Source organism: Serinus canaria, chromosome 19 (assembly GCF_022539315.1).
Source record: "Serinus canaria isolate serCan28SL12 chromosome 19, serCan2020, whole genome shotgun sequence".
Lineage (NCBI taxonomy): Eukaryota > Metazoa > Chordata > Aves > Passeriformes > Fringillidae > Serinus > Serinus canaria.
In genome coordinates, this window is record NC_066332.1 from 5,101,904 (window position 1) to 5,219,157 (window position 117,254).

At 44.5% G+C, this 117,254-nt stretch overlaps 6 protein-coding genes, 1 long non-coding RNA gene and 1 other non-coding gene across 20 annotated transcripts in view; 2 read left to right on the plus strand and 6 right to left on the minus strand.

Annotated features, from left to right (window-relative positions):
• Positions 1–1,000: 1,000 nt before the first annotated feature.
• Positions 1,001–17,236, minus strand: TMEM248 (transmembrane protein 248). The gene is made up of 7 exons (XM_050981898.1): positions 17,060–17,236; positions 8,813–8,987; positions 7,595–7,880; positions 5,958–6,108; positions 5,112–5,295; positions 4,555–4,698; positions 1,001–3,703 (listed from the first exon to the last, which is right to left on the minus strand). The coding sequence occupies exons 2-7, from the start codon at positions 8,969–8,971 to the stop codon at positions 3,683–3,685; spliced, it is 945 nt and encodes a 314-aa protein (XP_050837855.1). The 5' UTR covers positions 8,972–8,987; positions 17,060–17,236; the 3' UTR covers positions 1,001–3,682.
• Positions 17,237–18,756: 1,520 nt separating this feature from the next.
• Positions 18,757–39,622, minus strand: RABGEF1 (RAB guanine nucleotide exchange factor 1). 4 transcript variants are annotated; one of them, XM_050981812.1, is made up of 11 exons: positions 39,493–39,622; positions 30,505–30,690; positions 28,928–29,094; positions 27,803–27,922; positions 25,963–25,983; positions 25,198–25,364; positions 23,601–23,682; positions 23,011–23,143; positions 22,508–22,599; positions 21,788–22,044; positions 18,757–20,796 (listed from the first exon to the last, which is right to left on the minus strand). In XM_050981812.1, the coding sequence occupies exons 2-11, from the start codon at positions 30,681–30,683 to the stop codon at positions 20,398–20,400; spliced, it is 1,617 nt and encodes a 538-aa protein (XP_050837769.1). In that variant the 5' UTR covers positions 30,684–30,690; positions 39,493–39,622; the 3' UTR covers positions 18,757–20,397. The 4 variants fall into 4 exon arrangements, with proteins under 4 accessions (XP_050837769.1, XP_050837770.1, XP_050837772.1 ...); XM_050981813.1 differs by lacking the exon at positions 27,803–27,922; XM_050981815.1 differs by lacking the exons at positions 25,963–25,983; positions 27,803–27,922.
• Positions 39,623–39,669: 47 nt separating this feature from the next.
• On the plus strand, positions 39,670–41,380 carry LOC108962714 (uncharacterized). The gene is made up of 3 exons (XR_007779157.1): positions 39,670–39,723; positions 40,077–40,211; positions 41,247–41,380. It is a non-coding gene; the product is annotated as an uncharacterized LOC108962714 (long non-coding RNA).
• A 4,006-nt stretch (positions 41,381–45,386) lies between these two features.
• Positions 45,387–53,062, minus strand: KCTD7 (potassium channel tetramerization domain containing 7). 3 transcript variants are annotated; one of them, XM_030232684.2, is made up of 6 exons: positions 53,008–53,061; positions 50,819–51,051; positions 48,657–48,849; positions 47,807–47,976; positions 46,717–46,895; positions 45,387–45,779 (listed from the first exon to the last, which is right to left on the minus strand). In XM_030232684.2, exons 2-6 carry the CDS (start codon positions 50,836–50,838, stop codon positions 45,403–45,405), a joined length of 939 nt encoding a protein of 312 aa, XP_030088544.1. In that variant the 5' UTR covers positions 50,839–51,051; positions 53,008–53,061; the 3' UTR covers positions 45,387–45,402. The 3 variants fall into 3 exon arrangements, with proteins under 3 accessions (XP_030088544.1, XP_018774896.1, XP_018774897.1); XM_018919351.3 differs by lacking the exon at positions 50,819–51,051 and having other exon boundaries at positions 53,008–53,062; XM_018919352.3 differs by lacking the exons at positions 50,819–51,051; positions 53,008–53,061 and adding an exon at positions 52,898–52,990.
• An 828-nt stretch (positions 53,063–53,890) lies between these two features.
• Positions 53,891–83,798, minus strand: TPST1 (tyrosylprotein sulfotransferase 1). Of its 8 annotated transcripts, none has more exons than XM_050981831.1 (8): positions 83,275–83,796; positions 69,893–70,831; positions 64,668–64,866; positions 57,164–57,214; positions 56,250–56,323; positions 55,670–55,699; positions 55,333–55,380; positions 53,891–54,419 (listed from the first exon to the last, which is right to left on the minus strand). In XM_050981831.1, exons 2-5 carry the CDS (start codon positions 70,744–70,746, stop codon positions 56,279–56,281), a joined length of 1,149 nt encoding a protein of 382 aa, XP_050837788.1. In that variant the 5' UTR covers positions 70,747–70,831; positions 83,275–83,796; the 3' UTR covers positions 53,891–54,419; positions 55,333–55,380; positions 55,670–55,699; positions 56,250–56,278. The 8 variants fall into 8 exon arrangements, with proteins under 8 accessions (XP_050837788.1, XP_050837787.1, XP_050837786.1 ...); XM_050981830.1 differs by having other exon boundaries at positions 53,891–54,422; XM_050981829.1 differs by lacking the exon at positions 55,670–55,699 and having other exon boundaries at positions 83,275–83,795.
• A 4,768-nt stretch (positions 83,799–88,566) lies between these two features.
• On the minus strand, positions 88,567–108,452 carry CRCP (CGRP receptor component). Its single transcript, XM_050981881.1, has 6 exons — positions 108,280–108,452; positions 104,935–104,971; positions 103,577–103,675; positions 101,458–101,552; positions 94,936–94,993; positions 88,567–89,612 (listed from the first exon to the last, which is right to left on the minus strand). The coding sequence occupies exons 1-6, from the start codon at positions 108,285–108,287 to the stop codon at positions 89,469–89,471; spliced, it is 441 nt and encodes a 146-aa protein (XP_050837838.1). The 5' UTR covers positions 108,288–108,452; the 3' UTR covers positions 88,567–89,468.
• A 36-nt stretch (positions 108,453–108,488) lies between these two features.
• TRNAG-GCC (transfer RNA glycine (anticodon GCC)) lies at positions 108,489–108,559 on the minus strand. The gene has a single exon. It is a non-coding gene; the product is annotated as a tRNA-Gly (tRNA).
• Positions 108,560–114,602: 6,043 nt separating this feature from the next.
• ASL (argininosuccinate lyase) overlaps positions 114,603–117,254 on the plus strand; it is an 8,320-nt gene continuing 5,668 nt past the window's right edge. The window contains exons 1-5 of the mRNA XM_050981950.1: positions 114,603–114,785; positions 115,362–115,445; positions 115,732–115,788; positions 116,024–116,121; positions 116,766–116,843. Coding sequence (XP_050837907.1) covers positions 114,603–114,785; positions 115,362–115,445; positions 115,732–115,788; positions 116,024–116,121; positions 116,766–116,843 — 500 coding nt within the window. The remainder of the gene's footprint in view (positions 114,786–115,361; positions 115,446–115,731; positions 115,789–116,023; positions 116,122–116,765; positions 116,844–117,254) is intronic.

The following is a 117,254-nucleotide window of genomic DNA, read 5'->3' on the forward strand; positions in this document are numbered from 1 at the left end:
TGGTTATCCCATGACCAGAGGGAATATTTTACCACCCTCCTCACTATAAAACCCCTTCTTGCTGCAATATTACCAGCAGGGATCCTTTCAAAAGACAAATGAGACAGAAATGTGACATTTTTAATTCACAAACATTAAAAAAAGCAGCTCTGTGACTAGCCTTACTCTGTCACTACAGGTTGAATCTTATTGCTATTTATTCCATGGAGGTGCCCAAATCCTGTTACAAGGAGCTAAAAATAAGGCAGCCCAGGGAAAACCATGCTTAGATCCCAACAGTTCTGCAAAGAAACACCTTCAGGAGGTAAATAAAAGGGAATATTGGTTCTGCCAGGAAGCCTTGCAGGGCAGGACAGAGCTGGAGCAGCTGGGATGATCCAGATTTTGGCTCTCAGTAAAATCACAGCAGAGCTGTAAAAGCCCTTTAAAAAGCAGGAACACAAACCAAGCTGTCCCAGCAGCCCAGGAAGAGGCACAGCAAGGGGCTGGGGCTGTGCAGAGCCTCTGCAGGGCTCCGAGGGACAGGGACAGCTCAGCCATGGGCTGCAGGGAGATCCAAACCCTAATTCTGGTCACTGAGCTGCTCCCAGCCAGGGCTCACAGACACCTCAAGGTCAGGCCTCAGACTGCACCCAGAAATTTGGCAAGAGCTGAGAGAAAGGACCCACAATGGATCCTTTGTGTGTGTGTGCAGGTCCTGAGGATCTCCCAGGACAGGGCTGGGGCTCAGGAATCCAAATTTTGGTGACAGCAGACAAACAAGTCCCAGGAGGTAAAGAGAAACAGGGGCTGCTACCTTTAGATTGATTTTCTCCCTGCCAGGCAATTCATCACCAGCAAGGTTTGGATGAGTGCTGGAGGGAAAAAGAGAATTTACAACCCAAATTCAATTTCATTTTGCTGCAGATTTTTCCCTGATTTCCTCCTGTGCTCCACGTAATTTTGGTTGATTTATGAAACCTCTGCAGCCACCAGGCTGTGGAAATAAAGACAGCAAGGATAAACTTCATAGTTTTTATTCTGCAAAGCAATATGCACATCTTACAAACACAAAAATTAATCTAGGAGAGAAATGTCATTTCCAAATCAGCTATTAACCATCATGCAACAAGACAAGTGAAATGTAAGAACAAAACAAACAAAACAAAAACCAAAAAACAGCCATCTCGAACCCTACAATCACCTGCAGAGGGTTGAAACCAAGGCTCAGATTTTCTATGTAATGCCAAAGAAAATGCAAAAAAAACCAAAAAAAAAAGAAAATGGCAGCTTTCTAAGAACAAGAAAACACGTACAAATAGAATCAAAACTGATTCAAGTCATAGTTAAAAAGAAAAAAGAAAACAAAAAAAGGAAAGATCAATATGATCTGAACTTTAATATTAAGTTTTAACTCTTCTGTTTGGCTGCATTTAACTTTGTACATCGCCTGGGAACAATCCAGTATTCCTCAGCATTCCAGCACTTGGCCTGCTGGGACACCCTGCCCCTCCTGCTGCAGTACAGGGGGCAAGAGGATCAACTAAGGCCAAAAACCCAACTCTCCAACGTTTTCCCTTCTGCATCTGTGGGTGACAATCTTTAATATTCCTGGGGGGGGGCAGAAAGTGGGGGAGAAGTTGCCAAGGAGGTTCCTTTCATTCCCAAACGGTTCCCCCAACAGCCCAAATTCCAGCTGGGATTTGTTGAAGGTGAAAGGATTTGCTTTGCTCTCCTGAAGGAGTCAGAGGATTTTGGGTTATTTCCAGGATTCCTCTCTCTCAATCCATCTCCTATTCCTGCCTTTGGGCCCCAGATCCACCCTTGGAGGCAGCTCTTGGAGTGAGGATTAACAGAAGGCTGGGCTTGTGGGATTTAGGAACAGCTCAGGCTGGGATTTAGGAACAGCTCGGGAGAAGCTCTTGGCCTGTTTCACTCCCCAGGGAAGCAGCAGCAGCCCACAGCAGCATCAGGAAAAAACTGGGAGCTTCTTTTCATCCCTAAACTTCAAACCAGGCCATCTCTAAAGCTTTGCCTTAACATTCCCTGGAGGAAAACATGTCAGGTGATCCCACTGAGGGAACTGAAACCGTGGGAGGAAACAAAACTGTGACTGCTCAAACACCCCGAACACTCATGAGCTCACTGAAGTCCCAACACACACAGACCAGGAGTGGTGTCTGGAGGGAATAAACTGGGAATTTTCTGCCAGCATCACTGAGACTATGAGATTCTCACTTGGCTTTTTTCTTCTGTGGAGTTTGGAGCAAAAGGAGGAAGAAAAAAAGCCTGTGGGAAGGAATGAAGGAATGAATGAAAGCTGGGAGAAAATAAAAAGTCAATTAAGGCAACCAGTGAGATTTAAAAGCAGGGCTGGAAATGTCTGCAGGAAGAGCCTGACACCTGAAATTCAGGAGGCTGCTCAAGGAACCAGGAATCAAAACCAGCAAAAGTCAGAATGGAGAAGGGAGAAATGCACAGAATCAAAGCTCAGACTGAAGAATGGACACAGAGAACAGAAGGGGTTTCACTGGGGGGTTTCTTTGACCTTCCTCACAAGAGCCCCACTTTTGTGGCCATTCTCCCCTGAGTGGGGAGCAGAAAATGGCAAATTAATGAATTTAATGGGCCAGAGCTCAGCAGTGCCAGTGGCAGCTGCCCCTCAGAGCTGCAGGCACAGTCCCAGAGTGAAGCTCTGGAACAGACTCTGGCATCTCTTTTCCTTTCACTCTTTGCACTTGCCCAAGGCTGTGCAGAGCCCCAGCAGGCTGCTAACACAATGCATCTTTTTATTTAAAGTTTCACTTTCTAGAAAGAAAAGGGAAAAAAAAAAAAAGAAAAGAAAAGCTTACAGACAGCTGCTCTGCAGCAGAGACACACAATCCTGGCTGGAGGGCTGGGGATGGGAGGCCAAGTGGAAAAGTTTTCCAGATAGTCTCTGTGCTGACTGGTTCTCTGGCATTCAGCAAGCCAAATGAAATACCAAAAAACAAACCAAAAAACCAAACCAAACCAAAAACAAAAAATCAAACAGTTTTTTTCAGTAAGTAACAGTTTAAAATGGGACTTCACTTCTTAATTTTTTTACTATGAATAAAAGCACAAGTTTGTCCTAAATACAGCACTATTAAAATGTGAATATGTAGGTTTTTTTTCTTCCAAAAGAGAAAAAAAAATAATCTAAAACGTTGATATCTTTTCTTGCAAGCAAGGAGCAAATGGAATAAAGTATTAGGCCACACAAACACACATTGAATTCATGTTGTAGATTGGTGGCTTTGGAAATGCAGGATTATATCAAAGGTGCATACTTGGTTCAAACACACTGTACAGATTGGGCAAAAAACCAAACATCTCTTGGTTGGTTTGAGACACTTGCAAAGGCATCTTCACCTGCCCAGGTGCAGCTAGACAAAAATCTCTGCCTCTGTGGAGCCTTTTCACTGGAGTTATCTACACCAACATGGGGCTGTCCCAGGGCAGGGCCAGGGGAACCTGACCGTGCCACGGGACGAGCACATCTGCTCAGAATTACTCTGAATATTCTGCTTTTATAAATATGTACAAATCAATTACAGGCACTTTGAAATGTCTTTGGTTGGAATAAACCAACATTGCAAGGTAATGGATTCACAGAGTGTTTAGACCCAGGCTGGGTTCAGCAGGCAATGGTTTCGGTCGTTCTCAGGAGGACAGGGGGGGTTTATGCTTCTGACAAAGCAACCTGGAAGAAAAACAAAGGAAGAGAAAATATTTAATTAAAGGCAAATTCTTAATCCTGTAACAGTGATATGATTTATCTCTGTGAGCTGGCAGAGCTGTCCTTGACTCTTCAAAGAAAGCTTGGAAAGTCTGACTTGGAAAGGAAATCAAAGGGAGTCTGAAGGCATTTTGTACTTTGTAAAAATCAATAGAATAAAAGTCCCAAACCTCAAAACCAAAAAAAAAAAAAAACCCACAAAAATCACCCCAAACCAGCTCAAACTACAAATATCATTAAGACCAAAAAAGGTGTCAACACTGGCTTCCTACTTCTCAATTAAAAATATTCATATTTAATCCTTCAGGCAAACTGCAAGTCCCCACGGTAATGCTGAACAATGACTCTTTCAGCAGCTTTGTTCTTTGTTACTGTTTTTAACTTAATTCTAATTAGCAACCAATGACTCTTTCAACAGCTTTGTTTTTAACTTAATTCTGATGAACAACCCTTAAAATTATGTATCATCTTTCACTCAAGGTTTTCAATCTGTTGTGGTAAAAGATAATGAATAAATGAAGATTTAATACCACCTATTCACTGCTTCACACAAAACAGTTCAAGCAACACCAGAATTATGGCAGAAGAGTCAGAGCCCAGCACTTCCTGAGCTGCAACAATCCATTTCTGGAGGACAGAAATCTCATCTTGAGGAACTCCAAAGCACTTGTGTGGATTTTATAACCCCTACCTGCACTGTCCACAATGAAAGGCAATTAAATCCCCATCTCCAGAGACAAGAAAAACCAGTCTGTCCTCTGCCTAACAGGAGCTCTTCTCTGCTTCCTTATCAGAGTCAGGATTTTGTCACTCACCTTTTCAGAGCAGAATTCTGTGTTGCTCTGCCTCAGTTTGCTTGGTCTGCCTTTAATGACTGCATAGCAGAACATTGTGATCACCATCACAAAGAGGAAGTAACTGGTGTGCATGAGGTGCAGGTTTATCAGAGAGCGATCGTCCTGCACAGAAAAGCAAATTAAAACCATTTACTGACACAGCATTGGACATGAAAGCAATAATTACCAAATCAACCCAGAGATTACTTCATTAATCAACTTTCTCCCCTCTACACAGCAATGGAAGGGATTCCTAATTGTGGCACAAATGTTTCTTGTGATAAAGATCTGTGTTGGGGATATTTTTCCAAATACTGGCAGAGGCTTTTGTGAAATTATTTCAAATTATAAATGGTGGTTATTAAGAGCTGTGAGGCACGTGGATGAAGATCACCAAACCCATTATGGTGGGGCATTCTCAGCCCTCACACCACAACAATAAACCAGCAGCAAAAATGACAATTTTAGGAACCATATCCAATGAAACCAGAGCTAAGCATTTACTGAAAACACCAGAGGAACAGCCCAGCACTTACATCTGGAACTATAACAGTTAGTTTGGGGTTTAAAGCATGGTAGACTTTGCCAATTGCTCCCTTGTAACACCAGAAGGGGTTGTAATCCTGGGCATATTTTGTGTTCGAGTCCCTGGCCGTGGTGAAGATCTTGTACCACAGAGTGGCATTGCTGTAGGTTTCAGGAACACAATGTGGTGGCTGACTGCAAGAAAACAAAAATAATCAGCACCCTGAAATGTATTTTCCATCTTCAACCAGGACAACTCTGCTTCTCAAAACATGGTTTTAGTTTGGGCCTTCCAAAGCAACAACAAAGCCCCAAAGTTTAAGTTAAAAACCCCCAAAAGCCACACGATTGCTATGCTAAAATCAGAATTTAACTGCATGTTGTTGCACTGAGCCAACATCCCACAGCTTAATTGGAAAAATACTGGTTTTCCTAAGGCTTCCCACAGCCTGGGCTTCTCCAGGTTGGATGGAACAGTGTCAGGGAACCCAGAGAAGACAAAGGGAAGATATTGTGGTGAAGGCAAAGCAGCCTTTGCCTTGTGCTGATCTCTCAGCAGGGAAGAGGGTGAGAACCTCAGTGTCAAATCTCATCTCTGAAACTCAATTATGGGGTAAATCCTTTAAATTTCCACAGATTCTGTTGCTCCCAGTGAAGTTTAAATCACTGGGAGTTTAAAGGCAGCATGGGCCAAAATAATCTCAAAGACAGCAGAGATTTTGTGACAAACATTTTACCATGGGGGGGAGGAGGGCAAGGATGTAATTTCCATCATTAACAGGAATTTTCAGGAAGAGCTAAGAACTCAGGGCAATGACTGAGGCAGGAAGCAGCCCCTGGGGGAGAGCTGCACTCACACTGTGACTGGGAACACGTTGCTGGCTGCTGTCACTGTCATGCAGGTGGTGAACACGACCTGCTCGCAGTGGCCGTGCAGGACGCAGTCGTCGGAGTTCCAGGCAGCTGGCAGGGTGAAGGTGATGTTTATCTCCTCGTGGGATTCTCTGCCTTTGAGAAAGAGACAAGGAAAGCTGGGCTTTGGTTCACAAAAGTCTCTGAGCAACAATCACTGGGAGAAGGACACACAGATGATTAAGGGAGGAAGCATCACCCTTTGGAGTCATCCCGGATCTTTGCGGGCAACAAAGAGAGCCAAGAGAAAAGTTAAACCCAAAACAAATCACAAAATCTCCCAGCTGCTGCTCTTTCTAATCTCTCCCACCTCAGAACTGGGGTCATCAGGCTGCTTTCAGAAATTAAAAACTCTTTCTAAGCCAATTCATGCACTTTCACAGACCTTTATTAGAAAAGCTTTTCTCCTCCTGAGAACTTTGTTCCACGTCTGTTTTCTCTGATGCTCACTTTTCAAACTGGAGATATTTGTGTAGAGAAAAAGGTGTCAGCAGATACTGACCTGCACACTAAATCCTGTATGATAACTCCACGTGGAGAAATTCAGACTGAAAACAAATCCAGGCCGCTGCAAATGGAACTTGCATTTGGTAGCTCCCAAAGCAGCAACAAAATAACAACAGAAACTCCAGTAATGCACATTTGCAGCTATTGGCAATGTCTCTCCACAGGTTTAAGACCTTCAGCATTATTATAAAATGCAATTCTGCCTGAAAGCTAAAATATAGTGAGGTTCTATTATCAATTTATATTAATTCTCTATGAACTCCTGTCAAAACTTCCTGGCAGGCAGCCAGAGAGCAGATTGGTCTCTGCACACCACAGAAGCCATAATCATCTTATCTGCTGCTGTTTGTGATATTAAAGCTGATTCACTTATGCATTTTAGATAAACTAGAATTTTTTAGGCAACATAATACTCTCTACTGCATCTATGCCACATTTGAAATGTCAGTTGAGGACTTGATGGATCAAGACAAAACTGAAGAGAGTCACTGTTTGGAATTTTGCTGGCTTAAAAATGACCTTCCATTGTCATTAGGTTTAATTTCAAAGTGCCAAGCCTGATCCTGGCACGCCTGCAGGTTCTTTTCCATTCTGAATGCAGGGACAATCTCCTCTAACAAACAAGAGAAAGGCTCCATACAGGAATAAACTCAGAATAAATCTGGGAGCACATCTGTGTTCTGTGCACAAGAGTTATCTCACCCATAACAAGCTGGTAAACTTTTATCTGATTATACAGTTATTAATTAAAATCATATAATTATTTGGAATCATGGAATGGTTTGGGCTGGAGTGGACCCCAAAAACTATCTTGTTCCACCCCCTGCCATGGGCAGGGACACCTTGCACTAGCCCAGGCTGCTCCAAGCCCTGTCCAACCTGGCCTTGGACACTTCCAGGGATGATGTAGCCACAGCTTCTGAGTACTCATCACCCTCACAATAAAGAATCTCTTCCTAATATTTAATCTAAACCTCCTCAGTTTCAGTTTGAAGCCAATCCCCCCATAAAAGGTTAGAAAAAACCTCTAAAAGCCAACTGTAACCTAAATTGTTGAAGGTCCAGCCTTGCCTACCTGAAAGTCCAATCTGGTGCCCAAAAATTGTGGAGCTGAGGTGTGTGACATTGCGAGAGTATCCCCCGAAAGGTCTGAGAGGGTCCAGGGTCAGCGTGATGGTGACAGAGATGTTGATGGGACCAGAGTCCTCGAGGGTCTGTGGGGACTGCGTGGAAGACCTGGCCTGCCCGCTGGTCACGGTGCTCTCTGGAGTTGTGGTGTCATTCAGGAGGTGCTTCAAGGTTTCATTCTCAGATATACAGAAGTCCAAATCATTAAACCTCAGCAGGAAAGTATTCCAGTCCTTAAAGCAAAAGGGGAGATTTTAAGCCCGTGAGGGAGCTCCGGCCTCGCTCGGTCCCGTCCCGCCCGGCTCCAGGCCATTGAACAAAAATCACACGGCTCAGAGAGCAGCACAAACACCAGCAGGGCTGGCTCAACTACAGCAAAGTTGTTTGTAGAACTCAGATGGGTTCAGTCCCAGCTCTCTCCCCCGAGCTGGAAAGGAAACTTGGTCTGTTCACAGAATGACCAGGTTGGAAGAGACCTTCAAGATCATGGAGTCCAACCCAGTCGAAGCACCTCAGTTAAATCCTGGTACCCAGTGACACATCCAGGCTTTGTTAAACACACCCAGGGATGGGGACTCTACCACCTCCTTGGGCAGCCACTCCAGAACTTTTTCACTCTTTTAATAAAAAACTTTTTCCTAGAATCCAGCCTATATTCCCCTGGCACTGCTTGACTGTGTGCTCTGGGTCTGTCAGTTCCTGGAGAAAGAGCCCAGACCCACCTGAGCACAGGCACCTCTCAGGGAGCTGTAGAGGGTGATAAGGTCACCTCTGAGTCTCCTTTTCTCCAGGCTGAGCACCCCCAGCTCCCTCAGTGGTTCCTCACAGGGTTGTGTTCCCAGCCCCTCACCACGCTGTGGGGTGAGCAGTTGCTGCCCAGGTTCCCCTCCTTACAGGACAGTGCTGAGGGAAGAAGTTCCCCAAACCAGCTAAATAAACAAACTGAATAACACCTAAATAACAAACTGAAAGGTTCCTAGCCACAGCAGGGAAGATCCATGAGAGATGATTTGGCCTGATATAAAACAACTAACAAACACCCACCCCAACAGCCCTTCTAAAAATAAAATGGAGACAATCCCCTACACAACTCTGTGCTCTCCAGGAGGGGAAAAACCCCAAACTTTGGGCACGTTTTGCAAATGAGCATCATTTTTGCACGTACCTCAGTCATTTCTGGGGATTTGATCTCCTTGATCTTGAAGAAGTAGCCCAGGGTCAGGAAGGCGATGGCCATGGCGCTCACGCTGATCATAAAGACCACGAGCGGAGGGCGGCTGCTGATGTAAACCTTCAGGTTCTCCAACAGGTTTATGTAGAACATTATTCTGATTGTTCACCTGAGGGCAAAGAATGTTCCAACAGAGTCACTGCACTGTGAGTTACAGCTGGGAGGTGGGGAGCACAGCAGACAGGAGAGGAATGGGATTGAACACAGAATGGAGATTCGGTTCCGTGGCTGCTCCCTGAGCACAGAGCGAGTGCCTGAAATACAGCAGTGATCAGAACAGGCTCCACATCACCTTCCCAAGGCCTCCAGGTGCCAGCTGGGAACAGCTTTTAAGGAATGAGGGCTTCCAGCACAGCCCAGCATCACTGATAAGTAATAAAGCCGGTTCTTGCCTTTCCCCAGGCAGGGTATCACTGCTACACTTTAATGCCAGGAATGTCTGAATGCACCAAGGTACAAATCAAACTTTGCACATCCTTGGAAAATCGAGGCTGGAGCCTTAAGGATCCCTCTTTACCCCACCCCAAATGCCTCTGTTTTCAAAGCAAGACGTGAGAAGCAGCCCTACATTATTTAAGGCTTTTGCATCAAGAATTTTATGGGCAAAAACACCCAAAAAACTGCATTCAGGTGGAGGCTGGAAGACTTGGTCTTTTATTTAATTCTTGCAGGATCTGTAACTTTTTGTTCTGTCTGTAAGCATAGCCAGGACCTGCCACGCTGACAAAATGTCCCAAGTCATTAATATTTGCCCCAAATATAATATTTTGTCTGATTCCCCTCCTGAATTTTTATCTGCAGAGCGAAAAGACCCAAATTCCTGTATCAGCTTCCCCATCTCCACACCCAGGGAAAAGCAAACAGCCAGGTGTTAAAGGGCAGCCTTGTGACATCTCCTTCAGAAGCTCTGCAAGGAGGAACTCCAAGCCCACCTTTACCTTTGTCCAACCTAAGACCCTGGCTGAAAAGGCTTTTAACCCCTGCTAAACCACCAAGGCAGGAGCTGCTCCTAGCAACGTGCTGCTGATCTCCAAAATTCTGAGGGAAAGGCAAAGAGAATTCTGTACTGCAAGGGTTAAAGTTGGAACATCCACAGAGATCTGATAACATTTAACTAAGGCAGGGACTGCTCCTGCAGCTGGGGAGATTCCCACTGACTCCTATTTACAATCCAGGTGCAGCAGGGCTGAAAGGTGGCAGCTCAGAGGATGAGAGAGGCACAGGGAGGGATCTGTGCTGTCATCTATTGATTTAAGAGAAAACAAAAGAAGGGTAAAGAACAAGTGTGAAGACAAAGCCCACAGAGTACAATGATCCCAACTTCCTCCTGTACACTCAGGATTTTACTGGCAGGAATGCTTCAGCAGTTCCTGTTAGCAGAAGAAATATTGACAGAACCTGCAGAAGTGTCCCAGAGAGGGGAAAATCCAGCTCAGCGAGAAGAGACAGAGGTGCAGTGCCAACAACACAACCCTGGGCTGTGCCTGCTGACTCCCCACTCGCTCTCCTGGCTGAAAGCTGCTGAGACAGAGCTCTCCAGAGCTCAAGATCTCATCCTGACTCTATTATTTTGCACCATCGACCCCCTTCCATGCACCCTGCAAAGCCCAGGAAGTTTTTCTCAGTGAGAAGTGGGTGCTGCGAACACCTCTGCAAAGCCAGGGTGAAAAGCAGGGAAAGGAGATGGAAAGAAAAGGTGATGAGAAATGTGCACCTTACCAGAACTTTGTCCCAGAGCAGCTGTGGCACAGCCAGGGCAAGTGGCAGAAGGCAGCAAGGACAGGGAAGGGAGAGCTGGGGCTGGCAGGGATCATGCTGGGAACGATCCGCCCTTCAGCACGCTCTGCCTATCTTGTCCCTGGCAGCAAATTCCTTAAAAGAGCCACAGATAAAAACCCCAAATGCTCCATCCAGAGGCAAAATCCCAAACACTCCTTCTGGAAATGTGGGAGACACATGGGGAGATGGAAGGAGATCAAAACCTGACCCAAAAGCAGAGTTGTAGGCAGTGTCCCCTCCTGAATTTCCTTTAGGAAATAACATGGATGCAGAGTTTATTGCAGATTTTAATCAGGGCTGAGTGTCACCCACAGCACATCCAGGGATGGGATTCCTTTTTTAAAGGGCTTCCATCAGCTCCATTAGAATTTGTTTGCCACAGGGTCTAAAATCAGCCACAAAAAAAAAAAAAAAAAAAAAGGGATGTGCTGAAAATCCTACACAGGGAAATATTCAGGCTAATATTTTTATGTAAGAGATCACCAGCTTTTAAGTGCCAGTTGTTTAATATGCTGCCATAACTCACTGGCTTTGAAAGCAATTAGAAAATGCCATAAGCTGCAATTTCCGAGGAGTAATGTGCCTTTGGAGCATTTGGGAGGGAAAAGGGAACAACTGTGGATTTCAGTACTGGAGCTGACAGGAGAACAGCAAGGGGGGAAAGCAGAAGGATGAATGTTTCCATGCTGCTGCCTGAAGAATTACTGATTTTTTAATCAAAGCACTTAAATGACTTTAATTGTCATGGAATTTGTGATGCAGATCAGTGCATTACATCAAAGTGTCTATGGATTTTCAGGGTTCCTTAAACTCCTCTCTGTTAGAATCACAATGCATCACAACTCTTCTGCCAGCTCCAGTAACTAATTTCCTCCTCTGTGTAAATGAATAACTTCAAGAATATCATTTAAACTTTAATTTCTTGTTCAGAGTGGGGAAAAAAAAAAAAAAAGCAAATAAACCAAAACAAAACAATGCTTTTACCTCCTGGCAGGTCAGGCAAGCAAGATCAGATTTCACTTTTTAGCCAAATAAATAATTTAGTGAGTGGCTCTAATGACTGCTGCTGCCTCTCTCCACTCCAGCAAAGCCTTTTAATACTTGGTGCAATAAAAATCTCCCCAGTCAGACTAAACAAGGAGCTCGAGAATGAAAACTGCCAGGCTGGAACATTGGCCAGCAGCTCCAAGGTAATTGCTGGGTAGTGAGGGATGTTCAGCAGGAGTTACAGCTGCTGGAACTCGCCAGGAAACCCTGGAGATGTTGAGCTCTTAAATCAGCATCTACAAACCCAGGCAGGGGAAAAGATTAAAATGGTAGAGGGGGGAAATACAACAGTTTAATCTGTCACAATGCCAGAGAAAGCCAGCATTGAGCAGCCAACTCAAAACCAGGAAAATATTCTGTAATTTGGGGAGATTTCCTCCAAAACAGCTCCTGACAGCAACCTCAAAGGAGCAGCATTGTGAATTCCTCTTTATTTGTGGATGAAAGAGTGTGGAAGAGGAAGCTGCTGAAATAGACTGATGAGTTTTTCAAGGCTAAATTGCAAACAAGGAAAATCTTCAAGTCTATTGCAAAGACCAAAAAGTCAATGCAATGAGTCACAGCTGAAATATTAAATTCCCATTTGGAGGCTTAATATCAAAGGAGCTGAATTCCTAAGAAGAATAAAAATCCCATATGCTGTACTAAAGCAGGTATTGAAAGCAAAACTGCACTTACCGAAGTGAAAAAAACCCAAACCCAAACATGAATTTTAAAGAGATCAAAATGCTTTGACATTTTTGTCAGTAATGTCAACTGCCTCCCTGCCACTAGAAAGCTTAAAAGGATGGAATTTCCTTACAGATATTTCCCTTTCTTGTTGTGCAGGCAAGGCGATCACTCTAGAGGAGGGGTTTAAATGTGAAATCACCACTGAAATATCCTAAGGAGGAAAACTGGGTGAAGGAGAAGGGCAGGAGGCAGCAGTGCCTATCCCAGCATTTCTCCTTTAGGACCTCTCAAGTTCTTCAATTTTCAGTATCTCACTGTACAGAACGGTGTTTAAATTGAGCTGTGCACCTCCAAAAAATAAAAAAATCAATTGTATTTTCAAAGGTGCCCCACTAGCAGGAGGGCAGAGGGGTTAGGAAATGGGTCAGCTCAGGGTTAACCACTCTGAATGAAAACGATGTGGTGTGCCAAAGGAATATTTACAAATACAAATCAAACAGACCATGGGAAAGCAGCCACAAATAAATGCAAACAAAGCAGTGGTGTTCACCTCAAACACCTTTAACAACAACAAACAGCAGCAGGTACTTAAATCATCTTTCATTTGGATTTCTTCTCCTCAAATTTGATGTCTAAGAGTGAAAATAAAGCAAAATGAAGGCCAGAGTTGTGTGAGCTGGGGCTGCTGATGGGGCTGGTGCTGTTCAGCATCTTTGAGGGTGACAGGGACATGGGGACAAGCTTGGCAGTGACACCAAAGGCAGTGACACCTTCCAACCCGTGTGGGGAGGATCTGGACAGGCTGGAAGGCGGCTCTGGGACAACCTGATGAGGTTCAAGATCAAGTGTAAGGAAAACTTTAGCATCCTGATATCTGGGGAAAATAGAGGTGTTAGGATCTGCAGCAGCTTCAGATCATCTTTTTAGGAAGGGGGATGAAATGGCACAGCCTAAAACCTTCCCCAGCAGCAGGACAGGCAGGAAGGAAGGAGGAATTCATCCTGGAGGAATCCCCCAGGGCACAGCACTACCTCTGTGCAGCTGAGCCTCCTCCTCTCCTCCAGCACCAACAAAATAAACCAAACCCAACATCAACTAGGAAATGCCAGCAGGTTTCTCCTCAGCACACAGGGAGGGAAGCAATCAGGGCATGTGGAGGAGGAAACTTCACAAAAACATCACCTTGGGTCCTTGAATCCTACCCAATCCAACCCCAGGATGTGCACAAACACATCTGCTCCACTGGGAGATAAGGGGAATGGGCTCCAGCCAGAACTGGCTTATCAGTTTGCTGAGCTATTTTACCCACAAATATGTTTACTGAGAAAAAAATCCACATTTTCCCAAAAAACTTCAATTTTCCTGGAGCCTGGAAGCTGAAAGTGGCTTTGCATATGCACTGCACAGGGCAGGAGGAGAACAGCACCTGGAAATGTGGAAAAGGACATTTCTTCCTCCTGGCATCCTGATAAAGGATCAGGATGCAGAATATGAGCAAAAACCTGGGACTTGCATGAAGTGAAAGAAGCAAATGCTTCATACTTGCATGAATTGTTTCTTTTCACCTCTCAAAACACTTTTCAAAGATGAATTAATCATTTCAACATCTCCCAGAGGGGCACCAACAGCAAACATTTCAGGTCTGCCCATGAAACACAGCCAAGGAAGGAAAGTAATTTGGTGAATGATAGAAAATTGTAAACATCAAATTTAGACTGAATTTCAAACACCCAAATTTCTGACTTCAACTCTCTATAAAGACAGAAAACTTGGGGAAAAAAAAGGCAATGATGTAAAAAATAAAAAGGAAAACAAACATTACTCAATCTGTGTGTGACAGCCCTTCCCAACAGACTTGTGTTGTTCAAAAATTCTGGTGGATTCCCCACAAGCACCTGAACTTTGTGCCAGCTGATACTCTGGGGACAGCAAAGTTGATTTCCATTTCCCACTGGAAGAAAAATTGGTGCAGAAACAGACAAATCCAAACAAGTTCCAAGTATTTTTTGTATGTTCTCAGTTTTTAAAATGATGAATGAGAAAAGGCAAGAAAAGTTAAAAGTCAGGAAGCAGCAACAGAGTGAGGAAGCTTTTTTTCCCCTGGTTCAATGAACTCTGAATTCTGATTTTTGTTAGACATGAAAAACATAATTTAAAACATACCCAGCTGTAAAATCAAAATGAACTCAACCTCTGGTTGAAAATCAGACATTTTGGTGCCAAACTTGAAGCAGGCATCTCTGTCTGCCAGGACCCTGTGCCATGGGAATGAATCCACTTCCATCTAAAAGAGCTCATGGGCATTTTTAAACCTTCCAGCTTGTCCAAGTCATGACTTCCAATGTGAGTTACCACAACCCAAATCACCCAGACTGCAATAAAACACACAATAAGAGATGAAGGACTTTGAATTTGTATTAAAAATGCCATTCTGGTTACTGCTGCTCAGCATGAGAATCTGGGAAAGGAAAAATAAAATTATTCCATTTTACAGGACCTTTAAAGATCCATGAGAAATCAAAAAACACAGGATGGCTTTAATGAAGAAGTGTGAAAATTCTCAGTTACTGCTCAATAATCAAAAACTGGTTGAGTGACCAGTTCAAGGTTAATTGTTGACTTCATTAAAGCTACTCATTAAGGAATGTGGGACCCAATTCAGCAGTGAAAGCGCAGAGAAATGCCAGGGAAAGGCTCTTCAGTCTGTAATGAGAACTGTGAGGAGACAGGGATGCAGACAGATACACAGCTTGAATCACAAGCAGAAAAATGACTGACAAGCTGAGGAAATGGCAGCTTTGGGGAATGGCAAATTCAGAGTTTGGGTGTGGAAAGAAGGGAGAAAAGCAGCAAAACAGCCAGTGGCCACTGATGGAAACAGAAACAGCAGCAAAACCAAGTGAAATGAGGGAGCTGGGACACAGCTGAGATATCAAAGCTATGGCTGGAATATTCTCATGTCTGTGTGCTTCACCCCCCCTGCTCAGAGCAAACAGCACCTCGGCCTGCCCAGCCCCAGCTGGGTGAGCTCACTCTCCATTTTACAGATTAACAGACCCCCAGTGCCAGCACACACTCAGGTTTTCATCCAAAACAAAGCCTGGGAGTTCTGAGCCCTGGGAACTGCTTCCTTCACAGGTCAGGACACCCTCAGAAAGAAAATGAATTCATGCTTTGGGTAACTGGGAAAAGCAGCACAATTCTGACACCAGCGAGTTTCATTAATAGTTTAGGGCTAGATTGATAAAACAGCTTCATTTCTACAAGCCTGGGCTGTTATTTAACAAAAAAGAAGATTATCCCAGCTGCCAGACCTGCAGGATCAGCTCAGGGGTGCTCCAGGAGGGGTGCCAGGCTCTGTCCCTCTGTCCCCAGCTCACAAAGGACACCCAGCTCTGTCTGTCCCCTGCCCTGAGCTGGGCACTCTCAGAGCACAGGGACGATTTTGTTTTCTCAGGTGACCTTTCAAGCTCTCGTCTTTCAAGTGGAAAAGAAGAATCACATTCCAGCAGAGCCACTCCTCAAATCCGGGCAGGTAACAAAGCGACCCAGGGCTAAATCCTGCCCGGTGGGCCGGGCTCAGGGAGCGATTTCCAGCCACAATTGAGGATTATTTGTGCTCAGGCTGCCACAGAAGTTATCTGAGAGCTGAGCACACCTGCTGAGCAGGAGCTGGAGCGCAGCCACCGGGATTGTTGGGGCACAGGCAGGTGCAGGGAAGCGGCACTGAAACCCGAGCCGCTGTGCGCTGCCCAGAGGCACAGGGATTCATCGCGAGTGTTTCCCGTAACTCAGCCCTCGGAAAAAAACGCAATAATCGTTTACCACAACAGCCAGGCCCAGGTTTTTTTTTTTTTTTTCTCCACCACGTTGTTGTAGCGGCCAAACTTCGGGGAAGTTCAGCGAGGATGTGGAGAGCAAACCTCAATTACTGAATCCTTATCTGCCCTCCAGGGTTGTCTGCCAGGGCAAATTCACTCGGATAATTCCATCTCCGGAGCTAATCCTGGAAATCAATTTCCCCAAAGACAAACCCTTAAAGAGCAAACAAAGGGAAAATGGAGAAAAATAAAATTCCAGCTGGGCTGTACTGGGTTTTCTCCCAGGGTGATTCGGATCCACGGGCTGGATGTACCGGCAGGGATGGAGCAGCCATGTTCCAGGCATGATGCACCAGGAATTTTATCATTAAAACCATCATGAGATCATTAGTCAAGTTAAACCCCCCCAAAAAGTGAAAGAGGGTGAAATATAGGTGTATAGAAAATTGGGGAAAACATCCCAAAACAACCACACAAAAAAAGCCCCACGCAGGAATCACTGTTCAGAGCCTCTTTTGAAACACAACTATTTTTAGCGCTACAGAAATTATTATTTTTCACCGCTGTTTTTTTTTTTCTGCTACGACGCCACGCATACAAACTTCAAGCTGACGACCTTTCCCAATATAATTATTATATGTAAATAACAAAAATAAACCGAAGCACAACCCCCCGGCAGAGCCAAAGCGCCCCGAACGCAGCCGGGACCCGGGGCCCGGGGGCAGCGCGGCGGTGCCGCGGCCCGAAGCTCCCCGGGGGCTCTCCCGGCGCTCCCCCCGCTTCTCCCAGCCCCGGAGCGGCCTCACGGCAGCCCCATCCCCCGGCAGGCCGGGCCGCAGAGCCGCCCCCGTCCGCTCCTTACCGGCGTCCGCGGCGGGGCTCAGGCCCCCGGGCCGGGCGGGGCTCAGAGGCGGCGGCGCTGCCGTGCGGGCGGGCTCTGCACCATCGTCCTGCCCTGCCGGGGCTGCGGGCACGGGAGGACGGGCGGCGGGGGGAGAGGCCGCTCCCCGGGCAGGGCAGCCCCGGGCCGGACACACGGACAGGCCCCGGCACCGGGCCCCGCCTCCGCCGCCGCTTCCGGGCCTCAGCCCTGACCCCTCACCCGCCGACGGTGGCGCGGGGGGGACAAGATTGAGGCGGCGCCGGCAGCGCGGGAGGGCCCGGGAACAGCACCGGGAACGGAACCGGGAATGGGCTCGGGAGCAGCATCGGGAACGGAGCCGGGAATGGAACCGGGAGCAGAAGCGGGAGAGGCACCGGGAACGGCCCCGGGCCCTCAGGGCGCTCTCTCCCGGCCCCAGCCCGCGCCCCCCCTCCGGCCTCCCTCAGGATGTTCCCGCCTTCCCCCTCCCCTTTTCCTCTAAAAATGATCCCCTAACACCTTTTTGGTTATATTTCCTAACATAAATACCTATTCCAATACCTAAAGGTCTTCAGGGTTAAATCCTTAAAGCGAACAAACCTTTGATTACATTTATCTGATAAATAATAATAATATCATTGTTTTATATTACATTATTATAATTATTAATAATGTATACTATTATTAATGTAATGCTAATTATTAATAACTATGTTACTAATTATGAAGATGTTTCCATGAGGAGAATGTGGGCTCTGGTGGAGCTGTTCACTGTCCCTGGGAGAAAACCTTCCCTAAATATTGCTTTAAAATAAATTAATTATAAAAAATAAACTAATAATTCTGCATTAAAATATTTGGGTGAAAAATATTCCCTAAAAATGCTTGGGGAAGGTAAAACTCCAGCAGTCCCATGAGGATCTGAAAGGTCAGAAACTCCAAAATGACAGCACTGAATTAATGAGCAATAATCACAATTAATGACTCCAGCATTTCCTGTAAAATATCTTCCTTACAAAAGGAAATAAATGCAGGAGTTCCCATGCAAAGAAATATTTTACAATAAAAGATCCAACCCGAGGACCTGCAGAGTCTTTATTTTCAGTGATAATGAGCTAACAGCAGGAAAAATAAAGCAAATTTCTGATAGTGTGACTGTGGGCACAGCACAGCACCTGGATTTTAAATCACTTTAAGGGATGATATTTCCATTTAAATCACTTTAAGGGATGATATTTCCAATAAAGTCTCTGCTGTTTTTTGCAGCATTGGGGTCTCACCCAAACTTTCTGAGTGCTCCAGCCCTGCTCAGGGATTGCTCCAGGTGTGGAAATCCACCTTTCCTGACTAATTTACTCCAATTTTGAGTAAATTTTTCCAATTGTCTCAAATCCACCTCTCCTGACTAATTTACTCCCAGCATCCCCACTCTGGTGCCTTGATAACAAGATGTCACATGAAAAAAGAGATATTTTAGTCACAAAATCCTTCCCAAGTGCTTCATCTCCCCAGTGACTTCTCTGCAAAAAAAAAATAAAAATAAACATTGGTACCCAGCCTAGAACTTGCAGGGCACTTGAGAACTGGTGGAAATAGAAAGAGATATTTGAAATTGATCAGGAATTGATAGAAATAGGAGATTCTCTGACTCAGAGGATGCAGGAGCAGCCATGAATCACCCATGAAATAACAAAAGGTGAGGAGGGGTTTAGGGATTTATTAACGAGGGCAGAATTTTATTTAAACACTCTCATTTACACAACAGCTGCAAGTTTGCTTCCCCCACCCTTCCCTCAGGACAAAGCTGGAGATCAGAATTAGCACCTAAATAAAGGAAATAAACCCCGGGATTATTTACTAAGCGATTTGGGTGGTGACACAAGGAATAATTTGATTTTTTTGTTGTTGCTGTGAGCACCCCAGTGCTGCAGCTGCTTCTCTGGACAGCAGGGGTGGTGCATAGTTCATAAAAAGGCCAAAAACTGCCAGAAAAGGGAGAACTCACAGTCGTGGTCTGAAGTTATTGCAATACAAATTTAACAGAAATAGAGTTTTAGTGGATGAGAATGAAGCACCAGGTTTGTGCTTTCCTCCTCCTGGCAAGAATTAAACCTGGCTTAAAAGCAGCTCCAGCTGAGCTTTGTGTTTGGGATCTCAGGTCAGGGCTGTGTGGAGCTGGAAGAGTTTTCAAAATGACAGAAAAAGTTTCCAAGTTCTGTTTAAGAGGGTGTTGTTTGAGGGGTGAGCTCCTCTTTTTCAGCCCAATCTGAATTTTAGTGACACCAAAAGCCACTTTTAGCTCGCTGTTCAGGGTGCTGAAGGGGGCACTGAAGAGCAGAACGTTGATGTTTCATGGAAATAAAGTGCATTTTTCTGCTCCTTCTAAAAAGCAACCTCAAATTATATGAATTTATTTATTTATTTATTTATTTCCTAGGATTGTCAAAAAAGCAACCAAAATTTATCCCACTGATGGAAATGCCCAGGAGAGAGAGAGAGAGAGACACTTTTGGAGCAATTCTTTCATGGTCTCCTTCCCCTCCCCTTTTTTTGTTTCATATTATACAGTTTTAAATACAAATATTTCCTCCTACTCCTGAAATATTTTCCATTTCTGGCCTCACATTCCCTCCCAAAGCAGTAAAATCAGCACTTCTGTGCACCACTCAAGGCTACCAGGTATTCTGACAGAGCATTTAAATGAAGAAATGGCATATTTTAATTTTTTTTTTTAACAAAGCAGATTAAGATGATTTTTCAAGTTTGCAAATCACTCCAATTTCTCCCCTGCAGGTTATCCAAACTCCAACAGCATTTTTGCCTTTTTACTGCAACATGATGGAACTGAAAGGTGCTAAAATGAATATTTTGAGATCGTTTTCACTCACACACGAGCTCATGCACAGTTGGGACATTAGATTTGAAATCTATTTACAATTTTACATATTTTACAATATATAATTCATCTTTACAGCTACAGAATAAATTCAGACTAACATTGGTACTTTTTTTTTTCCTGCTGGAACTTGGCTTCAAGTTAAACTAATTATTAAAAACAATTATGTGCATGCTTAGAAGGGAACTTTCAGATGTCAATGGACTAGTGTTGCTTAAAAATGACACCAGTTTGTGTAGAAAATCGAAATTCAGTTCAAAAAACCCACCAAAGCCTAAGAGAAACCTACTGGACTAAAATAAATACATTACACTTAACCAAGAAAAAAAAACCAAACCAAAAACCAAACCCCAAAACCAAAGTACCTTTAAAAATGTACTGATTTAAGCTTTTTTTTTTTTTTTTTTAAGCTTTAAATTTCCTTCCCTTCCCAGCAGGATCATTATCCTGCATAAACCTGAGGCTGCAGTGGTGGGGGCAGCTTGTCATTCTCCACATTTTCAGAGTCAATGGCTGCTAAGGCTTGGCTTTTTGGTTTGATTTCTAAGGGATATTTCTCCACAATATCCTCCACCTCCTTGGTGATGCCATCAGTCCAATCAATGAGGTCTTTCTCCAGCTTCTTGGCTTCACTGACAATTCTTTCCTGTCTCTCATTCAACTGAGAGAGGAGGTCTAAGCTTTTGCACATCTGCTTCACGCCCAGGCACACATCAGGGGAGAAACTGTCAGATTCCTGCTTCTTTGGGGAGGTCTGGCCCGTCATGAAACGATCAAAATCTTCCTGGCTCAGGTTTAGGGACTGAGCATCCAGCTTTTCAATGAAGGCCACAGCACAGCACTGCAAACAAAGCAGAGAGAGCATCACTGCAGGGCTGCAACCACCACAGCCTGCAATGTCTTACACTCAGAAAACTCTAATTTTACACTTTTACACTTTCTGTTCCTTTCCCTCTTCTTACACCAGCAACTGGTTTTTAAAATATTTTTTATATGCCCTAAATGAGCTTTTCCAGAAGTTAATTTTATCAGGCACTTCAAACAACTCTTTCCTCCCCACAAAAGTTTGAAGGAATCAAAGATGGAGCTGCCAAGGGACATTGCAGACCTCAGGGTCTGTGTGTTTGGGAGGTGAGGGAACAGCAGGAACGTGCCAAGGAGACAGGAGCAGTGTGGTAATATTTAATAAATACTTAATTATCTGTTCAGCAGAGATCTCCTATGCAGATCAATTAATTAATTATTTTCCTGAAGGAATGTCAAAGCCCAGCTCACATGGTGGATTCTCTGCTCCTACTGAAATGAACTTTTACATTCCAAGTGTTTCATTCAACTCTGTAATTTCCCTCCAGGATCTTTTCTGATAAAATGCAGAGCACACCAAGAAATGCCTCTTGGAGAAGCTCTAAAAAATCTGTTTAAATGCACACATGAATGGCCTCATTCTGCAGGGCCTTCCAAAAACTCTCAGAGGGGACTTTGCATCTGGAACATCTGCACAGCCCAAACTCAGGGTTTGAGGAACAGAGAGTCCTGATCTTGCAGGATAAAAATCCACCCAAATCTTAGCACCAGACTTTTCAAATAAAGGGTTTAAAATTATAAAATAAGAAAACAAAGCTCTGATTTGGACAGAGGAGATGGAAAAGAGAGGAGACAAAACTAGCTGTGCTCTAAGTAACCTCAACTACTGTTTGAAGATAAATCTGAATTTATGTTCATGAATTTGAATTTAGGCTTACAATTGGAATTTATGCCCTTTGCTGGCAATTCCTACCTCCAGCTAAAAGCCAAAGCTTGCTGTCCAAGCCCAGCCTGCCTGCTGCACTCACCAGGTTGGTGAAATAATATCCATCCTCGCCAGTCATCAGCCTGCTGGGGTTGCAGAAGCGAGTGATGTACTGGATGTTGGACTGCAGGCGTGGGGGGTTCCCCTTGAGCACGATGTAAATCAGGGTGGGCAGGAAATCATCAGCAGAGGCTGGCTCATTTTTGGTGATTTTGATGGCATTGAAGATGTGCTTGCTGCACTTGGTGATGCAGGCCAGTTTGTCCCGAGGGACACGCTTGGAGTCCATCTCGATGATGTCTGCGAGGGGAAAAAAGTCCTGGAATCAGCCAAATTGTAAAAATCAGGCAATGAATGAGCAGGATTTGCTGGGTAACATTCATGGAAATATTCATCCATTTTTCTGCACCTGCTCCTTCTAAAAAGCAAGCTCAAATTATATGAATTAATTTAAAACTGTGATTTCACTCGCTTAAAACAATATGGATTTCACTCGCTTAAAACAATATGGATTTTTAAAAATTCATTTACTGCATCATTTATTGCATTTACTGCATCATTTCTGTCTGTGGGGAAGTGTCTCCAGTAGACCAGTTAAGCCTAAGCACTTGGGTGTGGGAAATGATGCCTGCTCATAGATGAAATTCCAAACTCCTGCACATTTAACAGCCTGGAGCCACCTCGTGATGACAGCAAAAATCATCTCAATAAGCAAGAGAGATGAGATTGAAAGGTGGAAATAGAGAATTGATCACTCCCAAACCTGTAATTGCCTTTACAACCATGTCAGAGACTTCAGGGATTTCCTCACTGACAGGAACACACAGCATCTGGGGAGTCACCCAGTGCAGAGCCCTGGGACAGGAGAAAAAGGAGTTAAGGTCAAAAGGAGAAGAAGGGTTCAACTCTTCAGTGCCACTCACATGCAGGTGTTTGAAACCTGAACTCAGGGCAAAGGAATGCTTTGTGTCACTGAGCCATTATTCCAGCCATAAACCAGTTTATTCCACTGATGTCATTTATTTTCACAGAAAGCACTTGATTTTTTTAAAACATTTTTTTGGCTGTGATTTAACAAAAGCAAATTTTCCCACTGTAGTGGTTGTCATTATCCCACCTATTAATTCTTTCTGTATTTTAAATAAAATGGTTTGAACCCTTAACAAGCCATTTTTCTGTGCACAGCACAAGGTTTTTAACATGGTTGGTTCAGAGCTCTTTTAGAGAATTAGGGATTACTCAATTATTTTTCCTTTCAAGCCTTACCTGATCCTCTTTTGGACAGCAAGGTCTTTCTTCTCATCATCAGTTGTCTCAGGGCAAAAAACATATTTATACTGGCGAGTCATGATGTATTTCTCAACCTCATCCATTGCCTTCTCCACTTTTTCAGGGGGCACTGAAAGGGACAAACCCCACAAATGAAATATTCCAGGGCTCTTGGCAAGGTTTAATCCCAATAGCAGCAAATTCAGAGTACTCATTCAAAGCAACCTGAGTTCATAAATGGATATAATACATCCATTATAATATATATCATAAGAAATATATATAAGAATTCGAATATATCTATTAAAAGAAATATGTAATAAAGAATAAAAGTGTTAAAAATGCCTCTCAGTTACCTCATCTCTGGGTCAGAAAATGGCTTAATCCAACAGAACTCCACTGAGAATTTAAAAGAAAGTAAAAAATGTTTGTCAAAACATTTAGACAGCAAAACTTCCTGGAGGGAACAATTCTAACCCTGGTACCAGAACCTGTTCCCAGCATTTCTGAAAGCTTTGCTTGAACTGAAAATTCAATTTAGTTTTACATCACTGCTTTTGGAAGAGGAAGGTGAAAGAGCTTGGTACCTTTCCAACGTGTCTGCAGCCTGTCTGCCACATTTTGGTAAAAGTCCTGGGCACATTCAGACTGTTCCTCAATGCTTAAATCCTGCAAGGGAACAAGGAGTGAGTGTGAAGGGCTGGCAGCAACAGCTCATGTTTTGTTTTGGTTTGAGGCAAGTGTCCAGCTGCAGTAACAGTCTGAGAATGCAGAGGTGTCATCAGAGGTGTTTGGGGTGGCTCCATTTTAGTTAAAAACAGGAGAAGCCAACACTGGCTCTTTAATGTGTGGAAGATTTGTATTTATTTGCTGAATAAATGGATATTTAGCCATAGCACAGGTGCAACGGCTTTTTCCCCTGAGGGCACTGACAAAATAACTCAGACTAAGGAAAATGTTTGTCCCTATTTAACCTCTGATTTTTTAAAAGACAATTTATGCTCTATAAAACCCCCAAGACCATCAGTAATTTGAAGGAATATCTCTACAGCAGATATTTCTGATGATAAAATTACTGTGAAATATATTCACAGTGGTATTTGTGAAACAACACTGGCCTTTGCTAACTGAGCTCCTGAAGAAAATAAAATTAACTTAATTAAGGCAATTTTCATCATTAAATGAAACTATACATTAAAGAAAGTGGGGAAAGAATTTGATTTCTGAATTCTCTAAGGCAAAAAACTGGACACTTTTCTGAACACAGGTCTCAGCTCCTGCTGAAAATGGATTTTAGGCCTGGTTTGTGTGCAGTAAAAAAATCCCAAGTTTTGAGAAGGCTGAAGTAGGAAATGAGAACACCTTCAGTGCTTGAAGCCCAAATGAACCCACTCTGTTCTCACCAACTCTGTGCTCAGAATAAACAGATCCAAAAGAAAGGAAAGAAAAGTTCAAGAAGAATTCAAAGTAGAGGGAATGTAAGATTCCATGAGAACTCAGGAGATAATTTGAGGAACTAAACAGGAAAGGGAGAAGAAGAGGGGGAAAAAAAAAGCTGTGCTGAATTCTGACTCATTCCAACCATAGGTGGCACCACAGACTAATATTTCAAGAATACTGATTTTTTAAAAATGGAAAATAAAGATAACACTTATTTAATATTTTTAAAAAGAGCAGCACAGTCAAGATCCCCTTCCCCTACAAAAGGAGAGAGGTGGGTGGATGCTGAATTATCTTTAGAAGTTTTTAGGTTTAAGTTGTGTCATCCCTGGAAGTGTCCCTGGCCAGGCTGGATGGGGTTTGGAGCCACCTGGCACTGTGGAAGGTGTCCCTGCCCATGAACCAGATGATCTTTAATTCCCTCCCAACCCAAACCACTCTGGGAGATCTAAAAACTCACCAGCTGATAAAATCTTATATCATTTCCACAGTCACATTAATGCAGAATATTGCTGAGCACTCCTTCATGTGGGATTTAGTCAGGACTAATTTATCTGGCCTGCTCTGGGTTAGCAGGATCCTTTGGTCCCAAACTACCAAAAAAAGGCACCCAGATCTTAATTGGATCAATCCAATCATCTGAAGGCTCCTGCCCCACTCCAGAAAATCCAAACTGCTGGAAGAAGTGCAGCATTTCCTCCCCAATTTCCCCATTTTATTGAGACAAGATCATTCAGAGCTCACCCTTTTATGACTCATGGTGTCCAAAAAGAGTTTGCATTGCTTGTAGATATCCTGGCCAGGCTTCTGGTACGTCCTGATGAATTCTATGAACTCCTTGGACACTCTGTCTGTCTCGATGCTGGCCTGCCTGTGGATGGAAGGGCTGGGAGCCTTGGCCTCCTGGATCTCTGCTGGCAAAAGTCAGGGCACAGCAGATCAGTTTTTTGACACTGATGGATAATTGCAGAAAGGTTTTATCATTTCGAGTCACTTTTTGTAAAATTTTTTTTCAGTTGTGCAAATTGGTCATTTGTATTTGTGTAAATGGACATTGTCAATGAGCAATTGTGCAAATTGTATTTCTCAAGCTCTGCCAGGGAAATGTTGGATGTTATTAAACACAGCAATAATTATTAAACACAACTCCAGGAAAACTGAGTATCCCACTGGAGTGGAACATGCAGAGCCACACCCCCATTCACCCTCATGGCCTTTTTATATCAGAAGTGACTGAGCTCAGGGTTGCTTTTTGGTTTTACAGCCACTCCCAGGTCAGACAACTCCATTTAATGTTTCCAGCTGGGATTCTGCAGATTCCTAAAGATAATGGGGTGGTTTTCCCACTGGCCCTGACCTCCACACTCCTGGCACCAACACCAGTGGCTCCCCAGCAGCTCAGGGCAGGAACACACACTGCAAGATGACAGAGCTGCACCCACAGGGCTCTTTCCCACAAAACCATCTGATTCTCCAAGCTCACTGTGCTGCTCCAGCACCTTCACCCACCTTTCAGCTTGCCAGCCAACGCTGTTGGGAATGGAGGGATTGAACAGAGGTGGTGGAAATGAACGTGGTGAGAGGCAAGCAGCAGAGAGACAGAAAACATGAAAATATCCATGGTCAGCACGAGACAAACAGAGCTTTCAACCTGAAAACACTTCACATGCACAGAAATCCTGCTTTCAACAAGCATGCACAACTCCAAAGGGAAAGGAAAGAAATGGGAATCGTATGTTTAAGTTGGTTTAATTTGGATTTGAGGGAGTTTAGTGGGGTATTTTTGGTTATTACGTGTTTCTGAGGAGGTCAAGCACTACAGAAAATCCAAAGTTGTGTCACCCAGGGAGAACCAAACTCTGCTCCTCTGAGCAGAGCCCCACACTTCAGCTCAGGGAATGACTTGGCCAGGCACCATCAGAGCACCTCTGCTATTTCAGTGCCCAGGACAGAGAAGGTTATGCAAATATTTAAATTCCAACTGCAGCAATTGAGATAGAGAGTGCAAATCCAACTCCATTCTAGCTACTCAGGGACACTTCCAGAGGGGATTTCCTTCCATTGACTTTATACCAAAGATTCACTGCATGAAGCCCAAATCCTCCACAGGACTCCAGCTGAAGGGTGGCCATTAATTAAATTTGTCATCAGAGAAGCAGAAAGCTTATTTGGAAATAATAAACAAAGAGCAGGGCAGAATTATCAGCTATTTCTGCCATGATTAATCATGATCTCATTCCACAGTACAGCTGAAGGTTTATTTACTTACTTCAACAGTGAGTTCACTCTTTTATAAAAATAATGAGCCTCATTTTACTATTTGACCTTAAGGAATGTGAATATTATTTTTTCAGTCACAAATTCAAACTAGATTTGTGCTTAGTGACTAGAGAGATGCAGTCAACTGAGGCAGATTAATATTAAGTATTAAAAAATGAATGTTAATTAGAATGAACTGTCTTTTAATGAGTTACACCAAGAATCACTTGTGGTTGCAGATTCACTAATCTCTGAGCTGAAATCCTGATTTAGGGAAAATTAATCTGTACTGATTACCAAGGGCTGCAGGAACAAATGAACTTCCAGCAATAAAATATCCTCAGGTTTGCCCTTCGTTCTCAGAGAATTCAGACTAACAAAAAGAAGCTGATCACAGCCAAGAAATTCCAACAAGTTAAAGAGAGGAAAATGCCAAAATGCCAGGAGCAAGCATGGGAAGAGTGAAGGAAGGCTCACAAAGAATAAACATAATTAAGATTTCACTCTTTCTACAGGAAAGCCACTTGTCACAGCAGAACAGGAGCACTCCAGGGATTCACTATGGTTGTGCCATGGAGCCAGTCCAAGCCTGGATGTGGGACAGGGTTTGTCCCCAGCTCTGCCACACACAGCCCTTCATCACCTTCCTGCAATAATTAATAAACACTGCAGATCTCTTTAGCCAGCAGAACAAGTCAGCATTGCAAACAATGAATGGAGGATGAGCTCTTTAAGCTGTTTGCATCAAGGGGTTTGGTGTCCTTCTGGTTTAAATGAATCACTGTCTCCTCTTGATGGGAAATTTTCTTCTTGGTTTATATAACAAATATCTGGAGATGTTTTGAGAATGCCAAAGTTCCTGAAGTGGTTGAAGCTTCAGCTTTACTCCTAAGACTCCCTACTAAAAACCAAAGGATTGGTTTAGAGATTCAACATCCCCTCAGGATGCTGGACTTGCTTTTTTGCCATTTTCATGTTGAAGAGCACGAGTTATAATTGGCACAACCCTAGTTTGCGTTTAGCAAAGCCCAACTAAGAGCCACGCTTACTAAAACCAGGCAGACAGCTTGCCCAGGCTGTGCTGCATTACCTTCAGAAGGGGAAGCCAGTTCCCAGGAGGGAGTAAAAATCTCCTTCAAATCCCTGAGAATGTTATCAGCATTTCTCTCCCTCCCAAGCTGTCCTTGCTTAGGGGTTTTCTCTTCAGCTGCTGAAATAAAAAGGCCAAAGCAAGCAGGACACCAAGAGCAGGAGCATGGCAGGACAGGTGGTGAAGGGATAAAAAAAGAAGAAATGGAAAGTGAGAAGAATAAACATTAAAAAAAAAAAAAAGGTTTAATGCAGGTGATGAATGCCTTGTGTAGCCAGCTGCTGTCATGCACCAGGACAACTCTAACCAGAAAAATGCTGAATTGCAAATAAAGGAAATGCATTGTCTCTAAGGTTAAGACAGATTAATGTTGCTTTTCCTTCTGGAATTCCTCCTCCAGAGCCCAGCATCTCCCAGCTTTTGCCTGTGTGAGGTATTGCTATGCCAAGCCAGCAGTGCCATTCATCATTCCTGCTTGTAACACATTCTGTAGAACAAACACCCAGCCAGCCACAAAGCTGGGATTCCCAGCCCACACAAACACTGCCAGCCTCACATTTATGTGCAGCTCAAGGCACCCTGCTCACACATCCCATTTTTTCCTGTCAAAGTGAAGCACTCTGTTAGCACCAGCTGAGATTTTATCTCACTGTGAGTGTGACACTTCTATCACACTCACACACAGCAGTTTGGTGAGGTGACTGACAGGCAGCACCTTCTCTGCTGCTCTCTCCAGGAGGAATTCCCCTTCCAGCCCCAAATCCTGGTGTGACACCATGGCTGACTCAGGAATTTCACTGGAATGTGTGCCAGAGGAACAAGGAACATTCCCTCAGCAGTGCAGTGCCACCACCAGGAGCACACTTCGGCTGTTCAGTGGAGAACTCCTGCTCTGTGTAAAATCACACAAGCACAGGTTCAGCAGTGCACTGCTCTGTTTAACAGATTGTCTGGCATCACTCACATTTTTCTGTCTTTTCAGTAGCAATCACTCTCCAGAAGCATCACTATTCCAACTTTTAGAAGGCAAAGCACAGAGCATTAATCTGCCTTTTAGAACAACACATCTGCCAAAACCTTTTCACTTTAAAATGTACAGAAGCATGAAAAGCAAAGGAGAGTTACCCTTCTTAGCCCCTGCTCTGGAGGAAGCAGTGAAGAACTTCTTCACAGTAGTGACCTTTCTTGTTTTCTCATTGGTTTTCTTCTCCTCAAACTTTGAGAAGGTCAGGGACTGTGCCCCCTGGGTGCTCTGGCTGCTGGCATAGGCTTCTTCCTCCTCACGCTGGAGCCTGGAGTGGGGAAAACACAGGTCTGGTTTAAGGGCTTAGAAACAAGGCAAAGGAGCTGATTTCCTGTGCAAAATTACTCATTCATCAAAATTCATCATTAATTACTCATCTGACATGTTAATTCTTCCCTCTGCCTATCTCCCTTCACTGCAGGACACTCTCCCTTTGCAGGCTGCAGTGGCAGAAGTGAGGAAAGCTCAGGGTTACACAGTGAGGTTTAAGCATGGTCACCTTCCCCTCCAGTCACACTCTGAGTTACCCAAAGGCACAGGGGGGATTTCCAGCAGCAGGTTCATTGCCTTCCTCCCTGCCTCACACTGAGTTCCCCAACCTGTTACCTCAGGCAGTCCTTTCCCATCTTACAAAAGCAAAATACCCTGTCCCAACCTTTTTTGGGAAACAGATCATCGTTGTCACAATCTGCTTTGGTGATAAATATCTGCTTGAATGGATGAGGCAAAGTCTCAAAGACCAAGTTTCTAATCTGAAGTAGAGGAGGGCAAACTCACCAACCCTGCACCCTTTTTTCCTCCTGTGCAGGAGGATTCACACAGGTTACATTCTGCCACACTTCAGGATGCTGGGAGCTGAGCAATTGAATTTAAATCCCTCCAGCTGGACCATCAATAGTCTGGGATCTGCAATCTCTTGAGGCAGGAATTGTATCTTATCAGGGCTGGCAAACCTGTCTGTTCACTGCAACAAACAATCACAGCTTATCTGTGCCTTCAGCATCTCCCAGCTAATCATTAAAGAATTCCTTAAACACCTCTCTTTGCTTTAGACATGATCCAAGACTCGCAGCATAAATATTTGCCCTAATAATAAAGTTTTTATTAACTGTGTAAGACATTTATGGCAGAGGAAAACAATGAATGACCTCTGTGAAAACACATCTTCCATTTTCAGGGTTGAGCATTTATCACAGGAGGAAAACTAGATTGGATTGCAGAAAATAAGTGACTAGACAATTAAAAAAAGCTTTGATGTTCTTGGGCTTAAGCCTGCTGTTTAAAAGAACAACCACAGAGAAGACTAAAATCAGTTTTTAAATTCAGCAGCTGGAATGTAGAACCATGGTGCTGCCTATACCCAAGAAATAATTGCCATCTCCAGATGATATTTAATCAAAATTGTCCCTTCTAATTGCTAGACAGAAATACAGATTTGCATATGCAAATTAGGTCAAAGTACTCACTGGCAGGTTGGGCTCTGTTTACATTTGTTCCTTCCCAGATTTTCTTTTCAAACCCCTTATACCAGAATGTCCTGAACATCATCTTTGCATCAAAAGGAAGGAAAGGTCAAACTGGGGAATTTGTGATGAACCTGAGCAAACAGGACTGGGAAAGAGGAGGCAGAACAGAATTTGGAGGAGTCACCCTGAAGGAAGCAAAGAAGGTTCTTTACCGCTCTGCCAGCTCCCAATCCTCCTGAATCTGCTTCTGCCTGGCCTTGTGGTATTCCTCCCTCCAGCACTTGGAGCAAAAGCCCTGCCAGGCAGGGTTGCCATAGTAACCACAGCCCTTCTTGCACAGCAGCTCCGACTGATCCACGTGGATCCCCCTGCGCTCCGACTTCAGGTTCATCTTCCTCCTGCAGGAAGAGGAGAAGGGTTAAAAACACAAACCTGGCAGCAGCCTGCTGGAAATCATTGCTTCTGAGGGCTTGCCTTTAGAAAGGAGTCACCTGCTTGAATTATTTAACAGCTCCACAGCAACAGAATGAGTGCCATGGGAGGAAGGGCACAGTTACATAACTGGAGCCCCAAAGCCAGGGGCACACAGCACATCTTTGTAGGGCTGTGACCCTCACACTGCCCCAGAGAGTGTCCCAGGGAACCAGTGACAGTCCCACAGCCAGGGGACAAATGGCCAAGGCACAGGGCTGTGAGTCTCACACAGATCCAGAAAATGGCCCAGGGAAGCAATGACAGTCCCACAGCCAGGGGACAAATGGCCAAAGGCACACCTTTGCAGTGACAGTCCCACAGCCAGGGGACAAATGGCCAAGGCACACCTTTGCAGTGACAGTCCCACAGCCAGGGGACAAATGGCCAAGGCACATCATTGTAGGGCTGTGACCCTCACACAGCTCCAGAGAGTGCCCCAGGCAACCAGTGACAGTCCCACAGCCAGGGGACAAATGGCCAAGGCTCTGCTCTCCCCAGCACCTTGCTCTCAGAGCCAGAGGCACAAAGCAATGGGGAAAAGTAAGAAATGAAGTTCCAAGAAGCAGCAAAGGGAGCACACAGAATGCTCAGTGTGCTGGGACTGTGCCTGCACAGAACCCCTCTGCTGAGGCTTCAGGGACCTCTGGTTTCCAAAGGGCCCATGGGCAATCCCAGCTGGGCACATCCCCAGTGCCCCCCAGCTCTGCCAGGGTTCAAGTGCCTGCCTGCACACAGCACAGCTCTGGGGGTTTGTATTTAGTGACTGCAACAAAAAAGATTCTCCTGCCCACACCAGCACCGTGCCAAGGGTGTCTTGGAGCACCCAGCGAGCATCCAGCCTCCCCTTCCTTTCCTGACACAAACCATCCCACATCCCAGCTCCCTGCTTCCAGGGGGAAGTGCTGCAGTCATCCTAGGAAAAAAGCAGCACAGCATCACCTGCAGCAGCAAGGTGAAGGGGTGTGTGTTAAAATATTGATTTTTTTTGCAATATTGACAAACAGGGACAGCAGAAATAGCACAGCAAGGTTCTGTGAAGTAAATGCAGCCCCTTCTCCTTCCTGCCATTCCAGAGGTGCCATGTGTGGAAAGCAAGAGGAAAAGGGATTTTCTCAAGCTGAAGAACACCAGTAAATGACTCAGTTATCTTCTTTTCCCCTGAAATTCCACCCCCAACTCTTCTCTGGATCATCCAACCAAAGATGGAATATGCACAAATGTCACTGAGAGTTTTCTACTACAGGAAATTCCAGCTCTTTTCTTCCAAGCTCAGTTATCCATTTTAAAAGACTGATCATGTTTAACATTTCCCATTAATGTTTCCAAGTTATTTTGAGCAAAGTAACAGGAAACTCACAATTTTCTCTGAGGGGGAACAAATTAAATATTCCATCTTATCTACGTAAGTATTAAGATTTCTTCCACTTTTCTATTTTTGAAAGCAATAATGAGTTTCTAAAAATAACCTAAAAACAGTTTCATTGTAGAGACATGCATATTAAGGGAATCAATTTCTTAATGACATAATTCATAGCTACATGTTCTCATTTTTATAGATGGGAGAGCAGCTGAATATTTTCTTTTCTTTCCCACTGAAAAGCCTGACAGACAATATTGTGTTGCTGCAGAGCAAAATGGAAAAAAAAAGATATTTTAAATATTTGGGAGCTTTACTTCATTCCTATATGCAGAAATAAATGAGAAACATAAATATGTTGCTTTCACAAAAATTTTTTGGTTTCCTTTGCTGATTTCTCAGGGAAGGTCTGTGTGGGAGCTCCTGGCTGCCAACACCTCCGAGCTCAGAAATGAGAATTTCAGAGTGTGTCAGCTGCACAGCCTGGGCAGGAATTGCATTTTGGCAGCATTGGCACACTCAGGCCATCCCCAGAGCATCACTCATGTCCTTGAGCAACAGTTCTGAAAAGAAAGGGGAAGCAAAAGCCTGGAACTCTTCACTGATTCAGTTTCAAGATCACTTCCTAAAAGCAAAAGCTGCAGCAGCATTTTGGTCAGAGATCTCTATTGCAGGTGCCTGCCCTAGAAAAAAATGCTATAAATATTCACCAAATGTTTAATTGCCATTGATGTGACGCTGATCAGTCAATGTTTTCACTGGAAACCACAAATACACAATGAATAAAAACATTCTCATACCACAGACTTCCCAGAAATGCCACAGGGATCTCTGTCAGGAAATAAAACCCTGTAAAATCCTGTCAGCCACCAGAACAGAGCCACAACCCCAGAACTGCAGTAATCCCAAGAACTCAGGTGTCTGTTCTTATTGCAAAGCACAACTCTGGAACTGCAATAACTACAGTTACAACTCATAGTTACAATTCTGGAACAGCAATAATTCCAAGAATCCAGGTGTCTGTTCTTACTCAAAGCTCCATATTCCAGACTCTGTTTGAAAATGAAAGGACAAATCAAACACCTGACCCTGCTCCTGTCCCACCCCAACCTGAAACCACAGCATGGCTCTCTGCCACCAGAGGGGCACCAAAATCCCCTTTGTGCCCACAGAGCCTCACCCCCAGTGCCACCTCCCCTCTGGTACCCCCTGTGTGCATTAAACTAGAAATCAATTCTGTCCAGGGGCCAGAGAGCAGAGCAGGGCTGCAGGGAGCTGCAGGGTCAGAGCCCTGCCTGGAGGGTTTACAGTGCCACCAGCTCAGCCTGGGGACAAACGAGTCACCCTGAGCCACAGGAAGGAGTCACATGCTGCACACTGAGCTGACACTTCACACAGAAAAGGCCCTTGCAAACAAAAAAGTTTCCCAGCTGATTTCTGCAGGTCAGCATTGATATTTTAATGAGGAAAACAACTCAGGCTTTGAGAAAATGAATGTGAAAAAACCCTCTCCAATTACCTTTTTCCAATTACCACTGCCAAATCTTACATAATAATTATAATCTTACATAATGTATTATGATATTATTAAGAGAAATATTATTATACCATTGTATTAGAACATAATATAGAAAAATATAATATAATAATACAATTATATATAAAATATAAAAGATGTATTTATATAATTATAATCTTGCATAATAAAGGTGTTTTGTTAGAACTGTCCAAAATGCTTTTTCCCCCTTCCTCTGTTCCCTTCCCTCCCTCCTACTCCAGCTAAAGGTGATCATTGCTTACCCAACAATCAGCTCCTCAGTGTTTGCACAGTCAGTCACACCCCACATTTTGCAGGGTCACATCTCTTAGTTTCTCTCCTGCCCTGAATGCATGGCCTGTTCAAAGCTCACTTCAAACATAATTGAAAGGAAAAAAACAAATTCTTTTTTTTTTTTTTCCTGGAGTTGGAGAGCAGGAAACTCCAAACACCTTTACACCACCTGCCCACTGAGAAAAACAGAAGGAAAATAACCAACTTCCACATTTTAAAAAGGAAAAAATCTAATCTAGAAGTACAATAAAATACCAGAAGATCATAAATAACATTAACAAGTACAATCTAGAGGGAGGCTTTGCACCAAACATCCTTCCTGCATCTCCTGTACCCCAGTTAAAGCACCTCAGGAAGCAGCACATCTCCCTCCCAGGAGCAAAAATTTAACATAATTTAAAATCTCTTCATCCACTGCTTTACTTGGTGTTTCAAAATACTGAATTCACCAGGGAGGGCAAGAATGACACCTCAAACACCAGGGGACAGACTCTCCTTTTGAGCATTTCTGTGCAGGACCAGACCTCATCTCATTTAATATCTGTGTTAACTGGCAACACCCCTCTGAAGAGTTCAGACAAACAATGGGCTCTCAGTCTGAGTTATTAATTTATAAAATGCCTTTACTTAATGTTACTTATTTGCAAGTAAAAGCTTCTGGTTTCCCCTTCTGCAGTGAAATGGAAAAATGGAGATCACCCAGCTCTTTGCTGTGATTTTTCAAGTGCACCTCACACACCGTGGGTGGCTCCTGAGGGATTGACTGGGGATAATCCCAGCCTGGAAAGGTGTCCCACTGCTGCCTGGGGACACCAAAATGCTGCCAAGAATTCCCAGTTGGGACCTTCGAGTTCTGCATGTCCAGATTATCTTTCCAAATTCTCTATTTTCCCAAACTCTACTGAAATCAAAAGGAAATGAGGCTTCTGATTCCCATTAAATCAGATCTGTCTGCAGGGCTGCACATCAAAGGTCTCCAGTGACAGATCAGAGCTGCTCCAGCTCTTTTTAGAGCACCTCACAGCAGTTTTGTTATGATGAAAAAACCACCAAATCACTGTGCTTTAACTCAAAATTAGCTTTCTACTGGCTTGAGTACAATTTATTCTTGAACTTTCAAATACATCTTCTATCAACATATTTTTTTTGCTGTACCCACATTTACAGATTTTTTTTTTGTCCATTTTATTCACCTGCTTAGAGCAAACACCTTTTAAGAAGGGCAAAACCAACTGAGAGACTTCTCATCCTTGCTCACACCCCTCAGTTTTCTCCTCCAAGGAATCACAGCTGTCCCTTCAGAAAATGGGGACTCACAGGCTGTTTTCCAGGAAGGACAGAGCAGCTGCCTGCCCTCTGTGGCTCTGTAAAGCTGAAACTGAGATCATGTGAGCAAACACTGAAAGGTTTCACTTACCACCCCCAGGAACCCAGACCAGCAAAACCAACTTTCCTGCTAAATGTTCTGCCTGAGAGCCACTTCACTTTCCCTGTCACACACTTTGAGACAGCACAGAGAGAGCCAAGACCCAGGAAACACCAATTCTGTTCCAAGCCCATCAATCCCAAACCCATTTTTGCCAGTGTTCCATAAAGGGGACTGAAGGAGCAGCAATCGTTCCTCCAGGACCTTTTGGAGCTCAATAACAGCAAAATAACAAATTCTAATTTTCACACAGACCAAGCTACAAAATAACCAGAAAAATTCATATTAAATGTATGAAATCAGGTGTCAGTCACAGCAATGAGCAGATGCACCCTCAGCTTTTATGGGTGGGGGAAAAAGGGCTCCTCCAACCCAAACTGCATCCAATTTAATGCACACATGAAAGACTAAACTCATGTAACAGCTTCTTTTCAGCAAGGAACACAAGGAATTCTCAGCACAAGCACTGCAGACACAGCTCTGGCTCGGGGAACAGCACTGGGTGAAAGATGCTTCAGGAGCAGCAGGGATTTACCACCAATACCCCCAGCCTGTTCTTCTGGTTCTTTTCCACCTTCCTGCCTTGCCAGGGATGGAGCAGGCAAAAGGATCTGAACCTTTATTAGCAGTGCAGACTGTCAGGAGATCTCAGCTGGGTCATAAACTATTTATTAGTGCTGGATTGCTGAGGTCACCTTTAGAGAACTGGCTGGAAAAGCTCATATTCAAAGCTGAACAGGAAGGGTCTTGCTTCATCAATCAATAAACACCTTCAGTAAGAGCTAATTGCACTCAATTAATAATTATTATAAACTGTGAAGAACAGTTTTTAAGTAACTCCACAAACTAACGCTGGAAATTAAAGGAGTAGCTTTAATTCTATAATTGGAGTTCTATAAATGAGTTTCAGCATTGGTAACAACTTAATTAAATGTATCTAAAACCAGCAAACAGACTGGGAACAGGCAGGTTTGCTTTGGATTGTGGGCATGCTTTGGTTTCTTTTTCTTGTTGTTGGTTTGGTTTTTTTCTTCCCCCCCTAAAATTAAGTTTTCTCAAAAAAAAAAAAGAAAAAAATCTTGGCACAACATTAGCAAAAACCTACAGCAGTCTTTTCACTGGGCTGAAGCAAATGAGATTCAGCTCTTCAAAAGTCACTCCAGCACTTAATGAACAACCTGAATTCCTTTAATTCAAAAATATCCAAGTGCCCCAAAGAGTGTTCACAAGGAACTCACTGCAACTCTCTGGTCATTAATGGTCATTCCCAGAAATTGAATTTTAAAGCAGAAAAAATAAAAATAAGAAAACCAGGGAGGCTCCAAACACACAATTCTTACAGGAACTGCTGTTGGCTCACATTTTACTGGGGCCTGAATACTCCATCATCATTCAGAACAAGCCAACTTTAATTACTAAAATAGATTTAGAAGGGAGGTTAGAAAGTGCATCAAAACTGAGGGGTGGAAGGAGGGAGTCAAGGTGTATTTTGTATTTTGCCAATGGAAAAGTGCCCTTCAAACGTATTTATTGCAAAGAGTAATATTGTGTCACTGACACAAATGCCCCAAAATTCAGAAGAGCAGCAACCTACGTGTTGAAAGAATCATCATTCAGGTGGAACCCCCAGCACTCAGGCATGTAATTAGCAGCAGGGTAATTAACCATGAGCTAATTTCCTCCCAAGGAAAGGGTGGGGCAGGATGAGCTCAGGCTTGAGAACAGAAAATACAAAAGCCAGTAGACAAGTTGGGGATTAGGCAAGAAAGCCGGGTGTTATCTCTGCAGTGCTCACACTTTTCTTGGGCATCTTCCTTGCAATTACAGGGATTCTGCTCCAGCAGCTGGAGGATAAACAGTTCAGGCTGCTAAAAAACAGTCCCAAGAAAAGAAAGAGTCTGATGAGCAGCCACTCCAAACAAACCACAGAGCTGGTCCTGGCATCTGGAGGGGAAATTGCAGCCACTGCTTCAAACCTCCAAAATCCTGATGGCCACAAGGCTCCAGCTCTCAATTTCCTCAGCTTGGAGTTGTGTTTTCCCTTCAAATGTCAGCGCAGGCCTGGGGGCACAGGTTTGGGCTGTCCCTGTGACATCAGTGACCAGGCTGTGTCTCACCATCTCCATGTGACCCACAGCTGGGCTTTAGACGAAATCACAGGAATCATCTGAAAACTCTTCGTGCTGCTGCACTGGGAGTTCAGATCACAGGAAAGAGAAGATCAACTGCTAAAACCCCCTCAGCAACAGCAGCAACAGGCTCCTACACACCATTCCTGCCTACCACACTCACCTGGACACAGATGGAAATTAAGTTGCCTAAAACCTCAGGGAAAAACTTCAAAACGTTTTATAAACTTCATACCTGACTGGTCACAAGTGGCATTTTAACAGGACTTCATGAGCAAGACTTCTAGGCCTACTTTTAGATCACAAGCAGTTAATCATCAGGAACACAAGCCCCAAGTATAATTGGGGATTACACAGCAAGAAAAAAAGGAGCTGAGAAAGGCTGTTCTAGCTTAAATAACACCACAGAACAAAATTAAATACCAGAATGATGGACTATCTTCAAGCTTATAATCTGCTTGTTGTGTAAAGCAGTCTCAGGAATTGGTGTAATTGGCTTTATACCCTATTCTCCCTTTCTACTGTGTGTTGTTCTGGGCCTTTTCTTGGTCAGCAAAACATTCCACTGAGCTACAATTCTCTTCCTAATCCTCCCTGCTGCAAAAAACACTTGTGTATCCATGTCCAGAAGGCCAGCACACGCAATTCCTGAGTGAAGCCCTGTTCCTGGAAAACACCTCACCCTCTTCCACTGGTCTGATTTGCTCATTGGTCTCACAAAAGTGTTGGGCAACTGGAAAACCAAAGGCAGCTCAGTGCAGTTCCCAAAGTCCTGGTGTGAGGAATCAAAAGTAGTTTCAAATGAGCCCAAACAACAAAAGTATGGCAAGTCATTCATGGATTTAAATCACAACCTCCACAACACCACCCTTTCCCCCCAAACCGTCCAGGGCTGCAACTCCCAGCACTGGGCCCCACTCAGCCAAAGGAAAAACAATTTAATTTTGCCTGCAAAATCTTCACAACCCATCCCAGGCCCTGCCACAGAGCAGCAGGACTTCAGACAGTACTGAGCCAGCCCCTGAGAGAATTCCTTTGGAAATTCAAGCACATCATTCATCTCCCAGGATCTCACAGCCTCCTTGAGCCACTCCCTCCTTCAAGGGAACAACCTGAACTCCACAGTGCTACAAGCAGCAACAAACACCACAGAGGCATCCAAAACGCACTGCTCAGCATCTTAAGTGCTCTCCAGACTTCACCTGGCTTCGCTTTAAAGGACTTTGATCCTCAGCTGTGCAGTGAGAAGCCAGGCAGGGGCAATACTTACAGGAAAAAAGCCAAAACCTCATTGATCCGCAAGGAACTCATCAGGGAAACAGGCTGGGGTGGGGGACTAGTGGTAAAGCTACCAGTGACACCTGCACCCTGTTAACTACAGGCACGGACCCTTGGAATTAATTAAACACAGAGATAACAAAAATTAGCTTTAGGAGCTGCACATGGAGGAGGGCAAATACAATAGCACTCAAAACACTCAGCGTCTTAAAAATGCTGTAGACTTCTCCCGGCTGGAGTTTAAAGGACTTTAATCCTCAGCCGGGCAGCGGCAATACTTACAAAAAAAAAGCCAAAACCTCCTTGATCCACAAGGAGCTCATGAGGAAAACAGGCTGGGGGGACATGGTGGCAAAGCTGTCAGCGCCACCTGCACCCCGCTAACACCGGCACAGACCCATCGAACGAACAGATACATGTACATCGAATAAAAATCAGCTTTAGGAGCGGCACACGGAGGAGGAAGGCGGTTTGCCAAGTTTCCGCATATCCCGGTGTTTGTTTATCCCGGGGTTTATCCCGACCGCTGCCGCCCTGCGGGGCCCAGGGTCCCCTCGCCCAGGCCCAAGGCAGCAGCGGGGCCGGCCTGAAGCCCCTCGGCGGGGCGGACACCGAGCCCCGAGCCTCGGTTCCAGCTATAACCGGGGGGACGCGGCCGCCCCCGCTGTCCCCGACCCCGCCGGGCCCTCATCCCGCGGCTCTCACCGGCTGCCCCGGGCGGCGGGGCCGGCCCGGCCGCTCCGCTGCGCTGCTGCCGCCGCAGCCCCTCACGGCCCCGGCGCTGCTCGGACCCTCCCTCCGTCCCTCCCTCGGCTCCGGCGGAAGGGCGGGCGGCACCTCCGGGGCGGGACCGAGCCCGGAAGGAAGCGGGGCCCGGCCGCGCTGGGCGGAGCGGCGGCCGCGGGGCTGAGGGGGAGCCGGGCGGGCGCGGTGAGGGTGAGTGGGGCTGGGACACGGCCGGGCTGGTGCCGTGAGCGCACCCACAGCCCCTCTCCTCTGCCATTTGTTATGGAGCCCTCCCAGCGTGGCGAATTCCCACCCTGCAGGCTCCCTAATTCCCGCCCTACAGCCTCCCTTCCTTCTCCAGAGCCCGCAGCAGCTCCTCAGGGCTCCAGGGCCCGGCCCTGGCCCCACACGAGCACCTCAGAGCTGCCTTGGGGGAATATAAAAACACCCGCTGCTATTTCAGACTCCTCTTTCCGTGCTCAGTTACACAGTGTTGTGTGCTGCTTTCCGTCTCATTTTTTTCCCCCCGTTGTTTTTGTTTTTTTTTTTTTTTTTTTCCTCAGCACGGACATCCCACTGTGAGACAGCGAGTGCTTCAGCCGGACAGATAGACAGAAGGAAATTACTTCAGACCAAGGGGAAAATTCTTCAGAACAGAGGCAGAAAGATTCTTTGTGAGCACTGCAGAACCAGGGCAGGTGCTGTGCTGTGTCACAGGGATGGATGGGTGGGTGGGGAGGGAAGGATGGGATCAGTCATTGCAATGATCCATCCCGGCCGGTGTCCCTGAGCACACACTGCAGCAGTGCCTCTGCTCAGGAAATGATAATAAACACATAAATGCCATTGAAACAGCCCGGGACAGAGATTCCTGCCTTAATTTTCATCTGCAGTCAGGCAAAACACACTCAAATCCCAGGGAAGGTGAGGAAAAGCACTGCTGTGGCTGCAGACCAAGTTTTCAGTATCATAATCTTTTATTGCACAACACAACCTTAATATCCATGTTTTCTTCTATGTGTTTTAAATAAAAAACATACAGATTATATATTACCTGAACTGAAAAGTCAAAAGTATTAAGAAATAATACACTGCAGTACTCACAGTATTGAACATCACACATCAACATAATTATTAACAAAACACATTTGGAGAGAATTCCAAACCCTGATTGTTAGCATCCAGGCTGGATTTTCAAAGGCATTACGGGTTACAATGCATAGACACATACAATTTATAATTCAGCAAAACAAAATCCATTTATAAAAGTCACAGTGAAAGTGGAGGTAAACTTATACTAAGCTTGTGTAAGGAAAATTACTATGAACTGCTGTTCTGGAAAGTGATTTCCAGTTAGAGAATTATATACAGGAGATAGAATAATTATCCTCTGAAATCAGCTTATTTGCAGAAAGATAATGAAAGACTGGAGGGAATTTTTTTTTTCCTTTTTTTGTCATAGCCCAAAATTTAGAACTAGCTTGGGTCCTCTGTGCAGTGTGTGAAAACCTAAAAACATCTTCAGGGCTCAGTAATACCAACCACAACTGAAAGCCAGCAGGGTCTATGAATTATCCAGGGTAAAGCAGTCATTAAAAGAAGTGAAATAAATCCATCCCAGAGTTTAGAATGAGTTAAGGGATCTTTTTTTTTTTTTGTGGTGTCTGCTCTGAAATCTCCCCTTACCTGCCAGGCAGTTGTGTCCCGTGTGACCACTCTGCTTTGCCATGCAGAAAAGAAGGAAAATGCCACAGAAAGAAAGAAAATAAATGTCACAGAGAAGCTGTGACATCAAGGTGCAGCTCTGCAGTGGGAACCAGCAGCTCTGACAGGAATTCTTCCCTGCTGTCACTTCCATCATCCTCCTCATCACGTCCCTGTCATCTCCAAACAACAAACAGGATAAATCTGGACACCAGGGCTCCCAGGGCGTGCAAGTGCCAAATGAAGCTACAAAACCTCTAATTATACCAGTAATTATCTTTTTAGGGGGAAAAAACCAAAACTGATCCCTCATTGTGGGTTAAAATAGAAATAAAAATTAGAAATCCTGCCCATGCCCCACAAGAGGATCTGTTGATGGCACCAAGGCTTCCCAGACCAAAGCTGGCAGCACCTTCGCTTTCCTCTGAGCAGGATGCAAGGTCAGCAAGGAATGGTTCAGATTCCTGGGCAGAATATTGGGAATTCAAGTTAAAAGTCTACACCAAGTTCCAAAAATTATTTTTAGATTTTTTTTTAACTCTTCAGCTCAGCAGCCATTAAGGGGCTGCTGTACACAAACACCTCTTCAGGTTATTTTTGAGTGCTTCATAAGGGTTATTTTCCTTTTTTAAAATTTTCCTATATTTTATTTTCTTTTTTCTCCCTTCCTATTTCACACACCAGGTGCAGAAACATTCCATGTGCTGTGGAATTGGCCAACTCACTCCATATCAGAGCTCCCTTTGTTCCCTGTTAAAAACCACTCCACAATGGATATAAAGGGAATGTTAAAAAAATTGGTCTTGTCATGGTTTTGTTCACACACAGCAATGTAAAAAATAGTTAACAATTCTAATTTTAAATAAATATCCCTCAACTGTCCCACCATTCTTCCAATATTCAAATGGGAAGGAAACCATTTACTGCTCACAAACACAGGGACTGGGGAGTGTGAGGGTGGAAAAGTGGCTGTGTAGATGATAAAGTGGCAAAAAAGCTAAGAGAGCACAGAAAAATATGGATTAGCAAAACTCTGACTTGCCCAGAGATGAAGAAAAATCCTAAAGGGAAAAAAAAAAAAAAGTCAAAGCAGTATTCCAAGTTTAATGATATAATTCTATCCAAAAATCCTCAGTCCTCTCAAATATGGATTTAGCAGATCAGCCACTCCCATTTTAGTTTAAATGAGAATTTCAAAAGCTACAGGCCCAGAAAAGAGAAGCAATCACATTCCACAACCCAGTTTTTAGATCACACTCCCCTGGCATCCACCTGCACAATTCTGCTGCTTCTGTCAAAAAATGAGCACAGGCTGGGCAAGAGCAGCTAAATCCTTGTAAACAAAGACTGCTGTGAACAATTAAAATATTGTTAACCTGAACAAATCACAAATCCCAGCACTAATTAAACTTGTGGCCTTAAATTCATGTTTTCCTTTCCAGTATTGCACTTAATGGCTTCAGGAGGATAGAACTTTGATTAAGACAGCTGATACAGACCAAGGTTTTAATTTTCTCTTTTTGGTTGGGTTGCCTTCCTTAATTATTTAAGCAATTACCAGGAAAAAGTTACAAAATCCAGAATATTAAGGAGTAACAAAATGACTGAAACAGGAATTTTGTCATCACAGCTTCTCCTGAACAACAGCAGGGAAATTCCTAAAGCCAAACCAGAAAACACTGAAAATCAAATTGTGATCCATTCCTGCAAAGAGTACTGGAATTCCAGCCAGAGTTCTGTAAATACATTTATGGGAAGTGGTAAAAAAAGCCCTGAAAATTCCAGTAAAACTGCAGTTCTCACTGTAATCTGAAATTGTAAATGTCTCTAATTCTGAACATCTGAAAACCCCAAACTTAAATATCTGAAGTGCACAGGCAGCCAAAACTTTGTAAGGCTCAGCTTGAAGGTGTTCTTTAATTTTATCAGAAATTGTGGTTTGCAGTTTAGATTCCTTGGGAAGAAAGAAAAAATGAAGGCAGCAAAGAAACCAAGCAAAATTCTTCTCCTTGCAGGGAAACTTTAGTTCAGTTTAACTTTTCATTTTGGATGCCAAACATGACTCCAAGAACCTGTAACACCAAGGCCATTATTTCAGGAAACAATTGAAATAAATTTCAATTTAGATCCAAATGTGCAGAACTCCCTCTGTTCATATTTATCTCAGCCCTTGAAACTCAGCAGTTGACAATGATGCTGTGAGAGGATTGCAGAGTTCAGCAGGAGACACCACCTCAGAGAGACAATTACACTGCTAAATTAAATGTCTAAAAGGGAGACAAGGCAAAAAAATTGGTCTCTTTCTTTGCAAACCAATTTGATCCTTAAGTTCTTAAAGCTATTCTAAAAATTTCGTCAGAAAACTGAGAATTGTGATCACTGTAATTAATGTTTCTGAAGAATTTTGGTCAGAAGTTTAATGAAGAAATATTCTTGGATTAATTATTCCAATGGAATGCAATATAGAAATTTTTATTTTTCTTTCTCTTTAGGATTATTCTGAAGCCCCTTCAGGGGGGTTGGAGTTTTCTGTTCCTCATAAAACAGTAAGATTTTCACACTTTTCTCCCTCAGTTTTGGGCTGAATTCAGCAGTTGAAATTTGGGATGTGGTTTTTCATGTCAGAAGTACAAAAATGACCTTCTGAAGAAAATATGATTCTGCAGTGGCTGCCTCTTCCAGCATGGAAAGGAATTCCCTACTGCTTTAGAGTGGAGAAGTATCTGAATATGAAGTTTGAATTTTGTTTTTCCTTCTATGACACCAAGAAGGGTCAAGAAGAAGGATAAAATTTAAGATTTAATTGTCTGAAAAAGGTGAGGTGAAGGAAGCACTTGTCTAACATCATCTGACTTTAGGTCTAAAATAAAGTTTAATATCACAGAATGTAAAAAGAGTCAGTAATAAAATAATATACATTAAATATTCCTCTTACTACTGCTAACAGGAACATACAGACAGGGTTTTCTCATTTACCAAAAGCCTTTGCAAATGACCTGATTCTAAAGAGCTTTTTTTTTTTTGTAGATATTGTAAACATTTAAAATTTCTAAGGCTAAAAACAGGCACAAGTCTTCCATGAACAGTTATTAAAAGCATTAAGGAATATATTCCAGATCTGCTATTCCTTTTGATAACAACAGAATTAATTGAAGTACAACATTATAATTCACAACATAGATTCTTAATTAAAAAAGAAATACAGCTTAACCCTGACAACAATTAATAATATATAAGGAGTACTCTTTTTTTTTTTTAATTATCTAGTACATCTAAATGACATTTCCAGATCTTTGTGCTGGGTGTGACTCAAACTTTATAGAGCTGGAGGAGGAACTAAAACATTTCTAAGAGGGTAAAACTGAAACGTCAGCTTTAGTAGCACCCCAGATTCCCAAAAATGCAGGAAAATTCTGCAATTCCATCCTGAAGCCACGTGCTTGGTGGCACCTTTGAGCAGATGTTCAGCCACTCCCCTCCATCCTGTGCATGAGGTGATTTTGTTTTGTGCCTCGTTAAGGTACCTGAGCCAACAGTCTGATTTCAGGCTGGTTTTTCAAGTTTCCAGAGGTTTTCCCAACCCCTGCCAGCAGGCTGATCCCAAGGAATGTGAGCAGCAAGGCAACTGCCAAGAACATTTGTCCTTTAAGTGCCACCACACTCATCACCAAGCGATCTTGATGTCCTCTAGAAGTCCTTTCATCCCTTGCTGTGCCACCACACTCACCACGAGGTTATCTTGAAAGAACATTTGTCCTTTAGGATCCTTTCACAGGTGACCTTGAAAGAACATTTGTCCTTTAGGAGTCCTTTCACCCTTCTCTGCCACCACACTCACCACAGATGATCTTGAAAGAACATTTGTCCTCTAGAAGTCCTTTCACCCCTCGATGTGCCACCACACTCACCACCAGGTGACTTTGAAAGAACATTTGTCCTTTAGGATCCTTTCACCCCTCAGTCTGCAACCACAAGGCGACGTTGGAAGAACGTTTGTCCTTAAGGAGTCCTCTCACCCCTCAGTGCCACCACAACTCCCCACCATGTTCTCCCAGTGATCTTGGAGGAACATTTGTCCTCTAGAAGTCCAATCACCCCTTGATGTGCCACCACACTCACCACCAGGCGACCTCGAGAGCACATTTGTCCTCGGGGAGTCCCCTGATCCTTTGCTGTGCCCTGGGCTCACCACCAGGTGATCTTGAACTCGTAGATGGGGCGCTTGCAGTAGTAGTGGTTGATGAGGTGCTTGTCGCAGACGCCGATGCACTGGTGGTCCACGGTGATGCCACGGGCCGACAGGTCGGTGACGATGCAGTGCAGGAGGTCGTAGACGTCGGCCACGGCCTCCCAGGGCCCGAAGGACACGTCCACCTCGCAGTGGTGCTCAAAGAGCTTGGCCTCGCTCTCGCTGCGCTCGAAGCGCAGGGAGTTGAAGTGGGGGCACTCATAGGGGGTGATGGGCATCTCCTCCTTGAACACGCACACCTTGAGCTTGGCAAACCTGGCCTTCCTCTGCATGGCTCGCAGCTTGGCGATCTCGATGATCCGCTCCAGGTGGTCTGCAAAAGACACACACTGAGGCTCCCGAGGAAGGGCCCAGGGAAGGAGATCTAAAGCAATCATTCCATGTGAAACCTGTCACTGCAGCTGCTCTCAGCATCAGATTAGCAGCATGTGGCAAAATATAGACTAATCAAATCAATCTCATTGTCTGGTCAGCTTGGTGACCTTATTACATAAAATATATATAAATTATTATATAATTACATAATTAATGTATTATATTATATTTTATATATTATATAACCTCATATAAAATAATTATAAATAATAAAATTATATATTATATTATACATATTATATATAATAATAAAATCAATCTCTGTTATCTGGAGATAACGGGTAAGCTTGGGGCCTTAGTATATAAAATATATATATAAATTAATATACTATAGAATTTATATATATTATATAAAATATAGGATAATCAAATCAATCTCCATTATCTGGTGAGCTTGGCGGCCTTATAATTCATAATTATATGAATTAATATATTATAATAAACTCCATAATTAATATATTATAGTTTTATATAATTATATAAAATAAAACTACACATAAAATTATAAATATAAATATAATAATCAAATCAATCTTGATTATATGGTGAGCTTGGTGGCCTTATTACTTCCCAAGTTATCTGGCCTCACTACAAGGCCAAGTTTATTCACTTGCAAGTCCTGACAGAACAAATGCAGACAAACCCTCTCATTTGATAACAGTACAGATTAATCTTTCTCCCTTATAAGCATGGAAATCCACACCCTGGGATGCAGCAGGATGTGGAGACCTCAAAGATCCAAACAGCATAAAAATACAGAATAAACTTCCCAGCTGCAATGGGATCAGTCTGGGAGCTGAGAGCAGACTGAAAGCACGAGGTTTAACACTGCAATCCCACTAGAAGAAACAGTCAGTGCTACTTGCTTTATTTACCTTTGTAATATGGCATTAGGCCCAGGAAAGCTTGTCTAACTTTTTCTCCTTTAAGAGGCTGGATATCCTCTAGATTGTCTAGCAAGGGTCCTATGGAATAATACTGAGCTTCCTTGTACACTGACCTCACTCGCTCTCGGGGGGGCAGCTCACCAGATCGTAGGAAGTTTAGTATGTCTCTAAAAAAAAGGGTAAAAATATCATTAACAAACACATTTCTGCCAAAACTGCTGCAGATGGGAAAGGACAGGAAAGGCTGGATATTCACTGTTTGCTCTATTGAGACAGTAACTGAAACAAATGAGCCATATTCCCAACATTTGTTTGTAAAACCGTTTGCCACGTTCAGGTTTCCAAGCCATTATTTCACATTTTGCCTCGGCTGATGTCAAAACTCATTTGAAAAAATATCAGTGGATTTTAAACCAAACATTCATTGTGGAGGAAACCATTTATAACACAAAAGAGGCCAGAGTGTTTCATGGGAAAGAAATTGTGGTCACTGCATTTCAAATTTAGGCCTGGGACAAAATAAACTTCTGCATTTTCCCAGAGAATCATTTTCATGAACATTTTATTCCACACAGATCCAGCTGAATGGATGGGACATCTGCAAAGGAGGTTTCTCATCACGGATCAGGGCCATTTATAGAACAATAATCAGAATTTTGAAAAAAGAGACAGAGCGTTTTCTCGTAGTTCTGAAACACTGTTCAGCAACAGGATCTCTTTTGACAGAGAAAGAAATCACTTTATAAGTATTAACCAATAAAACCCTTATCAAATAAACAAAAAAAGAAAAATTAAGGTATGGATACTGGGAAATGGACATTTAGGACAGCGTATGGAGAAACACTTGGGGGGCTGACCCCTGGCTAATCACTCCCTGTCCGGGACCGAAAGTTCTGGATGGAGGGGATGGGATGCTGAGTGATTGACAGAGAGCCAGGGTGGGGATTTGGGGATGATCTCAGCAAAGGAGAGGGATTACACAGGCAAAGGGAGGGGGGTACAGTCTGGGGTATAAATAAAATACTGGGATACAAACCCAAAACTGTTCCAAAGTGTAGAAGCACAGTGCAGCACATACCCGAAGTAGGTGCCGTCCCTGTCGATGAAGTACCGGCCCTCGGCGTCCGTGGGGATGTAGTGCCTGCCACTGAACATGGCTGCCAGCATGGTGTCCTCGTACCTGCGCAGCGTGGACAGTCTGGTGGTGAAGAACATCCCCCCCACATTCAGTGGGACAACTTCTGGGAACTGCAAAAGCAACCAAGACATCAGAAAGGAGCTGCCAGTCCTCTGCAGGTGACAGCGCAGCTTCAGAAAGGGACTTGCAGTTTGCCACTGGGACAAATGTGTGGTTCCTGCCACACTGCCACAGATCAGGGAGCTCTGAGGGGTGAAAATGTGGATGCTTTGGCTGCTGGGAGGAATTAGGGAGTGGTTTAATTGTAGCTGGGAATCTGAAACAGCAGGAATCACTCAGCTGGAGTGGCAAACATTTGAGATATTAATGCCTCCTCTCCTGGCTCTTTTGGGGAAAGGAAAGAGCAAAATAAAACTCCTTCCCCAGCCTTACACAGAGAGAAAAAAAAAGGGAAGCAATCTCAGGTCAACCTTGGGATTTGCACTCTGCTGGTTCCTTTACACAACCAGACTATACTATACACTGGGAAAAAAAAAAAAAATTGTTTACATCAGGCCTAAAAGCTTATTATCACACCCCAGGCTGCCTTAAGTACCAGAGTAAACACTGAATTGCATGTCTCAAGTCCAAACCTGGATGGAACTTGTAAGTAAAGCTGCCAAGCTACTCAAATACATTCAAGAGACTGAGTTTTATTCAAACGTGTTAAGCCCCACAAGGAAATCCTGAATTCCTCAGCACCTGAGCAGTCTGTGCTGCCGCGATCACCCCGTCTCAGGTGAGCTCTTACCTGCTGGGGCAGCAGAGGTAGCGCTTGTGCTGCCTGGGTGGCGGTGGGAGTGGCCGGCTCTTGGAAATCATCCTCTGCATCCGAGCTCGACATGGCATCATCCGGGGTGGCACTCACTTTGTTCTGCCCCGTGACTACCACCATCCCTCTGGCTCTGGGGAGCAGCTCTGCTGGGTAGGAGGCCGTGGCAGTGCTGAAGGGAGACCCAAATTAATCACCCGAATTACCCCAATGGCCGGCGCGCTCCCCGCAGCGGCCGCGTCACCCCGAGCGCTCCCCGCAGCAGCAGCGTTATTCCCGGGAGAAGGAGGAGCAGGGATGCCAGGCACCCCCGGAGAGGCTGCGGGCAGGAATGCCGCTGGCACAGCTGCTCCGAGGCCCTCCAGCCGCCGAGCCGCTGGCAGGGGCTGGAAGAGCTCGGCATCCATTGGCTGCACGGTGCAGGGAGCGATTGGCTCCGGCGCGGCTTTGCAGGAAAATGTCATTTGCTGGGAGAATTTGGGTGGCCGCTGTCCCAGCCTGTCCCTCGCCAGGGGCGGGATGCAGGAACACGGCCCTGCCAGGGGCGGGATGCAGGGACGCGTCCCTGCCACATTGGCGACACCCGGCTCCGTCTGTCACCTTCAGCCGCTCGCCGGCAGCGGGGACGGGCACGGGGAGGGCTCGGCCGGGCTCTGGAATTCCCGGGAAATGGGAAAACCGGGATTTCTCCGCAGCCGAGGAAAGCGGGCGTTTCCCTGTTCGCTACAGCACAGCACAGCAGGGACGCGCACGAGACACGAATATTGAACTCTCCTTAGCACTCTGCTAATTATCAACTGAATTTAACACCTCCAAGGCTTCTCAGTCCATCCTCAGCGGGACCATGGGATGCACTGACAGACTGCACGGTAAAAATAATGATTGAAAGAGAAGCCCGCTGCTCTCCTTAGAACGCGTTATGTAAAATCCCCGTTCCCAGGGTGTCTCCAGCAGCATCGCAACTCCCTAACAAAGACATTTCACCACCAGAGGCTTTATCCACCTCCAAACCTTCTCTCAAATCACTATAAAATAATAGAAAGAGGATTATTTGCACGAGCACATCTGGCATATGTATTTATTAACTCAAGGATGCTTCCCCTCAAAATCAGCAAGAAAAAATGACATAAAATTTCAAAAATCTGCCTTAATAGTGGTGCTAAGTCATTGTGCACACTGTTAGATCTCAGCTCTTAAAGGAAATATTGAGTTCAGAGTGAACCCAGACAGGGCTGGGATGCTCCTGAGCAAAACAGGAGACCTGATCTGACCAAAATCTCCACATTCTGTGGGAGTGTCCACAGCCTTCTTTCCCCAAAATCTGGAGATGAATTGTAGTTCCTGTTTAACACCCTAATAAACACAGATAAGTAGCTAATGTGAAGTTCCAAACATCATTAATAGTGTTGGCTCAGCTCAGAGAGGGATTGAATTTCTCTTCTCTACAGATTTTTCCACCCCAGTCTAATGCACAGGCAGATAAATAGGGATGGAAGAGTATCTGAAGGGCCACACCCTATTAACAATTTTAATATTTGTCCTAAAACAAATTTTATTCTGACATCATCAGTTATCCAAACAACTCAACTATGCCTCACAGATAAAGAAAAGACGCAATATAAATAAATGAAAGATTCTTTTGCTAGGGATTCCTTTAAGGAGGTAAACCAATTATCAGCCAGAAAAAGCTTGCAGATCAGCATTTATAAGATGCACGGTCAAAAACTGAGTGAGCCTGTGTTTACTGTGAAAGTATTATTTGTAAAGCTGCCACTTGACACCAGTGCTTTGGCTGCTATTTCTAGTTCTCTTTAGAGTACTCAAAAGAACAAAAGATTGACCAAAAATGTGCTCTTTGTCTGCATTTCTCAAGGATGTCCCATAGATTTCACTAAATGGAGTTTAGTGTGAATAAACAACATTCACTCCATTAACTATGTCAGCATTATTGACCACAGAATGGGTTTTGGGGTAAGTTCATCCATTTGGCATGGCACCAAAAAGAGCCTCTTTCCTAAGAGAGCTAGACCCTGAGAAAAAGAGATTTTCTCCCTCTTTCATAATCTCCTTCAATATGACACCAAGGTTTAAGAAAAAAAGCCATGAGACAGCATCAATTATGTTGTGCTCAGGATACCAACCTTCTGTGCCATTGGAACATCCACACAGAACAAGCTCTCAATAATGAGGCTTAGGCCATCATGAGAGCAGGATTTTGAGAACAAGGAGTGGCAATAAAAAGATCAATGACTGACAAGTTGAACCTGTTTTTTGTCGTTCATTAAAAGGTGAGTGAAGTCTCTCTCTGGGTTGGCTTCACCTGTTCACCCAGGGAGCAGTGAAACAGAGCTGTGCTGACAGGAGCAGAGTCCTCCTGAAAGAAAGCCACAAGTTAATCTCTGCGTTTCATGAAGAAAGCACACCCATCTGAATCCCAGAATAATTTGGGTTGAACTGGACCTTAAGGATCATCCAGTTCCACCCCCTGCCATGTCCACAGACCAGGTTGCTCCAAGCCCCATCCAAACCTGGGCTGATCCTTTTCTTTGCACTCAAAGCACCTGCAATAATTATTTTTAACTATGTGTAGAAATATTCCTTTGTTAAATCTCTCATTAAATTTACAGAATTTATTTATTTAAACTAAGCAATTTTCTCCATTTCACTTTCAAATACATCTAGGTCTAGATCAACAGAAAACATCACCAATAAATAAAATTATCATTAAATTAAATATCACATCAGCAGCATCCAACTCTAATAGAAATGCCTCCTTCCAGTCTTTCCACCTGCATTTAAAAGCAGGGATTGCTTCCTGGAGCTTTGTTGGGGACAGCTCAGATATTGTCACACACAGAGCTCAGTAAATGACCTGGCCCTGCCAGTTTGCCTTCATTCCCCAGAGAATGACAGCAACCCCTGAGCTGGGCTTGATGCTGAGATTTAAAAAAGCTTTTCAAGGCTCTGCTGCTCTCTCAACTTCTCCATATTGGTTTAAACAACTTTTTATTAAATACTTTCTGAGGTATATTCTTAAATACCTTCTGCATCAGTGTTGGCAAAGTTACAAACCCAATAAAGTTACATATCAACAAAAAATGACATAATGGTTATACAGTCAAAGGCTTCTCTGTCAAGGTTCTGATGAACATCACAGGAGTCCCACACAAACTCCTGTTCAAAAGTAACTCTTTGGGATGTGCTTTTTCAGGGAGCTACCAACTGGATTGTTAGAAGGCTCCCCCCTTTTAAAGAGAGACTGGGGTAGAATGAGACCTATTTAGCAGTGTCTGCATCACCAACTTTAAGAGACAGAGATGATTGTAAGGTTTGTAAGGTTTGAACACACAGGGAAAAGACACAACATCCAGTAAATTCTAATGAATCTGTCAGAGCAGCAAAGAAACATCCTGGAAGAGGGGCAATAAACTGTGTTATACACTGGCCTGGAGAATCCTGGACTGTAAAATCCCAGCATCTCTAGTCACAAACACCACCACAGAGTATGATGAAAGGGCAGTGTAACTCAACTTTTGCAGCTGAGAGGAAAGACAGGGTGTGTGGATGGGCAGAATGGGAGTGTCCATCCCAATGACCCTGCAGGACAGCAGGGACACCTGGCCGGGGGCTGGAGTCACCATGGCTGAAGGACACCAGGGCTGCACCCACCAGTGCTGGCACTGTCCCTCACGGAATCTCGCAGCTCTAAGGACAGCGGGGCTGGTGCTGTCCCTCACGGAATCCCATGGCTCTCGGGACAGCGGGGCTGGCACTGTCCCTCAGGGAATCCCGCAGCTCTCAGGACAGCAGGGCTGGCACTGTCCCTCACGGAATCCCACGGCTCCCTGGCACTGTCCCTCACGGAATCCCGCAGCTCTCAGGACAGCAGGGCTGGCACTGTCCCTCACGGAATCCCACGGCTCCCTGGCACTGTCCCTCACGGAATCCCGCAGCTCTCAGCTCGGAGCCGTCTGACAGCTGCGAGGAGCACACGCATCACCACCACAGCGCCTGGATGGGGCAGCACAAACCAGGCGGCGGGCACGCCAACAGTCAGGGAAATAACCAATAATTCATTCATAACTAATTAAAAATGAACTCTCACATTGCCAGGCTGACACAGCCTGGCCGGCACCACCGCTCGCGAGGGGGTGCTCCGGCCGCCGTCCCTCCGCTCCCCTCACCCCTCCGGCCCCGCGGCCTCCCCGCCGCTCCCTCACCTGCCGCGGGTCGGTACCGGAGCCCCGGCCGCGGGGAAAGCCCTGCAGGGGATGGAGGGGATGAGGGAGGGCTGAGGGGAGCGGGGCCGGCTGTCCCCGCCCGCGCTCACCTGCTGCCCGCCCGCGGCCGCGGCTGCAGCTCCGCTCCGGCCCGGGGGGAGCGGCCGCGCCCCCGCGTCACGTACGGGCCCATCCGGGTCCCGGCGGGAGGAGCCGCCCCGGCGGCACCGGCGGCGGCACCGGGGCGATCCCGAGCCCTCAGCGCCGCGCGGCTCCCGGGAAGCGCCCGGCGGGAAGGAGCGGGGCTCAGAGCGGCCTCGGGAGCAGCAGCGGGGCCGCGCTGCCCTCAGCCGGCAGCAGGGGAGGCCCCGGGAGCGCGGGTGGGAAGGATCTGCCTTCCTCACGGCACGGCGGTTCATCATCGCCACACGGAGAGACCGAGGGAACGCTCAACTCCGTCAGATCCACAGGGCGAGGAAATACAAACGTTTTGGCACGAACTCCTCTCCAAACCAGTGGGGAAGGTTGAAACCGCCTTCACCGCCTTGAACCAGCGAGGGGAGCAGAAATTGAGCCACAACGACCATCCCAAAAATAACTTAGGAAAGAATAATGTTCCACATTGTATCCTAAAGATCGAAACTTCAGGGTACAACTCACAGCAGTGCTTTCCCCCCCGCAGAGCATCTCTAAAGAAAATTGCTTTTAAGGAACAAATTCAAGAAGCTAAAATTACCTGCTTCTGCCTGCAGTAAACAAATCTCAAGTTATACCTCTCAGTGGGACACTCCAATTTACTATTTCTCCATCACCCAGCTATTAAAAGCAAACAAAAAGCATTCAACTGCAAACCTAAAAATAAGATCCAAATCCAGGACATGAGATCATATCTTCCCTCACATCAATATCTTGAATTATAACACATCAATATCTTGAATTATTTAAATCTTAAGTTGGAAGCAAGACCATTATTAAGAAATAAATAAACAAAAATCACATTTAAAGCATTTATTTTGAAAAATAAAATACAAAAGATCATTGAATTGTAATTGTACATGTAATTTATCAACTTTTTTTTCTTTTTAAATAAAAGATATTTAACATTTTTCACATATGAATAAAACAAACAACTTTTCCACCAAGAATCTTTCAGGACAAGCACAGACCACTCTTGAAAGCTTTGTACATTTAAAACCAAACCGCTACAGGAAACAAAAAAATTTGAAGAGAAGCCCTCTAATTAAAACAGAGGAGCAATTTCAGAGACAGTCATTGCTTTTGCATTTTTCAAAACCTTAAAAAAAATAGTTGTGCGAATGTAATGCAGTTCTACATTAACATCAGTGATTTTTTTTGTTGTTTTTTAACAGGTTTACATGCGCTCACAACAGCAAAATTTGGAACAAAAACAGATGAAAGAAAGAGGAGAACATTCTGAAGAGAGCAGGCCATGAGCAGCACACCTCTGATGCCAGGGGGACAGGCCTGAAGGATCATTCCCATGGAAAAGGCAGCAGCTGATCTTCTAAGGAAAAAGAAATAAAGTTATGTTGGAGTTTTCCTGGTAATATTCTGGAACTACAAACAATGCAGAATTAAGGGTAGCCACTGCTGTCTCAGCAGGTGGAAATCACTGCCAGGACAAATCCCACTGTAGGGAGTGGGGCTGCTTTTGTCCCTCCTTTATCATTAGAGACTGCTCACAGCATGGTGCAAAAAAAATATATATATGTATTGATTTTCCACTGACATCCCAACCCCTCGTGACCCAGCGGGAGGTTATGCTGGGAAGTTCCCAGTTTGGTTTCTTCAGACAGAAATATTGCAGGTTGAAACCCATTTTTCAGAGCTAAGTGGCAAAATGAGCTTGATGCTTTCATTATTTCAAATGGACTGTGTGAACAGATGATGGTTCCTCTATTGATTTCACAGTGAAGGTCTGTAATTCATCTCTGGGAGGATTTTAGAGCCATTATTCCTACACAGAGCAGTGCTTTTGGCTATATTTAGGGTGTTTATATTTATGGCCACGTAAGGATCTATTTTGGGGATATTTGTAGGGCACACTGCTTTGGGCTATTTTTAAACTGCATTTAAATTTTGCCATCTTTTGTTGTTAGGCCAGAACATCTGACAGCAGAAAAATCCTGGATTAACACAGGAAATCTTGCATCACTCATTCCTTAACTGGTCTGGAATTTACTCAGCTCCCAGCAAAACTTTGTCACTGTTTATTCAGTGACTAAAATGCAGCTTTTTGAAAATGCAGGCTATGAGATGTTAAATCAAATATCACAAACCAGCTCATCTTCAGCAGCTTCCTTTAAAAAAACATATCTTCGTATTTATCTTACCCATGGAGTTACAGAAGTTAAACAAAAATAATCTCAAATTAAGAACAACAAATAAGCAGAACTGCAACACTCTTTTATTACCTTCTGTGCAAGAAATGTCCACTTTATCTTCTATTCCATAGGTTCAGTCTGTCAAAAAAAGAATTAAAATTAAATTAGCTACTTTACATTAGAGGACAAAAATATCAGCAGCAATGTCTGTTCTCCAAACCTTTGAGCTGTTTGGTTACATTGTGTTAATACTAAAGGAGAACACTATCAGCATCAGTTTGATCAGGTTTTTATGGTTTAAGGAATATTCTTTTACTCTTCCATAGTGTTTATTTTTGTCTTTTGGATGGTCTGTCTTTGCTATGGATAAATCTGCTCAGATTTTGGTAAATACTGTATTTAAACCAAGCCAATTGTATAAATTTACCTCCTGGAGTTTAGCAGGAACCTCCCTATCCTGTGGGGTGCAGAAGGAATTTATCAGTCAGAGTGGCCCAGGTTCTTTTGGGTAGCCCAGGATAGTTGAAAACCACAAACACCATAATTTAACCGGTATGTATGCAAACAAGGACTCAAAGAATTTAACCCAGGATTTATTAAACATCAAGGAATTTTTTTGCTAGCACACCATCTGTACATGATGTGCTCAATTCTGAAGGATCTCCCCGCATTTCCCATAAATCCCCTCCTGGTAAGGCACACCCCATTCCTGCAGCTTTCTGGTGGCTAATCCTGCAATCCCACCAGCAACCCCACGTGGAAGTGACCCCAGCAGGCTCCTGAGAATTCAGCAGCACACATGGAGCAGACACTCAGTGACAGGGACAATGCTGGCAGCAACAGGGCTGGGATGGTTCTCCAGAGCTGAGCAAAGCAGGAGCACTGAGTGATCCAAGCAGGCCAAGAGCCAGGGAAAAGCCAAGCCTACGTTAGAGATCACACAAAGGCTGCTCAGAAAGGTTTGGTGGCCACAGCAGGGTTATTTTCTGAAAACATGAAACACACACTCCAGCTATGCCACTTTACTGCTCCACGTTCATTTTATCTTGCCACGAGACTTCCTTTCTACTGTCTTCTTTGGCTGGAACAAAAGAAATCAGTTTTCCTTTTTAATCAAACCATTTTTATTTGAACAAATGGAGAAGTTAAAATGCTTTGTCTGTGGTAGATTCCTGGGTATTTTTAACCTGTTCCATTCCTGGAAGTGTTCAAGGCCAGGTTGGACAGGGCTTGGAGCAACCTGGGACAGTGGAAAGTGTCCTTGCCCATGGCAGACGGTGGGAAAAATATTATTTTTAAAGTCTCTTCAAGCCAAACCATTCTGGGATTTTACAAATCTGTGATATCCACAAGATCCTACAGTTTGAGAGCTTCACAATAAGGGTTTTTTTTTTTTTGTAGGTCCTTTAGGGAGCTGATGACAAAGAACAGCATTTGGGGGGTACCAAATTGTGAATTTTCAGTAGAACCTGAAGTTCCATAGCACACCTGACTATTAAATCAGCACCATCCCTATCCATGGCTGGGTTTGTTGACTTTGATAACATCTCTATTTAGTAATAAAATCTCTCAGTACTTATAACTCTGCCCTCCGGACTTGCTTTAAACCAAGGTAAGAAAATATAAAGCTCCTCTACAAGTAATAAACTTTGCAGTTTGATCCACAAAAGACATTCAATTTTTAATTCCATTTTACAGCAATATTCAGGCAGCTCAGGGTGACAAACACCACTCTTCACTCTGGAGTTACACACGGATTCAGGAGAGCTTGGGGATGCTGAGTTCAAGATTCCACCTCATGGAAAAGCAGCAAATCTCACCATCAATCAGAAAACCAAGCTCATGAAGAAGTGGTTTATAAAGGCAGTTTGATATCCTTTGCTGCTACACCCACAAAAAGGAAATTAATTCAATACTGTACCTGTGGCACTTCTTTGAGGAAGTCAGGAAGCTGAAATTCACCTTTATAGACCTGGAAAAACAAACAAAAATTTATACTACTCAAAGCCCTCATTCACTATTGTCTGAAATGCTGAAGAGCTTGTTAAGGGAAAGAGAAAAAAAAAAAAAGAAAATAAGGGTTTTTTTTTTGTGTTGTTAGCATCCACTAATGTTAAAACATTAAATATTCTGGCAACATTTTGTCTTCTCTCTAGAGGATAATTTTTAAAAGCTCTTTGCTTCTTAGAATAAACATTCCAAAGGGAAAAAAAAAAAAAGTATTCTGTTCTTTTATTTTTTTTTCCAAAGTAGAAGTATACTTGAAGAGTTTTACCATCCTGTATACTGTAGCATAAAGAGTGATCCTCCCAATGTCATGACTGTGCTTTGTGTAATAATTTTAAAATAAAAATTAAAAAAGGGCACAAACCTATTTGGAAAAATCCCCTAAAGCCAGGAAATGGGAATGGGGCTCCTCCAAACCTCCTCAGGAAAATTCCCTGAAGCCAGGAAATGGGGATGGGGCTCCTCCAAACCTCCTCAGGAAAATTCCCTGAAGCCAGGAAATGGGAACGGGGCTCCTCCAGAGCCTCGCTCTGAGCTGCCCTCCCTGGTTTGTGTCACAGGAAGGAGCTCCAGGAAGTCAGGGGATGTTTATCACAATTTTCTCTGCTCTCCTATGTGCACATGACCAGAACACAAAGCCATGCCCAGCCTGTCAATATTCTGCAGTGGCCTGGCACTGCAGCTGAGCCAGCTCTGAATTTCCTGCCCAGCAGATTCTGTTTCAGGACTGGATTCCCCTCCCAGTCCATCCCTGGGATCCAAAGCACCAGGTTTCACAGAGAGCAGGAATTACTCCCCACACGCTGTGGCACTCTGATATTCCATGGTTTAGACAAAACAGGAACAGCTCTCATCTGTATTCAGCCAGGGGCCACTGGCATTCCCACATGGGACCACTATGAAAAGTCACCCTGGGCAGAAATTCAGTGTGTGGCTATTGAAGCCTTGCTCCACATAAATATTTATAAATCAAGGAGAGGATTTCTCATTTTGTGCTTTTATCCAACTATCAAAATGCAGGTTGTGTCCCAGAGAACAGCAATGGAAGTTACAAAACAACACTGTCACAGCAGAAATGTTACAGAATAACCTCAGCAAGGGTCACAAGAAAAACCAGGATTTTGTGTTAGGTGGTGCTGAAGTTGGAAGGAACAGACAGGAACCTTCACCTTTTCTAAGAATTCTTAAAAACAATTAATCCTGATGGTGACAGCACTTTGTGACTGATTCAGAACCAGAAGGACCAAACCAGAATCCTCCTCCTTTCCTTCTCCTGCAATTCTGACTCAGTCTAATCTTTATTTTGCACATCTCAATTTGTGTCTGCTCTAAAAACTTCACCTCTGCAGGAATAGCATTTCCCCCTAACAAACACTCAACAGCAGATAGCCAAGATCAGCAATATTAAGAAGAATAATGTCATTGAAAAGCAAATGTTTTGAGAGTATTTTTTCTATTCACATAAATAGAAAGATTTCACAGAAAATATATCTATAAATATAATAGATATATAAATATAATGCATATATATTTAAAGAAAATATCAGCATTCACACAGCACAATTTACCAAGGCAAATCCAAGCAGTGGCAGGCACAAGATGAGGTTGAACACAAATTCTGGTTCAGAACTGACATTACCTAAAGGCTGGTTTTGTCAGGAGGAGACTGCATAAAAACTGGTTTAAAGTAGCTCCAAAAACATAAATGGTCCCTTTTGAATCAAAACCCAGGGACCAACAACAATCCAGAAATTCTAACAACAATGACTCCATCTGCAGCCAAAGAAATTAAAGAGGCTTCAGACTCCAAACTCTTCTCTGACCAATTTGTAAGTGTAGAACACATCACTCACAGTGGCATTACAGAGACAGAAGCAGGATGCTGGAATTATTTCCAGTCTAAGCAAGAATTCAGTAAAACTGAGGAGAAATGGGGTTTACCATTTCTAAGGGAATTATTTTGCAAGTCCAAATGGAATTCCAGAAGAGGGGGATCTGAAGCCTGTGTCAGTTTGCTGTTCAGTGTTGGCAGTATTCAAGTTGTTCTATTAAAAAATCAAAACACATTCTCATAGCCAAACTGAATGGATATTATTCTCAAAAAGAGTTCAGAAAACAAGTTTCACATCCAGTTGCCTGAGAAAACCCCTTTAAACACACAGGGAGAACTTCAGAACAGAAGTGTAACCTATAACTCTTTTTTATAGATTAAAGCTTTTTTTTTTTTTACCCACTTTCCTGTCTGCTTTGGAAAGAGTCCCATTATATTTGGTCAGTTCCAGTACACAAAAATAATGGGGTTTTTGTGTAAAAGTCACCCTGCAACCAAGTGTGCTTGGGCTTGGTAAACTTGAAAATATCCAAGCTGTAGAGTAGAAGATGTTTAATTGTAAAAGGAAAAAAAAAAAAAATTAAAGAACACTGTCAAAACCAGAGCTGAGCCCCTTTCTAGAACCACTAGAAAGTGCTCATCTTTCAGATCTTCCTGAACTTTTAAGGCAGCTTTAAAGGTTTACACAATTCTGCACCTCTGCTGGGCCTGCCAAGGAAGGGCCATGCAGATGTAAATGTTTACCCAGGAGGGACAACACAGAGCAGGATCTTACACAGACCCAGCAAAGGCTGCCAAAAGGCAGCTCCCAACCACACCTCAGTTTGCATTTTGGTTGGGAATAACTCTCTTTATGCATTATTAATCCTATTTGTGCAGAGTTAAGGGTTTGGGGTGTTGTTTTTGCTGTAAAAATGAGATAGCAGCACCTCTGGAGACAAACAATGCAGTTGGGAATCCACATGTTGGAAGAAACACCCACTAAAGGGAATATTAAACAAATCCAGAGGACACTGAGTAAGTCTGTGCTGTTCTGGCCACATGGGAGATGGAATCACCCCCGAATTTTTGTTTTAAATATCACAGAAAATGCCCACAAAGCCAAATGTCCTCATGATAGGTGAGTCAGTGAAAATGGACATGCAGGGCCCTGAGCAGCTGGGCATCCAAACACCTCTGACAGCACAATTACCCTCATCCCTTAGAATAAATACACCTTTTACCTTTATCAGAGATTGCTCCTGCCCTTAAAACCTCAAAGAGAAACTCTTGAAATTCTGGTTGCCATGGATGTTTTGACTCTGAACAGGAGATGGTTCCTCACAATGCAAACCAGGCATGAGACAGGAGTGAGTAAACTCTGCTTTTATCTCTAAGTGTTGCCATCAGCTGAACATAAAACACCTTTAGTTGAACATAAACCAGAGCTGGAGAACTGCTTTGGGCTGGCAGTAGAAGAACCCCTGTATTTCACAGAATCACAGAATTCACAGAATCACTGGGCTGGGAGAGACCTTCAAGATCATGGGGTCCAACCCAGCCCCAACACCTCAGCTAAACCCTGGCACCCAGTGCCACATCCAGGCTTTGTTAAACACACCCAGGGATGGGGACTCCACCACCTCCTTGGGCAGAACATTCCAGAACTTCATCGCCCCTTCTGCAAAAAGTTTTTCCTAACATCCAACCTATTTGAACAGCACTGGTGAGAACCACAGCTACTTCTCTGGAATTCTGTAATTCCACCTCTGGATCTCTCCAGGACAGGGAGCACAACTCCAGGAAGAAGTTAAAAGAACTTAACTGGAGTGTGTATTCCAAGCAGACAAATTGATTTAGTGGGAAGGATGTGCCAAAGAAAATCTGATGTAATTCATGACAGATGGAGAGGAAACCACTGTGCCAACCATAACACAACAAAGCAGCTTCTCCTGGGGGGAAGGCAGAGCTCTGCAGCTGGGAGCTGCTCTCTCCTCTTCTGCTGGGCTCTGGAAAACTGAAATTCACTTTTACACCATCTCACAGTACTGCTAAGGACATACCACACACTGTTCCAATGAGGAGTGAAGCACTTTTGTATTTCACCCCATAGACATTGGGCTACCAGCTCACACACAGCTTAGTTATTTGCATTTTCTGCATAATTTGCAGATGAAAACTTCATTTACTTCAAGATGTTGACTTCCTCTCTGTTCAGGATGTAGAACTTGCTCAAACTCGAGGAGGAACAATAAGTAATTATGTATCTATAAGGAAGGAACCCTTGCAGGGATAAATTAACAGCTCAGCAACAGAATTACAGGAAAACCACAACACATTCAGTGAAGGCAAAATCCCCTCCTTGGAGAGGTCCCAGGCAGAGAACAGCACAACCCTGGCCAGAGCTTGCTCTCTCTGCTCTGCATTCCTTAACCGAGACAAGAGAAACTGTCAGAAAAGATAATATTGTCAGGCTGAACAGAAAACAGATCAACAAAAAGTTAATGGCTTTTTAGTGAACACATCAGGAAAATCTGTTGAACTCGTGGCTGGCCCAGGGCAGGTCCTGTCAGAGATGTTTTATTTCCTAGCACAGCACTGGGAGAGCAGCACAAGAAGAGATGAAGCTCCCTTCATGCTCTGTTAGTTCCTCAAACAAAAGCAGAGACGTCAAAATACAAACCCAGGTTGTTTCTTGTTATTTTTGTGCTGTGCTGCAGGAGCACAGAAATCAAACCTCAGCATTTTGGTGTTCTTCACAGGTAAGAGGCAAGTGAAAAATCCCAATTTAGCAGAGGGCACTGCTTCCCTTGCACACCTGCAAGGGGACAGCATTTCTAATTTAAGCACTGTCCTTTAGCTGGAGAAAATCATCATTTTGTCTCCAGACTGAATAAGAAAAAAATTATATTTAAGCTGTATAAATGGAAATCACCAGCAGGGGACAGACAAGGAGAAAAGAGGAATGAAGAACAGCACTAGAGGGTTCAGAAAGCTTAGGAAAATGAATATTTTGCACCACACCAGCCATCTCTTTCCATTTTTGTCCAGTACCAGCCCTTGGTTTAGGAATTTTTACACTGCTGGTTCTCACTTCCATGATTAAGAGCAGCAGCTCTAAATTGCTGAGCATTATTTTCACTGTTAAGTGCAATTTGTGGTCTTTCCCGAGAAGGGACAGATTTTGCTCAGCTTTAGAAGTCTAAACTTTATCTGTTTTCAATGAATACAATTCAAGTTCTGTGTTCACTTTAAAGTCTTGGAGACCACAAATATAAATATAAATATAAGAGAGCTGCTTCCAAATGCAAAACGAGCCAATAAATGGCCACAAACAAGATCCAGATATTCTTACTATGCACTGAAAAGCAATTCTGGAAAGATTTTCTTTGGCCAGCTTCATCCATATTCAAGATATCCAGCACAAAACTCTGTGAAAGGCTATCCCAGGTGAAGAAATTGAAAGAAAGCAAGAGCAACAGAAGTGCTCCAGTGATTTACAAATTCACCAGCTAAGAGTACACAGGAACACACTTAACTTGCCAAGTGCCAGCTCCAAAAGGCTGGAAAAACCCAGTTTTATTTATTTTATCCATTTAAATAAATGCCTTTTTTTTTTCTCCAAGATGCAGCAGCAAGGAATAAATTAGCATAGGTTCCTGGAGGAGAAAGGAAACCCCACAAGAGCTGTCCCTGATGGGCCAAACTCACACAGCAGAGTCTGAAAAAGTTTGAAATCTTTATGTTGCTCCATTTTTAAAGAAATATTCTAAGTTTTGAAAATGAACCACCCTGAACTCTCTTGCTTGCAGCATTCATTCAGAACACCTCCCTCATTTTATCTGTACAAACCACACATGCAAATGGAATTTTGGCAAAGAACAAGACTAGAAAAATCTATAGTGGGTACTATAACAAACAACAAATTTAAAATGCTGTCTGGGGCTGTAAGTAAAGCTATTAAACTAAAATAGCAGCCAAAATATTAATGAGTGTTCCATATGTCTGCAATATTTAGATCAGCTTCAGTTTTTAACAGCTGCTCTTAGCATCAGTAAACAAACAAATTATCCTTCAAAGCAAACTTGGAAAAAGCCTCAGTAAACCCTCAGCCTTTGAAATTAGGTTTTCATTTCTTTTAGGTTGCTGGCTTTGTTTATTACCTGAATTCCTCTCTTGCATTTTGAAATCAAATCCATTTCAAGAAGAGACAGAAATCCAGACAATTTTTACAGCTCGCCCCACACAGGTGGAGGCCTCAGAAAGGTCAGCAGACCGTAAAAACTTCTGTCAATTTTATCAGTGAGACACAACCAGTAAAACTGGCAATTTCTAGTCCTGAACACTTCTTTTAATTGCAGACAACTTCATTTGTTTGTGAGCCTTTTAAACCAGGGAACTTATAAACTGTAACCAAATAGGGTGGGTTACTTTTCCCATGCTGAGCTACCAGCTATTAATTAAAAAAATCAACCTGCCAGCCTTTAATACACTGAGTATTGATTAATGACATTTTTTTCTGAAAAGAAATAATGCAAGAGTGTTTAGGAACTTCACAAAGCCCAATTGCTTTTTCATTCCTATCTACCCCATCAGTATTCCAAGCAGTTCATTCAGGATCAGAAGGCTGGTGGAAGAGAGTCCTTTGAAATTGTTTAATTCAATTTTTTTTCCCTGATTACCCTGCTGCAGCAGAAAAAGTCACCTTCTTTTAATAAACTATGTCCAAAAAGAACAGAAGCAGAGTTATTAATTCTATTTCCAACAATGGTAATGAGTTTTTCAATGGATACCTCCAGGGATAAACAGCTCTAATAGCCCAACTACTCAAATTCCAACAACACTAAATTCAGACTCAAATCCTTAAGTTTGGGTTAATCAGCACCAGACCTTTCTCCATCTTTGGGTTGTTGTACAAAGAACTGGAAATTCAGACATTTTGATCATTGTGGGCTGCTTTCTATGGGTCATTTTTCAAACCCTACTGAGTATTTGGGGTGTAATTTTGGGACAGAGTTTCTGCCAAACCTCATCTATAAAAAGCTGAGCTCGTCCATCAAGTTTGAAATACAGACAAGAAAGCTTTTCCCACTGTTAATTATGACTCAGTCTAATTTTTATTTTGCACATCTTGATTTGTCTCTGCTCTAAAAATTTCACCGCTGCAGGAAGAGCATTTCCCCCTAACAAACACCAACAGCAGACAGCAAGATCAGCAATATTAAGAAGAAAAATGTCATTGAAAAGCAAATGTTTTGAGGGTATTTTATCTTCTATTCACATGAAAATACGAGCATTCACACAGCACAATTTCCCGAGGCAAATCCAAGCAGTGGCAGGCCCAAGATGAGGCTGAACACAAATTTTGGTTCAGAACTGACATTACCAGTTCCCCAACCTTCTGGGCAGCTCTCAGGAGGTTCAGCTCCACACAGCAAGGAGCACAGCTCAAGGCCCCAAAGGATTCTTCCATTTCCCCCCAAAGAAAACACATTGTGAAGTATCAAAAAGTGTCAGAAACAGACTCTAAACCCCCAGACCAAGCACAAGGCTCCTGCTCTGGAGCTCAAACCCATTCAGTCAGTAATCAAACCCACACAAGCCTTACCCTCCTCGTGTTTTCCACCACTTTCTGATCTGGCTTCCCATAATTGGGGGGGTTGGCATAGGGGTCATAGCCCAGTTTGGCCAGCATGGGGGCAATCACCGGCATGTCCTGCAGGACATCAGCTGGGATCTTCCCCACCCACTTGGACAGGGCTTCCACATTCACTGGCTTGATCACTTGGTCAGTGGATCTTTCAACCCTGGGGAAGGAAAAGAAAATTATATTTTCCATTATTAAAGATTTAATTTTCATTTTCCATTATATTCTTTCAATTATTCTACTTCCAGCCAATTATTTTTCAATAGCATCAAGACCTTTAGCTTGTTTTTTTTTTGTTTGTTTGTTTTTCCTCCTATTTTTCTTCTTTTCCTCTCAAAATTTCATGTTTTCTACAGAGCTGATAGGAGATGAAGTGTTAATGAGAATAATTTGTACAATATTTGCAGATGCTGTCAGGTTTAGGCTCTCACACTGGACTAAAACAATTTCTTTACTCCATAAAAGCAGCAGAGAAAGCCCAGGAACTGTTCAGTGAAAGGTAAACTCACATCTACATATAAATCTCTTTTCCCACTGGCACATTCCCACATTTGCTGTTTAATTGTCTGGGATGTATTCAAAGCTGTATTCTAAATTCCAATCCATGTGTTATTTCTTCTCACAACCATTCTGTGGTTCATTTTTTTTTAAACTTGTTTAATAAAAGAGAGACCTGAGATGGCAGAAAGCTGCAAACTACAGAAATATTTTCCATAACCATTCCTTTGATTGTTTGGTCTTTACACAGATCTTAAAGGCAAGTGCACAATGAATGGCACATTTAGAAAATCATTGATTTCTTGTTCATTTAAGCAACAATCCTAATGTAATTTTCATTTCTGCTCTACTTTTGTGGTGTGTTTTATTTTTCCAGGGAAGAAATCTGGCACTGCTTTGTTCTGTCTTTATGACTGTCAGATACACAACTTCTTTACTGTGCTGATTCCTGGAACAGAACTCAGGCTGAATAATTGAAAACTCCCTGAGTTTTTACTCTAAATAATTTAAAGCTTTTTTTCCTGACCTCAGAAAGAGTCTGGACATGACTGGAGATATAAAAGGAATATTTCTGTCTGCCTCACAGCTGATGCTGAGCACACACCAGTCACCAGAGTTCACCTTGTTCCTCTTTTTCACTCCTCAGCAGAGCTAAAATCCTCCTGGGCCAGGGGAAGGAAAACACTCATCCAATGCTGGATGGTCAGCAAGGTGAAATAATTTAAATACAATCAACAAAGAATAAACCAGACAGGGAAATGCTCATAAGGAAAGAGCCTTGGCAAGCAGGGCCTTCAGATTGGTGTTTTATGGAAGCTGAAAAGGAGCTGACAGACAAAAAAACCTCTAAAAAACACCCAGAATTTTCAGCTTTATCCTCTTCAACCATTAGCAGAGACTCAAACCAAAAGCAGGAGCTCAGAAGGGGATTTTGGGACCAGGAGTTGTGACTAAATTCAACATTCTGAGGGTTGTTAGACTGAGCTCCTAAGTCTGGATGGAAAATTAAAAAGTTTAGGCAATGCTTGTTGTGATCTTTCTAATTAGAAGATGAGCATCTGACTCCACACTAAATTAGCAAGAAAAGAGCTGCTAAAAATTGAGATTCAGAAGTTCAAAGCACCACAACAGGAGTCCAGAGGTGGATTGGGACACTCAGGAAAAAAATATCACGAGGTGTTTAAAAAAGTAAGATTTATTTATGGTCCTTAGAGCCAGCCAAGCCTAAAACCTCCTCCCCAAAACTGATTTGAGCATTTAAAATCAGGGTGATACTGGAGAACCAGGAAATGAGCCTGGCTAAGAGCGTGCAGGACACCCAAAAATGGGTGTTACAGATCAATTTGAGCCTAAATTTGTCACACCTTGATGTTATTTTAAATGTATGTTTTGTCCCTCTGTCATTTTAATCTTTGCTAACAATGCCCTCAGCAGGAAACATTTCCTGGTGATTGATAGCAGGGACATTTAGCTGCTCCCAAGCACTGATAAAAAATCCCCTGCTGCACATTTGGTCTGGTTAAATCCTTCTCTGTGCTTTCAGTTAAGGTGGGAAGGAAAATAAAACAACTTGTGGGAAGGAAAAAAAAATCAATTTGTGGGAAAGATTCCTCAGATAAAGAACTTAGGAGGACTGTGAGGGAAGACAGACTGGGGGCAGGAGGAAAGAAAAATGTAAAAATCCAATCAGAAAAATGAGGGAACACCAGTTATTGGGAAAATTTGATTGTGTGGCAGTGAGTCCAGCTCTAGGAAGAGTTTCAGCTTTGGGAAGGACACAGGACTAACCCCAAATAATTCTGCATCTGTACCAGAATCAAAGGAGAGCTATGTACTAAATATAGTAAATTCTGAAGTAATTCTGCCTAGACAGCTATTTCCATAAAAAACCTAATAAAAACTGCTCTAGAGGGGTTGACATTTCTTTACATCAGTGGTCAGCACAGCTGCTTTCACTTAGGTAAATGCCAGAGCTCAATTAACAATCCTGGTTAGAGCATGGAGTCCATAATGAATTCCTTCAACAGCCACGTTGGCAGGGACTTCAAACCACAGAAAATCCCCACTCAGAAAATCCTGCACTGCACATCCCTACAGCCCTTGCAGTGTTCCTGGATAAAAATCCAAATAAGGGGAGAGAAATAAATTCTGAACATTTATTAGCAGGTAATAACATGGTTATAAAGATCTTTTAGTGACACTGTGATCTTGTTCTCAAAATGATTTTAAGTATCTCGAGATGACCAAAAACTTGTCAGATTTCTTTTCAAAAAATACCTGCAACAATTAAAACATCTCCAGGCATCCCAGGCTGGACCTGAACCTGAAGTGGATGCTGAGCCTTTCTGCAAGACCTGGAGGTCCTTCAGGTGAGAGAGAGATGATGAGAGCAGGGGGCTCTGCTTGTCTCCAGAGGTTTTTACTCAATATCCCAGCTGGGAATGCCAAACCCAGCAGGAACAAGGGCATCAAACTGGGAAATCTCAAGCTCTCCCTGCACAATTTCAACTGGAATCTCAAACACACAAGACTGTGTTTTGTGGCATTTAAGGTTTTGATATTCACTGGGTTTTCTGCAGCCCTTGAAGGCCTGAGCCACTGAAATCATTATCAGATCCTGCAACTGAAAACCAAATTTCACCACCTACTGCAAGGGTGTTGGATTAGATAAAGCCACCCCAAACACAACACCCATCTCTCAGTGTCTCTCCACCATTGCCAGAGCCTCAGAAATTGCTTCCCCAGATCACCTCCTGAGAGATAATAAAGGCATAAAGAACTCTGGGACCAGACTGAATCGAGGGTCACAAGAACATGTCCATGCTCTTTTGTCTTAAATGTGAAGGTTTTACTAAAAAAATAAACACATTTGACTTTGCTCAAGCCATTTTCCTAATTTTTAGAAACAAATATTCTCAACTCCTCAGAGCCCATTCCAGCAGATTTAATAAGAATTCAGTAAGGTGGTTGAGTTTTACAGCATAAAGGTCCATCCATTTTTAAAAACACCAATCTGGAAGCTGTCAGGCAGAAATATTTTACTAGAAATGGGATTATACAGTTATTTTTTACAAGACACTTAAAGCTTGGCAACCACCAAAATAAAAAAAGGAAAAATAAGTTCCCTCCACTCAGATGCTGCTGAAGCAGCCACAAACCCCAGGAATGAGGGAGAAGTTCCCAGGTGGATCAGGTTCCAGGCAGGTACCACAGGGCCCTGCCTCAGGCTAACATTTCCACATTTCCAATCTGTTATCAAACACTGCCAAATGAAGGGATGAGATCCCTTGCTGATAACCTGGGAACAGTGGGGGCTGTTTCTTCAGTGCCAGTGGTGATGTGAAACCTCCACAGTGCAAATATCTAATTGTTACCTGTTTGAGTTCTCTTTGTAATCACTGATAATAATTTACATTTGTTTTAAATACAATATATTAGAAAATCCACAGCTGTGTTTCTAGGCATTAAATGAAGGCAATCTCCCCATTTTTATTTCTCAAAGCTGGAGTTTAAATAAGTAGAATTACTGTGGAACAGTTTGTGTGTGCTTGCTGTGCAAGGTGCCTCTCACTCAGAAGCCCTTGGCCAGTGCTGAATATCCAGGAGCTGAGAATTGAACTGGGCAGGCCTTGCTGCTGGAATAGGGCTTCTTATTCAGGACTTTAAAAATTTATCTGGTGGATTTAAAAATAGGAGAAGTGTCAAAATTTGACATTTTTCTCTCTCAGTGTAAAGATGAAGCAGCTTCTGCATTTCAGCTGTTCAGCTGTGAACAGCGGCAAAGAAACCAGAGCAGTTTAAGCAGAGAATAAATCAGATTATCTTTTAACATCTAGTTTTCCTAAGCAGAGCTGAATTTTGGATTCTGAAAGCAGCTGAATCAGGTGCACAGATGGCCCAACAGAACAGTGAAAGATCTGCTTACAACAAGGTTACTTTTCATCAAAATGCTTGTCATTTTGGGAGCACATGCCAGGAGAAAAGCTGCCAGCTCTGCTTTCTATTCTCTTGGAGCACTTTCTCCAGTTTCCTGGAAGAGGATGTTCTTGGCAAACTCAGCTCCAAGGCCATTCTTGCACTGACAACAATATTGTTAATGAAATCAGATGGGTGATGTGGCCAGGATGGGTGACACCAGTACAGATAAAACAGCTCAGGTTTATTTAGGGCCACAGAGAAAAGCAAAGCTGCTATCAGATCTTAAATTCAACTTGGCCTTGACTGTTAAAAGTTTGTTCACATTACACACATAACCAATCTGAGACTGCAAACTGTAAATCAGCCTTAATGATGCACCATAAATCAGCTGCCCGAGGGAGACACTGAAACCAAGCTGTGATTTTTATATACAAAATATACTATTTGTATATATATATTTTACATGCTATTTTGTATATATATATTTTTATATACTATTTTAGATATCTTTTATATACTACTTTAGTATATTATACTATATTTTTAATATACTATTTTAGTATACTATACTATATTTTTATATACTATTTTAGTATACTATACTATATTTTTGATATACTATTTTAGTATACTATACTATATTTTTGATATACTACTATTTTAGTATAGTATACTACTATATTTTTGACATACTATTTTAGTATAGTATACTATATTTTTGATATACTATTTTAAACAGCACAAGGTGAAGGATGAAGGCTCATACTCACTTGGAAAGAGAAACCCCCCCTGCTTTTCCAATCATCTCCTCGTGGTGCAGCACTGCCTGGTTCCAGGGGATGTGCAGGAACTTGAGGAGAGTCCTCATCCACCTCTCGGGGTGCAGCACCAGCTGTTCATAGTGCACCAGCATGCACCTCTGGAAGCCCACCTCCATGCACTGGTTGTACATGGTCTCGATGGCCCGGTTCCACTTGGTCAGGCAGTCCCTGTAGCTGTTCAGGTCAAAGCCAGCTATGGTGACCTTCCTGGAGATCATGGAGTGCACGGAGGCACGGCCGTCCCTCACCATCAGCAGGAATTTGGCGTTGGGGAAGATCCTGGCCAGGTAAGTCAAGGATTTTAGAGCGAAGGGATCCTTGTTACACAGGTAGGGAGCGGGCTCGCCGTGCTTGACGATGATCTCCAGCAGGAAGGCCTGCATGGCCGAATCCAGCACCTCATCCGTCACCCCGGCCTCGTCCAGGCGGATTTTCTCCTTGCTGGACCTGGCCCACATCTGTTTGACAGCCAGGATCCTGGGGATCACCCTGGTCTCCTCCCCGCAGCGGATGTCGGGGTGCGCGTCCAGCATGGCGCGCATCAGCGTGGTGCCGCTGCGGGGGACGCCCCCGATGAAGATCAGGGGCATGTCCTTGCTGTAGGGCAGGCTCCTGTTGGCACTGCCACTGCCAGCAGGGGCTGTCCCCGGCGTGGCCCTGGCGCCGTCCCCCCGCGCCGGGGGCTGCCCGCGCTCCTCCATGCGGTGGTGGCACTCCATGGCGTGCTGGCCCAGGTAGAACACGGTCACCGAGCTGATCACCAGGCACGCCAGCAGCAGGTTCTGCTTCAGCTTCCCCACCATCTTGGGAAGGACCAAAACACCTCCTACTCCAAAGTATCCTCTAGTGCACGTGCCATGGGGATCCCAATCCCAAATAAATTAAGGTCTGGTAAGCGGGGGAAAAAATGAAAAAAAAATTAGAATTTTTTTTTTTTACAATAAATTACTTTTCTCGAGATGACACAAGAAATTACACTTGGAATTACTTTTCCAAGAGATGAGACAATGAGACAAGAAATTATTCTTGGAATTACTCAAGGAATTACTTTTCCAAAAGATGAGACAAGATTTGGTCTGAAACACCAAAATACCCAAAATAAAAGCAACGTTTCTCATTTCATTTTGAGAAAGAAATTTCTGAATTTCAGAAGTTTCTCATTTCTTTCTCAGAAACAAATTTCTGAATTTCAGAAGTTTCTCATTTCTTTTTCAGTTCAGCTTCATAAGACTGCATTATTCACAGGTAATTTTCATTTCTACAGATGAGAAGAAAAACAAATAGATGATTCCTAAACATGCATAAGAGTCTGAACAAAACTTTTAGATAGAAAATAGTTTCAAAATCTGTCTGTTGAACTCCATTTCCGAGAAGGACTAAGAACATGCCGTGTTCTATAGGGAGTATCAAAGATTATATCAAACACTGGCTTAGACAAATCTTTATTCTGCTGCTGGATGACTCCACCTGTACCTTCATTTTTCCCCATTTCTAACAGTTAATGCAGAGAATCATTTACCTGTGCTCTGCAGTTCACCTGCTTTGGGTTTTCAGATCAGGTGGGCTGAAAACTGACTCTTCTTCCCAAAACTGACTCTTCTTCCCCAAATCCCAATGAAATCAGTACTCTACTGGAATTTTAAGGAAGATCTGGCTCTTCAGGGGTGCAATATTTCACTGAGCACTCAGAATCACAGATGCTTTTAATTGGGAGGAGCTCCAAGCACAGAGGTACCGCCAACATTTTAAAAGATTGGCTCCCTCCAGGCTTTTCCATCCCTGAGTGCACAGGATCCTCCTGCCTGCTCCCTGTTCCTCTCCAAAGCCTTGGCCACTTCACCTTTTCCTCCTAAAATCCAGGGCTGGCTGATTTGAGGAGGCTCTCCTGGGCTTGTTAGAATTCCCTCCCAGCAGTGGGGAAAAGCAGGGAATTCCTGCTGGGTTTTTCTCTGCCAGGGCATCCAAGAGAAGGTTTTGCCCTTCACATTAACAAAACTTATTCCAATCAACAGCTGTCACAATACTCCACTCAAAATTCAGCTTTTAGTCTCTGTTACCAAAATTAAACTCAAATATAACTCAAAGATTAACTCCCTTCTTTTCCAACACTCTCTGGCCAGAACACCACTCACAGGAACAATTCATCCTCTGTGACAAGTTTCATTCTACTCACATACCTCCCTTTGCTTTAACTGGACCTTAAATATCTGAACATTAAAAGAAAAACAACTCAAATTCCCAGAAATTTAAGTGGAGGTCATCTGAACAGTGCTCAAAAGTAAGGAAAATAAATCATGCAGTTCATATTTCCATTGCATGAAAAATCAAAGTTTCTCTTCTGAAAGATTCAGCATCCAGACCTAACTTGAAATTAGGGAAGGGGAAATTGTTCTACTTAAAACTAACAAATAATACAGAATCTTTTAACATTCTTTAGATGCAGCACCCACTGGAGAGAAGAGTTAACACAGAAGAAACAGCATTTCAGCACAGAGCACACAAACCCTACAAATATTTACACTTCCTCCAATCCCTACCATTACTCAGTTTGTGTAAATGCCACAAAACTAATTTCCTCAGGAAGGAAAAAAAAATCCTCCACATAAACCTTCATCTTCCAAACGAAAACCTACTCCTTGAAGATAGAGCAACATTCCCCAAATGCAGAAGTTAGGTAGGTGATCACTGGAGAAAAACATATCAAGGTCAAATTTAAGCTTTATATTAGAATATCTGCTTAATCAAAATAAAATAAACCCAGCTTTAACAACAAAGCTGAAGAACTCTCAGTATTGGAGGAAAGCTGGTGATTGAAGGCTGAAATCTTTAATTTAATTTTAAGCAAGTGATGACTCCCTCTGGGCACAATTCCAGCTGTGAATTCCATTAATGCTGCAAACTGTGAGGAGGTTTCTTAAACTTCTGTGAGAATTGACTCACCTACACCACCAAAATCCCATCCATGTGGCAAAACCCCCCCATCAATCACCCACAAACACTTTCAATTGATGCAGTAATTGTTTTGGGAAGTTCAAAGCTGCCAAAGTCTGCAAGACCATAAAGAATCAGGATTTGAGTGTCCTACAATGTTCTGTTCTGGTTTTTTTACCAGGAAGCAACACCTGGAACATGCACTGCCATAAAGACCAGGGCTCTGTGTGCCAGGAAAGCCAGAGAGGAGCAGTCAGGAACAGCTCCTCTCACCAAATTCATTTATTCTCCAAGCCAGCAAACTCCCCTGTGTGCCTGAAGTTCCAAGGAAAGCTCTCTGGGATAAGGATGACATATGAAAGTTGCTGCCCTTCTGCAAACAAACCCCACCTTCCCTCCTCCCCATGAGTAAGTGCTCTGGAGAGCATCTGTCAGCCTGAAGGGTTATAAAAGTTATTATTGCTCTGCTGTTAACAGGAATTAAATTGACAGCGTTTCAAAATCACAGCAGGGCAATCAGCAAGCCCTGTGAGCTTTGAAATGTTGTGGGGTTTTTATCAGAGAAGGGCAAAGTGCCACTCACCTTACAAGCACAGACAGCTTTTATTAAAAAAATCCCAAAAACAAACCACACAATCACCCAAACAAACACAGCCCCCTCACACAAAACAGGAGCTGAGGGAGTTGTAGAAGACTACAATGGCAGAAAGGCCTTTGGCAGCAAGTTTCAAGTGCCAGGATAAGAAAGAATTCCCAGAAAAATTTATGTGGAACTCAAAGAAAAAAAAAAAAAAAAAAAAAAGATTTAGGATCTACAAGTTTCATCACAAGACAGAATTGTCTGTAAGTGAATTTTCTGCCCAGAAAAGTCAGGCCTATGAGTCAGCCTCAGATGATGTGAGCACAGCAGAACTGACTGCACTGCTTTGTTTCCTTCTCCTGCTCACAATTCATCCTCCTGCCCTCTCCTCCAAGCAGCAGGTCAAGACCTTTTTCCTCAAGTTCATCCAAAAAAATGTTGACAATTTTTAGCTTAGTCAGGAGGCAAGCCATCCATTTGTACTTCATGCTAGTTGGGGTTTGTTGGTGGTTCAAACATTCCCTGCAGAGGAATAAAAGCTGCTCCATTCCCAAGCAGGAACAAGGAATCCCCTGGAGCTCCAGAGCTCAGCCTTTCCCTGTGCAGGCTGGACAGGGAGCACCTCCCTTCTCCTGTTCAAGCAGAGCTTTTCCAGGGCTCAGCTGAGAGGGCAGTGACAGTGGCATCATCCATCCCAAAATAAAACCCAGCCCCAGATATATATATATAGCATTTCTCAGTGATTAACTTGTCCTCTCCTTCCATGGCCTGAACTCCCGGCTCACATTCTGACCATCAGATCTCCTTCTAGGATGAGCACAGCTTGGATTTTATGGGATTTGGGGGTTTTTTAATGGGATTTGTTCCTGATTTGTTCCAAGAGCAGTGAGCAACTTCCCCTTACAGTTCCCACTACAGAAATGTTTTCACACATTTGCATTTCCTTGAACTTTTCTGACAGGTTGGTTGAAATGTAAAGCTCTGAAAAATGTAAAGGGCCAGAGTTTGAGCTCAGCTCTTCTGGGAGGAAAGGTCACACTCAGCTCTGTGTCAGCAGGGCATGAGGCTCCACAGGCATCCTCAAAACAAAAAGCCAATAAAAAAGGAGCTTTTTGTGCCAGAAAGTAGGAGCAAGAGAGAAGTAGGGGAAGAGTTCATACCATTGGAAAGTTGTCTTTCCCCTCATGCCTTCCCACTATGCTCCTAGGATTCCTTTTCCTCTTCAGGGAGCTGCTCAACCCCTGATTCTCCAGGGCTATGACAACAACACCCCCTCCCCAGTCAAGGCTCTGTGGAGCAGGCTCCAAAATACTCCCTGCAGAAACAGAAGATTCTGATGCACAGCCTGACTACTACACGCAAAACTACAAAGGAAATTCCTTTTTCAGTGGCTAAATTGAATGGAAAAATATCCCAAAGTGCTGTTATCCATCATCACTCTGTTGGGGAAGGAGAAAGGAAAATGCTGTTAGGACTTTAAAAAGTACATGTCAACTCCATCAGTTTCTTCCCTGCCTCTTCCTGCACCTTTCACTTTATCTCTCTTAAAATAAATACAGGAGAGGAAGCAGATACTGGGAATTCTCAAGAATCACCCTCAAAACAATACACATTTAGGAAATGAAGAGTTATTACTTAGAGGAACATCTACCCTAAGCTCTTTCAGCATCCCTAAATTAAAGTTTCCATATCAGGGAATACAACACACAACTATGTAATAATTTCACTATTTCTATTACAACCACGTTTTACAGAGTAAAAAAAAACAAATACTCAGATTTATGCATTTCAGTTTTGTTACCCAAGCACTCAAAATTTCAAACTTTTAGGTTTTTCAATATTTAAGGCCTCTAAAACGACATTAAAAATAACATAATTAAGAAGTTCTGCTTCAAATGAAAGGAAATATCTTTATCCATTCTGCTCTACTTCCATCTAGAATATATACAGCAAATTATCAGGATTTGCACAGAAAATGGTCAAAAAAGAGTAACCAACATACAGGGTTATGCAGAAACAGCGTTTGTTAATTTTTACAGTTCCTGCCGGAGAACAATTCAACAAAAGGAATTTTACTGGCGACACGCAGAGGCTTCGAGCTCTCTAAAGTTACACATAAAAGAAGAAAAAACGGGGAAAAGAGAGGAGAGATGTCACACCGAGAGCAGATGAGCTCTCTGCGCGCTCCTCAGAGGGATTTCAGCGCTCCGTTCTACACCGAGGCACTGCAGAGACCCAAACTCCTCAGTAACAGCAAAACCATCCAGACCCACAATTCGCACGGCACACTCACAGAAACAAATGGAAATCGCGACGGCGGCAGCAAACCCACTTCCAGCTAAGCGACAGCTTCAATCTCCTGCTATGAAACGATCAAATTGTGAAACTACCAAACGGATCGGAACAAGGTGCTCCAGGGAAGGGAAGGTGTCCCTGGAGCCCGAGTCAGGCTTCTCCCAGCCAAGCCACTCCATACCTGCCCGCAGGTACCAACCCAGCGCTCCAGCAGCGGCCCCGCTGCCCCCTTGCCCCACCGCGGGCACTCCGGGCCCTCCCCGGCACCGAACAAAGGCACCGGGAGCCCCCGCCGAGACTTCTCCCGCCCGCAGGGAAACTTTGGGAATCAGCCGGCGGCGGGTAACGAGCAGCGGGCCCGGCCCTCCGCGCATCCCCGCCTGCACCGGGGGCTGCCCGGCCCGGCGGGGACCGAGACGCTCCTGCCGCCGCCTCAGGCCGCGGCCCCCAGCCCTGAGCACGGCAGGGCCGCGGGCGGGGCAGGGCGGAGCGCGGCGGGCACGGGGAGCGGCGGCCACGGAGCCACCCCGGGCTGGCCTCAGGTGCGCGGCGGGCGCGGCCCCTCACCTGCGCTGCTGCTGCTGCCGCCGCCCCCGCGCCCGGCTGGAGCCGCGCAGCAGCGGCACGGCCGCCCCTCCGCCGCCGCGGCTCCGCTCGGGCACCATCGCAGTGGGCAGGGAGCGGGATGGGGAGCGGGAGCGGCTCGGGTTGCGGGATGAGGAACGGGAGCGGCTCCGGGAGCGGCCGCGGCACCGCCGCCTCCCCTCAGCCGCGCGGCTGCGGCTGCCATGGAAATCACAACCACGCCCTGATTGGTCGCGGGCCTCGATGTGTCGCGGGCCGTCATTGGGTCGCCGTCAGTGATTGACAGCGGGAGGGGGCGGGGCCGTTGCGCTGACCCCGCCCCCCTCACATCTGGCGCGCACATCTGGCCGCGGGCGGGGCGCGCGCGCACATCTGGGCGGCGGCGCCGCGCGCGCGGTAGAGCCTGGCCAGATGTGCCAGGCAGATGCTGGCGGCCGGGAGCCCGGCCCAGCTCGCACGCCTCCTTTGCTCACCGAAAATTATCCTTGAATTACAAACACGGACAAAACTCTGCCCGAATTCTGCCCCCGGGCTCGGCTTCAGAGCTGGAACCTCCCGAACCAGCCCAGCGGATCTGGGCGAGCAGTGAAGTGCAGCGCTGCAGCTGTCCCGTAAATGGAGAGAAACTCCGGTGCTGACAGCCCCGCTCAGGGCTCAGGTGTCCCCTGGGGTCACACACCTGCTCTGCAGCACCGGGAAGCGCCAGCCACGTGCCCACCACGTGTGCAACTGGGAAAACATCTGGAACAGCGTCAGGCTGGAGCAGGAGCCAGAGGCTGAGCCAGCTGCTGGCACAAACCCCGACTCTGACCCACAGCTGGGTGAAGCAGCCAGGAGAGGAGTGAGGGTGACTCTCAGCCCCTGGAGGTGCAGCTTCAGAAGGATATTCACATCTCTAGATTAACTCACCTCTCAAAACGCGTGGCCTGAGGCCATCCTGACCCCCTCATTCCCAGTGCTCCTGTGGAAAGCCAGGTTCAGTTCCTCACCAGCAGGAAAACACGGTGAGTTGGACTCGCTAAAGTTAACACAGCAATATGCAAAAGCTAAATCCAACTGAAAACACATTTCTTCTCCACAAACAGAAGCCCAGATGCAGACAAATAGCCTGCAGAGATGGCAGTGCTGCTGCAGGGTCACAGCAAAGGGAACAATCCCACAGGACATTCCCCAGATTTGTGTTGCCTGCCAAGTGGCAGAGGAAAAAATCAGCCAAAGGGATTCAACATCCCAAAATTGAGTCTGGAAAAGACACAGTGAGAGAGGAGAAGCATTCCTCTCCAGAGGTGAATGTGGATTAGCTCAGGTGCATTTTATTTGCTAAGAAAATCAATATTTGCCATGCAAGCAGATACCCGTGTCCATGACAGGGACAATTATTTTCATTCTCTGAAAAGCTCTGCCCTGGAAGTCCTGAATTTCCAGAGTACCCAGCACTTGAAAAGCTTTTAAATATGCTCAGAGAGCTGCTGAGAGCCCAGAGAAACCCACAACTCCTTTCAAAGGTGGCAAAATCCCTTTAAAATCTCTTTTCTCTGACAGCTATTGATGAGGAATAAATGTCCTTTGCTCCCAAATGCAGAGGGATTTGAAGCAACGATTTCAAGATGAAACAATCTGTCTCCTGTTTCCAGTAAGTTTGCCTCGATCCATTAAACAGCACTTTTCAGATGGCTTTATTGGTTTTTCTTTTATGGCTTTCACTGTGACTCACACAGATTGTCCCTTTTAAAGCCTTCCAATCAAACGGTGCCTCCGGGCTGGGGAAAACGCTGCTCTCCAAGGGAAAAAGGGGGAAAACAGCGCTGCTGGATGGAGCAGCTGGAAACGCAGGATGCAGAGGGTGCCCCATGCTGGGCTCTGCTTTAATCAATGCTCACCCAGCAGCCACAGATCAAATAACCCGGCAAATCTTGCACAAATCTTGCACCCAGAGCTGGCTGGGAGCACACAAACACCCCGAGAAGGGAAGGGGGGATGGCTCAGCTGGGACACTGGCACTGGTCCCAGGAAGCTGGGAACGGTTCCCCCTGGGCTCTGCAGGGATGAAGGATGAGCCCAGGGGCAGCTCAGGGGGAGCAGGACGGGGCTGCAGGGTCACAGTCTGGGGTTTGCTGGGCTCTGACAGGAGCAGATGCAGCTGTTTTCCCCTGTTTCCTTCTGTTTTTCCCTGTTTCCCCGTTTTTTCCCTGTTGTTCTGTTTTTTCGGTTTTCCTGTTTCCCCGTTTTTCCCGTTTTTCCCTGTTTCCCCGTTTTTTCCTTGTTTTCCCATTTCCCCCTGTTTTCCCCTCCCTTTCCACTTCCCCCTGTTTTTCCCTGTTTTTCTCTGTTTCCCCTCATCACTGGCACAGCTCATGGTTGTAGCCAAGCTCTCAGTTCCAGCTGTGTCTGGGATTGCTGGTGGCAGGAGGAAAGAGGAGCATCCCTGAGTTCTGGTGCTATCTGGGAGCTTTAATTATGCTTTTTTCTCCATCTCATTTCCAGATGTGAGCCGCAGCACCCATCAGAGAAAAGTCTGGGCAGAGCCCAGCTGGGCAGTGCAGGAGCCAGGCACAGCCTGGGCAGCTCAGACTGCCCCAGCCCCAGCAGCAGGGACAGATTTTGCTGCCAGGGCCCTCCTGGGGAGCAGCATCTCTGCTGCCACATCACCCCAGCTGCCCTGACCTCTGCTAGCTGTGGTCTGGCTCATCCACAGCCCAAAATGAGTTTTTTTTTTCCCCCTCCCTAGACTCCCAACCCAACGTTTTTTCTGCCACCAACTCCACTCCAAAAGTATTCCTGAATTCAAGTCCAGTGTGATATTTAACAGCTTGCTACTCCAGATAGGCTGGCCCTCATCCAGGAGCATTTTACCTTAATTCCACCTCCCAATCCCAAGAATGCAAAGAATTTCCCCCTGGCTCTGTCCAGCTCATTCCAGGAGCCCTGAGCAGGGTGAGCTGTTCTTACCACAAGTGTTAAATATGATTTTTTTTCCCCTCTAATCCCTCAGCAGCAATGGCAGGACCCCATTCTGTGTCTCACAGGAGAAGGATCTCTGATCTCTCCTTCATGGAGAAGCAGCTGGAAGAGGTTCAGTGCTTGTGGTTTTCATGTCTGAGGTCACTAACGGGAGTTTGGAAAGGCAGGGAGGGGTGAGGGGCTCAAAAAATCTCTGTTAGCTCCATTGCAGGAGTTTGGAGCCTTCAGAGAAGGAACTGAAGGGAGGGATTTGGAGGATATGATAAAGCACACACAAAGGAGCAGGGTTGGATTTCAGCTTGTCCTGTGGAAATTCATTTGGTTTTTGGGGAAAGTTCCAAAATTCCAAGCCCTGTGTGCCCTGTGCTGGGCATCCTTCCCTGTCCCTGCAGCCCTGGGAGCTTCCTTGGCTCAGGGATGTGCTGAGTCCATCCTGGTATCTGGGCATTTATGGAAGAGAACAAAATTATGGGATTGGCACCTTCCTGCCAAAGGGAACTGCCAATCATTCCATCAGCACAGCCCTGAAACCCTCAGTGGTGCCTTGTAGGATGCCAGGGCAGGATCCCTGCCCACATGCCAGTTCTGAGATGACCCTGGGCTGGGGGTGATCCCAGACCCCTGAAGCAGGGACAGGGAATGGGATTAACCCACAGCTGGCTGCAGCTGGCACCCAGCACCACAGATGGACTCCAGCAGTGTCTGCAAGGGCAGGCTGAGCCAAAAACCCCAACCTGGACATCCAGGAAAGACTTACAATTCCCAGAGGAGGAAAATCCAATAACTGTGTCCACAAGCCTTTGAGATTAGGGAGAACAGGCCCCACAAGACATGAAGCTGATGACATTTTGCTGCATCCCAGGAGAATCAGATCTTCCTGCACCCAGATCCTGCCTTGAGCCTCACCCAGATGATTTTAGGAGCAGAGCAGACCTGTCAGCCACACACCCAGCCAGGCCAGTGCTTAACTTGGAAGGATGTTGGTGTCTGGCTCAGCTTTTCCCAGAGGAACTCTCACTTCTCATTTTTATTGCTTTTCCCTGCAGTGCCCGTGCAGAGCCTGCCCTTGGCAGGGCAAGGTTTGTCCAAAGCCACCCAAACCAAGCCTGGGAATCCCTGGGGGAGCAGAAATGCTATTCCCAGGGTTTGCCAGCAAAACCCCTCCGCTGCCAGCACAGGGATCCCCCAAACCTGCAGGTCTGCATCACCCTCGTGCAAACCTGACTGCATCTGCACCTCCAGCTTTTCCCTGGATTGCCTGGCAGGGATCCCTGGCTCCTGCAGGGCTTGGACTCACCCTGCTCCAGCACCATTTCAGGAGGATTTTAACTAAGGGGATCCAAGTCAGGAAAACACAGATTTCATTTTTACAACCTGACCTTCACCTGCTCACAGCTCAGAGAGATCAAGGTGATTTTTGCTCCAACCCCAAAAAGCAGCATTTTCTGATAAACAGCTCCATATTCCTCCTCTCTGCCTGATCCCTGCTGGCTTCTAGATGGGACAGCTATCAACTGACTTTGCCACATGTCTGGAGAAATAATTCTGGGGGCAGGAACATCTCCATGCTGCCCTCCTCACAGGCATTTTAGGCATCACACGGATTTATTTCACAAGAAGACTTTTTCCCCCAGCTGCAGGAGCCCCTGGAGGTGCAGATCTTTGGGATTTTCCAGCTGGTAGGAAGTCCAACAAATACAGAAGGAGCTGTTTTTCCAGCCATAGGCATCTCCCCAGTCCTTGGCTTGCAGACAGCTGCTGATGTGGCACGAGGACGTGTGCGGGAGGAGAGCTCATCCGGCACGGGGACATCCCAGAATAACCCATTGCCTAATTCCTTCCCCTTCTTCAGGTTTTCCTGAAAAAAAATCCCTAAAAAAACCCAAATCAGTATTACAGAGTCTGGCTAAGCTGGAGTTTTTATCGAGTCTCTACTGAAGGCTTTGGGTGATGTGTGATGCTCTCAGTTGACCCTTAAGAGAAGAGGGATTTCTTATTTATTTCCTATTTCACATTTCTTGTCCTATGAGATTTAAATGTCTGCAAATTCCCTGTGGTTGGCAAGATCAATGCCTGAGTTTGTAAAGCTTTAGCACACTGCCTCTTAATGATATAAATATCCATCAGCTTGTTAATAAAGAGCACAAAAGCAATGATCTCATCTGCACCTGGACAATGGCACAAGGAAGTGAAAGCAGCTCACAAACCCCCAAAAAATAAAATAAAAAACCCCACTGCCAAAGACACAGAATCAAAACTCTGAAGGGAGCTCATTCATGCTGCTGCTGGGATGGTGCAGCCCTTTTCTGTGAGGTTCTGAGGAGGGGAGTTCAAATTCCCAGAGTTAAAGATGAGACAAGGCAGAATTTAAATCCCATCCCTACCGTGGTTCCTGGTTCCAGGTGTGTTTTCACCATTCCCTGCCTCCTGCAGGGCTGAGCTTGATGTGCCAGCTTCAAGAAACTGAATTCAACCTTCAGTCAGAGACTTCTCCTGTTTTGTCTAAAATGCATTTTTATATCCATAATATCCACACAAAATGCTCCAGAAGAGGTTCCCTAGGGAAGGGAGCTCCCCAGAGTTCAAGGATTCTCCCACTCACATGGTTCACTTTAGGTAGGGGTGAAGAGCAGGGAGTTGGACTCAATGATCTTTAGGGATCCCTTTCCACTCAATCTATTCCATGATTTTATATCCTAGTCTATAAACACTCACATAAATATAAAAATAGAAATATCTATAAGTTCTGCCCCAGCCTGTGGTTGGTGCCCACCCCTCCTCAACAGGACAGCAAGGAAGAGAAATTGAAAACAAAGCTCAGGGGTCAAGAGAAACTCAGGAGCCACCCAGAGCCACCAAAGCTGCCTGGAGGAGGAGCAGGCACAGCCCCTCCACCACCTGCCCTGCAATTAAAACTCCAAAATTGACCCAAAACTCCAAATTTGTCCCAAAAGCACCTCTTGGAGCCTCGGCCAGGACACAGCTCCTGCAGGGACTGAGAAAATGTGACTGTGGGACCAACCCTCATGAAAGCATTTGGGGAACCCTGCCAGTGCCTGCATCTGATTTTTTGCCTCAACTCCAGCCAGCTTTAATGCAACATCAGCTTGGAAGCTGTAAAACATCAGACAAACAATGTAAACCAATGCAAGCAGCAAGATTTAACAGGAAACAGGCCGTGCTCTTCGTTTTCTGGATGGGAGAGCAGCTGGCCGGGGCAGGGATGATCCCATCCAAAACTCCTCACACCCATTTGCTGATTTGCAAGGAGAAAAAAGGGGGCTGAAGGCTGATTTCATGGGGGGGTTAATGTAAATCATCTGTTTGTGGCTTCAATTGGGACAAAAGGAAGAAAAGTCACAAAAAAAGACAGATAAAATTTTATTAAACTAAAAAAAAAAAAAAACCAAAAAACCAAAAAAAGACTAGCAGGAGGAATGGGATGCCTGGAGATGTTGGGATTTCCTGCTTTTCCTAGGATTGGCAGTGGCATCGAGGGGAATAAATGTCTGTGCCCTGGAGCAGGAATAGCTGCACTTAACACCTCTTCGGGGGATTTGAAGGCTGGCAGAAAGCTCCAGGAGGAATTTTCTCCTGCCAGCTGTGGCCAGGGCTGAGCTCAGCAATGGCACCCGGATCCTGTGACCTCCAAACAACACCAGGGACAGAGCCAAAACCTGCTGGGAAGGCCGGGAGCCAAGGGATGAGTGTCAGGGACAGGCCCTGAGATGGTCATTGGGGTCAGCCCAGCTGATCTAATCCCTAAATCCACTAAAATCCATTCCCATCCCTCTCCTCACCTCCCTGTTCCTGCTGCAAGGCCCTGGCAGTGGTGCCAGCTCCAGGGATATCCCACAGGGTAACACTGCTGAACCTCACTGCTCCCAAAATTCAGCCTCACCTGGGCTTCCCCTTCCATGGATCCCACCCAGCTCCTGGCAGAGCAGCCCAATCCCCCCAAAATCTGACCCAAACTCACAGCACTGCAGGATTTCATCTTCTGAGGCTCCACCAGGTGATTCCAGGCAGATCCAGCCCTTCCCACATACCCCACAGGGATCAGCAGTGCTAGGAGAAGGGCTCAGCCTGATTTCCAGCAGCTCAGGAGGATCTCTGCCCAAGCAAAGGCAGCTCAGGACACACTTGGGGATTTTGGGGATCTCTTTCCACCAGCTGCTTTTCCTTCCCCACCCACTTTTATAGGAGCCTGCTGGCTCCCATTGGCTCAGGACACCCTTTTTATAGCAACCACTCTGCCCCATTTCAATTGCATTCAATAATTCCTCAGCTCATTGTCCTGCAGAGATTAGTTACACATAAGCATATTTGAATGATTAACTCCTGGGCTCTGCTGAGGCCCCAGCAGAAAATGCTGAATCCAAAGGCTCCCTCTGACTCTCCCTGCCTCATCACTGCTCCCAAAATATTGTGGTTTTCCTTGGAGCCTTTGCTCCTGGCCTGCTCCAACCAGCTCAGCTGGCACTGGAGGGAAGAGTTCAGCAGGGAAAAGGAGAGGAAAAAGGCTGGGAAAACTCAAACCCCAAAGAGGAAGGAGCAGTGTTTGAAGAGTCAGTCACAGTTTGGGGTGAGTATCAGCAGGTCCCATCTCATCCCACTAAACCTGGTGGCTTCCAAGGGTGGCAACCCCAGCAGCACAGGGATGGGTTACCCATGGCAACCCTCCAGCAGCTTTTGGGAGCACGAGGGGGATTTAGGGCCATTTCCAGGGGGTTGAGCTATTTTCACCATGGCTTCAACTGCTGAGTGTCACCTGAGGTGGTGACACAGGCCAGAGGGTCCTGGCCCACTTGGAGCAGCCCATGGGGATGGGACGGAGGCAATTTCCTGCTGAGCCCGTGCCTGGAGGCAGGATGCTGAAGAGGGAAAGGGACAATGTTTAAATTGGCTTGGATTAGCCCAGTTCCATCCCCCAGCCTGCTCAGCCAGCTGGGCCCAGGGAAGCAGCAGCTCTTGGGGGGTTTCTGGGTGATGAACAGCAAACCTGCAGAGGAAGAGCTGGATCCCATCATGTTCTGTGTGGGTGTTTCCAGTCCTTCCTTTTCCCTCCCTCCTTCATGGCTGCTGCACCCCTGAGCCAGGGCTCTGTGTCAGGAAATGCAGGAACCACACAAAAGGGGAAATGCAGATGAATTTGAAGAGTATTAAACACCCAGCAGATGAGAGAGGGGATTGAGATTGAACACTGCAGCTGCTGAGGCTGGAAGGGCTCCAGAGCTCAGGGCTCAGCCAAGCCCCAGGAAGGTGAGTCCTGTCCCACTTTCCCCACAGGACAAGAGACACCAGTGCACCCAGAAGGGCACTGGGATGGTGCAGAGCACCCAAGGTGCCTGCCCTGCACATTTCTCCAAATCTCACCTGCTTTTAGTCCACCCCAGACATTTCAGAGCTCAGTGTGTGTTGCTCATCCCTGTCCTGGTCCGAGGCACTCAGAAAACTGAAAACATCAAATTAATAAAAATCCAGCCATTTTTTAGAACCCTCTCAGCCCTGTACAAGAGCAGATACTTGACCCCCAGCTGCTAATAAAAGCCCTCAGGTTCTTCTCCTTCCTTCACAAGCAACAAAAAACTTGGGAGACGCTTTTAGACCTGGCAAAAATCTCTCCAGTCCATGTTTAAAGCCTCCAGCACATCCCCAGGAGTAAAATTCCACTCTAGTTATGGGTAGCAATAAAAGAAAAAATAGGAAAAGCCTGATACTGGCCAGGCTGAGGTGCACAAAGCTTTTCCTGAGTCCTCTCTGCCAAAACCCAAAGTGTGTCACAAGTTTAGCTCCCAGCTGAGGCTGCTGCTTCCAAAGGGAAGTGGATGTGGTGCCAAGGCAGGCAATTTCTGGGATGCAGAACGTGCTGTTTCCACATTGCCCTGGCACAGCTGCCACCCCAGGGCAGGCAGAGGCAATAAAAAATTTCATCAGAGAAAATGCAACACAGAAAAATATCTCTGTGTGAGTGTGCATGTGTGTGCTTCAGAAGAAGGATCCAGAACAATCCCAGTTTGGGCTGGGATGGATTGAGCTGGAGGGGGCCAACACAGCCAGGGGAAGGGAATGGTTGGGTCAAATTTAAGGCAGTGGAGAGGCACTGTGGAGTAATTTTGCCAAAATGAAGAAAAATTCAAGAGAAAACTGTGGTTAAGATCACCCTGAAACTCCACTTTATCCCAGCAGCATCCTGGGACTCATCCCTCCCACCAGAGCAGCCCCAGTTCCAGCTGTGCTGAACCCACAGGCACAACACCCAAGCCTGCTGCAAGCCCTGCCAGCCTGGCCCCTTCCCTCTGCCCACAGCCCAGAAATGAAGGATTTGCACCCTGCCAGCCAGGCTCCCACCTGCCAAGGGGCCAGGCAGGCCTGGGAAGGGGCATAGGGAGCAAATCCCAGATTTCTGCATCCCAGCCCTCAGTGAGAGCAGCCTGAATGAGCTGCAAACACCGAATGCACTGCTGGAGGAAGGGAAAGCACTGCCAGAAAGGGTGGGAGCTCAGGAGATCCCAGAGTCCAACCCCCAGCTCCAGCAGGGTCAAGCAAATCTTGTGGAAAAACCACAAATTTCCAATGGGGTGGAGAGCAAAGTATCAACTAATCAGGTGTGAGCCATTTCAGTGCTGGCTGAACTCAATCTGCTTCCAAAAAAAAAACCCAAAGCTCCACATTCTGTGGGTTTGCTTTTCCTGCCTCACCTTTAGCTAATGAACAACCCCACCAACAAAAAGCAAATGGATTTTGCTCCCTGCCTGCCCCATTCTGCACTCAGTGGGGGGCACATGCTGGAACCCTGGCTGCTGAGAATTTTAGATTTTCTGTGCTGCCAGGCACTGACCCCCAAGAGAACACTGCATTTCACCTGAGGCTGTGGAGAAAAATTCAATTTAAATAAAATTAAATTCCAAAATTAAATGACAGAACTGGGATTATAAGTGTACAGTTTGAACAGAAGTGTGTAGCATCACATGGTAGAAAACTTAAAGTTCTAGAATACAGTAATATATGTTAAAAAATATAATATATATAGTAAAATATATATAAAGTAATATAATATAAAGTTTGATAAGATAGAAGTATAATATAATAGATAGAAGTATAATATATATAATATATAACATATAACATATAATATATATAATACACATTATATAAATTATCTAATATATATTATTTATAATATAATATATATAATAGATAGAAGTATTATATATATTATATATATCTATATGAAGTTTGATAAAATAGAAGTTTCAGGGCAGAGTCTGATCCTTCACCTTCTCCATTAGTTTAGGTAGTATTGTGTAATTAGATTAAAAACACCTGCATTGCAGGCCACAAGTAATTAGTTATGAAGTTGAAAGTAAAAATAATTTAAGTATAATTTCTTAATTAGACAGTTGAGCCTTAAAAAGCCTTGTAAAGAGAGATCCAGCCCCATTTTTAGTTTGTTAGAATGAAGTACTGTAGAACTCACAGGCTGTAAGACTGTGGTATAGATAAGAACTAATAAACAACTAAGTCCAAACAAGAAATTCCATCTCACACATTTAATCCCCACCTTAACTAAAGAAAAAAAAAACCCCAAAAAATCCATGGGTACAGCCTCACACACAGCCCTGAGCTCCACCAAAGCTGCTCAGCTCAGCAGGAGGGATTTCCTGGATCTCTTTCAAAATTCCCTGGGCACATCTGGCTCCAGCAGATCCATTCCCCTTGCCCAGCACCAGAGCACAGGCAGGAGCAGCAGCTCCTTCTCCTCCCATAAAATAAAACCTCTTGTAAGAAAACTTCTCCAGCAGGGACTGCCAAAGAATCCTCAAGAAATGTGAATTTATGGGAAGAGAAAGCCCAGGTGTTTTGAAGTATCAGATCAGGGATTCTGGCAGCTCATTCCTCTTTCTCAGCACCAGAGCAGCCCTGAGCAGAGCCAAACACACAACAGGGGGAAAAAAGTGAGGGAGAGATAAGAAATGAGAAAATGAAAAGTAAATTCCCCTTCTTAAATATTCAGGAAGTGCTGAGTGCTCAGTTTCTTCTCAGAACACACATTTTTTACCTTTCTTGCACCCCCAGAGGCACTCAGTGCCACCTTCTCTGTTCCAGGATCAGGAGGGTCCATCTCCTGTGGCTAATTAAGGGAATAATTAAGGGAATAAAAAGCAATGTGGGAGACTGGCAGATCTTCTGTGTGATATTCAGGACATTGGGAAATGGTGTCACATCAGCAAGGTGACATCTGCCCTCCATAAATAATTTCTGATCTGGGGGTTCTGACCCTGAAAAGATCAAACAACACAACTCAAACCTGTCCTCAGAGTAAATCCTCACCTGAATTTACAGCTTTCAAACTCATTTCTTGATGCAGTGCACAAGGCACAAGCCCAGAGCCTTTCACATGCTGTTCAGCATTGGATATTTAGGGGAATTACTGTTTACAAGCCATGGATGGATTTACAGAGGGCTACCAGCTGTTAACATCTGGAGCTGATACTGATAGAAAGGTTCACTCCAGCAGTGAGTGAGGAGTTCCTGCATCCTGCACAGCACCCCACAAGCACACAGCTGCTGGCAAAAATCCAGCCCAGCAACAAATCAATTCCCAAGATGGAACACCCAGCTTCAGGGATCTGTTGAGTTGTTCTTGTTGGCTGAAGATATTTACAGTCTGCTTCCAGCTGCTTTTGATATGTTCAGAACAAATCTCAATAACTTCATTTTAGGAAAGGGCAGATCAAAATGTAAATACTTGCAGCCCAAGGCTGCAGCTTCTCAAACAACATCAGGGGCTGCTGTGAATAAAAATGTTAATTTTAAAATTAATTGAGTGTCTTTCCATGGCATGATCCACTTACCTCTCGTTTTCTTTCCTTTTTGGAGAGAAAAATATACATTGAAGTATCACAAACCCATCAAGGACTTTCCCCCTCCAACACTAAACAAACCCAGTCCAAATGTACCTTTAGTCTCCAGCCTTTGAAGGCATTTAATGTATGATAAATGATCTTTAAGAGGTTACAAATATATTTTTCCAATCATTTTCTTTCCTCTCCAAACATCAAAGAAGCTTAAATACCATGGAAACAAATATGACAAATCCCCCAGACAGTGGAATTTATCAGTCCCTTTCATACACTGCACAACTGAAGCTCAGAAAGCACAAATTCTCTGCATAAAAACACAAAATAAACCCATAACAGAGCTAAGGGGGAAAAAAAAGCCAGATATTGTGATTTGATCTCATCTGTAAGTCACAAAACTCCCAGGATGTACTTAAAATTTTATTTCTATTTCCAGTACATCATAATAATTATAAAAGAATGGTCTGCAGCCACAATTTAAACCAGTGGCTGACTTTGTGTGGATATTCACACACAAATGATTTATTATAATCACAAAGGCTTTCAACATGAAATACTTGATCCTGAAATCCTTCATCACACAAAAAAGCTCAGGAAATTCTGCTTCATCCAGGCCTGACTCTCATTTTTCCAAACCAGATCAAGAGCTCAGTGTTGCCTCATTTATTCCTCCAGGAGTGCCTTGTCTGTGTGTGAATATTGCAATAAATGTTCAGAGGGCAAAGAGACACCTCAATATTCTGCTGTCAGGGCACTCACAGCTTTGATTTCACACCTTCAACCCCCCCAGCTCCCTGGTTCAGAGCAATTTGCTGTATCTGGAGCTCTTTTGTTTAGAAGGGACTATCAGACATCCTTGAGTTGCCCCCCCCCACAGATCCTCTCAGTTCCATGACGCCAAGATTTGGGAGCTCCTGTCAGATCTGCCCATGTCCTGCTCTGCAAACAGCCCCAGAATTGCCTTTGCACTGCTCTGGAAGCCACCTGGGCATCTGCAAAGCCTCTGCAAGGAATTCTCATTGCAGCCCTGCTGTGCTGATTCCATGGGGAAAGGAAAAATCCCCCAAGATGCTGAGCCCCAGCACTCCTCAGGCTGCTCCACTGCAAACCCTGGCACTGCCACCCCCATTTATGACAAAACCCCCAAACAATAGTGTCCTTTTCCCTGCTTCCTCGTGAACAATTGCTTCCCTCATCACCTCCAAATCATAAAAATCTGAATCTATTTTACAGTTACGTCCAATACAGGATTGAACTGGTATCAAACCCAGACTAACAGCAGCTGGTTCTCTTCTGGAAGTGCTGCCTGCTATGCCTGGTCACCTTTGTCTTCTGTTGCCATTGCTGAGTCCCTGTGCTGCTCCTCTGGATCCCCTGGCAGGATGTTGGTGACTGTCTGCAGGAGGGACTCGATCTGCTCCTCTGTCAGCCTCTCCTCGCTTTCTTCCACCATCTGCAGGTCAAAAAAATCCCATTGGCACCATCAAATCCACACTTCCTCCCTCAGGGAGAAGGACTCAGCTCAGCAGGGAAGACTTTGTCAAGACACAGCCTGAGCTCATCACAAAAGCATTTCACAAAGCAGAACTCTTGGAATATTTTGAAAAAAAAAAAGAAAAAAAGAAAGAACTCCATTGTTCAGCACGACAATTGGCACTGTGTAATGAGATCCTGCTTTCCTTCCAGCAAGGAAAACACCACCCTGGGAACAGCCTGGCCTACCCTAAAGCCTCCCTCAACCTCCACATCCTTGTCCTAAGCCAGGCTTTTCCCTTAGCTCAGATGCAGCCCCACTTCCCTGACCTTTCTCCCAGGTTTCTGTGTTTTCATGGGATATCCTGAGAGGGATTCCCTGCACCTTGGCATCTCATCCAGTACCTGCAGGAAATCATCAGCCCATAAAGGAAATTTGGAATTTGCTTGGATTGGGAGACTCCTGGATATGAAGACATTTAAAAGCTCTGAGCAACAACAAAACCACTGCCATGACTCAACTCCATGATTCCAGGAGATTAATTAGGGACCTACTCCCACTGTGGAGCTGGGGCAGCTTTTCTATCACTGCTACCAGTAAAACAACTGCCCTAATTTATAGGCAGCTGTTAAAAGGGAAAAAAGCTTGTCAGAGGACTGGAAAAGCAAGTCAGAAGAACTCTTCAAACACAAATGAAACCAATTAGGATTGTGGGGTTTGAGTTTGCTTTTTTTTTACAGCAAGTCCTTGAAAATGGCCTTTGAAGAGAAGTGATTTATAGTAATGATGGTTCCAAGTCAATGCAGGTTTAATCAGCCCTAGCTGTAAACTGCCAGCTCTTCAGATGCCTTCTGAAAAGCAGAGTGGGACTTCAACTCATTTTTGTTTTTCTTCAGAGTCCTCTTTGCACAATCTGATCATCTTTCATCAGGATCATCCACAGATCAGCACACACACAGAGAATCCGCTCCTCAGCAAAAGGCAGACACTGAATTTCCATTTGTTAATGACTTTCAGGGGACTATCCCCATCAAAGGATGAAAATCCCTGTGGAGTGGCTTTCCAAGCTCAACAACTACTGTAGGACACAGGCTTGAACAGCAGCCCTGGCTCAGCTCCCCAGCAGCTGCTCCTCTGCACTCCCTGTGCTCACACACACTCAAATCCCCCTGCCCTGGCTGGGAGAGCCCCTGGCAGCTGAATCCCACAGGGAATCATCTCAGCACACCTTGGAGCATCAGCACCACACCACCACGTGTGCAAGTGGAAGATGTCACTGGAACTAAATGTTCTTTCAGGTCTCTCCCAGCCCAAACTATTCTGGGATTGTGATTCCATGATCAAATCTGCTCCACCCACTCCTTGGTGCCAGTGCTGCTGACCAATCACTCCTCTCCAGATGACCTTTGCTGTTAAATCTCACAGAGGATTATCAGCCTGGCTTTCAGGCTGCATTATGGGGTTATTCATTTCTGCTACACTCCATTTTCAAGGTGGGGTAGGTGCTGTGGGAGCAGGAGCTGCACAGAGAACCAGCCCAGGTGCTTTGGACACCTGGATCACTCCAGGTAGGATGGCTGAACCAATGTCTTCCAGATTTGTTACCATCCCTCAGAAAACAGCACTTGGCCTTGTTTAGATTGGATTTATTGCATGCCAGCAAGTTCAACTCTCTTCCCATTTTAATTTTAATATCTGGATCTCCTCTCCCTTTTTTCCCCTCCACTTTCTCCTTTAGGTGCTTGCTCTGACTCAAACAAAACCTGGGATTTCTCATCAGCTCTTACCAACTCCTGATTTTAGGGCAGAACATGAGAATTCCAATCCTTGTTTTCTTCCCTGCTCCCCAGTGACTCCAGATGAGTAATGCCCCAACTCCCAGTCTGAACAATCCCTCTGATGTCACTTTTGTGGCACAGCACGAGGCTGACAGACTGCAGGGACAGACACAGCAGCTCTGGGGGTTGCTCTGGCAGCCCCAGAAATCCCAGCTGAGCACGAAGCTGATGAAAGAAAATCAGCTCTGGTGCTCTAAGTGATTTCATTCAAATGTTGTGAAAAGCATTTTTAGAGACGCCAGACCCTGCACTGAAGAGGGGATGGAGCTCCCAAATTCCCTTCTGCTGACACATCCAGAGGGAAGTGGGAATTCCTTCAATTCCTGCAGCAAAATTCACCTCTTGGTGCCTCTCTAGCAGCTCCCAGCAATCTCCAACAGACACAAATCAACACTTAACAGGATGGACAGACAGCTTCTTAGTCCAGTTGATGCTTCAGCCTTATTTTGTTGGGATATTATTTGAGATTTCAAAGGTTCAAAAGCACAAACTGGAAGCAGCAAAGCAACAAGGCAAAAGGAAAGATTCAAAAATTAAGCCCAGACAGCATGTAGATAAAGAGGCAAATGAAACTGTCCTAAAAGGAAACAGATCTCAGGGGGACAGGAGGTCACTCATTCTACATCCAGCAGATGTTCTCACAGCCTTCTGATTTACAGCTGCAAGACAAAATAGCTTTGATGCTGAGAGCACAAAGAAATATGGTGCTGAGAGGAGAAATGAGATGTAAGAAGCAGCCCAAGAGGCAAAAAACCCCAAATGGATTCAGGTGTCTCCATTTCCAGCAGCAATTTTACCAATCTTGGAGAAAATCTCCAGCCAAAAGCCCTGCACTGGCTGAAACTGCTCAAGAGGCAGCCAGAGCCCATAAGCAGCCAGGAATGCAAAGTTTATAGTAAAGAAAACAAAAATGCAAATGTTTGGAGGGAGGGGATGAGCTCAGATGTTGATGTTGGCAGTGCCACCCAGCCCGAATGGGAACAGTTTCCCCTCTCAGAGCATGCCATGTGAAAAGTTTGGGGTATTTCTGACCAAAGTTTGGGGTGTTCCTGACCAAAGTTTGGGGTGTTTCTGACCAAAGTGCTGCTGGCCTCAGCATCTGCAGATCTGGGTGAGGAGCAGAAGTGGGGAGTGTGACAGAAATATAATTTCTGCCCCCTAAAAGCCCCCTGATGTCATAAATAATTGTCACTGCTGCCCCAAAATAACTCCAGAGGTTTAGGAAAATTTGCTGCAGCACATCAATGTCATTCATAACCACACCCAGTGTGTGCTACCTGTGAAATGTGATTATTCACTCAGCTCAGGACTCACTAATCACTTCTATTTCACCCAAATTAGAGCACTTTGTTACTCAATTTCCATTCCAATATATTCATAAAATCAGCAATGCTCCCATTTAATTTCCACAATGCTCTACATCTAATCAAAGAGGAAAACTTTATAAATTAATTGGCAGGAAATTCTCCCAGCTCAAACTAAAAGCAGCACATTCCCCCTGCAGCTCAAATTGAATTCTCAGAAATTCACAGGCAGCCCATGAAGATAATCCCAGGGATTAAAGTGTTTATTCATAAATTAAGGTGTAAATCTATGTTCACAGTGCCACAGACAAATGGAAGCACAAAATCACTCAGGACTGTCTAAATTCCTTTTTTTACTCACTGAAAGAAGGACAAACATCCTTAATTCAAACCATACCTATCTTTTGTGCTTACCCAAATAAAAGCAGGATTTAAGAGACTTCATCCTCCTCCCTAATGTTTATTTGGTTTAGTCTCCTGAGACATAACAATAAATCAAGAATGAAGAATAAATAAAGCCACACTGAAGAAGCCCAAAAAGTCCTGAAGGAACTGAGAAATTCTCTCAGCATTTGGTCAACAAACCTCAGCACCAAAGAACAACCTGTGGGTTAAAAGCTATTGTTCACTGGAATAATAAGCTAAGAATTAGATTTAAAAATAATCAGTTAAGTACAGCAATAAAGGAAATAGGGGCTCTGATCATTTCCAAAGCAATCAAGCACGTAATTTACCTCCAGTGGGGGAGGGAGATGTTTGATGAGAAAATCACTGTTATTTCCTCCTTTGAGCAGTGATTTGAAACTGCTCAGCACCACAGCAATAGGAAAAAAAACACATTAAAAAAGAAATAAAGTAAAAGACTGAATGATTGAATTAATGTCCCTCAGAGATAATTAACCAAAGGCAAAGCAAAATACATTGTTGAGAAAATAAACTGTTTAAACCTCCTTAAGATCTTTCATTTTCTAAAATATTTTCCATTATTATTTTCCAGTATAAAAGACAATGTGCCAGTCTGTAAGTATGAAATTCTCCAAGGTACAAATACATTTTTAAAAAGCACAAAATCAAAAATCTGCTTTTCCACTCAGAATTGAATTTATTTTATATATTTATATTTTATATAGTTCTTTTTATTTAAGTATAGATGTTTATATATTATTTTTAATATAATATTTTATGTGTAGGCAGGATGACAATAAAAGTAGGACAGGGGGGAAGAGACAGACAAAGCCATGCAGTCACCTGAGAGCCCCAAAAATGACTGCACTTAAAGAAGGGAAGAAAAGCCTGCAGATGGCAATAAAATAAATCTGTGTAAGCATATGAAGCTAACAAAGGTGTGAGAAAGGCTCTAATTGTGGTTTCTGACTGACTTAAAGCTCCTGCTTGGGCTGCTGGTGGCCCCTGATCTCCTCAGCTGGAGTCATCCCTCTGAGATGCTTTCAGCAATTTCAGCTCTGCTCCTTGGTGACAGAACAAAACTGGTCCTACTGGTCCCTCTTTAATCCTTCCCCCTTTTGTACAGCAAAATATGATCCTGTTCCTCCTCAGCTGGGTTCCAGGGGAAGATTGCAAACAGATGTTCTTAATGCAAGAGATCTTTATTGAAATAATATCCTGAGTGTAACAATCTCTTTATTGCCACAGGGGTTTGTACTCCTGAGGAGATGTTTGAGAGAACAGAAGCATCTATTGCTATTTACTGACTGAATTATTCTTAGACTGACAATGGTTACTTTCCATCACAAAGTTTATACCCATTTCTCATCCTGCATTACTGCTCATTTCTGTTTAGAATTTTGGATTTCAGTGTGACAAAAAACCATTGAAAACAGGGAAGATGTAAAAAAAATAAGGTATTCCATCACAGAGCTGCACAGCAAAAATATTAAATATATTCTTATTTGCAATAGTTTCATAAATCACCTTTAATGACTGCATTGGGCATTTTAAATGAAACAAAGAGAGGTGGAGAATCTGCCTGAGAGGGCTCTGAGAGGCAGCTGAGTGGATTTGAAGCCGTGGATGTAAAATGTGCATGAAATAAAGGGATCCATTCAATCCCTGGCCCATGAGGAAGCAATTATTCAATTATCTCCAAGGTTAAAGCTGCTTCCAGCTCAGCTTTGAACAGGCCCAGGCATGGGTACTCACCAGCTGGATCTCCACTGCACTCACAGGCCTGTGGTTCAGCAGCTGCAGCTTTTCTGCCCTGGTAAAAGCACAGTGAAGAAAATCCACATTACTGGGTGGTTTGAGGATGCCCTCAATGGCTGCAGTGATGCAAACACATTCCTGATAACTTAGGGATGAAATGGCACTGCCAGGAATGATCCTGGCTGGGTTTGCAGAGGGGCTGAAGGGCCATAATTTGGATATTTTAATAATTTGGGGACTTTCTGTGTTCAGCCACACTGCTGTTGGCCTAAGGTGGCAAGCAGAGACCCTCAGATCATTACTGTGCAAGCATTAATTAACTGCTGCTTCATTAAAGCTCTGCAGAAATGAGAAACAACTCAGCAAACATCCAACAGTTCTGCCATGAACACACAACCACCAGAACAATTTTCATACCTAAGGAGTTACAGTCCCATCAAATGGCAGCAACTGGTTTATTCTTTTAGCTCATTACAAAGACAAAGTTCCAGCAGGGAACTGCAATTTGGAGAAACTAAATCTTGGCATTTATTACCTTCTCCAAGGTAGAAATACATTTTTAAAGAGCACAAAATTAAAATCTGCTTTTCCATTCAGAGAGAAAAACATGGAGCAATTTGTTCCTTAAAAAAGATGATGTTTCATCTTCAGCATTAAGTAAAGCTGAACTATTCTCATGGTGAGCTGAACATCCCTGACTTTTAATTATAGGGCATCTTAAAGCATATTTAAATGGATTCTGGAGGGTTTAAAGCATATTGAAACTGATTCTGAAGGGTTTCAAGCATATTTAAACTAACTCTGGAGGGTTTAAAGCATATTTAAATTGATTCTGGAGGGTTTAAAGCATATTTAAATTGATTCTGGAGGGTTTAAAGCATATTTAATCTGGTTCTGGAGGGTTTTCCCCTGGGCAATTTTAGAAAGGAAACCTCACAGCTTTTAAGAGAACACAGATCACTCCATGTTTACAACCAACAATTTCTGTGTGTCTGGAGATACCTCAGAGATATAATTTCATTTCAAAAGGCCTCTGCCACTGGCTGCTGGATGATCCAGCTAAAATGTCCATTTTCATCATCACTCTCAGCTTCAGAAGAAAAGCTTGTGAATTTTCAGTCCAGCATTTGTGATGTATTAACAATCCCTAAGAGAAAGCTCCAGAAAAGCCCTCCTATTTATTTATTTGTTTATTATTAGTTTGCTTTGCTTTTGGAGAGATAAAATATGTTTTCACTGGTGATGGGAAGCAGGGAATCCACCTCTTTTGTTTTCCCCTGGTAATCACTCAAATCCATGTGGTGTTTCCACCATGAGGCTTTGAGAGCATGGCTGGATTTTGCTCTGAACTCAGAGCACTTTCCAGGCAGACAGATGAGGTGTTTACAACTGCTGCCATCTACCAGAGTCATAAAAAATCAGGAGTAAAACCCCAATAATGACAGGAGATGAGCACTCAAATCCTTGACATGGAAAGCAGGTGATTTAAGGAATCAATGAGAGATAAAACTCACTGTGTAAAAGCAAAGCTAAAGGCAGCACTGCCATGCAGAGCTGGGGAAAGAATATTAAATAATTCCTTTATTCTATAAAAACCTGGCCAATTCAGCTGGAGTTCTGAAAGGTCTTCCCTGCAGAGCTGGGAATTCCCTGCTTTGGTGCCTGATGGAGGCAGAGCTGGTGCTTTCAGTGCTCTTTCCTTTGCCCCTTGGCCAAGCAAATGTTGGTGCTCAATTTCCAGAGCTCTCCAACAGCTCCTCCCTGCAAACACCTCCCTCCTCCTCCTCCTCCTCCCCCAGCCCTACTTACAAGGACAGACTGTGATGAATTCATATTTTACCCAAGTTTCTCTCACATGACACTTCAGAGCCTTCTCAAACAACTCTTTCTTCTCTTTTGCAGCACGACACATCCCAATCCTCCAGCTCCACCACTCCTCCACACAAAGCACATTATCTGACTTTTATCAAATAAATTTCCTCATCCTCTTCTTTTCAAAGCAATATCCTTGAAATATAAACCCCAGAGCCAAATAAAGAGGATCAAATGGCAAAAGCCATTTTATGCCTGAGCTGAAGAATGCAAACCTGATTTAGCCAGAGCTCTTTTCAAGCAGGTAGAGCTGTGTTTATCACAGGAAGATTAATGGCACAGCAGCAAGCAGAAATAAATTAACACCAATTACACCTCGTGACTAAAACAATCAATTAGTGCAACTGCTGATGTTTCCTGAAGAAATAGAGGGCACAACAAAAAAAGGTCACCTCTCCAAGAGTTTCTGCTCATAAGCCATGAACAGCACTCCAACTCATTAGGGATAGACAGAAATTTTACAGTCAGGCCAAACGGATCCTAAAAGCATCATTTCAGGGGATTTGCAGTTTTTATAAATGTGTACAGAAGAATGAGAGAGAACTGACAGTGATTAACACATTCAAATGTGGCATCTGAAGGATTTCATGGCTGGTTTTGATCAGCAAAGCTCCCTACTGGAAAATGATGCAGAACAACACAAAGGAACAAGCAAAAGAAAAAAAAGCCCTAAAAGCTGCATAAATGCCATATTTCATCTAGAACTGCTTTTGCAGCATAAGCACTAATTAACACCCCAACATAAGGATCTTTAGACATGGTAATATGTAATTAGGAGGGAAGCAATGAAACACTCCCAAAATGTCTCTAAAATGCATTTAATAGGAAACTGGATTGCTCAGCCTCAGCAGCAGCAGAAGGCAGAGGTCTGAGTTGGAGCTCAGTGCCCACTGCACCTTTTAAACACTGATCCCACAAACTGACTGCTGGGACCAGGCTCTGATCCCACAAACTGACTGCTGGGACCAGGCTCTGACCCCACAAACTGACTGCTGGGACCAGGCTCTGGCTCTGACCCCACAAACTGACTGCTGGGACCAGGCTCTGGGTCTGACCCCACAAACTGACTGCTGGGACCAGGCTCTGACCCCACAAACTGACTGCTGGGACCAGGCTATGGGTGTGACCCCACAAACTGACTGCTGGGACCAGGCTCTGGCTGTGACCCCACAAACTGACTGCTGGGACCAGGCTCTCTGTGTACCTGGAATTTCCTGACAGTACACACACACAAATTAAAACCTGAATAACCACAATTTCAGCAGAGATTAGCCTTAAGTAAGGCAACCATGCATTAGGATCAGCCCTGATTGCAGTGTTTGGCTTAGGCACAGACCTAAGCTTGAATTTAGTTCATGCTCCATTAAATCTAAATAGTAAAATTAACTTTTTCCAGCTCCTATGAATTCATCTTTACACTTCCTACAGCACTCATGGCACGCTGATGCTCGTTAAATAAAAGGGGAACTGTCCCACCCATCCAAACAGAAGGTGAAGAATATTTTCAGCTTCATTGCCCCCAAACTTCAGCATCTGCATTTTCCCTGCTCTGCCTGGATTTTAGTAGCAGTTTGGAACACGAAAGCTGCTCACTCAAGAGGAGAATCCATACAAAAGATGAGTGACAGAGAAAGCAATTTTCTCACATAAAAGCAAGATCCCACTAATCAGAGTTAATGGGCCGTGCTGCAGACTTGTACAGGACCTGCCTGCTGAGAAATCCCAACATGGCAATTCCTGCTGAGCCCACATCCTGCAGCCCTGGGGCTCAGCTGCAGCCAGGAGCAGCTCTTCCAGGATGGAAAAAATGCTCTGGAGTGGGTCTGGGGACACACACAAAGCTCAGGCTGCAGGAGACAAAAACCTGTGCAGTTATGGGGAGGAAAAGGGGTCTGAGGTCTGTGTGAGGGTGGAGCTGGAGGAGGTGAAGATGTTGAGTTCCAACCTAGAAATCCTAAAAAACATTTCTACAGGAAGAAAAAAACCACCTCTGGGTCATGTTCAAGATCACAGACAGCACAATCCTACATTGATACATCCATCCTAAAAAATAATACAAATACTTGCAAGCTCTTGTGGAAATCCAGACAAAATACATCATTTTCTGTCAGAACTAAGCAAACTTTTGCAGTTTATATTTTAACCAAAATCTCCTCTGTGTGTTGGTATTGCCCTTTTTTAAGCTGCTGAACTCCCAGAGTGTTTTTCCAGCAAGAGGTCTGGGTTAGGAGAGAACAGTGCCAAGATCCAGCACAGAGAGCTAAAAAAACCCTTCAAATATCTGTGCTTGAGCAGAGGCAAATTTATCCTTGGGAATGGATGTTTGAGGATTACTAGGAAAACCATGAAGCAACAGTTGGACACACAACCAGGGCTTTGATTCCTGCCGGAAATATAAATCCCATGGTCCTCAATCAACCATGGCAAATTTAATGCCTGAGTCCTGAGCACAGGCTCTGGCTGAGGGAGGATTTCCCCAAACTGGGAAATCACAGCCCCAGTGGGTGCTGTGATTCTCCACAAGGATTCCCACTGGAAAAGCTGAGAATAATCTTCTTAAAAATCTCTTAAATGATGCTGCTGTTCAATGATGCTGACTTGCTGTTGAATATTCATTCTGAAAGCTCTGGAGGAGACAAAAATTACCAAGCAAATCCTTCAGCCTTTAATATTGCAGAGGTTTATATCTGTTGCAGTTTTTGGCAGTCATGAGTGAAAATATTTTCTACAAGTACTGAAGATTGTCAGCTCAACACTTCCTCGACTGTGTTGATTTAAAGACAAAAAGGGCAATGTTCCTGAGCAGATTTTTAAAATTATAATAATATGCAGTGATTGGAAATTTGATTATCCCAAAATTAGATGCAAGATAGGCTATCAGTGGCAGGAAGAAGCACAAGTAGAGCCAGTTTTCATTGAACCATAATTACAGAACTCTAGTTTAATAACTGCTCTTTTCATGCAGTGCAATTCACCATACCTTACAAATATGAAGCCATTCCAGCACTAAGACTGGAAAATGAGCTGCTAGTGGCAAACTCTATTTCCAAGTACAACATGGCTCACTGAACTGGAGCTTCAGCCAAAGCCTGAGGCCTCAACAAGGTAATAATAAAATTCATTATGTGGGTTCAGAGCTGTAGTTTTAAATAAATCTCAGTTCTAGAGTTTGAATTTTACCAAAGTAATGATTAAAAACTATGGGGAAAACTGTTTTACCACACCTTAACTGTATCAGTGAAATATCTGGCTTTGATTTTGCTCCATTTAGCAAGGCAGCTTTCTGAAATGACTCTGGAATGTTTGTTTGCACACACTGACGTTTTTAAAATCTTTTCAATTGATTTTTTAAAATCTCCCTTTTAGGAAGCCTTTTTTTGTGTCTGTAATACTAATGAAACAAATCCATCACAAAATGGATGCTGCTCTGTTAACCTGGCTTTTTGAGTGGCAAAAATCAGTGATAACAGAAGAATTTGAGGTGATTTTCCAGGAACTGCAGAATTTGCCAGAAATATGTTACCAATTCTCCCACTGGAGCACAGACATCACGTGCAGCCTGACATCCTGCAGGGCTGTGGAAGGAAAAATAAGAATTCCCTCGATGGAAAGCTCTGCCTCAGTTCCTGGTGTTTCCCTGGCTGCTGTCTCCTCCCAGCTGGGGATTCTCCCATCCTCGAGCACAGCCTAGTGCTGAGGGCAGCAATCACAGCCTGGGCAGGGAACGGCACAGCCCAAGGCAGGGCTGCAAATCCCGGGCTTCAGAGTCCTGCTATTAGGAAATAGGCTAAGCCTAATTAAGAGCATAAACACGCTGCTTAATTGATTCCCCTCTGATTAGAGGTGGAGTGATGACAGGAATGTAAAGGGCAGGGAAGCAGTTTGGGGTGATGGGGTGTTGCTGACCCTTTCACCAGACTGAATTGTCTGAGGACAGACCCCAATTAACACAAATCAATCTAATCAGCCAATGCAGGGAGCTGTTAGCAGCACAGACAGGGTCTGAGCAGCTCAGAGAGCACATTTTGGGGTGCCTTACCCAGAAAGGAAGCAGCAAAGAGAGTCTGGAGCTCATTACTCTTGGTGGGAGGAAAGGTCATCCCAGGGATCACATAAGCAAGGTCCTGGAAGAGCAAACACTGCAGATCTTTCCAAGGGAAAGAAGCTCTCTGCACACAGCTGGAATGAAATCCCTAAACACCACCTCCATCCCACAGAATGGAAACCATCAAAGCCTTTTGATTGAACAAGAGGAGCAGTGTTGAAATGACCTTGGTTAGGAACCAAAGGTAGCTCCAAATCACCTTGGAGGCATCACTGCTCGAAGTGGTTTAACATAAAGTGCTTTAAAGAGCAATTGCACCCCTTGTGCTCTCTGTGGTTTGGGGTGAAGGGGCTGCCAGGTGGGCCCTGACAATGGAAAAGATCAGAAAAAAAGAAGTGCCACACAAAACTCTGGGTTTTATTCTGTAAAGCATAGTTGGCAGAGTTGGGAAGTTCTTTACCAGAGCATATGTTTGGTTGAGCATTTAAATAATGGCAGAAAATACTTAAAATCCATTCATCAGATCATCACAGTGTCCACAGGGATCAGTCTGTCAGCATTAATTGAGTTTTTACTCCTGTTCAAAGCACAGCTCCACTTACTTGGTTAATTTATGGTCTTTCATTGCTATCAGGAACTCCCTGACAGTCTCAGGACTCTGGTACCTGCAGGGTGTTTTTGAAATGTACTTCAGTGTCTGCAAGGGACAGAAAGAAAACATGTATTATTTAATACATATTTAATTACTTATTAATTAATATTTAATTACTTAATTAATACTTGTTTTACCAGTTGTGTATGGAACGAATACTCTGAAAAGTCTTGAGAAAAACTGGAAAATCAATTCAGGTTTGGAAATCAACTTGATCTGAGCTGTTCAAAGCCCAAAACTGCAAATGGAAGAATACAAGAAAGGACTGAGTTTTAGCTCTGCTTGTTAAAAAAAACCCCTCTTGTGTTTGTGAGACATTTGCTGGGTTTGCTCCTTGTTTGGATATTCTCTTTTGAAAGTACACAGAAAAGTTGAACTCATCCTAAACCCAAGTTTTCATGTGCCCAGTGCCAGGAATATTCTCACTGCCAGCCCAGAAATCCCTCTCTAGGATCTCTAGTATCTTCTTGCTTTTATCCTTTACCTGCATTTTTGGCAATTTAAAGTTGATAGAAGCAGATTAAATGGCTTGTTATGAAATCTACAAGGGTATTTTGCTATTAAAAATTAATTGAGACAGTTAAACTTTGATCAGTTTTTTCCCATGTAACACCTACCAACCCTTAACTTTGACAGCAGATGTTCCATTTATTTGCTTTATTTACAATAACAACATTGAGCTGGTGGATAATAGAATTACATTACACAAAGTAATCTGAACTGAGTAAAAAACCAATTTGTTGATAAAAAAACCCACAAAAATTGCAGTTCACAGATGACTTTTCACTGGAAGTGACTTAAAATCTTCCTAAATATTTATTGTTGCTTGAATTAAACCCCAAAATGAAGAGATGGAAATAATGATAATTTATTTTTCCTTTCTTTAAGCCCTGTCTGACCTTTCCAGATTAAATGAAGCTGTTATTCACCACCAGTGATTGAAATGAAATTATTATATTGTCATGTAATGTAATTATTTCACAGGAGTAATTTCTCTTCTCTTCTTTTTTTTGGCAATTTCAAATCAATGAAAAAGCCAAAAACACAGAAAAACAAAGCTCCTTTTGTGGAGTTACTTCAGAGCCAATAGATCCAAGTCTGCAGGGAGCTTGTGAAGAAACCCAAAGACAATCCTATAAAATCAAATTCTGCCTTTCTTTCAGTCAAACATAGAAAATCCACTCAGAATTGACACCAGCTACACCCCCAAGCCCCCTGTAGGTATTGAACACATAGAATAACAAAGCAATTCAAGATTTCAGGTGCATCCTGATCAAATTTACTTACAGGATCTTCCTCAGCTGTTTCCCAGAGGTGCAGGAAGAGACTGTCAGTCTCCATGAAGATTTAATTCCCACTTTTGGTAAGCCCCTATTTTGTTGAATGCAAGGCTCAGGAATGACAACCTCTGTACCTTTTTCAAACAAAGCCAGAACTAAAACAAAACCAAAGCCTAGGCCAGATCTTATCCACAGGAGTCGTTTCAGGGCTCAACAGAATCATGCAAGCAAAGGCAAAGTGCTTTCAGCTGCCTGTCAGTCGTGGTGCTGCTCATGCAGTTCTGCAGCACACACACAATGGCTCCCACTGCAAGGCTCTGGAAAATTGCTAATTTATTTTAAATGTCAGTATTTTTATTACATCATTTTAGAATTCCTACCCAGGAAGGGATGAAATGTTTATTCCCCACCTGGCATCCAAGTGATGTTATCTGTATGTGGGGTTTGGCTTTTCTTTGGATCAAAAACCAATTTAGATTATCTGTTTTGGCTGGGAATTATCCATTTAGTTCTGTTAAAAATCCTAACAAAACTAAACAGCTGAAACCCAGGGGGTTTGAAATGTTGAAATTCTTTTATAGATTTTAAGAACAGTAGCTGCCTAACTCTGCCCTGACAGCACAGTCACCCTACAACCTGAGCACAGAAAAGTGGCAGATTTTATTAAATCATTTTATTATGGTTTGAATGAGGGGAAATTTGATACCAAATTATCAACACACAGCCCTGAGGATGTGAATTATTGCAGCCTGAGCTAACTGGTACATGGATTTCCCCAGTGCTGCTCACCTCATACATGATTGTGTTCAGATTCTGCTGCCCAGAGCTCTGCTTGGTTTTGCCACTCTCTTTACGCTGCTGCTTGAGATCAGTAAGTAACTGGTACACCTAAAGATAAAAAATAAAGAGGTTTACGGCACCTGAGAGCATTTGACCTACAAATATTACAGCAGGAAATCATAAATGAACAGGAAATTCCTACCAGCCAAACAACAAAAAATGTCTGGTTGTTCTGCAATGAGAAATGTTTTGGCCCCAGAGTGATGAATAAGGATGGAAATTGTTTTTTAAAAGCTGTGACTGTTTTAAACAGATGAGTAGAACTTTTTCAGATATTTTGCTTCAGAGTAAATACCCAGAGCAAAGCAGCAGAGCACTTCTCACTGTTCATCCCCTCATTTTCACCTGGCTTCACTCAAGATCCAGCCCAGGGAGTTACAAACTGACAAGTCCAGAGAAATAGGAACCCAAACATTTCCAGACAGTGAGAAATATGAACATAATCAGCCAGGAACCCTCCATGACTTCCCACCTCCAGGGAAAAGGAACACCTGTCAATGCTGAAATCAAACTCAGGCTGGGAGCTTGGACAACAAACACAAAAGGACAACAAGCTCACAGGGAAGTGCAGGGATGGAACTTGGTGCGCAAAGCATCCCCTGGATTTACAAAACTTGGCTCTGCGACTGGAACTGCCACTGGGAAGAGGAGCAAATGGAAAGGGATCAGCAGTTGGAGGGAATCAGTGCTTTTAAAAATCATATTTGCTGTTTTTTGGACATGATTTTAAGAGCCAGGCACTGAACACCAGTTTGGGTGACAGGGTACCCTCTGTTTCTCAGAGGAAATTCAGCAGAGTTCTTCCCAGATGCCTCTTTACCACTCACCAGGTGCTGCTCTCCTGTTTGCAGACAGATGCAGCTCAGGATAAAACACTTCAAGATTAATTTCAGAATAAATGAAACAGCTGCAATAAAAAGCAGCTTCAGCAATAACACAGACAAAACCACTTGGGTTATTAAAACTGTTCCAAAAATTAAATTAATCAGCAAAGCAAAATATTTCCATTACCTGGCTTCAATTAAACATTTCTTTCCACCCCCCTTAAAATGAGAGAGGAAAATACCACTTCAGAATAATCTCAAGACCAAACAAACAACAGCACAGCACCCACTACTAGCAAAACCATTTCCAAATCTTCTTTAAAAGGTTTTTTTTTTTTTGAAACCAAACCAAATGCAAGGAAGAGGAAATCCCCTGCAGGTTTTGCTGATTGCTACTGCCAGGTTTCAGCTTCCAAAGATTTTACAAGGGACTGATGACAGCTTGGAACTGCTGCTTTAAAAGCAGAATGAAGACAAACTTACCTCAAAGTTACTCAGCAATGCAGCATTTGAATCTTTTCTAAAAGGAAAAATGAAAACAATTTATTATGTTCCAAATGGAACTGTTTGAAGCTTTTCTTTGCCCACTCACAGACACTAAAAAAACTTAAAAAAAAAAAAAAAAAGCCCCAAGACATCTTATTTTGGTGATTCTAGATGCCACCTCTGGAAAATATTCACCATGCTGTCAGTAAAATGATGGCATTGAGTATATTTTGCAGAGTTTGCCCCATAAATCATAACACACTTGTACAACACACTCCTTTCACTCAGTCACCCTGACTCTCACCCAATTTCACACACAAACCAAATTGCTTTGCTTCTTCCTTAGGAAAAAATGCCTCAGATTTTATTCAAATAAAGACTGGTGGGAAAAAGAACTCAGATTACAAGCACTATTGTCTTTATTAGTCAAGAGCACCCTGAGTATTTTAGTACCATGGACACGTGTGTGTGGATAGACACAAATAGCGCTTTAATTTTTATGTGTTGTACTGAGTGAAAAAAACACCAATTTACTGCATTTCTCCTTTATTTATTCTTCCCATCTTTCTGTGCCTGTTCCTGTATTAAAAGGGCAAGGCTGGGTTTCCCATTTTCCACCTCCTCAGTCCCCATTAAGCAAGAATCCTTATCCAAAGCTGGCAGGTGACTGCAGAGCACGCCTTTATTCCTCCTGGATATTGTAAATTTCTATATTTAAAGTAAAAAGAGAGAGAAAACCTGCCCCAGAACATCCTCTATTCCCTGAACAACACATTCTGCTGAGCAGTCAGCAGTCACAACAACAGAAAGTTTCCATACAAAAGGAAAAAAAGGCTTTTCTCAGGTCTGTGCAGCAGCTTAGGAAAAAGCAAAAAAAAAAAAAGAACAAAAAAGGTACAATGTGTTGTTAAGCACCGAGAACGGCCTGAATAGAACTGTCACGTTCATCACTTTCAAATGGTAAATGCATCCACAAACTTCCACAGGTTCTAGCATTGTTTTTAAATGAAAAGGACCTTCTAAAATACGCTGAGATGAACTTCAACTTCCATTTCGCTGACCCGAGTGAAACTTCAGCAAGTGAGCTCAGGCACGCATTAGTTTTTCATTCATGTTTTACAAACCATATATAGCTTTTGTTGGGAGGTAAATGCAAGTCTTCAGAATGTTTGCATTCAGCAGGGCCCTACAGAAATCCCCGCGGATCAAAGACATTCTATAGGGAGAATTACGTATGGAATTCTTCGGCTGAAAGGGGATGGAACCAACACACGGCCATGCAAATGAGGCTGCGGGATCGAGGGTTAACAATGAAATTATTTAAGGCAACTGTTTTCCTTCTTTTCTTTTTCATTCCAATCCCCTTTGCCATTCAAAAAAAGACTTTTTTTCACTTCTGCTAAAGAGTCAGTCTCAAATCTTCAACAGCTCTGAAACGTCAGAATTATAAACTGATCAACTTTTGCAATAGAAATAAAATTTCCTTCGGTCCTGACTCGCAGCTACCAATTTTACAGTCAGGAAACAAGGAATTCTGAATAATGGATTCTAATGGGTATTTTTAAACAGTCAGCTCAACACTTCACTTAATTTTTATATGATTAAGAATTAAGCAGAAAGGTAAAAACATTCATGGTAACACCAAAAATATAAACACTTTTTACAGCCTTTAAACAGCTCATGTTTGCCCAAATTTTAGTCTAAACCAAAACACTCTTGAGTACAGCTGCATATATCAAAAAATATCTCAGTAAAGGGCATCACACCTTTGCAATTATCACTGACACTTCATATTTTTAAGTGTGCTGCTTCACATGTGTTGTATATTTAAACCACACTGTTTTCTGAGAGTTCTTCTCTCTAATAACAGATAATTCTGGTAAGAAATACAGAATAATTCTGCTAAGAAAAATCCATAGTAAGAATTTGGAGAGTTGCAAAGTTTCCCTTCCAAATCGGGCAGGAGGCAAAAGAAGATTAATAAAAATTCAGTGTAAGAAGCATCACAGATTTTTTTATTAATGGTATCAAAAGCATTTTTCTCAGCGTACAACAGCCAGAACAGCTCATTTCTCCACAGGCTACAGTATTAAGACTGTCATACAAACCTGCACTTCAGCAAATCTTTAATATTTTTTACCAACTTCTGATTTTCATGCTCACAGTAGAGAAGATTCAATGATTATAAAGCATCCTTGGATTACAGGGCTGCAGGAGCTCAGTGACTTTGGGGGATACATCCCATGAGTGCTCCCACCCACTAGAGAAATTAAATAAAAACTAGAAATTTAACCAGCTCCACAGAACTTGTGAGATTTTAAGCTTCAAAACAGGTCAGATCCTCTTGTTTTGTGCCCAAAACACACGGCAAGAAGGCCTGAAAGAACCACCAGCCAAAATTCTGCCTCTCTTATTGTGTTTGCAATCGCTGCCACAAACCCCTCAGGTTTTTTCCTTCTCCAGCATTTCCAGCTCCTACACAAAGCTCACGGGAATAATGAAAAATTCCCATTTATCCTCTCGCAGGGCAGAGGGAAGGGATAGGAGGGGTCAAGAGCGGCATTCAGGCCGAGCCACACAGCCTATCCGACAGTTTTAATAAAATAAACCCCTCCGATATTGACCAGAACGCCTGAACTCACTGCCGGGGGCAATAAAGCCCTCACGGATTCACTGTACCCTCACACCTCTCATGGATTCGTTCTACCCTCATGGATCCATTGTACCCTCACGCATTTATTTTACGCTCACACCCCTCATGGATCCATTGTACCCTCACGGATATATTGCACCCCCACACCCCTCACGGATCCATTGTACCCTCACGGATATATTGCACCCTCACACCCCTCACGGATCCATTGTACCCTCACGGATATATTGCACCCTCACACCCCTCACGGATCCATTGTACCCTCACGGATATATTGCACCCTCACACCCCTCACGGATCCATTGTACCCTCACGGATATATTGCACCCCCACACCCCTCACGGATCCATTGTACCCTCACGAATATATTGCACCCTCACACCCCTCACGGATCCATTGTACCCTCACGGATATATTGCACCCCCACACCCCTCACGGATCCATTGTACCCTCACGGATATATTGCACCCCCACACCCCTCACGGATTCACTGCACCCTCACACCCCTCACGCAGAGGCCGACATGGATGTACTCCCCCCCTCCCCCCAATACAGATGTACCCATACACCCCATAGGGATTTTCCCCACACAAATCCCGCTGAGATGCCCTGCAGCCCCGCTGTGGCCACGGCAGGGCGGCTCTGAGGCCCGGCCGTGCCCTGTGCTCCCCCCTCAGGCCCTTCCTTACACCTCCATCTTGTCCTCCCCGGCGCAGCCTCCCCGAGGATCCTCCCGCTACCCCCGGGCAGCCGCAGCCTGGCGGGGCACGGCGGGGGAGCAGCGGGCCGAGACCCGGTGAAGCTAAAGGAGGATTTGGCGGCTGCGACGGAAGCGGAAAAGGAAGGAGAAATGAGGAAGTTAAAAAAAAGGTAGCGAGGCGAAAAAAAAAAAGACAACTGCATTGGCCGGGAATCGAACCCGGGCCTCCCGCGTGGCAGGCGAGAATTCTACCACTGAACCACCAATGCTAGTGACAATATAGTGGCTGTCGCCATAGCTTTTGTGAGTACACTAGACAGAAACTGGTGTAATTTTTGTCTGAATTCACCCAGATTGGCAATTAGCCGCTGTTAACTGTGATGAAGGCAAAACAGTATCGCGAAAGTACTTTTAAATAAAATCTTTAACCACGTGCGGAGTGCTGCGAGGCTGAGGGAGTTGTGTAATACTCCTGTTGTCTGTTAAAGCACCCGTACATGCGTCCATCAAATTCATCAGCCCCGAGCCTTCCCCAGCTGACACTGTGACTCTTTCCCATCTCAACCATGTGCTGATAAATTTTCCAAGACCTCTTTTCATCCTCAGTAAAACCAGTGACTCTTCAATGAGTGCAAACAGCTGAAAATCCTCATGGAAAAAGCAAGGAAAATTACCTGGCCAGGGAAATATTAATTCCTTAATTGTGACATTACATCTCAGGGAAAAATTCATATGCAGACACAGCACCTCGAACTCCCTAAGGAGTGTTATACAGATATATTTTCTTGCTTGCAGCTGGGATTCAAGATCCTTTTAGGGATTTAGGGAACAGAATGGGTCAGACTTCTGCCAGCCACTGTTTTCTCCACAACCAAACCAGACAAAATTAAGCTTTTTCTTCTCCTTGGGATGTTGCAAATCCTAAACTAATTCAGATTAACACGAGCAAACTGCAGTGCTTTAGGAACACTCACCAGGACAGTGGGCAAGGAGCAGCTCCCAGTTTTCCAGAAACTTCCATCACCAGATATAAAAGTGCTGGGCAAAATTTAAAAGCCAACTGCAAAGGCTTTTCAGCTCTTTTAATTTGAAAACCCCTAAAAAAAGTTTTGGTGAGCATGTGCACCCATCACACACAGATAGAAATTTATTTATACTTCAGAATAATTTATTGTGGAATAAAAGAGAGCCAGGAGAGAGGTCTGAGAGCTGCTGGTGTGACTCAGAGCACAGGATGTGATGGATGCTGCCCTTTTTCGTGTCAGGATTAACTGGCCTTGTAAATTGGCCAAAACTGGCACAGCACAAGCTCTGTGACTGCTCTGCCATGTCCCAAACCCTCCACATGCAGCTGCCTGAGAGAAGGGAAAGGATGGCAGGTTTCATGTGAAAATAGTGCATTTACAGACAATCAAATTGCAGAGTTTCATTCCAGAAATCTGCTAATCCTTGTCTGCCTCTCACCACTCTCTTCAGCTAAGGTTTCAGAACCTTCAGCACAATAATCCTAATCCTTTACATCTTTTTATCTCTCCCCCAGCAGCAAATTATTATATTTATTTCCATAATTTCCCTAAAATTTCATTTTCCTGACACATTTTTTCCACTTTTCCCCAAAAAAATTCACTTTCTAGACACATTCTTTCCACCTTTTCCAAAAATTTCACTTTTCTGACACATTTTTTCCACTCTTTCCCCAAAATTTCACTTTCCTGACACATTTTTTCCACTCTTTCCCCAAAATTTCACTTTCCTGACACATTCTTTCCACCTTTTCCCTAAAATTTCACTTTCCTGACACGTTTTTCCAATCAGTGCTGCTTTTCCCAACCCACCACAAAGACTCAGTTGGGGATGAAGGAGCAGGACACAAACACCTCTTCCAACAGCTTTTTTCCCCCTAATAGAAACTTCCTAAACATTTCCCAGTGGAGACAGGAAACCTGGCAGGCTGTAAATACAAATCTGGCTCAGCTCCATCTCCAGTGCCACCATGAAAGGGAATAAACACCAAGAGAGAGCCCAGGGGCAGGGGCTGAGGTGAGGAGGTCACTTTGGCTTTAACTGCTGCTCTTTAGGTGTTAGACAGTGATGCTACAGCATCCATAGGGAATGCAGACATGGGTTTTTCCAAATGTGCTTAGCATGTCAACATTTGAACATTGTGATTGTTGCCAGGAAGGCTTGGGGAGAGAGGGGCCTCTATTAACTATTGAAAGCAGGGGGCCCAGGACTTGCTATTGACAGCAGATCTGCAGGGTATTTGTGTTCTTTGTCATGAAAGATGTTTACTGTGTTCAGCATTTCCCTCAGCACCCTATGGTGGCTATTTTTTCTTTTTTTCCCCCTTTTTTTTTTTTTTTTGCCTTTTACATTCAAAAATTAGTTAAAAACAAAGTTGGGGTTTTTTGGAACAAAAATATGCCAGCAGGGCTGCGTGGCAGCTGAGCTGACGGTGCGTTTGCAGGGCACGTTCAGCCCATGGAGCTGTTTTCTATCTCTAAAGCAAAAAGACAGCTAAAAAAGGGATGTTTTTAAAAGAAGGTGCACTGTAGCTGTTTCTGCCATCCTTTTCCTTCACAGTCCTGTTGTGAAAATTGGAGTTCCAGAGCCACCAAAGCTGCTTTGGAGCTGCATTCCCTCAGCATTGCACTCTTCCAGCAAAAAAGTGAAATAGTAGAGAGAGACTGATTGATTACAGAAGGACAAATAAAGTTCAGATATTTGAGAACATTCAAATGTATTTAATTAAACTTCCCTGTGCTGCAGAATTGGCAATTTACTCTCCAGTACTTATTTTCACCTTGAAAAGGGTGGAGCTGGGAATATTGATGTAGGAATGATTTGCCATCCCCTGTGCCAGAAAGGAAAAATAAGTGGGAGACTTTTCCTTCAGAACTTCCCCAGTATAAACTGTGGGATGAGGATTTTGAAGTTAATCTTTCTTTTTCAAATAAATCACTGAGAGGTGATGATGGGAAGAGAAGAGAGCCAAACCAGAACAAATGGAGAAGACAGTACTGAAAATGCACTTCAGTTTGCATTAGAAAGTAAATTTTGCATTGCTGTTTCACTGTTTTCCTCTCAAAAAAGTACAACTCTCCAGATCCAAGCATCCTTAAGAAATCCTGTTTCTTCAATGTTCACTTTTAGGTTGAGGAATTCTGCTTGTATTTTGTTTGACTTCCACTCTCATGATAATAATATGAATCTACATCCTACATTGATTATTATAGAAAAAACATAATTATTGCTTGTTTGAGCTAAAAATAAAGACGTATTCATGATTTCCTAGATACACACTGGGGCAGGAGCTGAACAGAGCACTCCAAGCCAACTAATCCCTGTGAAGTTTGCTAAATCCACAATGGCATTGCTAACAGATCCCATGTGGATGGAATATGTCACATGTAATATCAGACAGAGGCTAGCAAAATCTTATTTACACCCACTCACTCTAGTTTTAAACCCAGTGCTTAATGTTTTCACAACACATTGGCAATCTCCTGAGAAAGCCCAGAGTAAGGACAAGGACACTTTGAAAAGGTGGAAAAGACAAGAAAGGTGGTAAAAATGAGGGATTTCACAAGAGGAAACAGGACTGCAAAGGGAGTGAGAACTGTTTCAGTTTCCCAGTGGAAAAAGGAAAAGGGGATAAGTTGTAGAACTGAGAGAACAAGAGTAGAAAAAGAACAAGAGGGTCAGTTTAAGGGAGGGAAATCCAACAAAAACGTGGATGAGAAAGTTGGAATATGTTTCCTGAGCTCTGTGAGAGGTTTGGACAATGTACATGGAAAAATATTGCACTGCAGGAGCTCACTTGGAGAAAGCAGCAAATATTCAGCTTTCTGTGGAGGGGCTGCAGAAAATGCTCTGTCTGAGGAGTTAATGAGAAAATCGTGCTGAGCCCCAGCTTTGCTGCTCTAAAAGGTGCCTTGTGCTTTCCATCAGTCACTTCATTCCATGATATTCAGGGTGTGATGCATTTAAGATAGAGATATCGCCACAACTCCAAGCCCCACAGCCACTGCCCGAGGCTCTCAGGTGACCCCACAATCTGGGGACAGCAGGGGAGCCCCAAATCTGGGTCTGCAGCATCTTTCCAGGTGGGGTGAACACTTTCACCCATGCAGAGATGGGAAACAAGAGGCTCCCATCTATTTTTTCTGTTTGCTGGGGTAGCAATGGGCACAGAGCACTGGATCAGTTCTGTTTATATTAAAGATTGCTCCTTAGAGGGCTGTGACACAGAGAATTGTGATATTCCCAGCAAAGTATTCCAAGGATGTTCCTGACCAGTCTGCAGCTCAGGAGCTACACCGGGTGAGAAGCATCACTCGAGCATCCCTCCCAAGCCTCCCTGTCCAAAGCACCCCCTATCCCCGAGCCGCAGCGCAGGGGTGGGAAGGGACACGGGGGACACGGGGGGGACCCGAGCGGGGCCGGCCCCGGGCACACCCCGCCCCGGCGGGGCGGGCCGAGCCGCCGGCCCCGAGCCGAGGGCTGTAAAAGCGGGGCAGCGGGGCCGGGGAGCAGCGAGCCACAGAGCGGCCGGGGTTGCGTGCGGAGCAGGTGAGCGGTGCCCGGGGAACCGGCAGCGAACCGGGAGCGGGGCAGGGAGCCGTGCCCCGGGAACCGGGAGCGGGGCAGGGAGCGATGTCCGGGGTACTGAGAGCGCACCTGGAGCGATGCCCGGGGAATTGGGAGCGCATCGGGAGCGGAGCAGGGAGCGATGCCCGGGGAACTGAGAGCGCACCTGGAGCGATGCCCGGGGAATTGGGAGCGCACCGGGAGCGGGGCAGGGGGTGATACCCGGAGAACCGGGAGCGCACCGGGAGTGATGCTCAGGGAACGGGGAGCGCACCGGGAGTGATGCTCAGGGAACGGGGAGGGCACAGGGAGTGATGCCCAGGAAACGGGGAGCCCACAGGGAGCGGTGTCCGGGGAACCGGGAGTGCCCCGGGAGCGCGCACGGAGGCAGCTGAGCATCTCCGCGCTGTCCCGCAGGTTGCACCAAGTGCCAGGATCGCTGCACAAACGAGCAAAACGTCGTCCGAAATGGCAGCCGAGGTGAGGAGAGCTTGGCTTTGCTGCCGGGCCTTCTCTGCTCCGTTTGGAACGGGTGGGATCATCATCCCTGGGAGGGTTCAGGAAAGGTGTCCGTGTGGTCCTGAGGGATGTGGGTTAGGGGTGGCCCTGGCAGTGCTGGACTCGCTAATCTTCGAGGTCTTTTCCAAGCTTCATGATTCTGTGAGTGGTTTGCCCGGGTTTTCAATGGAAAAGGGCACAGCGAACGTCTTTGCTGCAATAATCCACAGTCCCAGCTCTGATCCCGGCAGTGAAGATGTACCTGGACACCTCTTCCCACCCCAGCCCTTCCCTCCCAGCAGCACCATTCACTCCCTGTCCCCTCTGCCCATCACGAGGTGTCCAGAGAGGAGCTGCAAAACTTTGGTTTTTCTCCCCATTTCCCACCCCGCGGCAGTTCCTGCGGACTAACCCAGAGCTCCCGCACTCCGAGCCCTCATCCTGCCCCTGCAGGCTCCCTCCTGCCCTTCCCTGCGCCAATCCTTGGGGAAAGAGCCGCTGCTGCCGCGCTCCCTGCCCGCTGTCCATGGTAGCTCCGCCGCCCGCCCGGCGCCGCGCACCCGCCGAGCCCTTCTGGGGCTGCTTTGGGGTTTTCTCTTCCCTTGGCATCTCATTCGAACACTTGTAACGCTGAAAGGCACCCAGGCCTCCCTTTCTGCTACCTGCTCCTATGTCGGTTTTATCCTCTTTTTACGTGACAACCTCGTGGGCTCTGGAGCAGGTTCAAACAATAACTTCAGACACTTTGTAGTTACAGGAGTGGTTTAGAGCGTGTGGCTTGTGCTGGCCCACAGCTCCTTGTCAGCTGAATATTTCCTTCCAGTCTCCCTAAAAGAGTGGGATTTTTTCACTGTATCCCTGACTCCTTTCTGACTCCTTTACCTTTTTTTTTTTTTCTTTTTCCCTTTTTGTCAGGAGTCCATCAAAGGGTCAGAGATCAGCAAATGCCTTAAAAGACAGTTCCATACTAGTCTTGCACCACATGCCCTGATGCTTATTTTCAGAGTCCTGCAGAAGTCAAATATCTTGGAGGATCCCCAAGCCAGACCTGTAACCTCAAAGGCTGAATTCTAGTGACAGTGACATGCTCTAATTCCAGGGTTTTGATGGCAGAGACTGAATAAAACCATTCCTGAGATGGTCCTCAGTCTTACACTGATAAGGATGACATGAAGATATATCCATAAATCTGTGTCTCTTCATTTCTTGCAGGGGGACAAAATGATGGCAGGAAGGTTTGTGGGGAGCACAGATCCCATCATGGAGATGCTCAGTGCTTCCATTACTGTTGATCAGAGACTGTCTGAGGTGGACATCCAGGGGAGCATGGCTTATGCCAAAGCCTTGGAGAAGGCTGGAATCCTGTCCAAAACTGAGCTGGAGAAGATCCTGAGTGGCCTGGAAAAGGTATTTCTTCCCTTCACAGCCTCTCATGTGTGCTGGAATGAATCTTTCCTTACCTGACAGCATCTTGCTGTTTTAAAGAGTGCCTTTAAATGTCCTCATGTCCTCTTCAGACTGAGGAGTCACTAGGAATCATTTCAGTGGGAAGTAAGAACATCCTTTTCCTGCTGGCATGTGGAATTTTGAGTCTGGCTGCCCAGCTTGGCAGGAGGCAATGCATAGGTGTAGGGGGGAAGAGGAGACAGGAGAGCAGTGCTATCATAAAATATCCATTGTTGTTGTTCACCCTCCCTGGACAATGCTGAGTCTGTGCAATGTTCTATATGAAAAGTTTTGTGGATGATGTTAAAGAAATCACTGATATTTAACCACAATTTTTCCTTGCAATGCTTAAATCCTCCATAACTCTGCAGGGTTATTATGGATAGAGAGGTGAATCCCACCAATAGTATGGAATATCAGGATGCAGGGAGCCAAAGTTTGCATGAGACTTCTGGGAATGCCAGGAGCTGGGATTTGCTGGGGACACTCACAGCCCCAGGCACAGCAGGGTAACTGTGATGTCTGTGCTGTTTGCAGATCTCTGAGGAATGGTCCAAGGGAGTCTTTGGTGTGATCCAGACTGATGAGGATATCCACACTGCCAACGAGCGCAGGCTGAAGGTTTGGCTCCTCCAGCCTCTTGTTCCTGACATTAAGGGCTTGTCCCTCTGTCCCTCTGGGAAATCCCTTTAGAGCTGCTGGCAATGAACCCCTGGGGCACAGCCAAGGGTCTCCAAGCCCCCCTTTGGGGCACTGTACAAGCCCAGAAGCCAAAGCTGCCCTTCCCCAGAACACATCCCATGGTTACTCACAGGATCCTGGAACTGAGTCCCTTCCAGGCAGGGAGATGTGCTCCTGTCTGTTTAGAACACAGAGATCCTGACAGAGATCCTGCTCTTGTCCTCAGGAGCTGATTGGAGACGTAGCTGGGAAGTTGCACACTGGCAGAAGCAGGAATGATCAGGTATGGACAGAATCTTTTTGTTTCTCCTTCTGTATTCCTCTTCTACCTCACTTCAGGAGACCTCAGCCCAGAGTGACCTCTGGAACTCTTCCTGAAGAGCAAGAAATGGTGACATTACCACAGAAATATGACCAAATGATGAGAAGAAGATATACATTCCCATCACACAGAAGAAGGAGGGGTTTGCCTTGCTGTCACTGCATGTGTGACATTCTTTGTGGCCAATCCCCCCCAGGTTGTGACTGACCTGAAGCTGTTCATGAAGAATTCCCTCTCCATCATCTCCACGCACCTCCTGCAGCTCATTAAGACCCTGGTGGAACGTGCTGCCATGTGAGTCCTTTCCCTCAATCCCTGTTTTCCATAACTTTGGCATTTTTGGGGCAGGAGACTTTGGTTTGTCCTTTGTCTGACCCCGCTTTTGGGACAGCAGCAGTGTCTCCTGTGCAGGGAGTTAGAGCCAGGCAGGTTGGGGTAGCCCAGGGGACACAGCAGCCCCTTTTTCTCTAGAGTTCACCTCACAGAAACTTTCCTCATCCCTCAGAGAAACTTTTCTTCATGCCTGGCAAAGGAGTTGAGGGGGGAGGTCCACACAAGATTCTGGAAACACCAAATCCATCTGAAGGAGTGGACAAAATGTTTCAGGTTTTTCTGTAGGAGAAAAAGCTCAACTGTGTTACTCCCTGTCTGGCTCTGCTCCTTACACTCCAGAGCTAGGGTGGGCTGGGGAATCCTTGCCTGCCACAGAGGGGTTGCTGCTCCAGGCAACTTCCAGGAGGCCCAGGGCAGTTTGACCACTCTGGAAGAGCTAAACCCAGTGTTCTTGATTTGAAGGTTGACAGGAAATGGACCAGCTTCAGCACAGAACAGGCTAAAGCTGCTCAGTTTGTGACTTGCCAGGAGCCCTGGTGTGTCCCTGTCCCTGCCCGCCCTGCTGTCCCTCCCTGCTGCTCACCTCTCTGTCCTTTCCCTCCCAGAGAAATCGATGTGATCCTGCCTGGCTACACCCACCTGCAGAAAGCTCAGCCCATCCGATGGAGCCAGTTCTTGCTCAGGTGAGCACCTCCCACCCTCTCCAGCCTCGGGGCCCTGCTCTGCTGAGGGGACAGCCAGGGCTGCTGCCAACCCAGAGGGAGCCCTTCAAACTGGAACAGGAACTCCCTGTGTCCCCTGGCTCTGTCCAGGCTCCACTCCAACCTCATGTTTGAGGGTGGATCCCAGGCTCCAGGCATGGCAGATAATGACTGGAAAGGAAAGAGCCATTCCCTGCTTCATGTGCTCTCTCCCCCTTGTCCTTCCCCAGCCATGCTGTTGCTCTGACCCGCGATTCTGAGCGCCTGGGAGAGATTAAAAAGAGGATCAATGTCTTGCCTTTGGGAAGGTAAGATCTACTGTTTTTGTGATCATTTGGCTTTGCTTTGCTCTGCAAAGACTTCAGGGGTGCCTTCCCTGCTTCCCAGAACTCA

Excerpts from the sequence above, each read along its gene's own strand:
- RABGEF1 (XM_050981812.1), bottom strand. The coding sequence starts at position 30,683 with ATGAACCTGAAGTCGGAGCGCAGGGGGATCCACGTGGATCAGTCGGAG. Across the intron at positions 27,923-28,927 it reads CAGAGCAGGGGCTAAGAAGG|CAGCTGAAGAGAAAACCCCT; the intron begins GTAACTCTCCTT and ends TTTTTATTTCAG. Across the intron at positions 25,365-25,962 it reads GTTGGCTGGCAAGCTGAAAG|AGATCCAGGAGGCCAAGGCT; the intron begins GTGGGTGAAGGT and ends TTTTGCCAGCAG.
- CRCP (XM_050981881.1), bottom strand. Across the intron at positions 103,676-104,934 it reads CATTGCTGAGTAACTTTGAG|GTGTACCAGTTACTTACTGA; the intron begins GTAAGTTTGTCT and ends TTTTATCTTTAG. Across the intron at positions 89,613-94,935 it reads GTGCAGTGGAGATCCAGCTG|ATGGTGGAAGAAAGCGAGGA; the intron begins GTGAGTACCCAT and ends TTTGACCTGCAG.
- TPST1 (XM_050981831.1), bottom strand. The coding sequence starts at position 70,746 with ATGGTGGGGAAGCTGAAGCAGAACCTGCTGCTGGCGTGCCTGGTGATC. Across the intron at positions 57,215-64,667 it reads TGGTGGAAAACACGAGGAGG|GTCTATAAAGGTGAATTTCA; the intron begins GTAAGGCTTGTG and ends TTGTTTTTCCAG. Across the intron at positions 56,324-57,163 it reads TCCTCAAAGAAGTGCCACAG|CCAAAGAAGACAGTAGAAAG; the intron begins GTACAGTATTGA and ends CTTTTGTTCCAG.
- TMEM248 (XM_050981898.1), bottom strand. The coding sequence starts at position 8,971 with ATGTTCTACATAAACCTGTTGGAGAACCTGAAGGTTTACATCAGCAGC. Across the intron at positions 5,296-5,957 it reads AACGTGTTCCCAGTCACAGT|TCAGCCACCACATTGTGTTC; the intron begins GTGAGTGCAGCT and ends GTTTTCTTGCAG. Across the intron at positions 4,699-5,111 it reads TAACTGTTATAGTTCCAGAT|GACGATCGCTCTCTGATAAA; the intron begins GTAAGTGCTGGG and ends TTTTCTGTGCAG.
- KCTD7 (XM_030232684.2), bottom strand. The coding sequence starts at position 50,838 with ATGTTCCAATGGCACAGAAG. Across the intron at positions 48,850-50,818 it reads ATGTTCCAATGGCACAGAAG|CACTGCCACGGCCTCCTACC; the intron begins GTTGGTATCCTG and ends GTCTCCCTTCAG. Across the intron at positions 46,896-47,806 it reads AGGGACGGCACCTACTTCGG|AGACATACTAAACTTCCTAC; the intron begins GTATGTGCTGCA and ends CCTTTTTTTTAG.